We start from the raw sequence: 144,179 nt of genomic DNA, 5'->3' as shown, positions 1-144,179 counted from the left end.
CCTAACCTTAACCCTTTTTTTTTTTTTTTTTTGCCAGTCTGGTTAATTTTTGTTTCTACTTCCTGCTTCAACAATGGCGGCTGAAACTTTCACCGAAATTTCATCGAAGACGAGTCAAACAAATGCTGTACCTTAGGACCTCCTCAGTCAGTCTTTCTTTGGTGTGTTTTAAAATTGCGGAGACGAAGAAGCAGCCGGAAATACCAAAGCGGAAACACGCTACTACCAAGCGGGCCAATCACAGCTCTCGCTGTCTGCGTCGCCGTGACGCATAGTTGGCGCAAATTGACGTAGAAGCTTTAATTTTAGGATGCACGAAGCCCTGGAAGGAACACGGAGGAAAAGAAAAGATGGTGAATAAATAAATGAATAAATAAATACATTTTTGCAATATCCCAAGAAAGTTTAGTGAGATCTCCCGAAAGCAGTACATTTACCTCCGGGTCAGGTGGACACCAAGGACACGACAACAATGGAAGCCACTCATCCGTGGGAGAGTTTCATTGAGTTTTATTTTGAGATTGGGCTCAAATACAAAGACATAAAATCAGTGCTTTTCAGAAGTGAGAGACATTTGAAGAGAATACTTGGAGGAACAGGACACTCTGACCTGGCGGACTTAATTGAGGTTTGACCACAGGAACTGCTGCAAGTCCTCCTCCGTGGTTCTTCTCGGCCAAATGACCAGACAATTAATCAACTTAGGCAATAGAACTTTTGCAAAAGTTACTTGGGATTTCTCGGGACTTCCAGGGCTCCGTAAGCATGGCATTAAGCTTTTTTCTCTTTTTGTCGACACGTTGACAACGTACTCGCAAACTCGCAATTGTCGGTCAGAGCAAGGAAATTTTATTACCAATTATTTGACATTGCAGAAAATAACTACTATGGGAGTGTTTTTATTATTTTTGTGGCCGACAACAAGTGTGTGATCAGGAAGCGCAGTAAAGTCTTCATTGCATACTGATAGACAGATTAGACTCTGTTCTTGAACTTCATTTACTGCACACCACTAGCAAACACTGCACAGACCGTTTGAGAATCCAATCTTACAAAAAATCCACATAGATTATTTGGTTTGTCAGTTTTGCCTTTTTCTTATTTTCCTACCTTTGTGATTTTTTTCCTGCTTCACCTTCATTAGTTACACTTGTGTTTTGTCACCCCATCAGCCCTTTTTCTTTCTATAGTGCAGTCTCTCCTTGTTTCAGGTGGCACCAGCCTTTTGTTCAGATTTTTGTTGTACTCCGTGTCTCGATTTTTCTCAACCCTTGCCCTTACTTCTTAATTAAAGCTCACTTTTGTGGTGTTTGTAATCTACTTCCTGTGTCCTGCAGAAGGATCCTTTGAGAGGAAGTCTCAACAAAAGCCACCCAAGAGTTGTGCTTAATTAAAAGAGAAAAATGCACGTGTAAACATCAGTATTGTTTGAAGCATAACTGATGTGAGATAAAGTCATCTGCGCTTACCAGGAAATTGTGCAAACACATACTGGATTTGAAACTTAATTGCATGTATTTGTATTTTCTTCCATCATTAGGTTGTTTCGGTGTTTGCAATTTTGCTTCCTCTGCAGGTGCTCAGGTCCATTGGGAAAGCCATGCTGCCCTGACTCTCTTGTATCGTGATCGCTAAATATTAGATCTCCTCTTTCTCAGAATTCTAATCCTAATCACAATACAGCCACAGAGAGCAAATTAAAAGCTGACTCAAAGTTAGAGCTCACAGATGCAGCAGTACAATCTAATGCAATCCTGGGCAATAGTTATGGAACAAATTTCCACCCCTCTGAAGTTTCTGGTTTCTTTTTTTAGTTTTTGTTGAAAGTGTATCAAAGAGGTGTTGATTCAGCTCTGCAGAGTGTTGTGGCCGACGTCTGTGGCGTTGTTGCGCTGAAGAGCCTCAGAACAGAAAGAGGCTCGTTTGCTTAACTTCATCTCAACCCATGTCTAGCAGTGCAACGTGCAGATTGATTAGTCGGTCTCTGCAGAAATATTTGACACACAACATAAAAGAGAGCATCACCTATAAGGCAGGTTTGCCATGTACACTCCAGTGGGTCCGACATCCCCTTTAAAGGCTTGGTTTGCAAGATCAAAGGTCCTTCTTTGAGCTCCGCTCGGCACGGTCACACTGTGTGAGCAGCAGTGACAGCTAGGAAGCCACAACTGCAACAAGACTAGACTTCTTTAGTTCTGTCCCCATCTATTATCCAAACAAAATAAATTGCTCTATCATGTCTAAGTCCACAGAGTATGCGTGCTATCTGCATACTTCACTATTAGTGCAGACAAATGATGACTCTTATTGTGGAGCTCTGGCAGTCTAGCAGAATATGAAATTGGGCTTTATCTTTAATCAAAAACATGCCAGCTTTCATTTCAAAATGCAATATCCATGTTCTTTTTTTGGGGGGGGGGGGGCTCAATTTCATTGTTTAATATTCAAAAGGTGGAACCCTAATCACTTTAAAATCAAAGCACATAAAATGAATCTGTATCTCAATGCTGATTAATATTGCTGCCTATTTACGTGTCCCAAACATTTGCCACAGTCATTGGGATGTTTTTTTCTGCGTAGTTGATCATTCATTTGCAATTTCCATTCTTCCATTAGAGTAATTTATCAAATGTGCCTCATGTCTTTACATAATAATATTTAGTTATCCTAATTCAGTGTTTAGGATTTTTCCTCATCAAAAACATTAAGCAGTCACGAAAACGAGAGAATGATTAAATATGTAAGCGACAGTACTTTTAAAAATCTGTGAATGTCATTTGCATCATGTTGCAGAACATTGCACTTCTTCACTATCCCCTTAAGCCCCACACCTGCAAGTCATACTCAAAGAATACCAGCATACAGTTATAGAAACATACCGCCACCTTTCCCTGCAAGCACTTATTTTCTCCCTACCTTCTTTCATCCTCACTCTCTGCAGTCCAGCCGTCCTCATTTCGCATAATGCCACAACCACTGAAGCTGTAATTCCATATGGTTCCCCAGAATGCATAATCGTCTTCCTCCCAAGCTACATTTCCGAGCGCCATCCCAAGAGTGCTATAAGGAAAAGAGGGTGTAATCCAACACGGGTTTGTGAAATCCTCTGATCGGACACTGTGCAATCGCAATGGGGTATTGCTATCGGTGCAACAAAAACTTTCCTCCCTGACGCCAAGGCGGCCGATATCAGAGCCCACGAGAGCTGGTGCGGCCGACGCCCTCGCCTTCCCCGGAGGAGCGCAAAGGTCAGGGGATCCCACCGGCCAACTTCCTCTTATCACACTCTACCTACAGGGAAAACTACAAAGAGGTCCAAGATGTAAAGCAGTCCTCACGGCAACAATGGGGAATTAGTTTTTGAGAATCCTTGCCATTTAAGTATTGGAACAGTAACAGTATAACAGCCATACTGCCGATTAAAATGGGAAATATTGTCATGTAAAAACAAAAGCTTTGTTGCCCTCTCTGAGATATGTGTTATTTGGATTTTTGAGCAAGCATTTAAAAATGTAAATAATATAGAAAAGCTTGAAGAAGATGGCATTAGCCAACAGCTTCACTTATTAAGTGATTTACATGTGTGTACCCTCATGTACTCTTCATTTGCTTTTTATCAAAACAAAAGTTGACAACCTAGATACGTTAAGAGGAGAAAATGAAACAGTATAACCGTCATGAAAGCCCCTTTCATAATCCTCTCCGCTCACACTGGGGACTCCATTGGAGCAGTGTCTTGCAACATCTGGCTGCAGCTTAACCTTCCCCTTCAGGACCCGCGAGCCCAGGGGCACACAGCACTTCATACGCACACACATGCCCCTAGGGTGTGATGCACACTGACTACAAAGTGATTTTACACTGTGACTCTCCCCTCGGTGCCATGTACTATGTGTGCCTGTACATCTGCTGACGGTACTGAGCCTGTGTAGTGATGCCAGTAGTCGCACACCAGGCCGTCAAAGGCAGTGCTGTGTGCCGCCTGATAGTCCGGCAGCATCACATACCCGACGTTCCTCCTGTTCACTCCAGTCCAGGAAGCAGAACACAGCCGCCGCTGCACCAGTGCCCACTGGCAGCAGCTCCTCGGAGATTGCATAGCCAGGAGTTCAAGGGTGAAAAAGCGATGAACGCTTCAGCTGAACATCCTTTGTCAACATTTTCTTTTGAAACTGTGACTGCTGACTTCAACATTAGGTTGATATTTCCCTTTTTCACTTTTTCTAGACGGCTATTCCACTATGTCATGCCATATGCACTAGTGTTAGACATACTTATTTGTTTCTTACAAGTTTCATTCTTTTTTTTTTTTTTTTTTAATCAAGGTTGTGCCACCATGATATTTTGGATGCTTAGCTCTGAACGGAACCCTTGAACCGGTGGTCTCGCTAAAAACGCCTTAGGGAAAGAAAAAATGATTGTCGAATCCCTTCGCTGACCTCTTATTCATTCTTAGAAGCAGCAAAAAATCGAGGACGTAACCACAACACAGGGGTTACAGTTGAGCAAAATGTAGCAAAACACGTTCATTTTCCACCCGGGCCTTAGTTGCCTTTCGTGTAATGTTTTAAATAGCCATAATTTCAGAGCAAAGTCCAGAGCAGCAGGTGAGGTTGAAGAATGATATAATTGGTTGTTTTATGCAGCTCGCCCTCTGCTCCTTCTCACTGCTGGCACATCTATTTCACCCTGTGGCGCTTTTAAATAATCAACACACGCCACGGTCTGATGCATTTAATACACTTTGAAGAGTAAATGACACACTGGGCTTGTTTGGAAAGTTCGGACACGCGAGCCAACAGCGGAAGGGACACATTAGCTCGTCTTGAGATGGAAAAGAAGACGGTGGATCGGGCACACAAATTAGAAAATATTTAGTTTAGATGTGCGCTAAAAAGCAGGAGCTCAACCTTCTGCTCATAAACGCACAGAAGAATCACAATCAGGAACTGACTGCGTTCAGAGGCGCACTGGGCTGAGGAGGTCTGTGCTATTTTCAAAGTCTTTGGGATTCAAAAAGCACAGTGGAGCTGTAGCCAGGTGGGCCTCCGCCTAAGGCTGCTGTTTACATATCTTGTGAAGTAATCATCGGGTCTCGGCAGAATATTTTACTCCCCTTGACCCCTCACACGTCACATCACATACAATACTGGCAGCGGATTTCTTTCCAGAGACGGAGAAATGGCACAATTGTTTAAGACAGGACTTCCACAGTTGGTTCAGATTCGGCTGCTTTGCACATTGGTCTTGTGGACTTTAAATTACACAAATGGAAGGAAAAGGTGGCGCCAACTCTGGCTGATTTATTCTTTCATATTTCTCTTTACATTTTTTCCAACTGCCATCAGGCTGTTCAACACCAGCCTGAGTTAATAATAACTGTCATTTTGCACAAATAAATCTGCCTTTTTGCACAAACCACTACCTCACCAACTTATAGTTTTTCTTAAAGTTTTAGCAATCTATTTATTTGTAAATGTTTTATTCCACCACCACAGTGTATATACAGAATGTCGTTATATTCTCTATATATTTTCGAAGCGTTGTTATTTTTTTGTATATATTTTTCAAATCAGTACTTGTGTTTTTTATTCCCCTGGTAATTTTCCCCTGACAAAGTCAAAGTCGTCACAGTTTTGAATATATTTTTGACAAATTCCGTGCTACTGTGACAAGTTAATTTCCCATACGTGGGATCAATAAACATGTCTTATCTTATCTTATCTTATCTGCTCAACAGCCCACAAATACACAAACTCCCTTTGTAATTTGAGCTAAGTGTTGCCTTTCCTTTCAGGGAGATTGTCGTGAACGCATAAGACCTTGAATAGGAGCAAAAATGTAAACTTTGAGTTTCTCGAGTATTAAACTTTCCATATCTGTTCGCTGTCACGAAAGAGAGAGGAAGTCGGTGCCATGTCGATAATGTCGTGTTTGTGCAATTTCCTTTAAAAGTCAAAGCCTGTAGAGTTTTTTTTCTTCTTATCCCCCAATAGGCAATTGTTTCAATGCTTCATTTTGACTGGTGGGAGTAGAATAATGTGTCCTACATTGAGTAATGTCGAACCAAAACTACAAACAAACACACTTCTGCGCCCAGTCATTTTTCATAGCGTGGCTTAAAAAGGTTTCATCTGCTCCTGGACAACCTGATGGAGTTTAATCATCCCGAAGCGGGCACATCAGGACAAACCCAACAGAGACAAATGTCTCAGTTTAGCGTGATCGCCGGCAGATCTGGAGCATTTTGTATGTGTATGAGCCTGACAGAGCCTTGTATGCCTCCTCTCTCTCTCTCTTCTCTTGTTTTCCCTGCCCGGTATTGCATTATTTAGCGTACCAACTGGAGATTTATATGTAGTAAACATCGGATATTAGCCTTTGGCTTGAGAAGACCAGATGGCTGATCAATATCTCTCAACCCATTGATGGAGAGTGAAGAAGGGATGTGTTATTTAAAAACGAGACAGCGAGTGAGTAAAATATAGTACACATGAATGCTCTCAGACACCGAACTCTCATCCTGCTTACTCTTGCTAGCACCTCTCAGCTTGCATGACTAACATGATACCCCTCAATATGGGCATTTGCCTAATATCCGCAACACATAAACACGTTGCACCTCAATCAGACTGACCCGTGTAAAATAAACAACAGAGTATGGTGAACTTGTGATTCAATCCAAGTAAAGAGCAAACTGAGGCAAGAGGCAAAATGCTGAACAGCGGCCTGCCAACCGGCTCCGGGAAGGTGGATGGATTGGTGGTGGGGAGCAGTTTGGGGATTCCCTCGCCTCTGTCAGAGTGCTGCAAAGCCATCCATCAAGCCTATTTTTATGGGACTAAAGAGCTAAACCACAAGCCTTGGGGGAGGGTATTAAGGGCCTGACAATGTGAGCCGAGGCAATTGATCTATTTAAAACAGCAGCGGCAAAGCAGTGGCGCGGTGCAAGATTTGTGGCGTTTTCATTTACCTCTGCGTTTTTCAGCGCTTGATTAGATCTGGTTGGCCTGTGGGTAAACGTTGTCAGTAGATTCTGTTTACCCCCTCTAAGGGCCAGAGTGTGAACGAGTACAAGGATGCCTGCCTCTAACAGCGGGCTGAGCTGGCAACCTTGTTTGCTTGTCTTATTTAGCTTCCACAGCCCCTGTTAGGGTAAGGTTACGCTCCCGAAGGATGTAAATATTTAAAATACAATGTCAACCACATTAATTCACTGTTATGCCCGATGCTATTTCCACAGGGAGTGATTCGGTTGTATCTGTATTTTTCCTCTTTTAAATTATTGTTTGATTGTTTATTAATATATAATCATGTGCGGTTGGAGACGAGGTACTTAACCTTGAGGGGTTTATCCTTGAATCTGTGAAAAAAAAACAAAAAAAAAACATAAGCAGATGTTTATGAGATATCGAAATGTAATAGAACATTCTTGTTTTTCTTCTTTTCAGACTCACATTACTTATTATAGGTGCTCCATGACAACAGCAGCTGTTATTGAGTCATTGAGGCGACGAGTGGCGTAAAGACAGTATATACAAAGCACATAATGAGCAGTATATAGGGCACCATGTTGGCCACACATGTACAGTATAGCTTTCTGAACAATAGCCATTAATGCATTTATCATAAACACAACATTTCCAAGACTTTAGGTCATGTTTGTAGTGTGTCATGAAATAGGAGCTGCAGGCCAGTCCAGTGTAGTGAATATAGCTATTTCTGGCAACCTAGAGTCTCCCTGATCCAGAAACGCGTCTGAGTAAAAATATCCAGTTCAAGAATTTTGTTAATGAAAGAATGAAGGAAATCACTGAAGGGAGTTGTGACCTCTTGGCAACCTTTTGGGAAAAGGAAAAAAAGCAAGAAATACAACCACACACTGTAATGGAAGGCAGTGGAAGGCATGTGATTTCCATTAAAGTCAATGCAGAGAGCACATAATTTCTTGAACCCGCGTGCTCAGCCCTGCCACGGATTGGCTGGGGGCAATACTGCAACACCACAGCGTGCACGTGGGATACGCAGCAGCTCACGGCCATGTGAAGGTCCGGCATTTATCGACAGAAAGTCAGTTGATCACTGTCAGTTTATATCACCTCAAGGTACAGACCCCAGCTGAGCAAAGGGCCTGGCGTGTTTTGTTTGATTTAATGAATTCGTTTCTCCATTAGCTTCATCAGTTTTGGTTTGGGATTTTTTCAGATCATCATCACTCAGTATGGAGTTGATTGAGATATTTGACCATGGTTTGTATATACAAATTAAAGAATTCAGCTTTGGTAATAAATCTAATTGCTAAAACTAACTATAAAATGTCTCATAAAACAAATAAGATATCTGAGGGGGACTCTATAAAAAGGCTCCAAAATTAGCAAAAAATTACGGAATCTTTAACTAATAGCTCCTTAAAAAAAAATAATGGATCTAGAAACTTGAAATTCGGTCCACCTGTTCCTGGGACATGCGATACTTGTCCAGTGAATGCACAGTCTTCCTGATTGAGTTTTGTGTTTTATTCACTTGTTGGCATGCCAGATTATCCAAGCCTGTGACAGGATGAGCCTGTGCACGGTATGGTGCCACAGAAATCCAGTTGCAAGTTATTACAATCGTCTGATTTAATACACAAACACTAATGTCAGGTGAAAATCACCTGAACACGTACCTGTAGAAAAAAACAGGGGGTGGAGCGGGGAAACACTCCTACCTTCAATGTCGTCAGTAAGCAGCCTGAAAGTACCCAAGGGCCCGCGCAAAACAGACAGCAGAAATGAAAATCACGTGACAACAATCGCTCGGTTGAAAATCACCCGACGTTAGTGTTCTAGGGTTAACTCGACGTTGCCAGGATCTTATTGTCTCCGTTGGTTCCGGAGTAGAGAGTCATGAACATTTTTGCTTGGGACAGGAAGCCAGTGTGGCAGTACAAGTTGCTAATTTACTGAAGGTACATAAAATCTGGTATTTTACCTGCCTAGCGTTTTTTGCACTGTTCCGTGTGGGGATAGCGGAAGACACCTTTCCAATTACAGTGTCTAAAATCAAGCATATTCAATATTGTTCAATAATCCTATATCTATGAAAAGATTATATGAGTGAACTTTTTGTTTTACAAAAAAAAATTAAAAACTTTCAGACAGAGCGTCATCCACAAAAAATATTTCTGTGTCATTATCAGGTGGGAGAATTTCCCCAGAAATGACTCACTGTACATGTAAACATTGTATAATTATTTTCATTCATTCATTCATTCATTTTCTGTAACCGCTTGTCCTCTGGTTGATCGCAGGGGGCTGGAGCCTATCCCAGTTGTCATCGGGCGAGAGGCGGGGGTACACCCTGGACAGGTCGCCAGTCTATCACAGGGCTAACACAGACGACAAGCATGTCTTTGGACAATGGGAGGAAGCCAGAGTACCCGGAGAGAACCCACGCAGACACAGGGAGGCACAGAAAGGCCCCAGTCGGCAAATGGATGGAAACCTAGAACCTATTCAAGGAATTCATGCACACACTACGCACTATCCGATTAAATTTACATTATTGTGCCAGATTAGTGAGTACTGAATTCACCACCTGATGTGATCTCAGGAGAAACAGATATAGACAAAACAGAGAATGCAGTGAAATAATTTACTGTAATGCACCTGTTAGTCAGTTTGCCCAATGCTAATCAAACCGGACAAAGAAGAACTCACTCTATACTTGCAATTTTTGCAGTAAGGAAAAAACAAAAGCAGAAGACCAAACAAGTGTGGATGGGAAACTGGGTGATGAGTGAGAGTTTAACTATTAGCATTTATATCTGACAGCAGTAGTATGCTTGCTAATGTCTAGACTCGAGGGCTCGGCTGTGTCTGTTGCTCGACAACACTGTCAGCCCCTCTGTGTGAATGCTCTGTGTTATTGATTATCCCTCTATGGCATGAATTTTTGTTTTAGCAGGGCAAAAAAAAACTATTTCACCATAGTTTCACCCTACAGAGATTAGCTGTAGTGTGTGTTTGTGTTTCTGAATGTGTGCTCCTGTGGGGGTACTGATTGAATCGATGTTTCTTTTTTTTTCCAAAGCATGGTGTGTGTATTCTGTATGGTTTCTCAGGAACCTGTTAAACAGCATTGGACATCACATTTCTGGCACTTGGCTTTACCCTGCACCTTTGAATCCTAGTACCTTTGCATTTCCCTTTCTTTTCATCTGTGACCATTCGGTGGGCTGTGGTCCAGACCCACATCAGGGACCGGAATGGCTGTAGTCCGTCCTCTTTTCTTCATACTCCCCAGCGATTGTGGGGCTGGGACGACCTCTCTTGCACTCCAGATTCTGGATTCTGGAGCACAAGCTTTCTGCGATATACGACTTGAACGTATAAAGCTTCGGCTGTTCCTCCTTTCTCATCCCAGCGCTGCTGCAGTATCTCTTGCAAAGCAGCCAGGCAGTCACGATGGTCATGTCGATAAAGTGGAATATCAGCCGGTGGTTCTCAACCACTTCTTCGACCAAATTTTGTTGCGGTACAGCGCAACAAGAGGGTCCAGCAGAGCCATCCCCGCCCATATTCTTATTGTACGCTCTCACCACAGCGGGACAGGGGACTTTGATGATTTTATTGTCTTGCCAACCCACCTATCACTCTCTGTGATTGGGTAAGCTCAAAAGAGAAGACTCACTGAACGGTTAACATACCCACTTCACAGCATGCAAGGTGGTTTCTCTTGTTTCTCTTTCTCTTGGTCTTCTGTTCAAAAGATCCACTTCCAGTGCTCTTCAAAGCTGACACCTGGTAGTCCGTTGCTACAAACAGTACCACTACAGTGAATTCCTTGCTGAGAATATGTGAGCATGAGAGTGACACTCGTGAACCAGCTGTCAGAGAACACCTTGTAGTTCTGCTGAGTGGGTACTGGCTGGACCGGGTGGAGGACAACGTCACCACTTGCTCCTACATCTGACAGCTCAGGGTGTTAGACAGCTCTCCCTGTGTAGATCTCAAAATCTTAAAACCATCAGAGCCAGCCAAGACTGGTTTCTTTTAGCCCCATTTCTTTGGTTTTGTTGGCAGGTATTGCTTGAGTCTATTTCTTCCCTTGAAAGGGACCATCTGCTTGTCTACAGCCAGCTTCAAGGTAAGATGAATGACCAGGGGTTGGATTTTGTGGAGTGGATCAACATTTGCTCTTGTCTCACTTTGTTGTTGTTAAATTGTAGGGATTTTTTTTTTTTTTTAATGAACTCCCAACTGTTTACTGCCATGGTGTCAGCTAACTGGGACACTCGGATGGCTTAGTTCCAATACATGCGGGTGCCTGATAATCCAAACAGTGACATTTACACTGCTGTAACCATGAACTGCTCCAGTTCTTTAGTAGTGAGGTTAAGAGGCTTGTTTGTGTCACACTGAATGGCATATAACAACTACTTCTAGAATAATTAGCACTGTGAGGTGTTTTCCACCGGTGTACGTGCAAAACATCTTCCTTTGATACATCACCATCATCATCTTCCTCTTCATCCACAGATGCACTGTCAGAAAACAGGCCACCTGTTTACAAAAGAAACCAGGAAGCATAAAATTAGAATAGGTCATATACCTCTGTTCAACCACTGATGCATGCGCGCACACACAAGTTGCTACTCTACTGACCGAACCCTGATCCTCTAACTCTCCCTCAAACCTGACTCTGGGGTCCACTCTTACTGTCTCTTTCAGAGTACTGCGGGACCTAGACGCCGTAACTTACGCATGCAGGCTGCGCCGGTGCGAGCCATTTATACTGTGAGCTCGACGGTCTGGTCTCCATCCAAATGCTAGTCGGCGCTGTGTCATTTTTGCCAGTCGGGTTCATTTTTGTTTGTACTTCTTGCTTCACTTTCCACTTCCTGCTTCAATATCAACAATGGCGAATGAAACACGAGTCATACAGATGTCTGTATCTCCAAACCTCCTCAGATAACCTTACCGATTCTTTATTGATCCAAAACAATCAATTCGAAAATTGCGGAGATGGAGAAGCAGCCGGAAATACTAAAGTGGAAACACGCTACTATGCGGACCGATCACAGCCCTTGCGGTCTGTGTCGCCACGGCGCATAATTACATATCTGGGGAGGTGCACGTCAGTTACGGCGCTAGGGTCTGCGCATGCTCTGCGCTGTCGCCGTAGCTTCTGTGTCAACTCAACGCAGAAGTCTAAACCGTCTATCACTGTCACTCTCCTCCCTGTCAGAAGGAATGAGTCTGCACGATGCACGATCATGTTCCATACACCCATAAAATGTCTGTTTATCCATTTCCTGTGAGTAATAGTAGATAGTACAGCAAAAAAAAATGATTGTGGTGATAACTATGCATCCCTGCACATCTCATTCCATGAGCATGTTATTGTTCAAACAAAAGTGGTCTAACTGCACGATGCTGCCCTGAGGCAACGAATGAAAAAGTATAAATAAAAACATAAAGTGTCTTTACTCAGTTAAAAATGCTTCTTCACATATTAATGCACATCACATATATTATTTATACAAAGTTATTTAAAATGTTAAAAAGTTAAAAAGTTAAATTTATCATACCTTCTGCTAGTGGTGTGTCCAAGCCGGCTATGGACAGAATGTCAAGTCCACTCCCACCTCAAATTTCACTGGTCACAGACTTATCATCAGACTTTTAATGTGATGTTTTACTTTAAAAAAATGTAAAGGGGCTTATTGTAAAAGAACAGACGTAATCATTTAGATTTTGAATCCAAATTTTGAAATACGTTTGATATCAATGAGGGCTATCATGTAACATTGCACTGCCAAATGATCTGTGCTGATCCTCGGTACGGCAAGTTCCTGACCAGGTTTTCTTAAACTGACTGACAGGAGGAAAGGGGAAAAATTGGCCTGCCCGGGGTTAGTGGTAGATCAGTTAGAGGGTATTGAAGAGATGACAAATTTCAAACCACATGCAGAAATGAGAAGAAGTGAGGTGTGAGGGCAGATTTCTTGTTCAGTGGCGAACCTGCATGTCAGCTAGTGAATGATTCATAATACAAGCCCGATATGACTGTCCCAATCTTCAATGATGCCAGAAGCCAATATTTTCCCAGTGACGGCGCCAACATGCTAATCTGTTTGGAAAAGTGCAGCAGAGATTCCTGGCATGTAACTCTGCACTTCATGTACTTTGCCTTGGCCGCAATGTGCTTTTCAGTGATAACTTTTGAATCAAACCAATTTCTTCTAAGAGTTCAGAAGCTCTCTAGTCGGACACATGCCGTGCGTCTACAGTGAGCTGCTCTGAATCCACTCGGCTGTGTTGTATGCTCTTTCATCAAAGGTGAAATCGCGAGGCCAAATCCGAATAAAACGTATAGAGCATTTTTTTCCGTCTGGACAGGAGAACAGCTTCAAAGAAGTCGTGAGTGTCACTTCAAAGATCTCTTCATCTCCTTGAGGTTTCCTCTCGTCCTCTCCTGTTTGGCTGTTCCGTATAAAAGAGCGCGTTTTAATCTACAGCCCTGTAATCTTCTATCCAGCCCTCCGTCTCTCCTTCCCACAACTGGCCCACTCTGCTTAATGAAGGACTTTTTTGTTGTTCACTCAGAAGATGACACAAAATCAAAAATTTATCAAAGCTAGGATATGTTTTTAGGCATAACTTAATGGACTGGGATCTGATTTAGCTGGATGCTGGAACTGGTGTGAATAATACGAATGTTCAACTCCGTGTTGCCACATAATTGAACAGCTATACCACAGCGGCTTCTCAGAAGTCAGAAGTATCATATTTGAATAAGGATTTAGTAATTCGCACCAGTCCTGGACAGTTGATGTTTTATCTGGTGATTTATGTAGGTTCTACAAAGGCCATTCAACATTTCTCTCAACCCTGATGATGGCCATTAGCGTGTCTATTAAGGTTTTCTATTCGAAATGACTTGATAAGGCAGATAGTGGATTCTGCTTTCCTAAATTTCTTATTCGCAATGCGGAATTGAAAACCTCAAGTACATGGCCCTGAGCTTACACTGACATTCATCTCTGACAATAATTGTGACTTGATGCAGGAGAATGAGAATTAGAAGCACGCTGCACTTTAAACCTCACCTCTCTTAAACTGGTATTTCTATATGCAGTGAATTTTTAACACAATGCCAACAGGTTTCTTGCTATTAAGGAAAGACATTTTAGTTGTTACGTTCCCCTTCATTTAGTTTGAAAGAAGGGTCAAACATGCATCTTATAAAAATACCAAATGATTACGGTTTTAAATTCTCTAAAATATTCTAAAGGCAAATCAGTGTCTGTTTTGTTGCTTCTATTTTTGTTGTTGTTCTGTAGCACCTTATAGAATAGCAGGAGCCACCTGGTCTAAGTCCTTATGAGGGATACAGAACATTTTACTCTAATAATTGTCTTCACTCACAGCGTGAGAACAGCTGGCTGATGGCCTTTTTTTTGTGACAGCTAGTGGTGCATCTCTAGGGGGACTTTAATTTTCACTCACCAGCATCACAACTGTTCAGAGAAAAGCATTTTCTGAAGTAAGTCAGTCATTCGTTTCATTGACAAGCCCGGCACTCTAACTGAGTGTTATGGCATTGTTAAAGCCTATAAATGCACTTGCGAGATTATGGAGGTGCCATTGCAAGAATGTAAAAAATGAGTATCTTCTCCCACAGAGGCTTTGTAAACTCTCAAGAGACTGAATTGGTATTGTTTTCTATCTTCATACAGCAGCTTATATTTAAAGAGCTGTGTCTCCTTTATTGCAATCCTGTGGTTTTTATGTTACAATATCAAAGGTATATCCTGGCCAGTGGACACTGCTAAAGTAGATTATTGGAACTCTGTTGCTGAGATAGGGATCCACCCTGGATCTGCATCTCACTGCTCCCCAGGCTGTCTTTGAGAAATATAAAATGCACCATAATTTACATTTAACACTTCCTGAAAGACGCAGGCCCATTAAGGGGCCCTCAGGAGGAGTTGCCTGTAGTTTATACTTCCAGAAGGGTTTTTACAGGCTCTGCCTGGCTGCATGTGCCAGATAGCCCCCATAGCTGCAGTGCAGCATATAAAAAGGGAATGGTAATTAACGGAATAAACAGCATTTTACCAAGGGATACAGAGATAATAACATTATCTCCTGGGGTAGCAGACTATATTTCAGGCAATATTGTTTTGGGAAATGCTGGCAAATCAGGGGTCCGAATTTGTGTTAATGCACAGCATTTGTGATGTTTTATTTGGCAATTAATTTTTCATGTTTGCAGGCCTCATATATTTACCACATTAATGTTGAACTACCACAGCAAAATATAGCATAGATATCCATTACTACAGTATGTTGTGGTTATGAATTACAATCGTTCTGCAATCAGCTGGCCATTACAGGTCTCTTTACTTGACTAATTATTTACATTAGTTATCCAGGAAAATTGTTTTAGCTTCTTCACATTTAAGGATAGTTACAGGAACATCATTGGGTTCTGGAGTGTTGTTCAGACAGAACATAGAATAAAATCAAAACCATAGCCTCTGGAAAAGTTTAAAGTTAAAGGAGAATATCACTGCACTGACCGATCATCAGCCAGATTCATTCATTCATTCATTCATTCATCTTCTGTGACCGCTTGTCCTGTGAAGGGTTGCGGGGGGGCTGGAGCCTATCCCAGCTGTCATCGGGCGAGAGGCGGGGTACACCCTGGACAGGTCGCCAGTCTATTGCAGGGCTAACACAGAGAGGCACAGCTACAGCCAATTTAGAATCACCAGTTAACCTAACTAGCATGTCTTTGGACAGTGGGAGGAAGCTGGAGTACCCGGAGAGAACCCACGCAGACACAGGGAGAACATGCAAACTCCAAACAGAAAGGCCCCAAGCCCCATGGATTCGAACCCAGAACCTTCTTGCTGTGAGGCATCAGTGCTAACCACCACTCCACTGTGCCGCCCCATCAACCAGATTATTTGGCAAAATTGGGGGGGGGGGGGGGGGGGGGTTGTGTTATTTATTTATCTTTAGACAGATATTGTAACTGTTAAAATTTCACCTCCTTCTTTGTGAAGACCAGACACTCTATGTACTCTATGAGATCCGCTTTCTTGTGGGTTCACGAAATTTGGTGCCATCTGTGTAATTGCTGATATGGGATTTTAAAACTCCTATAGTCTGAGCCCAACTCCTTTTTGCAGCCCTACCTGTAAACTTTGTATCATGCCCCAGGGTACAACATTTTAAATACATTTCTACATTCTTTTAGAAATTTAATGGCAAAATCTCAGTGCTCATCTAGAGAAGATCCAGACAATACCAACATAAACGAGACAGCAGAAGCATCCCCCACACATTTCTCTAAGCTCTAAATCTCCATTACATCAAGAGGCACGGGGCTCTATAATTCCGTTGGTGTTTGTGCATTCACAGCCATGAAATGTCAACAATGTCAGCACTTGCCACTCCACCCTCTGACTCCATTTCTCACCTCATCATTCAGCGTTACAACTCGGTGCAGAGTCCGAAGTCATTACTCAGCGCAGATAATCCGGGGGGAAGGAAGAGCAGACAACCCTTACAGCGTGACCCTTTTCTCCATCCCTTCCTTCGTGCTGCGCAGTGCTCTGATCAAGCAGCACCTCTCAGAAATGCTTTTCTCTTCTCCGTCTCTTGTCTTGTGACTCTCTTAAGGAATGTGGCAAAGTGTTTCAGTCTGAATACTGCGCAGAAGGTTTGAAATGTTCGGAATTTTTTTGTCATTTTTCTGGTTAGAAAACGCCACCTGGAAATGGGTTTAAAAAATAATACAAATATTTAAATCCTGCCGAGGTGAATAGACAAGGACATTTACTGGTGTCTGTAGAAGAAGAAAAATGTCTTCAAAATGGGCGAATCGCACTTCCCAATGCTCTAAGCTAATTCCTGTGTAAGTATACATGCAGGTGATGGAATGGCTGCTAGGATTTGCAGAATAAACAACTATAAATTCACAATATCAGACGGTGACTTTGTGGTTCAAAAATTCTGAACCACAAAGGAGCAGCACAGCCTGAAACAGCTTGGACATGTAAATTACCAATAACAGCATGGTGGAACGGTGGACACTCCTACATTCATCTTCCAGCACTCAAAGGGCAAGAAAAAATAATGTCTAGACATTTACCTGAAAAGTCTTACTGTTCACCCGCTAGGACATCAGCATGACACATGTGTCGACGTTGGCTAGGTGGCACAAAGTTCACGTTAACTAGATGCTTAAATGCCAGCTTCACTTTGGTTTCAGCAGCGTCTGCACAGATGATGGGCAGCACGGTGGAACAGTGGGTAGTGTTGGTGCCTCACAGCAAGAAGGTCGCTGGTTCGAATCCCCGAATCTTTCTGTGTGGAGTTTGCATGTTCTCCCCGTGTCTGCGTGGGTTTTCTCCGGGCACTCCGGTTCCCTCCCATCATCAAAACATGCTAGGTGTTAGGCACCGGTCAGGTTGGCCCACAGTGGAGGCGCGTGCGAGTGCAGCGGCTCAGGACCAACCCTCCATGTCTGACCACGTAATTTCGTTATATGATACCTGTATAATGTAATGACAAATAAAAGCTCTTTATCTTTATCTGGCTAATCCTGCTTGCGCACCATACTGGCAGAGGCAGTTTAACAAATCGTCGATTGTAAAGGCATAACTCCTCTGAACCCAGCTCTCCTCCACCACACTCACGTCTTTCAGTAGAACAAAGCCCGACGCTCCAAAGCAGACATATTAGGAAAACAAATACATGCTGTAACTCTTTACTTGTTTTTAAAGAAATTTTTCATTACCCAAGAAGCATCCTAATGCCAAGATGATCAGAGCCTCTTTGTATGCCCCTAGATAATCTTAGCCTTGAGACGCTTTTGAGTAATGGATCCGGGGCACCGAGTATCTCCTTCAAGGAGAAACGGAAAACATAATAGAACATGCCAACTGATGGTGTACAAGCCGGGTCAAAGCACACAGCTTTTTATAATGTGCTAAATAAACACATCCGGCTTAAATCATAAGACAGAGGAGGTTCGAGCAACTTTTGGTTAAATATCCATCCGACAAGGACAAAAAGCACTGATCTTGTCTCCCTGAATGCTTATGAGCAACTACCTCTGAAGGCTTTTGTGGAAGAGTGATGCTGCATGGACTCTGTGTTAGATCAGCATAAAAAGGAATCTGTGTTAATTAAAATGTCAAGTTGCATTTTCCTGACAGTATCTCCTCTTCATCTCTATGGTTTCATTAAAGCATTTGTAAGCACAATTGCTGGTTGCTCCCCAAACCATGGCATCCTCCTCCTGCCTACTGTGTCATATTGTCCAAAACTCAGCTGTAGTTTCTTATGTTTCATGCTAGTTAGCATATATTAAAACATTGAGCCAATAGTATGAACATGGAAATATTACATCTGCCTAATATCAAAACACCAGTGTTGTTAGAGTGGTGGCATGCACACTTAGCTGCTAGCAGTGATGAAGCTATGTTCAGACTGCAGGCAAATCCGATTTGGTTCTCAAATTGCATCTTCAGGTCAGACTGTCCGCCCCGTGATTTGCAAGTGATTTGCGTGGGCAGACATCATCAAGCTATCTGCATGAGTTCCGGTAAATGTCTGTCAGTTTTACATGTTGTCCTTCGTGGCGATCTGCTAGTTCCACCAAGGATTTTGATGTTGTTGTTGTGTACTGCGTGCTGACTCAAAAGACACAGCTCAAAAACTCTCTTTGCATTGTTATCTTTCATCCTTGCCAAGTAGATTCAACATTCTCTTAGAAGGAGCAAGAGGTCAGAGCGGCTTAATGAGAGCAAAAATAACATCAAATGAACCATAAACTATGTTTTTTTTTTGTTTTTCAGCTGAGCACGAGGAAGGCTCTGAAATAGTGCTTGAGATAGTCTACTCCATTACCGTCAAAAAGCCAAATAATGAAAATACGGTAGGTGTAAAGCAACACTCAACTTAATGGCTCAATGCCGATGCTCTAATTGTAAAAGCAATTTCTTAAAAGCTGCAGAAGTCTCTTATTAAAAATCAATACGTATCACTTCCAAAAAATATCTCATCTGGCCTGATTTTTGTACAGTATGTGCAGTATTTACAGTATGAATGAAGCTAAAGTGAAGAGGTTCGTGTGTGCAAGAACCTGGTGGGAGAAGGTTATTTTTTTTCGGATTTAACCATCTAACTCCATGTTCAGATGCATTGGGATGTTTCACTATTTGTCATTAAAAAAAAAAACAAAAAAAAAAACGCACAGGCTGAGAGGCTCATTCACTTACTCACTCAAGGCCGAAACATACTCGAAGATACATGAAAAGGTATTTACACTGTGATGAACACAATGAGTTTCTTGGTAACCGTAGCTTTCACTACTACACTAGAAGAGCAGACAAGCAGACTTGTTTGAAAAAAATAAATAAATAAATACACATCATGCAATATATATTCCCCCGACCTCCCATACTTTTTTCCCGGCCTAACGCAAACTCTCGTTACTTTTCACACTGATACCGAGCCCAAACACAAGTTCCTTTGAAGTGGGTTGAACAACTAAAATGGATGGTCTCATCAAATGATCACTGGCTGAGAAGAAAAAAGGATATCTGACGGCAAACGGAGGCGAGACTGTGAGTCCGTTTATCCCTGACACAGTGGGAGCAATTGGAAGTCAACCGTACAGGTGGTGAAACGAAGCAAGTTAAAAGGGAAAGAAAGCTGCATGAAGTTTCAGAGTTATGTGAGGATTCCCACAACATATTATTCCTCTTTAGAGCTAGGCATGTGGCACTGTCGTCGTTAATATATAAACATGTTTCTTTTTCACATATTACGTTAAAGGAGTCCAAAAGTCTCAGCTCGAGAGAGACCAAAGATACTTTCCATAAATGTGCGTCAAAAGGAAACGCAGCTTAAACCCTAGCCGAGTTAATGTACTCGGCTAGATTTTCACAGAAGGCAAGAAAATGAAATAAAGGCCGACAAATCTCTCTCTCCATGTGACAGAGAGTTAGCAGAGTAGTATGGATGGCCGTGTCAATACGACCGGCTCTTTGTTTTATGGCCATAACAGCTCACCATCCATCCTTGGTTTACAGGTTATTGATTGGAGCAGACTCAACATCATGTGAATTCTATTTGTGCCCTTGACCATGATGCAGAATAAAAGCATAACTGCACATTAAATCTCTTCCCAGTGCTTGGGAAAATCCAGCGCGGCCCTTGTAGCAGCAATTCCTCATTAAGCTTCTCGTCTAGCCTTTACTACGCGACACTAACTCCTGCAGTGTAATGCACAGTCAGGACGCGTACTCACGCGCGGTGACACGAGGATAAAGAACGTTTTGATCCGAGTGTCCTGGGTGGAAAATAGATTTACCAGAAAATTTTAAAATAATGATTAATTATATGTATCCAACCACCCTTCTTCAATGTCCATGAAAAAAATCTTTATTTTGTGTTATCTTATTATATATCAGAAGTGCTATTTAAAGAGGATTTCTAATAAGTTGCTCCAGGTGAATCTATTGCCCATGTTGGACTTGATATTTTAATATTTCACAGCAATAAAATCTAAAAGATGATGTATGTTATAGATCTATGTTATGTATGCATTCTTAATGTTATCTTCGAGTTTGTAATTTCCTGGAAAACTATACTATATTGATGATTCATGCTGCACAATGGGATGTGGACTCATTTTGCAACCAATAAAATGCTTTCTCAAATTTTCCTCTCCCTCCTCTTTGCGTTTCTCTTTCACCAGCAGCCCTACCAGCACTGCCAGAACCTGCATGGAGAGTGCCGAATCAGAGCAGACTTGTTTTTTGAGGGGGGTGCTCTAGCTTTACTTCCACAACATATCTTTTGTACATACTGTGTATTTCATCATGCTTCTACGTGCATGTCTGTCTTCGTAAAGAACGTTTGTGCAAACCCTGGTTGCTTTTTAAAGTGAAATAAACTTGTAATTGGAAACTTAAATACACCGATCAGCAACAATATTAAAACCACTGACAGGAGAAATGAAAAACATTGACCATCTTGTGACAATACAACGTTCTGCTGGGAAACTTTTGGACCTGGCATTCATGTAGATGTCACTTAGACATGTAGCACCCACCTAGACCGGACCAGGCACCCCCACCCAATAGCAATGACACTCCTTGATGGCAGCAGCCACCCCCAGCAGGATACAGCCTGACACAGGCACGCACACAAAAACGGTTTAGGAACGACTCAATAACAAACATGAAAAACAGAACAAGGTGTTGACATGGCCTCCAAACTCACTAGACCCCAAACTGATCAAGTATCTATTGGGTGCACTGGAACAAACCTGATCCCCAGAGGCCCCACCCCTCAACCTATAGGACCCAAAGGCCCCCACTAACAACATTTTATGAGGACACCCTCAGAAGGCCCATGTCCATTCTCTGATGAGTCACAACTGTTTTGGAGGAACAAGGGAGATCTATTTATGCTGAGTTTCAGCTGTCATAATAAAGGGCTCTTCAAAAATTTAAGAGCAATTACTAGTAGGATCCATCACTATATTATTATATTAGTCAGCACTTTACATGCCTTTATTGTCTTGTTATCCTACTTGTCTTACAACGTAAACAGTCCCAATATGAGGTTGCTCAAATGCTTGCATTTTCTTATCAAAGGAAACAGTACAAAATCATATTTTCTGGAAAACTGAGGCACATTTGATATCAAAGCAAATAAATGTATATGTGTATGCTTTCCTAATGCAGTTGTTCACAAAACCACTCTTCACCCCACTCTATTTGTCCTGCATACATTTTCTCTATGTCTGTGCTCACTTTTTGAAGTTACAGGCAATAGTTCTCATTCCTTCTCCTCTTTTGCAAATGCATACAGACACATAAACCCTGGAAATAACAACTGCGTCCCTTTTTATGGTAAAGAAACATTTGAATCTCACGTCTCTCATGTGTCCCTGTCGAGAATACGGAACAGCATGTTGTTATGAAGATCAGTTGCACATTCACCAACACCACACAGCCCAGTCACCAATAAATCATAGACACGCCACAGTGTCGGCTGAGGCCTGCAGCTGATGAAAAATACACCACTAGAGACGCAGGACAGTGACATATACTGCACTGAATACGCATGCATGCATACTATTAACATCTGCCAGTCTGCCATCCTTAAAAAACAAACAACCTGCACTGGAGGCAAACAGATTTCCCCTACATCTGCACGCATCATTGTAATGCCACGCAATGCCGGGCAGCCAGATGGCAGCGAGCAGCAGTTGAACAGAACAGATCAGGTTTTTGAACCGCAGTTCTTTCCCGTCTCGCTCAGAGTGGTAACACAGAGGCTCATGGGAAATCGTACAGGCAATAAGGCCAGGCGGGCTTCTCATGAGGTGACGAGCGGACCACCTGTGCCTGCGGGGTGAGCGGAGGCAGTGAGAAAGCGTGTGGGTGTGTGTGGGTGGTTGCCTTTTTATGTGTGCATGTGTGCGTGAGAACGAGGTGATGGATGGGAAGATCTTACTGTATGCAGGAATACAGCCAACAAAATAGGGAATGATATTTTTCTTTATTTATGCAGAGGGCAGCAACAAAGAAGTGGGGAATTTAAATTAATTTTTACACTTTGGATGTGCGGCGTGTTTTCGGGCAAACTGAATCTCACGAGGTTAACACGCGCAGGATATCTACTACATTAAGAAGTTCTGAATAAATTCGTTGAACAGGAAGCCATTTGATGTCGAGTCCAAGGGGGGACTCGTGGATCAGAGACCATGGAGGTTTTATAATGTTGTCAAGTGTGCAAGAGGTGCGCCTCCCCTAATTTTTCCAAGTATCCATGGAAGTAAAAAGTAATTTGGCACCACACACTCACACAGGCACACACTCAAACACGTACACACACACAGTGAATGCTTCATTAAACAGCATCTAGCCTCCAAAATGTGCCTCAGTAAACCCAGAAGGGAGGACTACAGATAGAGATGAAGACCAATGCGTTTCTGTGGCAGTTCAGCTTATCTCGGAGATAAGATGGAGACCCTTCAGGGAGATGAGAACAGAGACTGAAAGATGGAGGGAGAGAGCTGGAGAAAGGAGCGAGGCAGTTCAACGGAATGTGATGGGACAGCTGTTGAAAGAAAGAGATTGGGGGAGTAAGACAGGAATAGATAAGTCCGAGAGAGGGAGACGGTATAAGACACTGGGCTTCACTGGCTTCGGGTCAGTGCCCTCTGTGTCTCTTTTCCTTTATTTGGTGGTTATAAATGGGCAGATTAGGACTGTGCTCTGCAAATGTAAATCAGCTGGTGGGGAGATGAAACACTTTTAGTTGATTTTGCCCTTCGGTCCTCGCGCTTGCTTCCTATCAGAAGAGAAATAGTTACAGTTCTGCTTCAGTAAACCCTGGGAGAATAAGAAGTCAAGAGACTGCAGGAGCATCAGCTTAACTTTCTCCCTCTCATCCTCGCAGCTCAACTGTGACCCCAGATTTTTAAAGAATGTGGCGAGGCCGCGCAGTATAGAAACCGATATACTTGTCTACAGTGAATATATTAGCATTAACTAAAATCAGTTTTCAGCAGTGCAGATGCTGCGGTGTGGAATGGGATGTCTAGCGGGAAGAGTCAGTTGTAATTAGGGTTTAATTGAAAGGCACCCCGAGGACTGTTGTTTGGGACTCTCCGCGCAAAATGTTATGCAGCGTTGGTCCTCGAATTCACACCGGAGTGGTCGGAAGTCATGTTGATAACCTATTAAAATAAACAAGTTGTTAAAGATTTGGCCCGGGATTCAACTAAATCAGGGCACATTATGATGTCCTCTGTTTAAACACGGAATACAAATCAAGACCATTAAAGACAAAGTCAGTGTCTACAGACGCCAATGAAAAATGAATGCCAGTTCCAATACCATGCTGCTCTTAGACACAGCTGTCTTTTTAATTTACTGTAACATACAAATATTCAGCAGTTAGTTGGCACACAATTATCTACAGTAGTATAGCAGAGGCCACTTGAATCACCATTATTTCTACAGGTATTTGATTACAACCTACAAGTAAAAATTTAAATAAAAATACAATAAGGGTTAATGGATCGCCATAGTAATTTAATTTCTACCTACTGGGACCATGAGTGTATTTAAGTGGCAATCCATCGAGTATCTGTTGAGCAATGTCACTCAGTATTTCCAGCATCATCAGGATCAATCAGCTGGCAACCTTGATGTCAATACAAAGTTCTATGTAGGAGTGCCGTGTTGACATTATCAGCAACGGGAAGTGTGTCAATACGTTGATACGTTGCAGTGTTTAGGGTGACCAATCACGATGCCTCCCTCTCTGCAAGGCACGGTGAAAACTGGATTGACAAAAGATTGGGAATTCTTTACGCAGAGATGCACACTTGGTAAAAAGGAAATGGCCCAGAAGACATTATTGTACGTACTGAGTTTTATCTCATTCTTAGTTGGTAGCAAGTGCATCAGAGTAGTTGTCCTCATCTGTTGTTTTTCATAGATGAACTCAACAAAGACTCTTCAGAGCAAATGTTAATTACTAGTATGGCAATGCTGCGTTCCAGCACATTTGCAATTTTTAAGGACTTGCTTTTGTCCATATAGATGTAAATTTACATTAACGTTAAGCTGTAGGTCTGTGAAAGAAAATTTTTGCAGTGGAATAATGCAGGTGCATTCCCAAATCAAACTGAACTCTTTTCTAATTAATTCCAAAATATAGTTTATCCATAGATTTCAAGTTAAAATGTGCTATTATGAGAAAATGTTTGAATAAGAGGTTGACAGTGGCAGGTTTTAAATTAGGGATTAATTGACTATGCACAGAAGATAACTGATAGATCATTCATTCATCTTCTGTAACCGCTGTCATCAGGCGAAAGGCGGGGTACAGCCTGGACAGGTCTCCAGTCTATCACAGGGCTAACACAGAGAGACAGACAACCATTCACACTCACATTCACACCTACGGCCAATTTAGAATCACCTAATGAGCATGTCTTTGGACGGTGTGAGGAACCCGGAGTACCCGGAGAGAACCCACGCAGACACAGGGAGAACATGCAAACTCCACACAGAAAGGACCGGTTGGGCCATGGATTCGAACCCGGAACCTTCTTGCTGTGAGGCATTAGCGCTAACCACCACGTCACTGTGCCGCCCTAATTGATAGATCAATCAATCGAAAAAAAATACATTATTTTTAGGAGCACTATTTCTGAGTGACTTCATCTAGAAGAGCAAAATTTAAAATTTAAAACATGTTGGTCACTGTCATCAGGATTTATTATTATTCAGTCTAGACCAAAGTGGTCGAACCAACCAAGAGACCAAAATGCCATTTCCATCCGTCAAGCCTTGAGGTCATTGACTGAGAATATAAAAAAGTAAATTGCTTGGGAAAAAAAGGCATGCTGCTTTTATATTAAAACTCTATTGTATTGTCTGCAGGCAAACTGATTTCTCATTTGTCATTGCAAATAAGGCTGGGGACTGAACCCTGCAGGATGGGACTACGGAACCCATTTGGATTTTTAAGCTGTATAAAGTCTACCCAAGCTCACAGTATAAAGCATATCAGCAGTACTGCAAAGGTGAGCACGACTCTGGGGCCCAGTGAGGGTCATTTTTAAAAATGTATGTTGCGGGGCATTTTAAATCAGAGCAGATGTTACTTCACATCCTCATGCTCTGCCGGTATGACAAAGACCCAAAGCTGTTTGCAAGAGTAGAAGGTATTTTGTTGAACACTAACGGTTCAATGCCTCAAATGGACAACTACTTAATGATTAATGGTGGAAAAAAAAAAAAAAAAAAAATGGATCTTTAAGTTACGGAGGCTGAGAATCTTTCAGAACTCTGTATTGTTGATGTCTAAGTGTCAAAACAGCTGGTAGTGACAGATGGCTTGGGCTCTTTCTCTTCAGATCGTTTTCATGTTTTATGCCATTTTATCAGATTTGGTTTTAAGTTTTAGCCATGGTGCGTTTTTATAGAATAACAACGTGGTGACATTTAGTCACTGTGTTACATATTTAACTGTTTGAGGGTTTAAAAGTTGTTAAGACTTGCTTTTAGGGTGAGTTTGTGGTTAGGTTTGGGGTAAGGGTTAGGCATAGACACTTAGCTGAGATGGTAGGGGTTATGGGTTAGTTAGGGAATGCACTGAGTCAAGGTCCTCACAGAGATAGAGGCATGGGTTTGTGCGTATGAGTCTGGTCCTGAGTGACTTAGTTCATATTTAGTCTGTAATGCTCCTGAGCGCAACCATCTGAGACCCATCACCGCAAGACTCTGCAGCCATGACATTTTAAGAAATTTTAATTCAGCCGCCTCCTAAAGGGAGCAGGCACTAGAGGGAGAAGATGATGCAAATCACACCGGTGACTTGAGGTTACAGTCTTTCTGTAATGTAAAGAGACCTTGCAAATCTCGCATACACTGTGGGAGTCTGACCGCGCAATTAGCATTCAAAAAACACGACGTTACCGTTGCGTCCAGTGAGTTATATTTTCAGTGAATTACGGGGCTTCTCCGCCGGGCACCTCAAACCTGTGAGACCACACTGCAGATGTACAGCGATGAATAAAAGATTTTTCACTCATGATTAAGTCACAGTTCCAGCAATTTAACCAGGCAGCCACATTTGGTCTCAGGGACAATAAGCTCAAGATTTTAAGTACTGTTAGCTGGCACCAAGTAAAAAGTGATTGCATTTTTTATATATTTTTTGCTACTATTGTATTAGACTAGTGTATTGATATTCTATATTTCATGTTAGTGCATGCACTACATACAATAAAGGGTCAAAACTGTGTAAAAGTCATAGACTATGTAAAAGAAGTGGAAGCGGCTCCTGTGGCGTCAACTCCAGACTCCTGCTCTGGAGTTTCAAGTTTGGCATTTTGAGCACTACCACCATGATTTTTTTAAGAGACAGACATGACATTATTGTACGAAGGGGTGGGTGCTTTAGAGAAGCAAAGAGCGGATCCGACAAAGAACCTGGGTTAAATATCCATGTGCATATGGTAGAAGGGTAGAAATTGCTCTAAATGCAACCATAATTTGTAGAACAAACATCATTCTGCACCGAAGAATACTTACATCTATCAATTGGGAACCTAAAATAAAATAAATCAAGTTCTCCTAGGCTTCTGTATAATATGATCTCACTGCTAGCCATTAGAAAGAATGCCTTTCCATTATCTTTGGCGACCTCATACATAGAAAATCAAGAATTATATCATGGAATATCATGCAATCATCAACAGTTGATTCGATTTCAGTGTAACAGAAATCAAAAACAAAATCAAAACAGTTGAGCTTGTCGTCCATCTGTTCAAGGAAAGATCACCACTTTCATTAATGATTAATGTGACAATTACTATGTCAGTTGGTCAAATGTAATTATAATATGATATAAAATATAATACAACTTTAAGCTAAGATAGAACTGGTGCAACTGCATCTGCTAAACAGTGTATTTATTACAGTTATCTGGGCCTCCTGAGAGCTCTCGCATCAAGCGCTCCACTGAATTTAGTGCACAACAACACACACATGAATAATTCTCTGAGCAACAAAAGGTTTATTTTATGCTGTTTTTCTGTTAATGCAGCCTGATGTATTCTCTCTGACAGCACTCAATTGTTATCAAAATATGAGTCTGGTAACATGCCATTTTCGAATTTCATTGTTGGGTGTGTTTCAACCGATACGGAGAGAAAAATAGTCCTACTACCAGTCAGAGCCAGATCTTTGCCAGAGCATCATCAGTCCCCAACAGAGAGACTCCAGATCAACATTCTGCAGCAAAAAAAAAGGGGGAAAGTTGGGCTGGCTTCCAGGCCACCATTGATGAGGAATTCTGGCATCTCAAGTTCTAACACAGTACTCACAGAAATATACTGTAGTACTTTCAGTCATAACCAAGGGGAAAAGAGTAAAATTATGGAGGTAATTATTCTTTCTAACACCCTCCATTCTTTTATTACTGCAATGCAGAACACACCTATTAAAACTGACACAGCATGTTTCACAGAAACCTACAAAAGCTGACTTAGGGACTTTCTCAACTTTTCAACATTTGGCAGTGGAACATACTCATACAAAGACTCCAATCAACCACCCACGTATGATTTATTTATTTTTCCTGATCTGTCCAGGCTGCTCTGATAACAGTGCATCACTTCCTACGACCAGACAAGATTTTAACTTCTACATAACATAAAGAAACGTGCTGAACTACCTTGATAATAACAGACTCAACAAAGATCTATTCATAATAAAAGGAATACAACCCAAATTAAAACATTAGACCATTACTGTATATATTTAAAATTAATTTTGAATTGAGACAGCTACAGGTATTTTTGGATGGATATTTAGGAAAATTACTAACTGCATTAACTAAAACTATTAACTAAAAGTTAAAAGCATAAGTTCATGCTCTCCATTTAAACTGCAGAGTGAAGTGTGAGTAAATAACCTCTGCATTATGAGATAATATGGTTAACCCTCGTGCTACCTTTGGGGTCTCTGGGACCCCAAGTGAATGGACAGACAGAGAGAGATTATGCAAGAGGGTAGCACGAGGGTTAAATATTCATGAATTCAACATTTGTGCCTGTGAAGAAAGGCACTTTATAAAAATCATTGCATTGTAATGCTGCTTATAGCTCCTTATTGTGTTCTCAACAAGTAAGAGATACTATAGATGTATCACAGTATACAACCAAAACCTTGCTATCTATTCCTAGGCACACTTTCACACACAGCAACTTTACAAACTCAGCCCTTGTAAAAACAGCAAATTGATGTATTAAAGTTTAATATGTTCTGTCTGGAGAAGATATTGAAGTCACATTATGCATGCTGTACCGAACATTGTATATTTTTCACATCAAACTTACATTTACTGGAAATTTTCAAACCAGCATTAGTCTAGTCCCTTAGAAAGATCCATCCCTGTTCAGCTTGAATGAAAATACTTGTTACTTGTTACCCTTAAAGAAAGCAATGCAAAATCTAAGGAAGGACATGAACGCTACCCATTGTGGTAGCGATGAGGGCCTATAATCTTGCCATACCTAATACATTACATACTGTTCCAAGGGGTTCCACAGGGATCAACATTTGGCCCAGTCTTCTTTTCATTGAGCGTGCTTCATCTCTTTAAATGAGATAAAACAATGTCATGCTGACATCTCAGACTGGATGTGTAACATCCGTTGGAAATTACGGCAAAACAGAAATCACGACTTTGTGCTGCTACTAAAAGAAAGAGAATTCTTAGTGAACTCATAAAGTCTTTGCAAATCAGAATCAGCCTGAGGCAAAACAATTCAGGCCAAACAACTTGGGTGTCATTGGAGACGACTCTTAACATTTCAGTAAATATATTGTTAACATAAGATTAAGTTTTTCCACCAATTATTTTCAATATAGGTTGAAAATTATTATTTTCAAATGTTGCTGCCGGAGTGAAGTAAAGACAACATATGACAGGAGTTTTAGCCTCTTTAGCTCTCTGTCTCATTCAGAGTGGTAAGAATCTGAGCAGCATAGCACTTACTGTACACAGCCAACTGTCTCTCACACTATATTCCAAGCCTTAACAAGATCAGCACTGATAGAGAGGTAGCCTTCTTACTATGGGCCAAAACTGCCGTCCAATACTGTGATGGACACAGCCATCACCACAGCCCACACTCACCCTTAGTTTTATATGCAGCAAACACCCTTAATGTCAACATGTCTAATGCAATAGTTGGACTTAATTTAGTTTACTTTATTTGCTTTTTAACCACATAGTGTTATATGAGTGCAAACATTAACATTAATATGAAGGCATTAGCAAGTTTTGTTTGTCGTGTTGTTCTTTATTGACCTGGTTGACCTTGTCCTTCCTGGTGAGCAAAAGGTGTGGCCGAGGGTGGAGCCTGAATAAATGCTGGAGCCAGCTCATCAGGCCGTACCATGTGCTGACATGGCTTGTGGGTAAATTAGGTGTGTTAACTTTGTATTTAGTAGTAGTTCATGTGTGTTTGTCTACCCCTGTGTTTGACCAGCCAATATTTAAGTCCCCTTGTGTGTCAGTTTGTTTGGCTTACATGTTGTTGTGTCGCTGGAAAATCAAGTATAGTCATATTTTCTTGACCTCCTTTACGTCCCTAATTCACTTTGTAATTTAGTTTTTTTGCGCTTGATGAGTAAATAAAACCCACTTTTTATTTCAGTCAAAAACACTTGTTGCCTAACTGTTTAGTTCCTAACAAAACCATATGGTAATTCTCATCTTTTTATTTGTACTTTATATATTTATTCTAATTTGATCTGATGTATATCATGTCATCATTTATTCTTAAAGGCCACTGCTAGTTGTTCTACTCAGTTTTTTTTTTTTTTTTTTCACTTTTTTATGGACATTTTAAATTCATTTTTAAGTTTGTGTATTGTTTTTTTTATATCAGGTACAATACAAAAATTATATTATTATAAGAATGTATGGGAACAATAATGTCAAATATTCACATTTAAGAAAATGTATCTTTCCTAAAAAAGTACTATATCATTATATATAAAAAAAAAATTCTATTTTTTAATTATTCAATTAATCAATTGCTGCAGCTCTGTTACATAGTACTTTGGGATATGTATGTTGTTGTTTTTTTGTTTTTTTTTGTTCTCCCTGTTTTCCGTTTTCATGTTTTTGCCTGTAGCCTAATGCTATTTGGAAGAGCATGGTGATACATCTGCTGTCCATTTACACGACAAGCGCATCTGTTATCTATTCCCGACTTAGACAGGTGTTTTCCTGTCATACAATATGTATCCAGTGATCTGCGCCCCATAATCTGTGAAAAAAAGCAAAAAAAACAACAACAAGGAAAACATCAACCTTGACCTTTCTTGTTCTGCGAAACCTTTGATGAATGTGCACTCTTTTGAAATAACCAAGGCTGGTTGAGAGACACTGGTTAAAACAAACTCGTTGCTTATTTATTGTATACTATACGCAGTACATTATTCATACCATTCAGTTATTGCAGGCATATTCCAGATGTTTGAAATACCTTTCGTATTACATGGGCTGTAGCTGTGCTGTGATTTCCAGCACAGGCTCATTGATCATACAACCGGCTGTTTATCCACCAGTGACAGTGTAGAGGTGCACCGCATGGGCTATTCGGGTTTACATCCTCTATATTATGTTTAGCTGCAGTTGTGTTTTTTTTAGAAAAAGAAATACCTGATGCTTATTCTCCCGATGATGAATTTTAACCCGATGTTTCCATAGATAATAATAATGCAACCTCATTCCACCTTTAAAGCTGAAATGGCCAATACACCTATTTGTGCATGCAGGTGACATTTGTAGTCAGTCTTCATTCATTCACATTTGTAAAGTACTACTAAAAATGATTCAAATAGAAAGAGTCCACACGCAGGTCATATTTCGCATAAAAAAATCTTTGTCAGGTGGCTCTTTCATGGCCATTTTAACCCAGATGTCTTTCTGCAATGGGGGAAAGAAAAGAAAATATACCTTATGTGAATCCCCAGCTCACCACACCCCTTAAGACATTTCAATAATAAATGTTCACTCCTTCCTGAACTTCTCCCGTGGGTCAAGATCTGATGCATGGGAGCCCGCAGGGGACATATGGATGTATTAGCTCAGCTCAAGTATGCACAAATAGGAAGTGAGTGATGGCAGAGAATGTTGACATCCTTTGACGTCTTAGACAGAGGGAACACAAAGCATTGGCATTTGGGCCCCTGTCAGCTGCAGACAGTCAATTCATACTGAAACAAAAGAGTGTCTGCAGGACGAGAACACTGACCATAAGATAATGTCTTAGCAAAACTTTTGGCAAGCAGTGAAATGTTGTTTTTTTCTTTGTTTTGTAATCACTAATCACCCCTTTCTTGGTAGTGAATCGCCGTTACGCTGTGCCTGCTTTGCATAGCGCCGGCCAATTAATCTAACTTGGCCTCTCCCTCTTTGAGTGCTAATGCGATTAATGGGATTGTGACTAAAGCTAGCTGGATGTGAGTGACCATACTTTTGCCAGGGAATATAGGCTGTGACTGACAGACATACTGTATGCTTACAGTTCTAATTCCAAAGAGAACTAAAGAGATATTAAAACCACTCTGAACAGAAATGTAGGGGAAGAGGGCCACCGCTGTTAGAATCCAGTGTTTGAGCAGACATTCCTGTTGAGCTTATTCACTGGTACCTAATGAGTCCATTGTAGTTATGAAAACTGTATGTTGTAGCTGCGAATTTGTTCTGTATTTCAGTCCTCTCTGCCTTATTTTTTTAAGACAAATAAACTTACTTTTAGATAGTAAACTGGAAAGGCTATTTTTGTCACATTTCATGTACTGTGAATCATACTTTCATCAAATATTAAGCTCACTGAGGTGTGCGCAGGCTTCCTTTAAAATATATAGCACAACAAAACTATAACTCACAGCTTGCAGTGAACGGATAAATTGGAAGTGGGCCATGTCCTGATTGTGTGTGGTCAGTTCAGCTACAAAAAAAAAAGATCCTCGGTAAACTCCATCCCACAGGGGCCGCTGCCCTCAGAACTGCAAAGCGGCTCAAAGTGTTTCACAAATCCAGAGACAAAAGGCAAGCAAGAGTGAGCAATTTAGTGCTAGCCGCTTTGTGAAGGGCCTCGCAGCCCACACAGCACCATTCAGGGGACTAAAACACAGGCCAGGATTACGCTTATCAACCATCAACTGTTTGGTCGCACAGACAAAGGCTTATTGCTGTGGGACAACTTTAATGGCCTGTGGCTGAGTGCGGAGAGCGCCGCTTAGAAAAAGAGGGTGAGCTAAGGGCGAGAAAGGGAGGCGGCCACGGCAGCGCAATCACTGCTTTCGATAATGATGGGAGCAAATGAAGGGATGAGTAGTTAGGCTGTGTGGAATGGTATTATCTCTTTGGACCGTAATGAAAAGGAAGCAGCACATGAACCACAGAGTGAGAGACGGAACAATGGCAATCCCTCATCGTCCAGAGGTCCATGTGAGTTTCAGAAGCTAATAATAGCTGGATGGATGAAGAGTCTGCTGCTGGCTGGAGTATGAAGTGCTGTGAAAATGTTGTCATGGAATTCCTATTTGTCAATAACACACTGTCAAAACAACACAAGGAGCTGTTCCAGTTGGTTTGGCACAGATCCATAAAAGACAGTGTGCACTTGCATGACCTTGGAAAACAGGTGTGACAGCACCACCTTGCTGCTGCCTGCACGGGCTAAACGCCTCATTCAGATGAGCAGCTTTTAGCACTTTAACGCACAATTCAAATCACTTTCTCCTTTGTGATTCATTCAGTGTTTCATCCTCTGGTTGACATTTTTATATCTTGAAGGAAAATGAGGGAGAATGATCAATTTTTTTTCAATTTGTAATCCTGTTATTGTGACCAGAGAGCTCAAACAATTTAGCAATACAGGCCCTTTTCAAAGAAGACAAAACAGTAAAAGCACTGGCATGAATAATGGAAATAATTGGTGGGGCATTTCAGCAGGAAAAAAGCTATTCAGACCTGTGTATTCCAACCGTGATAAGTCAAAATGTGAAAAAGAATTCCCATGGGGCGATTTATGAGTGAGTCAGTCAATCAGAAAACTTGTAAGAAACCTCTTGGGTGAACTGTTCAAAAGTTAAAAAGAGCAGTGTTAAATTACAGTCATTACCCAAATTGTCCAATGTACTTTTCAAAATGACTTGTGCCTCAGATCGGACCCCATAGAATCTGCCTGCTGCAACTGAGCTAACACAATCATCCTGTGTGACAAGAGGTTATTATTCACATTTTGGTTAAAAGGAAAGGGAAAAAATGGTTATTCATTTTATTGTTGAGATTTACATCAAGAGCCAATCCGGTATCTATAAATATGAGTAGTAGCAAGTAGCGAGTTACTTTGCGAGTTAGCTTGGCTTTTTACAAAGTCCACCTACTTCTTCCAGAAATAACAAAGCTCCCTTTATCTTCTGGATTTTAGATTTATTAGAATGTAATTATACTGATAGATTTTCGATTTGTTTCAGTTTGACCTGGATATGCTGGTGGCTTGTTTGCAAACACTGCATTTGTCTTACAACCAGTTCTGATAAATTACTCCGACTGCATCGTAGCCATTAAAATCTGACTAAAACCACTAATATTAGACCATTAGAGGTTGAATATGCCATTAAAGGTGGGGTAGCCTAGACTAGACCTCTCTTAGTTCTGTTTTTTTAGGCTTTAGGAAGCAGACTTTGGCCAATCAATGGACTTTACAGAGAGACGGACACCCTACAAATGAAGATGTGTGGGGGTGGAAAGCCTGATTTGATGGCCTTTGGTGTAACAGCATTGGTAAACAACTGCCTACACCATCAAGCAACCCAAACAAGGGAACAGTGAGTAATCTAATAAAGACTGTATTAGCAGACTGTATGAAGACTGTATTATTAACACAGCGACGCAGATCGCAAGATCTGTGATTGGTCCGCTTGGTAGTAGCCATCTCCGCAATTTTCGAACTGACTGTTTTGGCTCAACAAAGATGGATGACTCGTCTTCGGCGAATGTTGCAGCTGCCATTGTTGAAAGTGAAGCAGGAAGTAGAAAGAAAAATTAACCTGACTGGCAAAACACTAGCGCCGACTAGCGTTTGGGTGGTGTTTTTACAGAACCAGACTGACGAGCGCACAAGTATAAGTGGCTCGCACTGGTGTAATGTCATCTAGTCCTGCAGAGGCATAAACCGCCCTTAAAACGTGTTAATATCAGAAAAGTGTTTCAGAGATGAAAAGGATTCAGGTGGGATCGTGAGTGTAACATTCTTCTATCGACATTTAAGCTACTGGCTTCATTGTGTTGTAACATCTAAGGGTGTTGTAGTGGTTGGTTAGGTAGTGTTAGCAGATTTGCCATGAAAGCTGGCCTATGAGTGAGTATGTTGAATGTTGCTAATAGCTGAGCCTTCAACTATGCATTGCTAAAGACTAGGCTGTAGAGGCTGGAGAGCCCCAAATCACAGCTGATCATTTCTTTGTACCTTAAAGGCCCCCAGGTTTGCTAGGAAAACAGGGCTGTAATTGACCAGTGCCTGTTGAGTGGGAGGGGCTTAAGACAGCAAGGGGGAAAATGTAATATGAGAGCTGTATTTATTTCATTTTTGCCTCGATTTCTGCCCACCGCAGCTTTAAATCGGGTAAGACTGGTCACATCATACATTATTTAAAGTCCCTCACAGCTATCACCTGTTCACTGCCTCGTCTCGACTCTTACTTTTGAAGTGAGAGAAGAAACCATTTCAACCGATTCTCTTGTACCCCACCCCAAATGACACGCATTCATCAGCTCTATCCTGCCTACGGTACTTTAAATTCATTTTGTGTAATACTCTATGGCCCACATCCTAACGTCAACATTACTCAGAGTTCACCAACATATTGCCATAACCACTGATATACTCTCCCATGTACAGTCCTTTACTCCATGAATCCAGTCTCCCTCATCTATCCGTCATGTCCTTCTCATCCTAAAATGACTCCCATCAGGCCGGCATCTACTCAAGGACAATATGAAAACAAGAATAAGTCATTTGGCATCCCTCACTGCAATATATTTCCCTCCCAGTTCTCCTCCTCTTCTGTCTCTTTACTGCTTCTTGTCTAATTAAAAGGAAAAACATTATATTATGACACTGGAGCATCAAGCTCAGCTCTTCACAGATCTATGGTGCAAGGGTCAATTATATGAGGCAGGGCTGAGAAAAATTAAACCCAACATTAGCCGCTTTGCGCCATCTGCTTTATTGCAGGGTGCGCTTGCAGAGTGATGTTGTGTATCTCGGCTTGATTTCTCCTAGAAGGGCACGCACTGCTGACTTTGCTCTTGTCATGGTAAAGCATAATTATCATCAAGGAGGTGTGTCCCAGTTAATCACATTCACTGATAAGATGACAGACTAACTGCTTATCCAATCACAAGTTAGCTGGTGGGGCAATAAGATGTGCGTTTGCGTTTTTGGTTCCACTGGCCCACCATCTGAAATGTCGCGCAATGGACCAGAGCCCCCTCTGCCATCTCGAAAACCAGGCCATTACTCTGCCCATTGATATTCCATAAGAGTTCTCATTCTAAGGCTTCTCCTCTCTTGCATCCCATGCCTTTGCTCTGATGTGACAATCTTTACTTGCGCAACGGAAAAAAAAAAATAAAAAAAGCAGCACAACATACCACAGCGCAGCTCGACACTGCACAACACAACACACTTACACAAAGATTCAGTCAAAGGGAGGGAGGTCGATCAGCCATTCTTCATTTGCGTTTGTTCTCAACGTGACAGACTTTCCTGTGGAGTCTGTGGCAGCTGAATACTAAAGAGAGAGCACGGCTGTGATGTGGAAGAGGCGCACAGGTCTCAGTCACCTCCCCAGAGACACCAGGTGCCTCAGCGAACAAGGAAAGAAACGGAGACTTGGACTTTATTCATTGATACCGCCCACCGAGCTAAAGAGTTTCAAATAGGTGGAATTACAGGATCAATAGTGTGATTAGCAGAGGCCTTGTAGCTCTAGCGTGTTGTTGGCAATCCATTGCATCAAGCTAAACCCAGGGGACAGGGGGGGTCTGTTGCTCCTTCCAAGAATAGAGGCCTCGGGAGGAGGAGGAGGAGGTGTGTATTAGACTGAAGTCTAACCAGGGCCAGCTGTAGCAAGCATTAAAGCCCGATAACACTTAGATGTTTGTCAATGTTATGGCAAAAATAAATGTTTTCTTAATGTAATTAATTGCTCATTTCCTTCAAGCAAGAGAATTTATAGGAATTAGCAAGAGAGATCATCATTCTTTTCGTTGCCTCCCTTCTTTGGAATCTAAATTAAAATCCTTCGACTGGAGGCTTACCTGCCCCCCGACAACACGATCCTTGGATGGAGGAAGTGCTCCATAACCTGAAGCTTTAGAAACTTAGATTCTCACTCACTGTTAAGATCAATTAAGACATTCCAAGACATATGGAGCCCTTTTCTGGAAGTGGTAAACTCTATTAACGTATCTCCAGCCCTGGAGGGGGACTGAGCTCCTCTCTTTAATGTTCCATTCTCCCATAGCAACTTACTTCGATTATAACTGTCTGCTACCGCTGCATGTCTGCATGCACAACATTCGTTTCAATAAAGAAAGTTGAAAAGAAAAGAACAGCCTCCCTCTTACATAGAAGGCCCTCAAACACCAAGGTCCACCTTATCTTAAAGACCTTGTTGAACCATATTACTATAGTAGAACACTTTCGCTGTCAAAGTTCAGGCATACTCGTGTTTCCTGGAGCTTTCAAAAGTAGAATGGGAGGCAGAGCCTTCTGCTATTAGGCTACTCTCCTTTGGAACAAGGTCCCAGTTTGGGTTGAGGAGTCAGATACCTTCTCTACCTTGACCCAGACCCATGCCTTAGTTATGCTGCTATAGACCTAGGGGCCTCCCATTATGCACTGAACATCTATTCTCTACTATCCTCACTCGCACTATTCATGCATTTATATTCTATTACTGTGAAAAATTCCATCAACTGTGTGCTTCTCTCTCTCTCTCTATTTATATATCTATATATCTCTCTTTATATAATCATGTTTATGTCATGATGTATGAATTCATCTGATTGCTTCTGCTTCTTTCTCCTCCCTTCTCTTCCGTCCAACCTCCGTCGCTGCAGTTCTCCTGTCGCATAAAGCCCATCCAAACAACTTCACAGCGCTGGCAAATGTTTGCTAGGGGATAATCAGTACCCATCGGACCGACTCCAGATGAAGTTAGGACTGGCTTCGGGGCTGAAATAAAATGGAAAATCAACTAAAATTGAATGGTTGGCAACATTTAAAAAACATCCCCGACAATAAAACAGGGCTAATACCAAAAAGCTCGCTTCTTCTTTAATAATGTAAGTAAACTGCACTGGTGGAGATGTGCAGATCTGACTGCACTGTAAAGAGACAGAAGAAAGGCAAACTCATAGTAAAGCAGACATATGGTGGAAATGGGAACTAGTTTGAATATTGAATATGTATTTATTCTCGCAGGGGCCTCACTGTCAGTTTTGTTCCACTTTTCTGTTTGAAAAGCAAATGCAATCATAATGTCCCGAACAAACCGAACCACACTAATAAAAAATATAATATTATGTGCATCAAGAAGTTGAGGCTGATCACAGTTGTGTTATACAGACAATACTGATACTGATACCGAGAAAATTAGTTTACCTCATGTCTAATATGTCATGCATAAATGAACAAGATTGGGGTTTCAGCTTCAGGTTCAGCATCTATGACTTTGTTATTTGTCCTCTTTTCATGGGACTACTGTTATTGTCGCAGGGTATATTCTCGGCTATTGAAAAATGTAGCTTGTCGTGTCGCACCTGCCCCAGTTGACGGTGCCAGGAAGGTCTTTCAAAGCGCAGCCAGCACAGTCAAAGCAGTCGATGCATTTCAAGTCATTTTAGGATTTTAATGACTTGATAGAATGGATGAGGACTCTGAACACGGTAGCTCATTTTAGCAAAAATTACTCACTAGTGCACACACTGTAAAGCCTTCTCCCACACTATGCTTGAGTGCTGATGATTATTTATTATCTCATTAGTGTCTTGAACTTGTACGGTGTGTGTGTGTGTGGGTGTGTGTGTGTGTGTGTTAATGGTGTTAAGGCAATATCTTGATTTGGCTTAAATCCAACTGAAAATTTTCAGCCTGTGCATAAACATACATGTGCAGCAAGTGCTTTGCAAATGACCCCCTTTGCTCATTTATATGCATCCCCTTTTTTAGCTATGCATGTTTTTATTTTTTGGCTATGCTTCCTCTCTTTGGTTTGACCAGACTCAGTTCCATCATCAATCTTTATTTTAACTTAAGCATCACTTTAATAGGTGTTTTTATGCTGGTCCTAATTTAAGTAACCGACTAAATGAGCCGTAGACACTTCCAACTTTTAGCAAATTCCAGAAACAAAAATCTGGCACGTGTCTTTTTGAGCTATGCACAAAATGAATTTGGCCTTCTAACCTCCTGTAATGGACTGCAAAGAGAGTGGTCCAGCTGGTTTTTGTTTTTTGGCTTCCAGACCATGTCCAAATGTGACTGCCAAAGAAAAGTCCCTAACAAACAGCTCAGTAAAACACAAGTTCATGACATTACATTAAAAAATAAAAAATAAATCCCCATGGGTCCAACCACAGAGTGGTCTCCCCTCTGAGCAAATTCGGGCCACTGAGGGCTACTACATATTTAAGGAGGTGGAGCATGGACGCTAACCCCCCGCTTAAAGTGGTACACCAGCAGGCACTCTGTCCCTTGCCATTGATGTGTGGCTCCACGGTATCACCAGTTTACCTCAGTCCAGTCCAGTCTTTATGCACTCAGAGCTGCAGGCTCTGGCGTGCTGGCTGCATTTCATTACACCATGCTATTACATGAGCAAGCTGCTGGGCTGGCTTCGGGGCGAGGAGGCCAATCAATACAGTCAGTATCTGCCCCCTCTAATCTCTGTCGCCTGTGTCAGCCCCACTATCTGTAATAGATCTTAAGGATTAGGGAGGCCCTTCTTAAGACACTTCTCTTTGCTGAGAACTGGTCGGCTAGCAGGACCCATGGGAGACAGACCCAGTCATGCTGATCCAGAAGGCCAACGCATGGGGAGCGCCAGTGGTATGGTGAGAGTTACACACTCGCGAAATGAGAGGAGCAGTGGTGGCACAGCTAAAAACGAAGATAGGGGTGGGAGAAATAAAAATAAGGTTATGTCATGGGGAGGGAGGTAGGAAGGCAGCATGGCTGCTATGACAGAAAGACCGATAGACACAAGGAAAGATGAAAAATGACATGATTGGGGAAAAGGTGGGTAAACAGAGAGCAATGAGAAGGAAAAAAGACAGAGGGAGAGAGGGAGAGAGAAGGAGATGAGAGCAGAGGAGGATAAGCACCAGGCCAGGAAAGACGAGAGCCTATGTAATTTCTCTAATCCTCCTGGCATTTACACTTTCACCAGACAGATAATGAAAATGGGAAATAAAATGGAAAACTTCCTCACTCGGACTGGGCAGGGGATTTTTTTTATTTATTTTTTTTAAGTTTTATTTTTTAATCTGTTGCACCGCTTAACTTTTTTTTCTTGTCTCCTTTTCACAACGCCTCAGTGGGTGTGTGCCGAGTCTGCAGAATTGTTTGTGTTATTACTTTATGTCACGGAAGATGGGACTTACTAAGGCCTGGTATCATTAACTACAAAAGAACAGAAAAGATAGATAGATAGAGATAGATAGATAGATAGATAGATAGAAGTTCATTGGCTTTTAAAAGATATTGCTAGATGACCAAATAATATGCCATTAAATTGAAATTTATATTAATTCACATATTTATTTATTTATTCAGATTTAATTCTCCATTTGTTTATGTATTACCAGTGTATTATTTGTAGCATTCAAGCCCACACAACCAGACTGTGTAACAGTTTCTTCCCTCAAGCCATCAGACTTTTACTCAGCCCTTTGCACACATCTTTGCATCCTTTGCACATACTGTACTATGCAGCCAATCAGTCAGTGCTAATCGCTGCTCTCTGTTTTTGTGTAATGTCTTTTCATAAGTGCACCGTCTTCCCAAGTGTTTTGTACTGTCGGCATTGTAATGTTTGTCTTTGCACCGTCTCTCGTTCTTGCGCTGTTGCCACTGTTTGCCTGCACCGTCTGCACCGTTAGCACGTGTTCGTACTGTTTGCACTGTTTTGTATGGTCTGCACACACACGCGCACTTTATGCTCAGTCCCTTGTATTGTACTTAGTCCTGTGTCTTCATGTAGCTCCGTGGTCCTGGAGGAAAGTCCTCTCATCTCACAATGTACTGCACCTGCCATATGTGGTTGAAATAACAAAAAAAAAAAAAAACCTCTTTGACCTTTGACCATTGAATTTATTTCTGTGATTTAGTTTTTGAATTTCTGACTGCTCAAATGTGATTGGTCAATACAGATGGCCTATACAAATTTTTCCATATGAATTCTAGCAGTTGATGTAAAATCTCTCTCTCTCTTTCTCTGTCTCTCACTCAGTCACACACACACACACACACACCCATACACGCAGACAGCAGATTGAACTGTAGTAATTGTGACCTGGAGGCTAGGAGCCATGTCCAATTGGTTTTAATGTGCGCGGCATGAGAAAGCAGCTCAGATACACTTGTAAATCAGGACAGACGGCAGCCAGCCAATTAGAGACACGTCACTGTCCATAACTCACGATACATGTTAGCGTTGCTTGTCAGGATGACAAGGCTGCATGGCACGAACCAGTGGTCCAGCACTTCCTCAGACATTGTTTTCCACAGAGGGAATTTGTTACGGCAAGTAGATTATCTTTACATGAAAACAGGTGTGTTGAGCCTTTAGAGTCGTGAACGATACTCCTTGCTGGTATTTAGACTCTGTGGTTCATATTTTAACGGCCTTGGCTTTTCACAGCTGCCAGTTCTGTGCACAGTCTGAGTGAGATAATTATTCAACAGAAAGCAACAAGGAGTTGTATATTTACACTTCCTGCCAGGATTTAAATTCACTTGCCCGCTACGCCGAAGGATAAAAGGGCTCCTCCCTCCTGAATGAAAAATTAAGGAGAGAAAATTGCTGTACTTTCTAGGTGGTACACAAAGCACTCCACTCTCATCTGCCGCTCCTTCTGGACTCAAACAAATCTGTCCCCTTTTTTTCAAAGCACATCACAATTAACCTCAAGTAGAACCAGGTCAGAACCAAGTCATTTCAGTCCTTTTCAGTCATTTCTACAACTCTGATGGTGCCGCTGCCCTTGCATCTTCCTGAATACTCCCTCTGCGATTGGTTCAGCCGAGAGGCAGAGTGATGTGTGCGTAGCCTAAGGTGATCAAATGTAATTGCAAAAATGGCACCTACAAATGTTAGAAATACTCATCATCACTGTTACTGAGTGTATGCTTTTATGTTCATTCCAGTGTGTGTAATCAAGATGAAATAGCACAGAAATGAAACTTATGTTTGACCATAACCTTGAATTGTGTTTGTATGCATAGAAGCAACTGAAAGCCCTCCACAATTTCAGCCTCAGCGTTGCAAGTCTCTTCGGCTAGTATTAATTAGAAAGGTAGTTTAATTATCTTTCTCTATTCTGCATTATCTGAATTAACTGTGTGAGTGACCAAATGCGTGTTGTTTGAAGCTATGCTCAAAATAATCTTTTAAAGGCCACAAACTCTCGCCAGCTGTCACGGGTTTCTACAGTTTTCCAGGTGACTTGTTTGAATTTCACAAAGCCCGTGCAGATCACGGTTAGCATGCTTTTAACAATCCCTGCAGCCGTCCAAGCGCCTGTCACAACTATTTCACTGCAAACCGGACCCTTTTCCGAACAACACTGCCCGTGTTACTCTGTGACTCCACGCATTCATTTTTTTTTTTCTGTGTCAAATCACAGAGTAAAGTACGGCATGCTGTGTTTACAAGACTTCTGAATTTGTGCATATTTGCTGTGACTGCAGCTGGACCCATGAGAGGGGATGACTGTGGGATGAACATGGCTGCGTGCCGGAGCTGACACAGCAGGCGTCGAAATAACATGAACACACCGCAGTAAGCGCTGGAATTAGCGGAAGCGGTTGTAACTAGTTAGCTATCTGTCTAGCTCGCTATTTCCAACTCTGTGACGGGTTGTTAAAGACACAATTTGTTATGTTAATGTGAATAAACATGATGCCCAATAACGTGTGTGCTTAATTTTTTTCTTTTATCTCTCTATTTCACAAGAATTTTGCATTTAAAAGAATTTAATTTTATATTATATTATATACTGTGTTCTATACTGTATATATTTAATAACATTCACTATAACATGCATATGGATGTATGTAGATGTAAAATAATTTAACTTTATTCAGTTTCAAAATTCAATTCAAAATTCAATTTTATCATATGCAATTACTTGCTGTGAGGGGAGGGGGGACTAAATATCAATAAATAATATGTGTATACGGCATAAGATATATGCATATACATAATCTGTATATATTACAGATAGATATGTGTATATGTAGACGCATGATTACGGGTATATATATGTGTGTATTTATGTTTATATGTATGCATATACATGTGTGGATATACTAACTGTCCATACTGCACATGCCGATCTATATATTAATATTAGTATTAGACTAGTTTTTTTATATATAAAATATAATATATATAAAATACTAACTTACTTAATACGATATTCAGCTTATTCCCTAGATTTTGCACTTCTGGTTTGATGCCAAACTGCATTTTGTTGTGTATGTACCTGTACCATATGCAATGACAATAAAGCTGAATCTAATCTAATCTAAATTTTAGAAATGCAGAAAAAAAGAGACAGTTTTCGTTCCATTTATTTATCGTCTGTCTGTGTAATTGGCACTGGATGTCACCAAAGCGTTATATTATCGATGGTTGCAGTGGTGAACAGGTGAGGGCGCGTGGCCCCTGTCAGCGTGGGCGCCGTTCTGTCACTAAAGGGACTGACAGAGGTCTTTTTCAATGGCTTCTCAGCTGACTCCTGTTTTGCTGTGGCGGCACAATGTGACTATCTCGGCCTTGACAGCTATCCAAATTCATTCTCACTGCTCACACTGTGCCCAAAGACCAGACAATTTCCTCCCCAGTTTATCCAGGAAACAGGAGTAAGAGACCGTGGCAAGATCCTCAAATACAGGTCTACAGTTGAACACTGGAACCATAATTTACTGCTGTGGGCCTCCGAGTATTAGCCACACCATTCTGACACTTCAAGGTATGTAAGTGAAGGGAGGGCTTGGACAAATTTTCGGCTCCATTTGATGCTTTGCTTCAGTGTAAATTTATTCAAATTGAAACAACCGTTTATCATTCCACAACTCTTTGACTCTACTTAATGTCTCCACTATTATAGGCTTGCAGAATTAATTTCATTTCACCCTGTATCCCTTCCAACTTCTAAAGCGGATCTGAGGCGCTGACATATTACTCATACCATGTCCTATATTAGTTTCAAACGGCAAAATGTTAAGTGCAAATTTATCAAGTATCCAAGGATGTTTTCTAAACTGAGTGCTTGGCAGGATGCCTAATGAACATGGTTTCCCACATAGTCGACAGTAAATAAATATTACAAGAGTGAATGCTTTCGAAACACCTTGTTTTTTCAGTGGGATATGTTTTTAAATTCTTGACGGACCAGTACATTAACATTAGTTGGTCGAAACATTTTACATTTAATGTAAAATAACTGCAAGTCTATGTCGTTTTACCCGGCTCAGTAGCTTGAATGCACCCAGGGTGGGAATGACATCTTTGCCACTTTTTGATTATTAAAACATTTAGCATTTACACTACAATTGTATGCTTAAATATCTTGTTTAATTACGTGAAAGTGAACTATAATTTCTTGCAGCACGTTGTCTACCATTTGTCACAATAAGGCAACGGAATGAGGGCGACAAAAGAGCGCAAGCATTTCAATGAGCCCAGCAAAGCATAAACGTGTGAATGAGACAATGGTGGGTCTTCCCTGCCGAGTAAGAAGCAGTCATGCAGGGTAAGGCTTACTGAATACTGTCACTAGTAATCAGATCTGGATCTCATCTCCCTCTAAGTGGTTATAGTTCACATACACTCGGCAGAAGGCTACTTGCAAAGCAGGATGTGGAAATGTAGCCACATTTGTTTTGCTCTTAAAACATAAACTCAGCGGGGCAAAAGTATGGCATTTTCTTATTCTTTTCTATCAGCCATTACAGAGTTAAGTCTTGAACTGTGTGTGATGGGTTTAGTTAAAGATATATAAAGTGTCTGACACAGTGATACTTAATCTGACACATCTTGTTTTTTTTCTTACAAGATATCTGATCCGAATACCAAAGCTTTCAGTTTCAAAATTTGTAGTGGTAATCTTTAAGATTTTATTCAAATGTCTGTAAAACCCATCACTGAATGCAGGAGCACTCATATGTAAGAGATTTGTATTATTATGAAGTGGCGTCTGAGGCAACATTTGCTGAAAATAAATTAAATAAAATCAATGTAACCGTTGTCGCTTCTGTGATATCTGTAAACAGAAATCAAGACATAAATGCAGAATGCTAAACTGTCATCAGAAGAGCTGCAAGCACCAGAGCGCGTGGGTGTGATTGTGAGCTATAGGTGATGACATGTGCAAGGAGCAAGGCAGAGCAGGAGAACACACAGGACTTCAATCCAGCCAAAATCTGGTGAATCCTGCACAAATTACTAACTTTTTCACATGTGGCTGATTTATGAACAGTCACACCAGATCTTTTCAAGAAATTGTTGACTTCTTGCAGTATTTTTTGGAACTTAGTGGCTTTGGTCTGCATCTGGCCTAGTAGGCCTTTCCACCATGCCACCAAAAGCCAACAACTCTCCTGAGGAACATGTCAGCATGTCTCAAATGCGTGAGCTGTTGGACCAGCAAAAGGACTTTTATAGAACTTTGCTTGAACAGCAGGAAAAAAGTTTCAAAACATGTGTGCAGATCATCGTCGACTCATCAAACAAGAGGATCGATGAGCTCTCAAAGGAAGTCTATGATCTCAAGGTGAGTCTGGAAATGACTCAGAAGGAGTTTGATGATTTTAAAACTACCAGTACAACCTGGTCCAAGAACTGCAATGAAACAAGATCAGATCTCGACACTATCTGCAAAAGCCTCCTATCAATTTCTGATAAGGCTGAAAATCTGGAGGGGCACTCAAGACGCCATAATGTTGTTGTTGAAGGAATAAAAGAATCTGGAAATGAAAAGAGCTCTGAATCTGAGGAGAAAGTAAGAAAACTCTTTAGTGAAAAACTTCTACTGGATCATCGGAATATAGAGCTGGACCTGGTTCACAGAGCTGGAAAACCAATGTCCTCATCTGGGAAACCCCGGCCCGTCGTGGTCAAATTTCTACGTCTGAAGGACAAGCTCGCTGTTCTTGACAGAGCTAAGAACTTAAAGGGCACAGGTATCTTCATTAACGAAGACTTCCCCGAAGCTGTCCGGCTAAGAAGAAAACAACTACTGCCAGAAATGAAGGCAGCCCGGCAAAGAGGTGACATTGCTTACTTAAGATATGACAAACTAATTGTCCATCCACCAAGCCTGAATCTACAAAGACAGGTAAACTCATAGATAGCCCAAAAGCCTTGTAGTGTATATCCAGTGCACTTATGTCGCTGAATTTAAGTCCACATCTAAAGAATATTATATTACAAATACAATGGCTTTGGAAAAAACAAGCTTTGAAGACATTGTCTTTAATCCTTTTGATTTTTGTAATTTTGATTCATACAATGCAAATCTTGACCCTGATTTGAATTTTTTTTCAACTTTTAATGCTTCAAATTTCTGTAAGTTTTATGATGAATCCCAATTTAATAATTTTTGTGATACTTTACCTTTAAATGTATTCTCTGCTTTTCATTTAAATATAAGAAGTCTCCCCAGCAACTATGATAAATTTATTCACTATTTATCTTCATTGAATCACAAATTTTCTGTTCTTGCTTTATCAGAAACATGGCTCACTGAGATTACCAGAGAGATCTTTAAGGTGCCTAAATACAACGCAGTTCATTATGTAAGAGGGAGTAGACCTGGAGGGGGTGTATCACTCTTTATTCATGACGACTATGAATTCAAACTAAGACATGATCTTACTGTTAAATCTACTGTCGGGGTGGAATCTGTTTTTGTGGAACTCATTGGGGTCTTGGGCCACAAGAAGATTATTGTTGGGGTTATATATCGCCCTCCTGACTCCCCTTTAAGAGATTTTATTGAAAACCTCGCTATTTGTCTGGAGTGTATCAACAAGGAAAATAAGTTGTGTTTTATTTTAGGAGATTTTAATGTAAACCTCTTCAAATGTGATTCGAATGATGTCATGGGTGATTTTTTAAATACATTTTACTCTAGTTATTTTTTCCCCCTCATCCACAGGCCTACGAGAGTTGGAGATCATTCAATATCTTTACTTGACAATATTTTCACAAATTCCATAGGGAAAGGAATGAATTCTGGGATTCTGTTATCAGATTTATCTGACCATTTTCCTATTTTTCAGTGTTCCTTAATTCAGGCTGATGGGATTAATTACACTAAGAAACCACAACCAAAGTACAAAAGGATCATGAGTAAGTCAAACATCTCTAAATTTGAATCTATGCTTGTCAACATGTCCTGGGATGATATTCTTGTGACAAAAAACGCTGATTCAGCATACAAGAAGTTCATGAATATAGTTAACTCTAGTTTTAATCACTGTTTCCCCTTAAGCAGTTCTTCTAAGAAAAACAGCCAAGACTTTAGCAAGCCTTGGTTTACAGATGATCTACTTAAGCTACTAAAGAAAAAGAATAAACTTTATAAAAAGTATGCCTTTAATCCAACACCTCTTACCCGTGGTGCATATAAAAGTTGTAGAAATAAATATATTCACTCCATCAGATCTGCAAAAAAGAACTATTTCAGTGATGAATTTAAGAGGTTTTCAAATGATACTAAAAATACCTGGAAAGTGATTAATCAGATATTGCAAAGAGGGGAAAAAAATTCGAAATTACCCTCAGTATTTCATGATAGTGAAAATGCTGTAAATAATCCGCTTGAGATTGCTCAAAAATTTAATGACTTCTTTGTAAATATTGGCCAGGATTTAGCTGATAAAATTCCTGACTGTCCGGGCAGTCCATTAGACTATATACCAGGGACCTTTTCCATTATGACTTCTTTTAAACCACCCAGTAGCCAAGAGATAAGTGACTCAATCGATGACCTCAGAACATCCTCAGCTGGTCACGACAGTATTCCTGCTTTTCTTGTCAAACTGGTGAAACAGTCTATATTAAAGCCCCTCACTCACATCTTTTCCCTGTCCTTGGCTACAGGAGTTGTACCGGAGGATTTAAAAATTGCAAAAGTTGTTCCAGTGTTTAAAGCAGATGATCCAGGTTCTTTTAACAATTATAGGCCCATATCAATTCTGCCTTGTTTTTCAAAGATATTAGAAAAACTTGTATATAACAGAATTCTTTCTCATTTGACTTATAATTCAGTCCTCTACAAACATCAGTATGGTTTCAGGGAAAAGCATTCCACTTATATGGCTCTGCTTCACCTTACTGATAAAATTATTTCTGCACTCGATGATCATCAAATCACTTGTAGTATCTTTTTAGACTTTTCCAAAGCATTTGACACAGTTAACCATCAGGTTTTGCTTCAAAAATTGGTTAAATATGGTTTTCAGAACACAACATACAATTGGTTGAAGGATTATCTTTTCAATAGGTATCAATTTGTTTGCATTAATAATTGCTATTCTGACAAAGCTAAACTTACCTGTGGGGTTCCACAGGGGTCTATTCTAGGACCATTGCTATTTCTTATTTATGTTAATGATTTATCAAATGTTTCACATACCCTCTCACCAATTATGTTTGCTGATGACACAACCCTTGTTTTCTCTGACAGTAATTTTAATTCATTGATTAGAGAAGCAAATGTTGGTCTAACTGCTTATATGAAATGGTTTAAGTTAAATAAATTGTCTCTGAACATTAAGAAATGTAGATTTATAATTTTCAGTGGCAAAAAATCTTACCCAAGAGATTTATCCAAAATTCAAATTAACTCTGTTGATATGCTCCAGGTATCTTCATTCAGATTCCTGGGAGTTCTTGTTGATGAGAACTTAAATTGGAAAGATCAAATTGATTGTGTCAATACAAAAATTCACAAATCTCTTGGCATTATTAGACGGATTAGACATTTGGTTAAAACAAATTGTCTTCTCACTCTCTATTATAGTCTAATTTACCCATATCTTTCATATTGTAATATAGTCTGGGCCAGTACCTTTCCTACAACATTACACAAAATTTTGGTCTGTCAGAAACGTTTTGTCAGGTTAGCAACTTGTTCAGATCCATACAGTCCCTCCACTCCTCTGTTTCATAAACTTCATATTCTTAACATTTATAATATAAATATTTATCAGACATGTCTTTTTATTTATAAGGTCTTAAAGGAGGAAAGCATTCCTGCTCACCTCAAAGACTATTTCACTACAAATTCTCAGGTTCATACTCATGCAACTCGTCGAGCGTTAGATCTGCATCCTCCAAAATGTGTTTCAACCAGGGCTCAATATGCAATACGGTACAGGGGTGTCAAACTATGGAATACATATTCCCACTTAGCAAAAAAATGCTCATCTGTCCAAGGTTATAAAGGATGTCTGAAACACCATTTAAATTTTGTTTCGTAAATGAAACTGGCATAAGTAATGGAGGTACTGATATGACACTTATTTTATCCTTTTGTGCAATTGCCAAGTTGAAGTTATTTCTTGTTTGTTTTATTTGTATTGTCCTTTAGTCGTTGTTTTTTGTTTGTTTGTTGGTTTCTTAATTGTTATTCCTTATTGTTATTGATATATTTTGATTATTATTGTTTTTGTGTAATATTTTCTTTTATCTACATATTTTTCTGATTGCTCATTTGTACATTTTGTTTTCTTAAGTATGATATAATATTTTATTGTTAGGTGGAGGCATGTGATAAGCTCTTCGAGTTTTCGCCTCTTCCTGCACTTCAAATCGTTATAATTGTTACTCTTACTTGTGTAATTTTTTAACTGTGCAAACAAATAAAACCTAAAAAAATAAAATAAAGAGCAGGGTAAGAGCTGCAGGTAATAGGCTGGACACGTCCAGCTTCTTTACGAGGTAACATACTCCATTCACTGTGCCATGATGTTCACAGACTGCATCCCTTGCAACTTCGAAAGCAATCTGAGGTGTTGGCATATTTCTCATACCAACTTTTGCTATCTGCTATTTGTCCACAAAGACAGAACAGAGTCATTGTGGGAATTTTTTTCATCAGCCCATCAGTTTGAAATGTTGCAGGGAGTAATGGAAGAAGAAGAAGCAGCCGCAGTGGTCTGTTATATGAAGAGCTGCTAGCAATAGGATGCACTCCACCGGCTTCTTTGCGGGGTAACTGGCCAGAGTTTGCAGAATAATACCCTGTGCAGCATAAAATTAGATCACGGCTGCTCCCAGAATGTTGGAAAAATCATTGCTTAACTTTATTAAAATGAAACGTTTCAGGATGCCACTTTGAGTTCATAAATGAATCATCTTAAATTGCTGAATTTATGTCAATGAAAGATTAACTTGGAGAATGCCACTCCAGAAATGAATGCTTCACTATGACCCAGAGAGAAGAAGTACCACTTTGTTGATGTTGTTTACACTTAAGAAACACTCGCCTCGCTCTGATTGTACAGTGGAGTGGTGCTAAGAGAGTGCAGGTTCTTCCATCACAAACGGCCTCCGACCGAGTGCAAACACCAGCTGGAAAGAGCACATTAACCAGACAGCAGACAACTTTACAGTTGGCCTGTTATCAAACACCCTCGCAGAATTGCCATTAATTAGGACAAGCTGATACAATCTGCTGCTGGCAGTATTCGTCATTTAATCAGTGAAAGTGGTGGTCAGTGCCGGCGAAAACAGGAAAAGCTGCTACCTGAATACTGTGTACGCTTCTCTTTGCTGAGGATAATTGGAGTCGGAGTGTAGCAAATCCAATGCATTTGTTAACCTCTGTGTCTGAAGTTGGAGAGACTCAGAAGTGCACAAATATACTGTTTAATATTTACATATAATTTTCAATAACATATTAGTGGCCAGTAGGCAAAAAGAGTTTCAAATTGTCATTGTCATTGAGAATTTTAGCAGTTAACAGTTTTGTCCATTAATGCTGCTTATGCCACAATCCAAGGAACGCCATTCAAAATTCATAGTCCGAAGGGGAGATTTTTGCCTCTCCCTTCTTTCATCTGCTCTCTGTGTGGTTGCCTGTTTACAGGAGGGCAGGGTTCCTCACATAATCGCACACACACTCACACACACACACAACGAGAGAGTGAAAGGGGCTTTAGGTTATTTCTTACTCAAGTCGATGACAACGATGCTCGTTATCTCTGTAAGTGCAACAAAATCCGCCTGTAAGGGAGACAATGCGAGCAATTTATCAAGCACCTGTTGAAGCTGAATATAAACAGCATTTGTTCTGCAGAAAACACAAAATGGGCAGAAATGTGACAACTTCAACCGCTCCCCCTTACAGTCAACACACGGCTCCATCCAGAGCTGGTGCGATTTCAACAGGCAAACTGGGGTACAATTTTTAAAAATGAGCTACAAACAAACACTAATTACACGTGATTAGCTGTGCATTTTAAATTTAATTGAATTCTTGTAAATTCTGAGACTGAGACTGACCAGTTTCGCCTCCTCTCTATCAACAGTACATGGTTACTTGTACCTCTAGGCTGTATCAGCAGCTTGCTGATAAGGAGGTTGATGTAATCTTAGTTGGAAAAAATTGTAGTTCTAAAATCTATTTTCTGTAAACATTAGTTTTGTATTAGATATATATAAAAAAAAATACTGATGTATTTTTCTATCGAACAGTTGATCTTAAAGTATACTGTATATTCATTCATCATATTGGTAAATGGGTCAATCCAGAGTGACCACCACAAGCCAGTGCATCAACACTGCCCTCTAAAATAAGCCCTTCTGCATGCTGGTAGGTCATGCATGTTCGTGGTTGTTTTCTCATAACGTTTGTGATGCTCTTTTATGTACACATTTTGATTGGGTGGCAGTTAAGCTACGATGGATAAAGCCATAATGCCACACAATGGGACTGAGAAGCAAAGTGTCAAGTCAGGGCTCTGCCGACTGTGTAAATGGCAGCACAGATAATAACAGTTGTCATTTTAGGCCCTGAAATACTCTATACAAAGCAAGTAAGTGTCACATTGTTTTTGACATATCTGCTACAATGTGATTCAGTTCTTTCTTTACCCATCACTAGGTCAGGGAACAACATACCTGCAATCTTTAAGCAAAGATTTTGTTTTCACAATTAATTGTTAAAGATTTTCATTTAAACAAATGTCTGTTAAGTCCCATTTGTTGCTAACTGAGGTGAAAAAATGGTAACTGAGCCTATGGCTCACAGCAATTATATGAAAACCCTTGTATTTACAGTATTTACAAATGACTGTCTGCTGAAACATTCCAGTGCAAGATCCTAGTTAAGTATGCGTGATCAATCATCCAGTAGTTATCTGTTAGCTAGAGACAGCAGACAGATGTAAAAATACAGTTGGGCGGACAAACTAAATTTGGGCTGGCACAGGAAGATGCCCGTTATATTGTCATTAGTCTGTCTTCACATAATAAGCGGTCTTTAGTACAGTTGTTCAAGTTGCCGCTTTTTAAAGAGTAAAGAAGTACTCCACTGGCCTATCAGTGGACTACACATGGTCATCAAATGGCTTATATGTGAGTAGTTGTTTCAGTTGGCTGCTGTGGTTTACTTGCTCTTTGTATGTGTCATGGTTCTGTGTTTCAATTTCCTGTGTTCATGTTTTGAGCTTCATTCATGTTTCATGTTTTGGAGTTTGCTGTTTTATTTTGTGAGTTTGCTGTTTTTCCTTGTTTCCTGTCTTGCCTTCTTCCTGTCCTTTGATTTCACACCTGTGTAATTGTCTGCCCCGCCCTGATTGTTTTCACCTGTGTCTCCTCTGCCCTTGTGTATATATAGTCCTGCCTTTGCCCTTGTCCTCTGTCATGTCATGCTGTTTTTCCATGTCTTGTCAGGTCTTATTATAGAGTTACTGTTTCCGTGCCAAGTTATGTCAAGTTTTAGTCTTATCAGGTGTTCTTGTTCTGAGTTTCATTTTTGGATGCTGTAGCAGCGCTTTGTGTTTTATTTTGTTTGATTAAATTCGTTTTTGCCTACTCCTGCCTCATCGCCTGGTGTCTAGCATTTGGGTCCTAATGCTGGACATTTTGTCACCTGAAAACCTTGACAAAATGCTTTAACCACATTGCTTTTTAAAAAGATTTGAACACCTCTTGGACTAGAAACTATCAGCTGCATTTGGCAACACTGATCTCAAGAAGTGACCTGATAATTTTTTTCAACTCAAATTGTACGGTTCTGAAGTTCAGTATTTAAATTAGTTTTTGGTAGATTACCAGAATGTGGATGGAAGGGTTGGTCAGTTTCACGCAGGGTGCATTCGCGTGAAAACTGTGTTGGAGGTGGCAAGCTATGTCAAGCAAACTTCCTGCCGCGGTTTATGCTTCTGCACCAATTTGTTGTTTTGGTTGTTGATATTCCCAACACTTTCATTATGCATTTCCCACACTTAGTTAAGGGCTTGCTAAAGTGTTAGACTCAGTGGCTTTTAGATGGCAACAGTCACCTGGCAGTGGTGTTCTCATGAATTACCACTTACATGACTTCCCTCGTTGTAAACACAAGCCTTTCAAGGCTCTATGACTACACTGGTCACCATTGTTAGCTGTTTGCTAATAGCTAATACTAATTCCTCACTGTAACACATAGCTAGTTTTATTAGATCATATTAGCCCACTATGCTAAGTGTGGTTGCTAACAGCACATTTAACAGTTGTGCATCTAAGCTCAAATTCTGGGTCGCCTATTATTCAACCAAAATGCAAATGACATGTTAAAAATTATAACATATTACATGACCCATCTCTGGTGGTGTCACTGGCACAAAACTACAAAAAGGCTTTACTAGCCTGTGAACTGATCACGCTAACTGCTAGCGCCAATCCCTTATGCTAACTCTTAGAAGCCCTTCTCAGATGCGTTGTTTTCTAAACTAGTCTTGAAATGTTCAAAATGCAGTGTTTGTGTGTTTGGAGTGAAGGGAAATGCTGATGCAGCAGGGCTATGTAATGAGCCTTAAGAAACTAAAAATAGCCGAAAATGAAGTGGGACCGTCAGTAAATGTGGATATCTGTTTGGAGGGAAATGATCACCTATTGCTGTCCATTCAGTTCCATGTTTCATTCATCCTGGCATAAAGAGGTGTAGTGACAAACATTTTAATGCAGGGCAGTAAAAAAACAGGGGCCTTGCCAGCTGTAATACTGTAGTTCTGAACAAGATTGGATCAATGATTTTGGTGCTTCACAAATCAGAACCGTGCAGGCCTACAAAAAAGCTGAAGGGTAGTGTGTGTGCTGGTCTGTGCTCACACCCATTCAACTTCTCTGGCAGAGTCAGCTGTACTGGGCTGGTGCCAGGGGGGATGTGAATCTTTGCTTAATGCTTTCCCTCGATGGAGCAGAAACATAGTTTGTTTTAGTCCTGTCATGGCCTATTGGGGCTTTGCTCGATGCTAGGATGCCCTAATACATATTGATAATCATACACTGATGGTAATGGTAATAAACCACCTTTGTCACAGCACTCCAGCATAGGAGAGTAGAATGGATTAGCCTGGGTATTATTTCCCCTTTCTTGGCCATATTTCACTGCTGCTCTGTGAAACACTAAGCCAAGCTCATTGCATATTCTGCAAAGCACATATGGTCTTGTATTAAAAATTTGGAGGTAAATCCAGAGTTATGAAGCGGCGGGAGCAGCACTTGGAGGCCCAGTGCAGCAAAACAACTTAATGTCAGTCACTAATCTAGTTGCAGGTGTTCGGAAGAGCAGAGCTCAATTAAACCAAATTGGCTTTCACACAGTTATTCAAATTAGTTTAAAATCAAACCCTCGCGAGCTAAATATGCTTACCTGGGCAGAACTGCTCTCTTCGCTTCGACTCCCTCCCATACCAAGATGCTGCAGAGATGGGAGGAGCTGAAATAAAAATGAATTTACATTTAAATCAGCCTGGAAGGTGAACAAAAAATGTGATCAGGGTCTTCGCTTTTCCCACTGCCTTAATCAAAGTTTTGATGTGATGACATGCAGCCCGTGAGGAGTAGCCCGGCTAGTATCTCTAGAGAGGCCCAAGGTAATAAGTAATTAATGCACTGCCCACACTGAAATTATGCATCAATTAAAACCACAGGTTGTGTGTCTGACACATTACCAGCTTCCAAACCTTTTGAACTGCTCCCAGACTTCCCGCTCTCTTCTGAGTATCTGATAGTTATGTCAGTCCGTGGTTATAACCCTGTTATATATATATATATATATATATATATATATATATATATATATGTTAAATATATAAAAGAGCACATTGAGTGACATTTTCCTATTTTATAATAGGCCTTTTGTTTTCATCTAAATGTGTGTAACTAAGATAAACCACAGTTACTTGAGACATAGGTTTTCAGAAACTTAATTTCTCCTTGATTCTATTCATTCTGGGCCTGTTTATCTGGCTCGTGGTAGACAAATAACATTGTGTTCGATCAGATTAAAGTCAGTTTGAGGTTTTCGGTTGTTTTGCAAATTAGATGTGACTCTTTGGGAATGGAAGCATACAAGACTGGAAGCAAGTACGATTATCTCTATGGAAAGAAAATCAACAGTCTTCTCGTGCGGTTAATACTCGGCTAGCCCGTGCATCTCGAAACCCAGCGGCCGCTTTGCAAGTTTTAATTGCAAGATTCATAATTTTTCCTCTCTCAGACTTAAATAGAAATTAATCATGCTGTGGTTGGTGGGTTGAGTTAATCAAATTACTTGAAAAGCTGCATCCGCAATTGCTGTAATAGATGAGGTGTTTGCGCTGAAATCTGAGTTTCAGTGACTTAATGTTGGCGTCTCTTCATATGCTTCCACTATGAAAATGGTTTTCCTCATAGAGTCTCTGACAGCGGAAGTCGACAAAGTATGAAGGCAAGTTGGGCGCTCTAAAGCTGAGTCCGACAACCTGAATGGGAAATGTCAGCCTCACTTGTTAGTTTTTAGTTCCTCCACCAATTTTAACCTTCATTCACATATTTTTCTCGCCTTCTCCATATACCTTATAGTCTTTTGATCTTGACTCTCCTGTTCCTGGCTGCCTGCCTGCCTGAATATTTCTCTCCCTTTTGCTGGCCCAGTGGAGAGGATGATCAGTCAAACTACTCTATTCACTTCATATCAAATCAAGCCTTTTCTTCCTCCACATCACCTCTCTCTCTCTCACTGTCTCTATCTCTTTCTCTCTCTCTCTCTCTCTCATTCTTTTTGTCTTCTTTCCTATATCAGCAAAGTCTCTCGTGAACTGAAAACAGATCAGTCAATCAGTCCAGTACATCCCCTTCCCATTAAATCTGACTATTTTACCCTTGATTTTATCTTCGCCTGTGTCTGTGTGCCTTAGTTGCTGCTTGTCTTACTGCCTATCTCTTTGTGTGGCTTACTCTGTCTCTCCAGTAGATAGGGATCAGTGAAATCCAGTGGGAAGTGAACAGCATGTTAACAGAGCCCAAAGCACCTGTGGGAAGGTTGGCCAGGGATGGGAGGCCAGTTGACGCTAAGTGAGTCTGCCACTGTCGGCTGGAGTGAGAATAGGCCCGGTGATCTGCTCGGCCTGAAAACAAACACCTGGGGTTGCTGACAAATTTGGAGGAAATTAGAGCCAGTGAGACTGCGGAAGCAAAAGAAAGGCCAAATTACATTTGATTAAATTGTGATTGCTGTCCTTTCTTTTGTAACAACTTTACTGACCGATCTCTCAAAAGGAGTGCCAGGTGGACTCGGACCTTTCTGGATTTGGATTTCTTGCACTAGGCAAGCATAAAGTGGTATGCGACTGAATAGACTTCAAAGTGAATATGTTGAAAGCTAATATTTCTTTTCCTGAAATCACAAGGTGTGAAGATACGGAAAAAATGCATAATTTTTGTTACTTAAAGAAATTGTGTGGGTAATTCCCAGTATTTGTAAGATGTATGTAATCATTTACACGCAGAAATATGCTGCAATTATGCAGAGCAGTAACAAAGTTAAAAGACATCTTCTCTGGAGGACAACCATGTAAACAACCTCTCATTTATTATTTAACACAGAGACATGCTTCATAGCACAAGAAGAGGCTTGAAGATAATGCTTAATACTGGGGGCTAATGTTTTAGTAACTTTGCTTTAGATCTTTTGAAAAAGGAACAAGGTTCCTGTGTGTCTATAACACTGCATCACACACAGTTTCTGTCTGGTAGAGACTCTGGACCGCAACCTGCTTCACTGATGAAATGCCTCCGAGGGAACATTAATGAGCAATTTTCTGATAATACAAAGCCATTACCCTTAGCCAGCATCATACCCGCAGTTCATTCTCTGAATGAAAACCTTATGTTTTCCCAGAAATAGATTAATATTGAGGTTTTGTATTGCTTCCATTGGAGTTTTAATGCAAAAAGGGTTAAACTGATAGTTTCAGCTGAAAATGAAATTCCAATTCAGATTTCACTGAGCTGAGACTTTGGGTGCATAATGTGGAATATAAACAAAATATACTGTAATAAAAATGATAAACCAAATAGAACCCACCAAGAATGAAGGAAGGGAAGTAGAATGTAGTCCAAGAAGCCACCTTATTTCAAAGAATGTTTAATTTTATCAGTTTACTGTATACAATACTGTGCGCTTTACACAGTATACCCTGTACTTGCAAAGACTGCATGCCCTATGATTTCTATTCACGTCTTTATATCTTCCAGCGGCCTTGAGGATTCTTTGCTAAATGTTTCAAATAGCCTTTCTGTAATTTTGGTTGTCATGCAAGAGTTTTCAGTTTAAACGCTTGTTAAAGTAAAGATAAAGATCACGTACTGGCATATTTTGGAGCCTCCTTTGTTGCATCTTTCTATTTTATTCAGTGGTTGGTTGCAGCCATCCGCTGTGGTCACATATTTGTATGAGTGAGCGAAAAGAAAGAAAGAAAAAAAAAAAAACATTAATCTAGGATCTTGTTAACCTGCAAGATCCGTTTGAAAATGTATTATACACACTTGAGATACTGAACAAGGAGTCATACATCGTGCTGCTCATTGTTGCTATTCACCTTGTAGTAGCATCTCCTAGAAACCACGATAATATTTTTAACGCATTATCACTGCTCCTTATTTTGCATATGACTGTCATTTAATACTTACAGTAAGGATAGTTAAATTCAAGTCTTAACCATTTTTTTTAAATGGATGGATGACACCTTTGAACTGAATTATCCTTTTTTATGTTTTTTACCAAACAATCACAAAACCTAACCACATATGGAAGGGGTGGCGGTCAACTTTTTTTTTTTTATTATTATTGCAGACTTGCCGAAACTCCAACAATAACACATATTAAGGCCTCCTGACATGATAGATGAGACAGTCCACCCTGTAGGATATTACCATTTTTCTGCAGTGCTGACTTTTGTCCAGCTCTCTCTCAACCTGGTGCTTGAATCCTATAAATACTGAAAGCTTTTAAAGTTTGCTCAATTTTAACACTTGTCTTGACAGCACATTTTTTGTTGTTCCTTTTTCCCCCTGTAGACAGCACAGTTTGCATTGGAGCTGGTTTTGTGACAGGGGCACATTCATCATGTAATAAAGTGATGCAAGCAGTTACGAAATGCCAAAATGAAACTAAGCGACTGTGAGTTCTGTATAGTAGTGAAGAGGAATTGTAGCTGTTTCAAGGTATTTTTATTTGTTTATTTATTTATTTTTTGGCTTCACTGCCAGTGATGTCCTGCCACAGACAAAAATGTTTGCATTGAGTTTCAGTGACTTAATGTTGCATTGATATTTTACAGTGTTTTACTGCCACCTATTGTTAAAATACAGGACAGGTGTTCCTCAAAAGAGTCTTGAACATAACCAAAGATTTCAGTCATCAATCAAGTTTAAATCATCAAGTTTAGCATTAAACACTATCATCCATCACCTATACCTTCGCTTAGTATAGATCCTTGGCACATGTTTTTGGCAACACAGCATTTTTCAAAGAAAACCACTACCTACTATATTTAAGAGAGCAAATGCAAAAAAAAATCCATGATTCAGAAGTCAAAGCTGTGTGACCTGATGGAAGTTGGTTAAAAAAAAATCATAGATATAGCTATTAAGTAAAGTCAAGCCTGTCAATGAATGATTTCATACATGTACATGCAGAAAGTATGTGGTATCAAGTGTGGTTCTCTGCCTCATACATCTCTAAAGTGCCTTGAACGCATCACAAAGGCAGCCGTCCTCTTTTAATTACACTTGCTTCTTGTTACAACTGTTTCTGTACTTCCTCTTCTAGTCCAGCATTAATTGAAGTGGTCATTAGAGTAAAACCACAATCTGTTGATATTTAACTAAAAGTCAAAGCTGCACAGACAACAATAGACTTCCCTAAGGTGACTTTTACAGGTCAAGTTGATCAAAGTTCAGAAGGTTATTCGCTTCAGACCAAGCTGTGTGCTGTGACCCATCCATCTCTGTGGCAACTTGGTTGCCAGCGGCAAGTGTGTGGTTTCGTCCACCAATAGTAACGCCACAATCAGGGCAAGGTAGTTGTTGATTAGCGCCTCCGCACTCTGTAATAAGATAGACGTGCCCATTGGGACATTTGTGCCAGTGTCCAGGAGGCATTTTCATGGTTGAGACGATCATCGTTCTCTCTTCTTCACTGATCCCCAAGCCTGAGTCTGGAAGCTTTTTGGCTAGTTCCTTCAAGGCTTCTTTAACACTGTGTTGATCTTGTTCAGTGAATTGACCAGGCATTTCCAAAACATCTCTTATTTTTTTAGCCTCAGAATGAATCCTGTCAGTTTGTCCTCTCTTTTCCGCCATATGGCAACGGACATTGAGTTGAGCCAGGAGGTTGAGTCTCCCTAGTTCATTCTGCAGATCAAACACCTGTTGGTCTGTGAATTTTTGGTGGCGATCACTGAGCCAGCTCACAAACTGTTTGATATTTTTCCTGAATGTGTAGCTCTGCGCAGGTAACATCTTTTCTTTAGCAACCTTCAGTAGCTTTGCAACTCTTATCAGGAAATCCATCTTGTTTTCTATGACCCATAGATCATTTGCAGTGAGGTATTTTCTTTCCAGTCCGTCCTTGATTTGCACATACTCAGCTTGGTCATGCATATCATAGTTTCGAAGGTTTTGTTCCCACTGATTTTGAAGAATATTCCTGTGCTCTTCAATGTCTGACTTCCGTCCATTTATCTTCTCCTTTACCATCTCTATCTCAGCCAGACTGCGGTTGATGTGAGTTCCGTATCGCAGATTCTTACGGATCGGAGTTCGACACTTTGGACATTCTTTTAGTTTTATGGCCAGGTGCTCTCCATCACCCGCCTGGTTGCCGTCGCCCAATCCCATGTATCGGTCCATTGCTGTGTATTCAATGACGTGTCTACAGTCCTCCAGCTGAATAAAGCAAGCTTCAGGCTCATCTTCAGTGCCGAAGAAAATCTCTGTGACCTCATCGCGATCACAGATGCGGCATTTGCTTGGGCATTTGTCTCCACACAGACCTATGCAAGGATGGCCACAATCCAGAGTCTTGGCACAGGGTTGGGTGCACGGTGGACGGTCGCATGGCTCATGGCAAAGCTTACTGCAGCGTTGGTGCGGGCACTGCCAAGCGCAGGGCTCAATGCAAGGAGCACAGGGCTCTCCGCATGGCTTCATGCATTTACTGTGGACACAGCAGTTCTCACAAGGTCTCTGACAAGGGGGGCAGTCTCGAGTACAAGGTTCCCTGCACTTGTGAGAGCAAATCAGGAGACGTTCACATTGGCGTAAGCATGGGAAGTGGTAGCGCCCCTGATAGCACTTGCCACATGTACCACGACAAGCATGGCCGCATTTGAGCTGGTGCTTACATGGGGTCTTACATTCAGGCTGCTCTGTCTGTGTTGTGTAAAAGCAAGCATCTTGCTGACTGTGTCCACACTTAAGTTTTACGGTGACCTTCACCTTACACTTACTGGTGCATGGTTTTCCACAGACTGAATCACATGGATGCCCACAGGGGAGGGGCTCCTGGCAAGGCTCCTGACATTCAAATGTCTTCGGATCCTGGTGGCAAGGAATCATTTGTGTGTGCTGACACCGGGGTATGACCTTCTCCACTTTCACTGGACATTTCTTTGGGCATTCTTTATGGCACACAAGTGTGCACCTGTGTCCCTGATTACATAAAATCTTCTGACAACTCTTGCCACACTTATATTCCTTGTGCTCTGGGTCATATGGGTGACAGACTCTAGCGCAAACATGGCCACAATCCAAACGGAACTGACAAGGCTGGGTGCAGCCCCCCTCAGGAGCTTGTTTGAAATCCTCAGCACAAGAGGCTTTTGCTTGTCGGCCTGGATGATTCTGACAACACAGGGTCAGAGCCCTCCCCACCTGGTCCTTCTCCCTCAAGGTGTGGAGGATGTTGCTCCACAGAGTGACATTGCTCAACATTGAGCTATTGCCAATACAGTAGAGGCCTTTCTTGGCCCGTGACAGGGCCACACAGACACGATTGGGAATGTTCAAAAAACCCACTTTCCCCTGTGGGTTGCTACGAACCAAAGAGAGCAAAACAATATCATTCTCTTCTCCCTGGTACTTGTCCACTACATGCACTCTGACCCCTGAAAACCCACTGGCAGGCATTTGTTTGCGCAGACAGTGAAGTTGGCCAGTATAGGTCGTGAGGATGGTGATTTGCTCTGGCTTGTAGTCCTGGAAGAGAAGGTAGCGACAAAGAGCAACCACAAACATTGCTTCATGACGGTTTTGATGGCTTCTCCCATCTCTGATCTCTTCTTCTGGGTGGTTGTGTTCCACAAAGAATAGATTGGTGTTAAGGCCCTGTGGGATAGCATTTAATAGAACATTAGATGTTATTCTTTAATATTTATCAAAGCCATTTGAATTCAGTATAACTTTGTAAACATGGGCCAACTTCGGCCCAAAATGTGTTTAAAAATCTAGACTATGCAGACTAATGCAGATTTTTTTTTTTTTCCCATGCCATTAAGTAAACAGATATTTACTGGTAAGAAAAATAAGCTGAATGGGAACTCTGCAGGAGAGCCAACAAAATATATACCTTGATGTTTTCGTAGTCCAACACAGAGGGATGATTTTCTAGCTCTGAGTAAATGTGTGGGGTCAGAAGACGGGCAATATCTGGTCTCATACGATGCTGAACAACAAACACATAAACACAGATGTTCACAGTTACCTTTTAGAGATATGTGCAACATACACACCAAAACAAATTAAAGTCTAATGCTTTCATATTTGTCTTTAATTACATAATCTGAAGATGGCTAGGTGTTTTCTTTGATGAATCTTGCGATAAGATGAGCAGATTAATATATGGCAAAACACAAACCTGGTAGTTGAGCCTGACAAAAGGCAGTCGCATCTTCACTAGCCTCTCAAACATGGACATCTCCAGGTTGAAGTTCTTAGCAAGTTCATATACCGTGGCACTGGGGCGCAGCTAAAAGACAAATTACATGTTGAACATGTGCATGTGCAGTTATCTTTCTAAACTTTTTTTTTTTTAATAACAATATAGACATTGATAACATAGAATATAGGATATGCATTTACTGTATGTACCTGAAACTCAAAACGATCATTCACTTGTTTGCCGGTGTTGCCTTCTTTCAACACCGGGTTGATGGTCAGACTATTTTTGCCGTCAATTGCTAGGTACACTTCATAGGCAGACATGAAAGCGCCTATATATAGCAAACTTGTGAAGGCATTAACATTATTCTACTATGGAGTTGCCTTTTGGGGTGACTTGATGAGAATATACAATGTATGCAAATGCACTCTAACTTCCTGTGTGTGTGTGTATGTGTGCAAACCCAATTTAACTAGAGGACAGAGTGTGATTGTGTATGTATGTGGGAGGGGTGCGGGGGAGGCAAGAAAAATTCTCGTAGAAATGTGAAGCACTGTGTTCTGCTCAATTCAACACCAAACTTGTGATTAATGAACAGCACAACAATGCCAAAGCTTATTTTACTCGGAGAGTGTGATCCATCCACCTCCATTACATGCACACAATCACGCTCCACAAAAACAAAGCTCAGAATACTTGTTTGTTGAGTCAAAATCAATTCTTTAAGGCCATAAAACAAATAGACAGAGATTTGTGACATCTGATTTGTTTTTATACTTATTCTTTTTCATATTTCTTTCCGCAAATATAAGAATTTGAATGTGTCTGGCCATATTAAACAGCACCAACGTCTCTAAAACAATGAAGCCCCCAGCAGAGAGGTAAATTACTTGTAAATTAATCTGATTATGCATAAAAATTCCCATTGATTTTAGATGTATTTTATGTAAAATTATTTTCAGCTTTCAGTGAAACTGTAAGGAATTCAGGTTTGTTTATACAGTCCAATACTTGCATAAATCCATGCATAAACAATGTACCACAAGCAAATATTAGTTTAGAGCAGGCAGAAGCTACACAGCACGAAGATGAGCGAATTTTGAGATGTGTGATAGAATTGTGTGTAGTTGTGATCGCATGCTTCAGATTGCTAGACAGGCTGCCTGGCCATATGTCCTTGGCAGGCCCTGACAAGTTGTTGTATAATAGTCTACTGATGTCCACCCTATCACTTCTCACTTGTCTCTCCACTGTTTCTTGTAATAGTTATGTTTTTTTTTTTTGGTTTTTTTTAATAAATCAAATTCACAAAATCCCTCATGGCACGTTCACCTAGGTAAATGGGATAATTTCAGTCAGAGGATAGTGGCTTATTAAAAATACACCAGTCGGGTAAGTGTTCAGGAAACAGTGCCTCGTTTGTCCGCCTTTACCTGCTGGTGGTCTCCAATGAGGATGAGGTGTTGGCACGCTTTGGTCAGTGTGGTGATGGTGTGAGCCTCAAGAACCTCTGCGGCCTCTTCTACAATCACCAGACGTGGACGCACTTCCTGTAGCTCTTTACGGAACTTGGCTGCTCCTGTTGTTGTCATTCCAATGACCTGACAGACAGGGAAATGATTGTTTACGCCCGACACAGACTTCCTCAGCTATTTATGGCTTGTTCTGCTGTTGAAATCAGTTACAATATTGTATTTAAAAGTAGCCAATAGCTCATTTGAGCTCAAGAAGCTCAAGTATATTTAAAGGAGCTTGTGGAGGAGTAGCAGGTCCTTTCCACAACAGCTAATTTCCATTGAAAAACAGTTTCCTATTTTTCACTGTCAATCATTGAAGGAACAATTCAAGTTTTGGGGAAATAGTTTAGGGTAATCCTTTATTTTGTTGTTGTATATTTTGGTTGCAAGACGAGATGATCGATGCCCCTCCTCGTCCGTTCTTCAGCCAGCTTTGTGGACTGTGCTTTCACAGGTGAACATTTTTTGGGGTGAGCACAGTCCTGGTGTTACTCCTAATTGCCTAGCAACCCCAGTTTGCCTACATGACCACAGGGGCTTTTCACTACTTTCTAGCCCAGCAACATTCGTTCTCTAACCTTACATGGTTTGTGATTTATCTGGAGTAACTAGAACCATTTTTAGAATGCCATATTACAGCTAAATTTGCACGTGTAATCTTTAAAATGCTGGGATTGTCAAATAAATCATTCGCCACTTTGCATACAAACTCAATTGTATAATTTACTGTATGTAGGAGGATTATTAAGAAGAGAAAAAAAAAAAAAAAGCGACATTTAAAATTCCTGTACCGTGGCATTCTTGAGGAGACAGAGGCTCTCGCGTCGTTTTACATCAGCCAGCCTCTCAACTGCTCTCTGATAGGCATCTTCAGACTGGAGGGCCTTGGTGCGAAGCTCTATCCTGTAGCGTGACACCCACAACCTGCGGAAACAAAGTAAATTATTAGTAAATTAGTAAAACACTGGTAAACAATAAGACTCTGATTATTTGAGAGAGAGAGAGGTCAAGGTAAAAAGAAAATATAGTATAATGCCAAGGTGATATCACAGTGCGGTAGAACAATTACAGCAAGACATATTGTCTCTGTCTTGGAAGGAAATTGCCCTATTTGTTAGATTGAATGATAATTATGACTATGTTGCTTGGGTCCTTACAGTCTTGTTTTCACAGCAATAAAGATCTGGAGTTACGTCTTGGCTCTCTGTGGTGAGAAAATCCTCTGGGATACATTTTCCTGGTGATTAGTTGACTTAATTATACGCACTGGGAGCAGACTACTACTACAAGACATAGGTCACCAGGGGATGAGAGGAGCAAAGCTGAAGACGGAATAAAAAATTACGAGGGAAGAACGGCGGAAATGTAAGCAGCCTAGGGAAGGGAGGAAAGTGAAAGACACGCGCGGGCCTACCGATAGAGTTTCCATCTGTCTTGCAGATTGAGCGACCACAAATCGAAGATGTTCTCTTCCTCTTGTTCACTCATAGCTGAACTTTTACCCAGCTCTTTCCTGATTTTCTTCTTCATCTTTTTCTTCTGGTCCGGTTGCATCTGTATAAATGAACAAAGGGTTGACCTTGAGACATTTGGTACTCAAAACGCGTTTTAGCTGTTTGAGCATTCCTTTATGCAAGTATTTCTCTGTTAAAGACACCCAGTGAAACATGTTCCCACTGGCAGTGCTATGGAGTAATGTTGTTATAAATGGGCATGTGTGCAAAGCAGATGACTTTAAATATCATTCCTGTTAGCGGCTTTAGGCCCCTCTACAGAACAACTGTCGGTGGTAGTATCATGCCAATAAATTAAGCAATGCAACAAAAAAGGGAAAGATAGAGACCACTTTTAATAACACATGTAAGGAAATATATTGCAAACTAAACTTCGATTAGTCAGCTCTTAAATTGAATGTATGCATGTGCATGGGTCTACTATCAATCTAACAGGAACTGCACAAATTGCAAAAATACTTGTTAGAGTGTCTGCATGAGGATTAATTTTACCTCCCATCCATTCTCGCTTTGCTCAGCCTTTATGTCCTCTTTATCCAGGTTCATAGCCAGCATCATTTCCTCCATTACTCTCATGGCCTCATCCATGTCTCCCTTCTTTCTGCCATCTCTACCACCTCTGGGACCCCAGTTGTCTTCAATAATCCGCTCTGCCTGGATCAGCTCTGCCTCCTCTGCAATTTCAATGAGGTCCTCTTCTTCCATCTCCATTGCTTCCTCTGCTCCTGTATGACAAATTGCCCGAATCAGGATGTGCATGATCTGATTGTTCCAGCACAATACATTTATAGTATTGTTTACTGACAACTTGCGTGGAGCTTAAAAAAAAGTCCTCACGCCCAGAAAGATAACAGGCACTCAGTAAGTGGACAGACAATGCTAGTGCTGGATTATTTATGATTATTCAGATACAGAATCCTACAGGTCATTTTTCAGTTTTTAAACACTGAAGCTGCCTTGGCAATTATTAAACACGCCGTTGCAGTGCAGCACCATTTACAGGAAAGGGCTTACCTTCATTTCTATCTGCATCCTCTGTCTCCCTCTGCAGGAAGACGGTGGAGCCCAAACCCAACCACTCCATCATCAGACTGGAGTTCTTCTTACCCCGGATGTTAAATCCATCCTGTGTCTGCAAATCATTTTCAGCCGATAAGTTTGGACTGTCTTCCGTTCTGTATAGCTTGTCTAGCACAGTTTAAACATTTTCATAAATACATAAAGGTGCACTCCTTTTTTGAACGGACTCACCGGGGGTAGCTGCAGACTTTCCCAGTGTATCTGTAACATGAACCCCTGTAAGAAGTTTTCACGCAGAACACCTTTCAGAGAACACTCCAGCCTTGTGCTGTGGGCCTGGATCTCCCTCTCCTCCCGACACAGCTCCTTGTAAATCTGTTAAACGGGCAGAGAAATCACACAGTATATCTATATTAAAATATATATTATTTTCGTACATTTTTAACACTCACTGTGCATAACGGAAATATTTGCAGGGCAACTTGAAACATTAAGATGCACACTTTAGGTCATGTAGTATGAGCTCACCTCATTATATGCTGTACGCAGGTAAGATGGTAGCGTACGTCGGAAGTTATGTGAGTGGGTCAGCTCCCTGAGATTAAACCGCTTCAGGATCTCACTGTTGCTGCGGCCTCCTACTCTCACAATGCCCTCGTCCAGAAATTTATGAATACCTGATACGCAGAGTCAAATATTACTGAATTATTATTGAACATAAATATATATGCCAAGAACTGATATTTGCTATGCTATGAACTGGGAGTGCTTACCCTCGAGGAACTGATCCAAGGCGTGGTTAGTGTAACACACCACCAGCATTTGAGCCTTTCCATCAATATTACTCCAGAGATCCTGATTGGTCAAGAGGGCCTGAGCAATCTTCAGGCCAACGTAGGTTTTTCCTGAGAAATTAATTGATGCAGTTTAGGGAGATCATTTGTCTTCATACAGATATGTAAATCACATTTACACATTTACAAATAAAGTCCTCCCTCGAACATCTTACCAGTGCCAGGAGGTCCCTGTATGATGGCCAGCTCCTTTGTGAGGGCCAGTTGGAAGGCTTTCATCTGAGACTCATCCAGCCCCAGCTCTTCCATTCGTGGCCAGGCCTCTGCGTCCAGGCTGTGAAAGGGCTGTATGCTGTTCTTGTAGTCAGGGTCAGCGATGGATGACAGGTTATAATCATCCTTTTCTTGCAGGTAGGCTGGGGGCAGCACATCTGCGCTGCACTCTACAATGTACCTGGAAGCATTATGGGTAATTGTTAAACAGCTTCTTCAAATTCGTTATTAATTAAAACCTCAAAGTAAAATCCACTTTGCAATCACATAAAAGCAGTTGAGCATCATTTTAGCAGTGTCGTTGTCGAGCCATCCGGTCCTTGTACAACCAAAATGAGAGCTACTGTATATCCGTATTCTCTGCACAAAGTCAAGTATATATCCGGCGGAAGTTGGACTCGACCAGGACTACTTCTCTCCAGTCCTCTTTATGCTATTTATGGACAGAATCTTTAGGACACAGTCAAGGTGATGAAGGTGTTCAATACAGGAACTTTCGAATCACATCTCTGCTTTTTGAAGATGATGTGGTCCCGTTGGCTTCGTCAGACCGTGACCTTCAGCACACAGTGGGACGGTTTGCAGTCGAGTGTGAAGCGGCTGAGATTAAAGTCAGCGCCTCCAAGCCTGAGGCCATGTTGCCAAGAAAACAGTGGATTTCTCTGCCTAAGTTAAGGGTGAGTTGCGTGAGAAATGGAAAGGCGGTTTGGAGCTGCAGCAACACCACTGCATCTGGATGGCAAAAATGTAGGTTTACCAGTGAATCCACGTGTCAACCCATAGTCCCTATGGTCATGAACCTTGGGTAGCGACTGATGGCAGGGATGGAATTAAGAATGCAAGCTGCCAAAAAAGGTTTCCTCCCTGGGGTGACTGGGCTCTGCCTTAGAGAGTAACTCCGGAGGGAGCTCAGAGTGGAGCTGCTGCTCCCTTGTGCTAAAAGTGGGCAATGAGGTTGTTTGGGCATCTGACGAGTATGACTCCTGACGCCTCATGGCCACCTGGGAGCAGCAGATTCAGAAGTCACTGGAGTAATTACATATCTCAACTGGCCTAGGAACACCACGGGACTCCTCACAAGGAGCTAGAATGTGTTGCTATGGAGAGGGACGTCTGGAATACTATGTGTTGCTTGTCGCCACAGCAACCCAACTTTGGATAATCATATAAAAATGGATGGAGAAAAGGATTTATACAAGGAAGAATGGATCCTTTGTCTGTTTTTTCCCCCAAAGTCACACTGACTTGCTTTAAGTCAAGCTTAAAAGCAACATGTGTGTGGTTATATCAAATAAAGTAATCATGACAAATGATAGAGAACAATTTTTAACTCCCATGTTGTATTTCTTAGGGCAAGAGATGAATTTTGTTTAAGTTAAGGAGACAGATGGCCAAAAATGATGATACATTATGTTTCAGTGTGTGTGAAGGACACTGGAGTTGCAGACAATAAACAAACTTTTGAATTTATCCAAGCATGATAGCTTGGGGAAAAAGCGAGACGATATAATTAACTCGTGCCAATTAGGAGTGTGATTGGTTTATTCTTTGCATCTTTGCTCTGCCCTTTCCAAAATATACATGTGAACAGTTTTCAAAGTCCTGAAAGATTTTACGAAAAAGGATGACCTTGACAGCAAAATCTGAAACTCCTCCACAACAAACTGGCTCATGCTCTTACCGCTGAAAGGGCAGGTCGTCCTCTTCCTGCTCCTTTAGCCCTTCTAGAACATACCGGTAAGCCTCAAAGTAGGCAGTGGTCTCAACCATCAGGAAGGACTGATCTTTCTGTGAGATAAAGTAAGTTTAGTTCTCTTTTATATCCACTTCAAACGCTCAGCACATATCCTTCACTTTAGATTAAATATAAGAAAAATCTCTAAATAAGCTAGCTATAAGGTATCTCCAAAACTGGCAACTCTGTGTACACCGATCAGCCTCAATATTATGACCACTGACAGGTGAAGTGAATAACATAGACCATCTTGTGACAATTCAATGTTCCGCTGGGAAACTTTTGGACCTGGAATTTGTGTCGATGTTCCTTAGACATGTACCACCCACCTAGACCAGACCAGGCACCCCCGCCCCATAGCAAAGACACTCCTTGATGGCAGTAGCCATCCCCACAGGCACACACACACACAAGAACGGTTTGGGAACAACTCAAAAAAACATGAAAAACAGCGCAAGGTGTTGACCTGTCCTCCAAATTCACTAGATCCCAAACTGATCAAGTATCTGTGGGATCCACTGGAACAAGCCTGATCCACAGAGGCCCCTCCCCTCAACCCATAGGACCCAAAGGCCCCCACTAACAACATTCTGTTGCCAGACACCACAGGACACCCTCAGAAGACCCATGTCTATTCTCTGATGAGTCACAACTGTTTTGGAGGCACAAGGGAGACCTACACAATATTAGGAAGGTGGTCATAATGTTATACCTGATCGGTGTGTATTCCTTTAACAGCTATTGGAGAGCTATTGAGAGAAAGGAATCAGACACCATGTATCTGATTACACACGTCGTATTGTCCCTACCTCAATTCTGGCCAGCTTGAGTCTGCTTTCGTCTGTAAAGGTAAGCTGGACTTGTCCTGTCGGCAGATATTTGGGGTCTCGATCTGACACTGTGGCAAACAAGAAGCTCTCAAAATTATCACATGACAGGCAGACCAGGGAACCGTAGAGCAGTCTCTTGGAGTTTTGCCAGCGTACAAACTGTAGGAAAGATGAAGGAAGCATCGTTACACGTACACGTTTACATATGCCTTTACATATTAAACAGAAAATTACCAGTGTGCTTGATTATATAATTTAAACCATAGAAATTATTCCGTGATATCAAAATATCTAAATCCTTAAGACTAACCTTAAGCGGCTGAATATCGAACTGGACTATGTAGGCAAGGCCTGTCGGTGTGCACTTGGGCACCATCAGCTTTGTGTCAAAGTATATTCGGATGTCATCGAAGCGCTTCCTCCTCAGTGGACTGTCAGTCCTCCCCCTGTCCATTTGGTTCTGGAGCAATTGCTGAATCCCCTCGCGGAGCGGCCGCACAAAGTCCTCTCTGAGCAAGCGGAAGTGTGTATCAAGGTAGAGGTAGGTGCTCGTGTAACGCCTGGAGGTGAGGTTGGGTCGAAGGAACGGCCTCTGGTCCTGCTGGAACTCCTCTGGGGTTGGGTAGATTGGTATGGTCCTGAAATTCTGCACATCTTCTTCATCTGGGTTAAAAATAGTCAGAGTTTCAATCTTAGAACTTTGTGCCAAACGTTTAAACCTCACAAATGATTTTCTGGCTAATAACTATACAGTGCGATGATTTAAACAGATGCATTTCTAGGTCATTACCTGGATTATCAATACCACTGTTTAGGAGAGCATATGTGTCCCTGTCCGAGCGCAGGGTACCCTCCCTGGATCTCTCTTGGAGGTGGCCGATCAGGCCTTGAAGACTTTCTACGGATTCCTCAATTTTAGGCTGTATGACCACGCCTGATGCCCTCAGGGTGTTGATGGAGGCTTGGAGCAGTGTCAATAGCAAACTCACGGGCTGAACAGAGCTTGCAGGGAAGATGCTGAGCACCTAATAAGTATACACTGAGTTAGTTAGTTAATATATATCTCTGTGTATCTCTTCATTTATCATTAAGCTGTCCATTTTGTGATTGCTTCTTTTATTTATTCATTGCTTTATTTACCTCTGAGAGAATAGCCACGATGTTTTCCAGATGCCGTGGGTATTGTTCTCTGCGGACACGGTCACGCTCTGACCCCATGCTTCCCACATAGTGAGGCAGGATGGTGAGGAAGAACCCTGAATCTTTTATGATGCCAGCGAGGTGCTGCAGGGAGCCTCTGTCTGTGCGTGATATGAAGGCCTTGCTCAGCACCAGGCAGAGGAGTGCAGTAAGATCCGGCCTCATTTTTGTCTCACTGAGAACATCCTTGAGGGCAGGGTTTGAGGAGAGGGTAATGGCGACCGTAGACGGGTCTTTTTCAGAGAGTTCTTCCAGTGTTTTATAGCCCAGTCCACGGCCCTGTGGTGCCCTAACGGTGTCTGCAGAAATTGATCTTCCTCCATTTCTATCCTGTCTTCCTCCCGCACCGTCTCTTCTTTCACCCCTCCAACCTGCTCCTCTCTCCGCACTAACTCCTTCTCTCCTTCCGCCCATTCCTGCCATCCCCATTCCCGCTCCTTCTCTTTCACCTGGCTCTTGATTTCTTCCTACTCCAAATCTCTGCCTGTCTGCACCTTCCCCTCCATATCCACCCCTCCCTCCCCCTCTTTGTCTTCCTCCTCTTTCTGCATTTCTCTCGCCCCACCTGCCTGCATCTGCTCCTCTTCCTCTGCCCCTGCCCCTCCCTCGTACCTCTTCACCTCCACCTCCACCTGTCTCCAACCATCCCCCTCTTCCCGCTCCTCTTGCACCTCCTCTTGCACCTCCTCTTGCACCTCCTCGCCCTCCTTCTGGTTGTCCTCCTCTTCCTCTGCCTCTCCCACGCACCCCTTCCCATCCTCTATCTGCTCCCCCCCTTTGACCTTGATCCCTCCCACCACTCTGCGCTCTCCTTCTGCCCTCTTGTTCTCTCTCCCTGCCTCCCTGTGCGCCTCCAAGTCGTCCATGTCTCCCTCCATTCTCATTTTGACCAGTATCTGCATCTGGGAGGAAATATAACATTCACATCATGAGACCATGAAAAAGAAGCACCTTGGTTGTGCCGCAGGTGCTGGTTTGATTGTATAGTTACCATTATGAAGTCCTCTTCTTCCCGTCACTAAAGTGAGTCGTTCCATATTCTTGTATATGGTAGCTGTGGAAATGTAGAGAGGCAAGAACAGAGGAAACAACACAAGAAAGCACAATATAGTAATCAATGATCTGAGCAATGTGTTATTTATGCATACGCCCAGGAAAGGGAGATGACGATCGCACTGGGTAATGATTAGCGGTTACTGTCACTATAATGCACATTGCCTACGCTCTCTCCCTTTCTCTTATGTGTTCGGACAATATAATCTGCAAGGTCACAGGAGAGCTGGAGTCAGATAAAAAGGAATGATCTCACTCAGAGGAGAGAATCAAGGAGATCAAAACAACCGTTCAACTTTCTTATCTTTTCATTGTGAAGAGAAAAACAACGTACTGTGAATGACTTTGAATGCGAAGAACAGTGTGGATGTCATTCCGAGACTAATAAGTAAAACACGTGGCGTGTTTACTCGTAATGTTTTGTTCCCTTGCTTATCCAGAGTGTGCCCCAATTCAAATTGCAGCGACTTGACACGAGTGAAAGGGCGCCCTCTACTGGCACACCTGTCAAGGACTGTAGGTTTCTTTTTACCAGAAACGAATGAATCATTTTCACCAGAGGGGGTTTCGGGCAACTGCTGCTGAACTGCTGAAATACCCCAAGGTTTTAGGTAGTTACCCAGCAAGCTTTAATATAAGGTACACGGTGTCTTTTATTCGCTCTAATTATCTGATGTTATATATTCTTCAATAGTTCTCCTCCCATATTAGTTTGGCGATTTAAAGGCTGCAATTCAGTCGGTTCCTTTCTATAAAAAAGAAAAAAGAAAGAGAGAAAGAAGAAGAAGAAGAGAAAGAACTTACTTGGTTTGGAAGCGTCACGTCTGTCCCGTCATGTGTGGCATCTATTGCCTCGATAGATGTCCGGGTTGAGCAGCTGCTTCTCACAGACGCTCTGTCTGTTCAGTCCAGGAAGCTGCCTTTTATATGCTTAGTCATTTTCGTTTTCGTTTCATCAGAACAACAACCAGAAAGGTGTGGACCGGGAATTTATCCGGGCATGCAGACACATGCGCCTCAATTACTGATAATGAGGATCAGGTTGTGGTACACATACTGTATATGCATATGTATCTATATATATATATATATATCTGTATCATCTATATATATAGGCCTATACTCCTGTCAGTCTTATTCTCAAATACAGCGTGTGATTTGTTTATTTATTTTGTTGCAGTGTTCTAATATCGTTTGCCAGAATGGAGCTAGTGTATGTTAATAATGGCGTATTAAGGCGATCTAAATGTGTTAACTGGACCACCCAGTTGTTTCCAGATAGCCTACAGCTAATGTAGATAAGTGAAATATGCTCACGAATATAACTGTAGTGGAGTGGAATTGATAAGCTAACGTGAAATGATTAATAATAACGGTTAAGGCAGTGACGACAACATTTATTTAAGGCATGACAATATTTATGGAATAATTTGTGTATATATTGTGTATTGTTCTATTTTTTTGTCTTAAAAAAAGTAGATTTTTTTTTAATAAAACATAAATAAAATATGAATTACATCCACTAACCCAATAACATTTCTTATTTAATTATTATTATTATTATTATTATTATTATTGTTCATCGTAAGGCTCCTCCTCCCGTCGTCTTGACCCTACGTCATCACTGAGGGAGGGAGGCTAGCTAATGCAGATATATCCTTGTTCGCTTCCGCCAATGTAAACATGTAGCCGCTTCCTCGCTCAGCCATATCACTACTCTCGGGTTTCATTTTCTTTTTCTTTTTTTTTTTTACTCGGTTTGTCAGTGGTCCAAACAACTATGGCCGCGCTGCTGAAAATAGCTGTTTCGGAACCGGTGCAGTGCCGTGTTAGCTTGATAACTAGCTAACACCGAATAGCTAACTAACGGTCGGGCCGTGTTTGTATGAGGCTGGCCTTGCTAATTACACAGCAAGCTAGCTTTCAGTTGGCAGCCGCCACAGGCTAAACCGAGCTTAGCCGAGCTGAAAGAGGATGGAAAGCAATGTTGTCTAACGAAGACACACCGAGAAGAGGAGAAAGAATGCAGAGGTCTCGGAGTGTTGGTGCACCGTCGCCAGTGAATGGAAGGCAAGGTAACGGTAGCTAAGTGTGTAATGTCAAGTCAGCTGTCCACAGTCTAGTCTATCATATGATTTGGACACGTAAGCAGTAATAACGGTCTCCAGATTGTTTTAATGTCTGATCCTATCCACCGCCCGTGAGTGTACGTAAAATTGCCGTTTGTACGGTAAAAGTCAACTAATTTGATGTTTCTGTCTCAGACTCGGAGACAAGACGCAGGAGGAAAATTTCGGACATCACACAGGCCCTCAGTGTTAGTCCAGTGGATGTAGCAGCCCTGAGGAGGATGGCTATCAGTGAAGGAGGACTGCTGACTGATGAGATACGCTGTCAGGTCTGGCCCAGGCTCCTCAACGTCCCCCCTCACGTCTTGGATCAAGAGCCAGGTACCATGTTAGTTACTTATGTACAAACAGGGTAGATATGACTGCCGACTTTCTTACTATGCACTGGAGCATTGCCAGATGCAAGGACTGTCACTTACTGATTTGCTGATAACATGTCTTATCCAGAAACGGTGGAGCGGGAGAACAACAAGGACTTCAACCAGGTGTTGCTGGACGTCCAACGTTCTCTGCGGAGGTTCCCACCTGGTGAGTAAATCCTGTTCGTGCTCGAAGATCTGTCATCAAACCCTGCTGCGTGCCTACACACTAACTGAGCACTTCATTAGGAATAGCGCAATTTCACGCCTCAGCCGTACGTTCTGCTTTTCAAATCAAATCAAAGCATTATTCTCATTTTGACATACACACAGCTGTGATGTAGACCAGATGAAATTGCGTTTCTCCCTGAGACCTATGCAGACTTTGCAAAACAGGTAAAAGGCTCAGTTCAGATAAAATAAAATAAGTAAAGTGCAAGGTGCCCTTCCCAGGTCAGATCAGCACTTCACCAGTCTAACGGCTTGTGGGAGAAAACTGTTGTGCAGTCTGTTAGTCCTCCTCTTGATGTTATGGTACCGTTTGCCTTGTGGCAGCAGTTCAAATAGTTTATTGAGAGGGTGTGAGGAGTCGCTGATGATATTCCGTGCTCTGTTCTTGCACTGGCTCTGGAAGAGCTCTTGAACAGGAGGCAGCAAGACTTTGATCACTTTTTCCGCTCCCCTCACAACCCTCTGCAGGGCCTTCTTGTCTGCCACCGCTGAGCTGGCGTACCATGAGGATATACACTCCCTGGCCAAAAAAAAAAAAGTCGCCATTAAAAAAGAAAAAAAGCCTCGGACAGCCTTTAGCTTTGATTACAGCACGTATTCACTGTGGCATTGTTTCGATAAGCTTCTGCAATGCCGCAAGTTTCATTTTCATCCAGTGTTGCATTAATTTTTCACCAAGATTTTGTATTGATGATAGGAGAGTCTGACCACTGCGCAAAGCCTTCTGTAGCACATCCCAAAGATTCTCAATGGGGATAAGGTCTGGACTCTGTGGTGGCCAATCCATGTGTGAAAAAGATGTCTCATACTGAACCTAGACCTGACCAGCTGCAGCAACCCCAGATCATAGCACTGTCCTAGGGCTGGGCGATATGGCTGAAAAATGTATCACGATATAAGTGTTTCATATCAGTCAATATCGATAATTATTGATTCGTTTTTTTAACCTTCTACCCAGACTTCTCAACTGTGCTAAACTGCATCCGTTATTCCTTTATATCGCTTTGATGTTTTATCGTATGGCACTGCTGCCGTGTACCTCTAGATCAGAGGTTGCGCTAGACTTTTTCGTTGTCTGTCACTTTGACTGACAGGGTCATAAAAATCCTGTCATAACCCATTTTTACCCGTCACTTTAATTTTTTAAAAATGATAACAATGACATATTCAATAGAATTTAATTTTCATTCATTTTTAATTAATATTCAGTAGCGGTGGAAAAAAAGATTCGGCTCATATAACCGGCAAACTAAGGCACTCAGACACTCACTCACTTAAGCACAATACGCAGAGAAACGAAACTTAACCGACTCGTAACCGCTGCTCGTGGATCCTTGATTAACCGAGTCAGCAGCCACTCACTCGGCCGGCAGATAAACGAAACTTAACCAACTACTAATCAATTTCCTCTGGCGCTGTCGCACACATTCTCCTTTCACTCCACGCCGTTCTTTTTTTTTGTTGTTGATGCCGCCAACCTGGCTTAGCTGGGCAGTGATAGGTCGAGAGGCTAAAGCCCTTCCTCTGCCTACATTCCCCAGAATGACTTGCAGTTCTGGCTCAGGGTTTTCTTCCTATTTTTTGTTTCTAACGGAGTTCAAGTGAAATTATCCAACATTCTATCGAACGTGTTTTCTATTGATATCAATCACGTGTCTATCGCGATATATATCGTTATCGTTTTATCGCCCAGCCCCCCCACAGGCTTGTACAGTAGGCACAAGGCGTGATGGGTGCATCACTTCATCTGCCTCTCTTCTTACCCTGATGCGCCCATCACTCTGGGATAGGGTAAATATGGACTCATCAGACCACATGACCTTCTTCCATTGCTCCAGAGTCCAATCTTTATGCTTTCCCAGTTAGCCTCACTGATTAGTGGTTTTCTAAAGGCTACATAGCTGTTCAGTCCCAATCCCGTGAGTTCCCTTCACATTGTACGTGTGGAAATGCTCTTACTTTCACTATTAAACGTAGCCCTGAGTTCTACTGTTGTTTTTCTTCTATTTGATTTCACAATCAGGATTTTTTTCCGACCAAATTTCTTCCTCAAAGACGATGGTTCCCCACTATCCTTCCAGTTTTTAATAATGCGTTGGACAGTTCTTAACCCAATTTTAGTAGTTTCTGCAATATCCTTTGATGTTTTCTCTGCTAACTTGTTGCCAGCTGATTGCAAGATAACCGCCCATGCAGTGATTGGAGGCTCGTACCTGTTTGCTTCGTTAAATCCAGGTGGCGACTTTTTTTTTTGGCCAGGCAGTGTACAGTAGGTTAGCATGCTCTCCACCACTCCTCTGTAAAAGGTTGTGAGGATACGGGTGGGAAATGAAGCATGCTTCAGTTTTCTCACAAAGTACATTCTCTGCACAGCCTGTTTCACGATTGCTGTTCTCTGAGAGATGATCTCCAAGGAGCTTGATGTTGCTCACCCACTCAAATGTAGAACCACTGATGCAGAGGGGTGTGTGCTCAGGTCAAGACTTTCTGAAGTTTTGTCTGCTTTGAGCAGCAGGTTGTTGTCTCTGCACCAGGCTTCAAGATGTTCCATCTCTTTCCTGTACATTGCCTCCTCATTTCCATGGATGAGTCCCACCACTGTGGTATAATTTGCAAACTTGATGATGATTTACAGAGCTTATACTAACATTTTATGCTCAATATAATACAGTCCAGTACACTACCACTGAAAAAAGTAAATGTAGTGCAACATGAAAGCAGCTCTGCAAATACTTGCCCTTTGCTGATCGCCAACAAGAGCTCTGTACGGTTGCAGCTACATCGCCTACTCTGTACTACTGAACTCTCTGCCTGTTCGTCTTAGTAGAACTAATACTCAGATTCTTAAAGCAAGATCTTTTAAAATAAGACTATAGTCATGTTGAGTTGCACCCACAATATATTTTTGGAAAAACTGTGAAGGTTCTAGGGCAGTGATGCCAGGGTTACGGCCCGCGGGCCGGACCCGGCCCGACTGTACGTCACATCCGGCCCGCGGGTGATAATATATTTTAAAAAAATAAAATATTTTTTTATTTTATTTTTATCTTTTTCTTAATTTTAATTTTTATTTAATTTTCTTTGCACTTTTTCACTCTCCATTCACGATTGACGCTTCCGAGGTCCCAGAGGCGATTCAAATGGAACTGATAGAACTGCAGTGTTGCGCACGGTTGAAGGATAACTACGCATCTGTTGCAATCGAATCATTTTATCAATCCTTGCCACCGCAGTACCCAAAGCTCACGGTCTTTGCAGGTAAAATACTTTGTATGTTTGGGACAGCGTATTTATGTGAGCAGGCATTTTCCGTCATGAATATTAATAAATCGAAAGTGCGCAATCGCTTGACGCACGGACATCTGAATGATGTTATGAAAATTGCCACTGCCCAGAAACTGTCCCCCGATATGGACAAGCTGGTGAAAGTTAAAAGGTGTCTGGCTTCAACGAGTAATATGTAGCTGAATATGTAGCTGAAGTAGGCTGGTCTCCCCATTTATAATCCAGTGCGATATGGGTGGGAGGGAATAAAAGTGGTTGGGGTTGACTGATAGCCTGTGTAGTGTGTGTGTGATTGGCAAAGTTAGTGTGCCTCATCTGTTGTTGAGCCAATTTAAGCTTAATGTTTTTAGATAGCTCATATTTGGCTATTTTTCTCAAGAACCTTTTTAAGAACCTTTTTATTTTACTAATTCATACTGGATCACATGGCACTTACTTTCTGTTACTCATTTAGGCCTACTTGGCCTGGCCTTCTTTTAATTGGCCTAATTATGCATTGATGTGTTTTCATGTGCAAGCCTTCAATAAATATAATAAAAGTAATTGACAGTTTACACTTGTGTTATTTATAGGAAATGTGTTTTGTTGGCACCTAGTCTATTTTGTTGCATTTCTAATTTATAAATGTAGGCTACTTGCATGGATAGGAAAATGTTAAGTTTTCAGAGGGTAACTGTCTCCTGCTTTAGGCTATGTAATTGTAGGCCTCATTGTGAGGCTATTTTGGTGCCAATGCAATTTATTTTTGATGTGTAGGCCTTCATGAACAATTTCAAATAGCCTACCTATCCATGTGTTGAGTCAGTGTTTGGCCTTTTCAGTCCGAAAGTATAATCCGGCCCCCTGAGGTCTCACTCGAAAAAAATCTGGCCCCCTGTCCAATTTCACCCTGGCATCCCTGTTCTAGGGTGTAAGGGTGTCTAGGGTGCAAGCTCAAATCTCGGTGGAAGTCAAAACGTTTCCTTCAAAGTAGAATTGTATAATTCCACAAGTGAGGAGCTCAGTGGGTCATTGCAACAAACTAGCATCAGTTCATCAAGATATATACGAAATATATTTTTTCTGCACTTCTGCCATTTTGTGTTCATGCCTGTATGTGCTAACAGCTGTAAGTGGACTTTTACAGGTATGCCAGATGAGCAGAGGGAGGGTCTTCAGGAAGAGCTCATTGACATCATCCTCAGAGTCCTGAAACGTAATCCCCAGCTGCACTACTACCAAGGATACCATGACATAGTTGTCACCTTTTTATTGGTCCTGGGAGAGCGCCTAGCAACTGCTCTAGTGGAGAAGCTCTCCACGCATCACCTCAGGTACTTACCGGAGAAATAAATGAGTCTGCAGCAAGTTCTTTATTCTGTAACCTACTTTCTAAGTTCTTTGTGTGCAGTGTGTTCTTAATACTTTGTGCTTTGAAGAAGCCTTCACAGTGTGCTCTTCGTTTTATCCTTTTCCTCAGGGACTTTATGGATCCCACCATGGACAACACAAAACACATTCTTAACTACCTGATGCCCATCATTGAAAGGGTCAACCCTGAGGTGCATGACTTCATGCAACAGTAAGACCATAATGTCTGTCTAATGTCTCCCTCAAGAGATTACAATAAAATGAGGGTCCTTGCTAATTGAAAATTCACAGTAACTTTATTATGTAGTATAATATTGAGCAATTAGTCAGTGAGTTGTATCTAATGCTCAGTGTTCAGAATATCAAAAGGGATTCATATCTGACAAAGTTTGGCTTTCTGTTCTAATTTTTTTTTTGTCAGTTTGTAAAGTGAAGGATGGCTATGCGTTTACAGCACATTGATCCGATTGTAAAAGCTCAAGATTTGGACATGAATGTCTTCGGGGTGTAACATGACAGTTGGCTTTTCAACTCCATTTTTTCACTCACTGTAATTGTAGGGTTTTTATTCAGTTCATAATGTAGAGCAGTTTTGTGTGCCAATGGAAGTTGATCTCATTGTCTGTCTTGCATTGATTTTAAGGGCTGAGGTGGGTACAGTCTTCGCTCTCAGCTGGCTTATCACCTGGTTCGGCCACGTGCTGTCAGACTTCCGCCATGTTGTACGGTTGTATGACTTCTTCCTGGCTTGCCATCCATTGATGCCCATCTACTTTGCTGCTGTGGTGAGTTTCCTGGAGTCACCGCTCCTGGTTTGCAGAGCTTTCATTTACTGCCCATAAATTTAAATTTTGAATCAGTTAAAAATGTCCGAAGGCTTGGATGATCGTCATCATCATCTGTGATGCAGAGACTATGCTCTGTGGACGTGTAAAGGTTGTGGTTGATTAGATTTTTCTTTCATGATACCTGTTCAATAAATGCACGGCAACTGTGTCAAACCATGGCATCAGCTAAGGATTGTAAAGCTGACCTTTGTTTTGGCAGCTGCTTGTCTCAGGCACGTCATTCTAAACTCTACTGGGAAAAAAACGTTGAACTTACCATGTCAGCCCTTACCGTTATGGCCCTTGGCGAATGTGCCTGTGTGATATTCGTTGCAGATTGTGCTGTACAGAGAAGAAGAGGTGTTGGAGTGTGAATGTGATATGGCCATGGTTCATCACCTGCTCTCTCAGATTCCCCAAGACCTGCCCTATGAGACACTCATCAGCCGAGCAGGAGACCTCTTTGTCCAGTTTCCTCCCTCTGAATTGGCTAGAGAGGCTGCTTCGCATGAAAGGTACTTCTGTCCTTTGCGTTAGGACATATATCACATTACACGTACTATCCGTCTCTTGTTACATAAAACAACACTGTATATGTTTTAGTTTTCTCTAATTATTCATGGTTCTTATGTTAACTCTTTCATGTTTTATCTCTCTTGGTCTCTCTATCTGTGTTTTTCCTTTGATGTCATAAGCACGGCAGCCTCTACCTTTAAGGACTTCGACCTTGCGTCCACCCAACAACGGCCAGACTCAGTTCTCCGTCGCCGACGCAGACAAAAAGAAGCTGCAATGGAGAGCTCAGCAGTAAGCGCTGTAGTGAGAGTAGCTCAACCTTCAGTGGCACGGCGGTTTGTTCGATTAGCGGTCATGGGACTGACAGTGGCTTTGGGAGCAGCAGCTCTCGCTGTGGTCAACACTGCTCTGGAGTGGGCCCCAAAACTGGACTTATTTCCATGAACCGTTTTTGTTTCACCACTACACTCTCAACTTATCTATGCTTGACTGAACTGGTGGGACTTGTTCCAAGAACCCTTTACCATAAAACCACAAACCGTGGAGTCTGTAACACTGTCTGGAACATACTGCTGAACCAGAACACTAGGATGTGCCTCAACACCCTACTCTGTATGGCTGCTAAGGCCCTTTCAATAATTCCTGAATAGTGTTCACAAGTTTAAGAGCAACAGCTGCTGGTGTTCTGAATTGGCGGATCCTTCTTGTTGTAATGAAGAACTCTTATTAATGGTGTCATAATGAAAGTTTATTTATATTTCGTATAAGAATAATCTGATATTGCGGTCACTGAGATTTAAGCTACAAGCTTGGTGAACTCACTACTGCTGCCAATTTAAAGAGCTGGAGTGAATGAGAATGTGAGCATGAGTGTGTGTGGTCACAACCCAATCGTTATCTATTTGATACCTAGACTGAGACCAAACAGGATTCTAATCCTCTCTTTGTATTATTTACTGTTTGCTTATCTCGAGGTATGCATTCAACACGCAGGCACTTTTAGGGGCACCATTTTCTTGTTTTTTATGTCATTTTGTCCCTTTCAAGTTGTTTGAAGTCGGCTTTCCAGTCAGGGAAAAATAGATCGTTGGGTCTGAGCAGATTTAAAACACGGCACTCTCCTAGTTGTCACTTTTTAAGGCACGGTTTACTTTTGGCCGATGGCTCGAGTCAGCTAAACTTATCTGTAATGACCAAGTGATGAAACATAATTGGTGTTACCAGAGTAATGGTAAATTAATGTAGCGTAATTGGGACAAAAAAAACTTTGTATCTCAAAATTTTAATCTGGAGACCCCCGGTGCAGCTTTCACAGTCCAGGAAGTAAGCCGTATCAAAATGTTTTATTGTGAGCTTTCCAAAAGTTTAGTTGAACAACCATGAAAATATGCCCCCAAATGACTAGTTTATGTTTCCTGTGACTGAGTAGATGATCAAACATGTCCTTGTAGTTGCACAACATATTCATTCACTTAATGCCTGGTTAGAGAAAATATCAGAAGTGGGATCGACGAAAGAAAAGTCAAGTGGATATCGTTGTCTTTAGATTGGCACAGTCTGAGACCTAATTTGGACTGACTGCATTAGGATCACTTTAAAAAAAAAAAAAAACTTAATAGATGTTTTGCTCACTCCAGAAAAAGCGCCTGAGCCTCCAGATAAGTGCTGTTTAAGATTTTTGTTTTTAACATGACTTAAGTTTCTTTTGAGCACAAAGCATTTATAGGAATTTGAGTTACGAGTGTAGAAAGGGCAGCATTTGCAGTTGCGTGACAGTCCAGCTCATTTCAGTGTCTTTTTCATTTACCCATTAAGTTTAAATAGGGGATAATATATGTTTCAGTTGTTTGGCACTCAGTCCTAAAGCAAAATACATAGTAAATAGTTTGTCATAGAGCTTCATTCTAACATAGCAAATTTGGATTGTCTGTAATGTCTTTTGCTTTGCATAAATATTCACAATTACTGACATGAAAACTTCTCACTTGAGTTGACGTGGTTAAAGTTAAGTTAAGAAGCCCTTTTTGCCACCATATATCGAGACCTAAACACTCTGCATTCTTTTGCTGTATTATGGTTGATTGGTTTATTGACCATGTAGTGAAGTACTGACTGAACTTGTGAAGGATCTACAGAAGTCCAAGGGCACCCTTAAGTTCCTGAGGGAATATGTGGTCAGAAGTATTGTAATGCACCACACACCTGCACTCAGTGGTATCCATTTATTTTCGTTGCACTAAATGATTTATCTGCCTTTGTTTATTTTGTTATAAAGAAAATGTCATACTAATGTAAAGTTGTACAGGAAAATGCTAATAAACTAGAGTGATAATGTTGTATGTAAATGTTTGAATAGTTTTTCCAAAACTTGACTAACTTGGTTTGTCATACTAAACCATACTTTACCAGGCTTAGCTGGACATCTAGCTAGCTAGCTAGCTTAAGCTAAAGTATACTTCCTCAGCCCCAGCTTTGCTTTAGCATTTTTAATATACACCAATCGGCCACAACATTATGACCACTGCCAGGAGAAGCAAATAACATTGACCATCTTGTGACAATGTTCTGCTGGGAAACTTTTGGATCTGACATTCATGTGGATGTTACTTGTGACATTTATCACCCACCTAGACCAGACAAGGCACCCCCACCCCGTAGCAATGTCACTCCTTGATGGCAGCAGCCATCCCCAGCAGGATGCAGCCTGACACAGGGACACACACAAAAACGGTTTAGGACCAACTCAAAAAACATGAAGAACAGCACAAGGTGTTGACCTGGCCTCCAAATTCACGAGATCCCGAAGTGATCCAAGTATCTGTGGGATGATCCACAGAGGTCCCCTCAACCCATAGGACCCAAAGGCTCCCACTCACAATATCCTGTTGTCAGACACCACAGGACACCCTCAGAAGGACCATGTCCATTCTCAGTCACAACTGTTTCAGAGGCTCAAGGGAGACCTACACAATATTAGGATCTGTGTATATTGATTCTGGTATAGTAATGCCAGCATGCTGTTCCTTGTCTAATCAAGTGGATTTAAGGTGAGTCACTTGTACTGTTTTCATACGGGGTGAAGGTTCTACTACATTATTAAGGTGCATGTTTTAGTTTCAGCTCGTCACAGCAGAATAGAAGTCAGTGTGTAGACCAACATTACAGTTAACCTGTACGAGCCTGTCAAAGCAAGTCATCACGCAAGCATTTTCAAACATTTATTCTCAGTTTAAAGGCACAACAATTAGAACTTTTTGATTCCACATTTCATTAGAGGTCGAGCTCAACAAGCTTTAATGATACATGGCATAAACAAAATATTTCTAATAGTCCATGTTGTCCCTGCAATTCTCGAGGGACAAACCCGTCGGAAGTCCAGATGAAGAGCTGAATTAAGGTACAGCATCATTATTTTTCCACCATGCTACGATTTAAACCTGATACTTCAAAGTCATTAAGTGCATCAGAGCAGCCTGGTTTGCATTACGAATACATTCATTCAATGTAAACACTTAAAACATTGTCCTTCACCACAGTCCGATTAGTCGACTGAAAGAAAAGCCAACACTTAACAATTTCCACAATCAATCAACACATTTCAGAGCTTGTCAAACGAAAAATATACTTTGTCCACAAAAAGTTCGGAAGACGTTATTATAGGCTTTGGTAATTGCTTCCAATAATCATTTGTCAGTAGTTTTCTCTTTATATAGACCAAACAGTGAGTCTTAAAATAATAATAATGTACTAATTAATTAATGAACATTAATGTTATAGTTGATTAGTTGTTGCCATGCTTTACTCAGGAAACATATAGGGAAGTCCTTAACTATGGAGTTGTTGGAAGTGGGTGTTACATGCCTCATGTATATATGTATTTTCTCGCAATTCTTCCATGTGCTTGTTTTTTGAGTAAAAGTAAACACTCAAACTTATGGCTCATCAAAATAAATTGTAATGAAAGTCGTAGCTGGCATTCATCTCACATGTCACATAAATCTGTGTTATTCTGTCAGAAGATTCCGGTAAAACATACTTCTTTCCACAACGACAGTTGACCTGCAGACATGTAGAAGTACTGCTTGATAATAGCATGTTTTACAGAAGAAAGGTGTACATTATTAAGACAGTATTACCCTGAGTCCAAGACTACCTAGTATAAAGCATCAGATGAGGTTGAATTTTTTCCTAAACTCTTGTAGGGCTTTTTGAGCAACATAGAACTGCTTATGTTCTTGTTCACAAATTAAGTTCTGGTTATATTGACCGAAAATATATCGGTTTGCAAACTAAAATACTGCCAATAGAATCAAAAACACAAGAATCATAGCCACGTTGGAGTCACAAGTGGGCATGCGCTTGCACAAAATGGAGAATAGGTTTGTAGCTTGGTTGTCCGTAGACTCTACTCAGAGAATCAAATCGTGCGCTTGCTGAAGAGTTGGTCGGCTTTATCCGAAGTTTAGCCGGTTCTGTGCAGAACTGATAATGCTGTCAAAATTTGTGTCCATCTGCTACAATACAATTGTGGTTCCTGCGCAGAACTGGAGGGTTAACGAGAACCGAACTGGTTCTTTATTGGTCGGGAAAACCCTACTGGTGTGCTTGCAGCAGCGCATATATATACTGTATGTGTTTATTAGTGTGCTTGCCTCAGTGGCAGTTTTGGCAGTTAGGATGACAAGGCTGATTATTGACTCGACATTTACAGCCTCCAGATATGTCGCCATGGCCCTGTACAAAATAAAAGAAAGCAAAAGTCAGACGCACAGCTCACATATATAAGAGAAGAACTTTCTTGAACACTGCAACACAATGAAAATGTGTTTCTCTAGTTCTGCGAATGTATATGTACGGTATATGCAATTACATTCGGTCCCCATCGAGCTTGTTTGGTGACCCAGCAGATTTCTGTCCTGCACATCAAACAGCAGATCCAATCACAGCCGTCTTTTTTCTGGACGATGATGTCACATCGTGGGCATTTCATGGCCTCCCCATTCAGCAGCATTCCCTATAGTGAAATACAATGAAACAGCATGAAATGTACAGTAAAGTAGCCACAGAGAGAGATCCAAAAGATGTAGCAGTCAAATGCCACTGAAAATACCTGAAATGGTGATTTTAAAAAGCACACAAGGGTAGTTTCATTAAATAGTTGTCATCCACCCGACAAGAGCTTCAAAAGAGACCTACCTCTAGCATCTGCTTAGTTTTCTGAGCTGCTTCATCGTTCTCTGCTCTGATGCGCAGGTCATCCTGGTATTGCTTGCAAGTCATGTCTTCGTGGATGGCCTGAAAATATACACAACGTCCTTTATGATTTGGCTCCTCCTCTATTACTGCACAAGGACCAAAACATTCTTTGGTTAATAAGGTAAACGTCATGAAGCTACCCTGCAGAGAATGCAGTTGGTTTCAGCGCAGAGTTCACAGTTGAACTCGTTGACCTCGTCCTCGTAGATGCACCACCCTCGACAGTTAGGGGTCTGGCAGTGGAAGCTGTGCTCGGCGCGGCTCTCGGCAATGCTCAGACGCAGCTCCAAAAACCGGTGGTGCTCCTCTTCTGTGAGCAGCTGTGGGATCATATCAGGAGACCATTGTTAAAGGAGACTTAAAGACATAATGCCTTATGTTCTGTACACTGACGAGCAGTCTTACAGTTTTGGAGATTCAACCCAGCCGTTCATGACAATTTGGCTTCTGTCAAAGTCACACAAGTCTGTAACGTTTTTTTTAGGGCTCCTGGCTTGTACTCACCTCTTTGATCTCTCGGTCCAGTAGTTTGCTGTCACATTTGTCGGGACAAGACACCTCAGCGTCTTGACTGTTTACTATTGTGCCTTTTAGACACTCCCTGATCAAGGACACAAATGTACAAATGTTTCAATTTATTAATTATTAGCCATAGGACATTTTGAAAATGCTAGCATTTGGCAAGACCTAAAAAGCTTTCAAAGAAAAAAAAAAAAAGGTTGAGGAAACTCCAAAATGTCATCACAGTGTTAGAGCTGCAGTCAGAACGTGATTGCACAAACCCAACCTTGCACCTACATTCCAGCAAAAAAAAAGCCCTTGCTGTCCAGAGAAAACATTCGAAGCAAAGGCCAGGCATTTTGGTATGCAGTGCTCCGGGCAAATGAATTAATGACACGACACAGTAACAGCAAATACATCTGACAGCTTTTGAGGAGATGAACCTGGAAATGTTATGGCTTAGGGTCACTTTGTTGCCCCAGTCGACTGAAGAGCTTGCTGTCATTGGTTCTAAACTGTGAATTCTGCATCATATCTGAGAGTACTGAGGCCATGTGTCTAAAATCTGAAAATGCACTGAAGGTGGACTTGGCACACTGGCACTGGTAATGGCTCAGAATCCCACTGAGGAAAACAAAAGGAATTCAAGAAGTTATTTCTGCTAAATCAATCAATCAATCAAATTTTATTTGTATGGCACTTTTCATACTAAAAGCAATACAAAGTGCCTCACAGAGGCTAAAATCAGCAAAGACAAAACACAGGCTAAAAACACTAAGAGCAAAACCCAACCCTCCCACCCCGTAAAAACACAGAGATACACAGAGACACACACCCACCCACACACACATACACACACCCCCCATCCCCCCCACACGTAGAAACACACGCACACGCACACACACACACAAAGGCTCACACTCACTGTACACGTTAGAGAGAGACATGGCTGGCACTGAGACCTGGAGCAAGGAAAAAGCCACCTTTGGGGGCCGACCGCATCGAGAGGGCCTCCAGCCCACGACTATAGGCAATGCCGCCGTAGAGAGACAGCCCCGACCCGGGTAGACAGGAGGCCCTACACCAAGGTGCAGAGCCCCCCAGCCACCAGGGCCAGAGCCACCCACAGGACAGCACCCCCGTCAGTAGACCAGAGCAGCTCCCAGTGCGGTGGGCCCCCATGAGGAGACACTGGAGCTAAAAACTGAGGGACTAAAACTGTAAGACAGAATAAAAATGACCAATATAGATAAGATGCCTTCATGACATGTAGTTAAAACATATTATTAAAGTAAAAATAAATTAAAAAATAAATTAAAAAATAAATAAATAAATAAATAAATGATAAAAAGTCTGAGAAGAACTGCTAAGAACTAAAACTGCTAAAATCTGAGGGCCGAGAACTAAAACCTAAAATGGGGTAAAAATGAAAAGTATAGATAAAATGCTTTCAACTTGTACATGAAGACATGTAGTTAAAGCATATCAAGAATCTGATTAAAAGGTAGGGTAATAAAAGAAATCAGTTAAAAGCCTGATTGAAAAGGTGGGTCTTGAGCCTCTTTTTAAAAACATCAACAGTCTCTGCAGCCCTGAGGTTCTCCGGCAGGCTGTTCCACAATCGGGGACCATAATAACTAAAAGCCGCCTCCCCATGCGTTTTCGATCTAACTTTAGGTATGGTTAAAAGGCCAGTGCCAGACGACCTCAGGGTCCGCGAGGGTTGATATGGTAAAAGTAAGTCAGATAAATAAGGAGGCCCAAGACTGTTAAGACACTTAAAAACAAGTAAGAGAACCTTAAAATCAATCCTGAAGCGCACGGGAAGCCAATGCAGCGATTTTAAAACCGGTGTAATGTGCTCCCGCCCTCTGGTCCTCGTCAGCACTCGTGCGGCTGAGTTCTGTAGTAGCTGAAGATTAAAGATACTTTTTTTGGGAAGACCAGAGAGCAGGGCATTACAATAATCTAAACGACAAGAGATAAAAGCATGCATCAGTACCTCCGTGCTGGCCTGAGAGAGAAATGGGCGAACTCTGGCTATATTCTTAAGATGGTAAAAACCAATCTTTGTTATGTTTTTGATATGTGGGATAAAACTAAGCTCAGAGTCAAAAATCACGCCCAGGTTTTTTACAGCTAAAGGGAGCAAAACTAGCTTCTGATGTCCAAGGTGTAGACCAAGGTGTAGACCACAGACTGTAAATAAAGATGGATGGCAGAACTGCTCCTCAAAAGTGAAGCCAAAGCAAGTAGAGCTCCCCCTGGTGTCTGGCTGCAATATAGGTCATAAGCTCCATGTCCTCCTCCATGTTAGTGGATGGGACTTGGGCCAAACTAAAACACGAAAATACACATCAAATAATTATTTTTCGAGGATAGTTTCTCTCATTATAGGTAGTTAATATAATACTGATGCTTGTTCAGGTGTAAATTTTTCTGATGAGTGTATAATCCAACATTTCTTTGTAACTTGTGGAAAGTGGGTCAATATTACCTAATCTGAAAGCACCCTCAACAGGAACAGGAAGTCAGTATACTTTTATTGCTTTTTTCGCATCATGCGAAAAAAGAAAAGAATAAAAAGTGGTTTCCTCTCAAACCTGCAGAAGGTGTGCAGACATTCTCTGAGCACGATGCCCTCTCCTGGCTCTAGGGTAGAGAAGCAAATGGGACAGTCCGTCTCCACGGCGTTAGGGATAAGATTGTTGTCCTCTGTTGCCAACAAGTACAAGTAGTTCTTTTCTCGCTCCTCCTGCTTAGCCTTCGTCATGTTGCATAACGAAACACAGAAGCACAGAAACACAGAGACAGAAATTACAAACTGTTCATGACTCATGTCAATTCAGCGTTTCCAGAAAACAGAAAGTGAAACTGCTGAGTGGTGCTCTTCTGCCACGGGCTGTCTTCTAACAGAAATTTTGTATAAAAAAATTTGATTTGAACTTGAACGTACCATAATTTGCAAAACTGAATGGCAACATCTTTTTTTTCTAACAAAAAGATAATCATAATTCATACATTTAAAATCTCTGGTAAACAACTGAAAATCAATGTGTACTATTGCAAACCTAAAGCACTAACTCTGATAAATGAATCCTTACTGATATGCTTAACAGGTTTTACTTGAGGCACACAAACATTTTCACTCAAGCTTGTGTTTTGACGTGCTGACTTTCTCCCACATTTCCTCAAACCCCTTAGATGCTATATTGTTTCAAGTTTTAGAAGTGCTCGACTCTAGCTCAGATGCCAGCTGTACTGTGTGGCGTGGCTACAGTCAAATGCCCCCCAATAACCATATATTTTAATAAGTCTGGGAGATCGGGGTTAGGTTAGATTTACACACATTTCTGTCACCAGGCTAAAATCATTTCGGCAATCCTGGTTACCCGTTCATATTGCAGCAAGGCCAGCTGTTCCTGCTGAATTCGTTCGACCTCGTCTTGGTCTGGCTGGTAGATGTCGGGGACCTCGTAATCCTCTGGCCGTTCGTCCCCGCACATCTCGCAGCCTGGACGCGTTGGCTTGTTTACAAACGTGCACCTGGAACAGGCCCAGCCCAACTACACACAAACACGGAGATACTGTTACTGCACCAAGGCACGCACTTTTTCATAGACAGTTACGAATGTCTGGCTGATTTCTAACCTGAGGTTTAGGAGGAAGAACGGGTTTAGCAGCGATCGGGGCTTTCGGAGGAATTGGAGGAGGAGCTATCTTCCCACCACCAGCTCCACCGAGGCCTCTGGGCAAAAGGTTCATCGTCTGCATCGACTCCAAGATACCTAATAACACATTATCATTACATAAAACATCAGTGTTGACTCTATTAACTCTACTTTGATTAAAGAAAAACAGAGGATCTGTAATTAAATCTAATGTTAAACTAAAAATGTATCTGTACCAAGCAGCACTGTCAGATAGCAAAAGTTTAAACCACTGCACTGGTTAGTTTACTCATTTGTTGATCCAACTTTGCCAAAATAATGAGTATTAACAATAATTACAGGCTTTCTTTTTGTACCAATAACTCAAAGATATAGAAATGGGCACTGATTTAGGTTTAACCTGTAATGTATTTCCGCGCAAACACGCACACACAGTAATTAAAAAGAGGTCAAATTGGCTGCTGTTGTTGCACTGACTGTCTATACGCTGCTGGTCCTCGTCCAGCTTGTAATGATGCCGGGTGAGATGAGCGTTATTGGCGGAGAGGACGAACAGGAACGCCTGGTCTCCGCTCTCACGGATGCCGTGGCTGTATAGCGTGTCCTGGTCCCGGGCCAGCCGCTTCCCGATGACCCAGCGCTGCAGCAGTGGGTGGAACCCAAAGTCATGGCTGATCTGTGAATGTCAAACGGGGGACAAACGGATCATCCAGCGAAAGTTCAGTTCGGTTGTTTTAGGGAATTTAAAGAGACAGGATATTAGGTCAACAGAAGCCAGATGACCCACTACGACGACAAAAGAATAATGCATGGAAACACATAAGTTGCACCTTTTCTTTAAGCTGCGCAATTGTCATTCCAGTGGAAACCACTACGGTCACCGGGATGTAGTCATCTGACTGAGCATCCTCCACTCCAACTTTCAACCTGCGGATTAGAAATAAATAGAACCTGTCAGTCTTAATTTTACATGATTGTTGCAGAACATTCATATACGAACACACCAGAGTGTCCTTTAGGTACACTAGTGAAAACAAATGCATTCCAAAGAAACAGCCCGGCACTAAATGTTAGGTTCATGAAGGTTATGGTAGTCAGAATTTGTTTACAATAACCATGTTTTCACTTTGGAGGTTGTGGTTTGTAGCAGCATTGAATTGTGCTGTGTTGTACCGAGACCACCTCATCTTTGTCAGTGGGATGGGCTAAATAATGGAAACAATTGTAGTTGAATACAGTTTTAACATCACCACAAACATCCTCCAAAATGATCATACAGCTGAATTACCACACTTCTTGCACTGTTTCAACATGAACCGAACATTATAACACTCATGAAGGGGGATTTAGTGCCAGACTTTCATATTAGAACACATTCATTTTCATTTGTATATCTCATACTTTGTCAAGTGGCAAGTGTAAATGTTCATCCACCACACTCATTTCCATATTTCCAGCGAGTAACCGCATTCATCGACAGACTCAGTCATGCGTTCACACACTTTTGTTTTCCATTAATCCACACTTGCCCTCAATGCTTTGATTCATTAATCCTAATTCAAAACACACAAAACATACGTTTTGCTGTTTTTCCAGAAATAAGGAAGTGACATATGCGCACAGCTGCGCCGCACCTTATCGAGTCCTGAGGGTACACCTGGCTGTCGATTTTGACGCACACCGGCACAGAGAGCTCAGACAGCCTCTTGCACACTTTGACCGCTTCTTCGGAGTCCCCGCTGCTGAGAGCGTCACTGAGGGAGGACGCAAGCTGCTCCGCTGCGCAGGGAGCAAAGGAAAAGTTCAGATCCTCACGTGACTTATCGTAAAACACAATGCATTTCGGTTAAGTGGCTGTAGTTCGGATGGCACTATTTTTAGCGGGGTGTAGTTTATTTCCCTATAATTTCCTCAAACACATGCAGATTAGTTAAAAGCAAAATACGACCTGACTGTCCTTTAGTTTGGAACGATTCAGAACACACTTTTTGTGTTAGTAATAATATAAAACCCAAACTTTTACGCATTTAAACTGGCACATAATACAACAGGACATTCCTTTCACTTGGCAGGTATGTAATGGTGAAGTTGCCGAGGGGTAAAATGCGCGCTGATCGCTCACTACAAAATCGAAACTAAATCGATCAGCTCACCTTCTTTCAGATCGACTTTCGGCACAACTTCTGAAGCCATGATTACACCTGAAACGGCAAATAAAAACACATGTGTGGCTCAAACGTCGTTAATGTGGTGACAAAACAGAGCTGTAAATAAAACAAGTTCACATCCAAACCTCCTCGGCTCGTGTTGCTTCGGCTCGGTCCGGCATCCAGCAGACAGCTTCCTCTGTTCGACTTGACGGCAAGAAAGGTGCTTTTCTGAATCCAACAAAAAAAAAAAAAAAAAAAAAAAAAAAGACAGAAGAAAGATTAAGACGGGTTAAAGTACTTGTTTCCTTCTCCTGCTTCTTCTGCGTCGACCTCTCTCTCTCTGGTCGGCCGCTGAACGGAAACTGAAACTGACTCGTGTTCAGGAAGAGAAATTTTTAAAAGGATCGCCTTGGAATTTCTCTGCTCCGCCCTCTTCAAATTAAGAGTTTATATTTTAGGATTCTGGTTTTATACTTTATTGAGAAAAAACACCCATAAAATACTAATTGTAATTATTCACAGTAGCCTAGAATTTCACTGCGCCTCTTAAAATGTCAGGAACGATACGGTTGCACATGTTAGGCTCTGCAGCTCTACAGTTTAAAGCCAGTGTTTCAGAAAGAAAACAATGTGACTACAACTGACTTTACTTTAGCAGAAATGTCATGGAATATAATTTGATTTTCTTTAAAAAAAAAACAACAACAACAAAAAAAAAATGAACATAATTTAATGCAATGGCTTCCAGCAACCAGCAGATGGCAGCGTCTGTCAGAAAAACAGTTTTAAAGGTCAACTTTTACTTCCACGTGAATCGCTCCAGATTTTACAAATTCCCATTTAAATTAAATCACCTTACATTGTGAGGTAACTTTACGCTTGAACTATAAGATCTACAAGATGCGCTATATAAGACACAAACCAATTAAAGGATCTATCTTTGCATCCACATACTGTATAGTACAGTTGTAGCCTGTGCTTAGATTGCAGCCTCGTTACAACATTTAAAAATACAGATTCATGCATAAACTGTAGAACGTGCTTTAGAAAATATTATTAGACATATGGAGCGTTTGGTTCGAGTTTGATCCAGATGCAAGGTGCAGATAAACGAGCCAATCGCAGCGGCTCCAGCAGGAGGGGCTGGAGGCTCTGTTCATCAGCGCAACACAAAGTTGCGGAGCGTCCCTGAGTCCCCGCCTGCCTGCCTGCCTCCCTGCCTCCCTGCGTCCCTTCCTCCCTGCCTTCACTTCCCATCTCTCGCACCTGCAGCCTGCCTCTCGTCCACAGCTCCTCTGCCACCTCTTAGACTTCAGCGATTCAACGATCAAGTCTCGAAGATGCTGGCTTGTACAGAGATGATCACTATGTGCCTGCAGTCGGCCAAACAGAAGCACATTCGGGCTCAGCAGCAGCAGCAGCAACAACAGCAGCAACAGCAGCAGCCGCTGCACAACGCCGGACAGGGTCTTACTATCTTTCATGATGTGAGTTGATCTTCTCTCTAAATCATGCGTCACGGTTAAAAGTTGTATTGATGCACCACATTATTAGTGACTGCTATTCTTGTTGTTAGTCCAAGAATCATTGTCTTTCCATATTAACTCAAAAAGTCTACTCAACATATTAGTTGATTAAATTACAGCAGGCAATGTGGGCTCAATAAAATGTACCCCACACTGCCTGCTCCCCTTATACTACTAGAAAAATTAATGAAAGTAAAACCTGTTATATTAAGCAGTATTTTATTTGATCTTCTCGTGTGTGTTTGTGTGTTTGTGTCAGAGGAAAGTAGGAAGAGCTGCAGCTGCTGCCTCTGCATGATAAATTAAGCTCTCAGTCGGACAGGTTTAGGGGCTGCTGGGGGTTCTCCTCTTTTTGTTACACACAGATGCACTTCTGGTCTTTCAAAAGCTTGAAACAACACATGCCGTGCACACACAACCACTTGTGCACACACACACACACAGAATATTAGTTAACAGATAATGCTTAATGGTGTGATATGTTTTATGGCACTTTAATTCGTGATTGCTCTTCCACCACACACACATAAAATTACACACAATCATGCGCTCTGGCACACCTACCCCAAACGGTGCTTAAACCAACAGCACCCGCTGTCTGATTAACCTGCGCCGCTGCCATAGAAACCGTACATCTTGCTGGAGGTTTGCAGGCCGCTGCTGTGCCCGGACCTAGGCTCTCGCCATCCGACAGCTTACCGACTACTCTGTCTCATCACTGCACCACCGAGAAAGCTTCGTCTACACAAGGACGTTTTAGTTCTGCAGAATTGTCAGTGTAACAGCGCACGCTGTCCCTGGATGGGTAATGGCACCAAAGTGCCTCCTGTATTCAGTCTTCAGCCTTGAGTTTTCTTTTCTTCTATTGAACAGGCCAGATTTACTTGATGGCTCCTTCCTCAAAACATAATTATGTTCCAGTCGCTTTAAAAACAACCTCCACTAGAGATAATAGTGTCTAGAAACACCTAGTTTCTGTCAGACGTTGACATGCTGCCTAGGTTTAGATTGCCACGTTTCCGTGTTCACTGTCTTTTTGACATTATTTTTTATGTATTTAATGCATCCCGATCTCATTATGTGAAGGCGAGCAATGTGCGGAGACTGGAAATATTCCTGCCTGCGGGCTGCCTGGTCAGTCTGCTGGGACAGCTGACGGATTCTTTCTTGAGGATATTTAAAGGAGACTTACTGTATGCTGCCGTGGCATTTCCATCAGTCCCCGCAGTGAGAAGGAGGCGGGAGAAAGTCAGCAGGTCAAAACACAGGCTTGAGTGAAAATGTTCGTGTGCCTCGAGTAGAACTTGTTGAGCAAATCAGTAAGGATTCATTTGTCAGAGTTGGTGCTTTAGGTTCACAATAGTACGCATTGATTTCCAGTTGTTTACCAGAGATAAAGGTTACAGTATAGTTGTGCAAGTCACTGATGAATTCATTGAGTCCTGTCCACAGGATGATGAGGCAAGCAGGAATGTTAGAGACGCAAAGATTAGAACTACTCATGGATCATAGTTCAAAAATGCCCGGCTCAAAGGCCAGGGACAATGCTGCCTGTTTAATCAGTCACATCGCCGGCTGCTTTTCTTAATGTCCTTGTTTCCTGTAATCCAGTAGCTTCGCGTTTCTGAGGCTTCCTCGATTCCCAGCAGTGATTCTGATTTATTCCATCCCCGTCTTCCCTCTTCAGATTTTCATCCTTTGTACCTCTGATTGGTTTGCTGCTCTTGAGCCGTAGAAACAGAACACAAATCTCATTGAATATTCATAAATAATACCACATAAAATTCAGTTATCAATAAAATATGATAATTGGCTCAGTTTTTTTTTTTTTTTTCCCCGTTCTCTATAGCGTGTCAGCAGAGCCTGTCTTAATACCTGCCACCATGACATCAGAACAGCTGCGCTCTGGGAAGCAGGTCTGACCTTTTCCGGGCTTGCTGTAAATGATGCATTATCGTCTCCTGACAGCGGAGAGCCCAAAGACACAGCCTAACAACAAACAAGTTTAACGCTACCGGCTCTCCACCGGGGGGGAAAAAACGCTGGTTAGATGTGCCAAAGAGGGAAATAACCGACTAAAAGAGGAAAGCGTATTTATTGTATAAAAATCCCTCAAACAGCTAGAACATGAATTTCAGATTCTTGTGTTCAGATTCTTGAGGATCAGAATCTCCTGCCATCGTGCCATGGGAAGCAACGTTCCACCTTAACCATACAACACAGACAGCAATTTGCAGCTGTGCAGTCACCTTGGGGTCTAGACAGATGAATCAAAAATAGAGCAATGAAGGTGCTATGGAGGGCTTTGAAATGACCTGGCAGCAGGGAGGCTGTAAAGAGGCAGACACTGACAGACGCAAGGGCAGAAGTGCAGCCCTTGAGTTCGTTGACCTATGGAAAATGAAAGTGAGGGGCAGATTCTGCTGTTATTAATAACCTGTAGGTCAAAACTGACAAGCTTGTCAGTCCTGACCCCTACCTAACAATGGAAACAAATCCTTGAAGGAGAGGAATGCAATCAATAAATAGCAGACATGTTTTGTTTGTTTGTTTTTGCGTCTTTCATTGCATACTGTAGCTTATTTGCAAATCTGCTCACGACAGAGTTGCATACAGAAGATCAGATACAGAAATATATTTCCCGTGCCACTCATTTCAGTTTTGAATTGCCTCAAATGTGGAGCTTCAATGAACAATTTCGGAATTCAGATTTTAAAGTGGAAAATGGCTTCCACGGTGCTAGTGACTCATCCATACTTTCACCATCCTATTGACTCCTGTTGATCTGTGTGGAGCAAGTTTATTATTTCCCACACACCCTGAAGAGAGCCTCGTTAAACCGCTGCTGTGGTGGCTGGTTGGCTGAGTGTTTAAACCTCATCACTTAAAAACAGGCTTCTTTTTAAAAGTGCGACCACAATGCCTGCCAACTCCTGACCAGCCGCACATTCAGGAGCCTGATGGCGCTGACAGCTTCTCATCAGTGAGAAAGAACAGAGTGTCGAAACGGGCAAGGGGTTTGGCTGTTTGAAAGTAAGTTTTGCGTTTGTGTTTGTCGTGCTTCTAAGGTCTCGCAGGGTTTGGATTGCTGACAGTGTGCACAAACGCATAGACAGCAAAAAGATTTGTGAAGAATATACTAATGGTGCCTTCATATGAGGTCGTGTTTGCTTCGTCCATGAGAAAAGTCCATATGAACGGCCCCCTTGTATTCACAACTTTGCAAGTGGAAATGTTTGTTAACCTTGTAACACGTGTGCTGATGTTTTCAGCAATACAAGAGGTGCATGGCAAGTTTATTCATTCATTCATCCATTTTCTGTAGCCGTTTGTCCTCTGGAGGGTCGCGAGGGGGCTGGAGCCTAGTCTATCGTAGGGCTAACACGGAGAGACAGACAACCATTCACACTCACACCTACGGCCAATTTAGAATCACCAATTAACCTCAGGAAGCCGTAGTATCCGGAGAGAACCCACGCAGACACAGGGAGACATGCACAGAAAGGCCCCAGTCGGCCAATGGATGTGCTTAACAGCTTCATCCTTTTTATTATGCCATTGCATTTCCTACGTTGAAGTTACCCAGTTGTTAGCTTGTTAAACTTGGTTACTTCTCGATAGCAATAGTCGCCTTGCAGCAGTGTTCTTGAATTGCGGCTGATGTTACCGCTTGAACGTGAAGCATTACACGTATACTCCTTCCCACACTGTAAGCACAAGCTCACGAGTTTCATGTAAAAGCAGCAATATATATATTGGGTTTAGTTTAGTGTTAGCAGTAGGTTTTTGTAGTTTGTGTTTGTTGAGTGTTCATTCGTCCCTCATACATTCAAAAACAAGCTCATCACACAGTAGCTTCTATTATAACAAATACGACTGACTTATAATTACCAGTCTCACCTGCTAATTAGAAGCAACAGTGCACCAAAGCCCCATTTAGGAATCGAATGAAAGCAGCCAACCCTAATGTAATTACCTCGGCGCTGTCTGTAAACTGTGCAACATTATTATTATTATAATTGCTAAAGTTTAATAGATAATTCATGAATCAGCTCAAACACCATTTGAGTATTAAAGCAAAAACGCAGCGATGGCTGTTGGCCAGCGGGAAGCAGTTAGAAATGACAACAGCTGGCGGCAGCAATAGCTCAAGTAAGCCTTTTTTTTTTTTTCACAGCACAAATATTGACTTCTAAAAACGGGATGGCAATTAGTAAGCACAATGATGTCTTTGCTGAATTTAAGTGTAATGAGCCAGCATGTGTGCTAACGTGACTGTAGAGCTGCAGCCTGGACTGTGCTTTTAAACACGTTTAAATGCCTGCAATCAAAATGAACCTCATCCTGGTGAAAGCTGGCGCGCTGGGTGTGGTGTTGGTGCTTGCAGTGCAGCCGAAGCCACCTGCCAGTGAAGGCAGCGAGCTGCAACCCAAGCATATAGCAGAGTGGTAGCCTAACGACTGATGTTTGGAGTCCCCATTAGCGGTTTCCCTGGCAACAACCTCTCTTCCATGTGAATGCATTCAACAAAAACGCTCCTAACAAATGCAACAAACCTTACTGCTGCTACACTACATATTAATGCAGTTTGTGTGTGTAGGTAGAATATGAGGAGTTTTCCTGACTGAGGCACCTGCAGGATAATGACTGTCTGCTCTTTGTACTCCACAGTGGCCTTACAGTGCTTCAGAAATGACTTATTGCCACAGAAGTGATCATTGTTACCTATTTTTGAAAAGACATTACCAACTGGCATTCAGTCTAACATTAAGCACATAACAGCCTTCGTAAATGTCCTTGTTATTGTGGTCTTTCTGTTCCGTGCAGCAGGATAATTGAACTGCAGATGTCAAACATCCCGTTTTGTTCTTGTCAAACGGTCCTGATACTTAATGATGTGCACCTGCTTATTGCAAGAAGTAGTAACCATGTTCCTCCTCTCTCTTTTTTTTCAGATTTTCCGCAGAGCAGACAAAAACGGTGAGTAAAAAACACTACACGGTGTCTGAATTGTCACGATGCACGCTTGTTGTTCCCCCACATCCTTCCATTTTGCTATCATGCCTCAGACGATCTGGGCGGAGTAGAAGAAGAAGAAGAGATTTGCATGAATGACTCTTCAAGTGAAGCTTCTTCTCCTCTTCATGCTTGAACAAGTTTTTTTTTTTTTTGCAACCAATTAAAATCATGCCCAGATTTTGGATTATAGCCAAGACTTGAAAGAGCATTTCACGCAAAATAAAGCCCCTCTCGTCAGTGGCAACACAGATGACTGGGTGCTGTTTACACATGAATGTGAGTCATGTCAGCGCAAGCGGAGCCAAATTATTTTTTTCCTCATGACTTTATTAGCGAGCGCTCACAAGAGTATTTGTGAAACGTTCTTCGTAGTCAGACATTTGTTCAAAGACGTGCAGCTCTTGTTCCTGTATAAACAGTTGATTTTTTTTAAGTGCCTCAAAGCAGCTGTGCTGGCCAAACCAGTGCTCCAAAAGACATACACTGTATTTAGCTTCCGCACCGGCATGCATATGCGGTATCATAGATGGTACACATATATGATATACTATATACAGTAATTAAAGGATTTCTTTTCTGCATTTTTAAAATGTTGCATATTTATGTAGCAAAACTCAAAAATGAGATTGCACAGTTTGAAAATATCATAACCTATATCAGTTTGCATGAAGGCCTGTCTGTTAATATTGAATTTTAGGGAGTAAAAAAATTGTGAAAAATATTGAAATATCTGCCATATGCCTTTACATATAGGCTACATACACACATACTGAAAACCTAGGGCTGGCTGGCAAACATAGCAAACACACAGGGCTAAGTAAGAGACTACCAATACAGTTTTGAGAAAATATACACTTAATCTATCAAGAATAAATCACATTATCACAATCACGTCATGAGAAGAGGTAAAACATATGTTATTCCAGCTTTATGGGCAACAGTGTATATATCTGTGAATGTTGGACAACGTGTACATATATATTTAAGCAATAACAATATGTACCTGCGATACTGTGATATCAGCTCATAATATTGTCTGACCAAGTCGATATTATTAGGCGCTACAGACGAGTCCTACTGCACGGTGTATAGTGTCCTTTGCGATACCTCAAACAGAAGCGTACGGAGGTTTGTTGTGGCACCCCAGGATACCTCTTTACTGCTGTATCATCAGTCTGTGATATTAAATGCATTCTGGGAGTGTAATTTTTTTTTTTTTTTTGTTGCACCCACGTTCCCTTCAAGCTGTCTCATCGAATTTTGCGTGAGCAATTGTGTTGACTTCCCCGGAAATGAGACTGGATTGAAGCTGCAGGTTATGCAGGGTGCTCATTCTAGTTTTCAAGGCAAAAACGATACAAAATAATGCCAGCTTTGTCTGGTCACCTTTCACAAAGAAACTGGATGCTTCTTCCAGTGCAAATGGCACTAAAGATTTCAGATTACCGATACAGAAGTCCACAGTGCCTCATAGCCTTAAGGCACCCATATCGACCGCTGTAAAGTAACTGTCCTCCTTGCTTCTGCAGGTGCTTTGCCGAGCATTTCCTGTCAAAGAGAAATTTCTTTTAATCTGTGTTCGTCTACTGGACATCGATGTGTTTACAGGGTACGCAATCAGCATGCCTCCGATCGACAACTGCTCTGAACAAATGACGAGTCTCGTACGCGATGAATTGTTCTGTTGCTTCCAGGCAGATATATTCCCTGTCATATTGTTATTATAATGAGCTCATCGGAGGGGGCTGCCATCGCTGAGCCGACTCCGGAGCAGGAGGGGGGGAGGAGGACCACTATTAACATAAAAGGAAAACCCAAAGAAAATATACTGTCCTACATCCACTGCTCATTATCTTTCAGCTGTGAATACCTCTGGGAGTATCTAATAAAAAAAATAATAATAATTAAGATGATAGTGCGAGGATGTTCATATATTTTATTGACTTACTGGATGAAACAAGAGAATAAGGATAATAATGAAGGAACAGTCACAACTGTGGGACCGTGTACTAGAGGGGGTTTTCAGTTGTGTAGCATGGTGAGCATTACGATATAGTTCTTTTGTTTTATTAAATGTTAAAACTCCACCAAACAACATTTCATTAATCTGGAAAGATTCAGAAAGACATAAAGTCTTCGGTGCTCAGACCTGGATGGAGACAAGTGAGAGCAAGTGGAGCTTAGAGATAGTGTGGAACTGAGCTCGACACAGAAGGCACGCCTCAGAGAGATGGTCTTCCCCAACGATACTAACCTTCATTTCATATTACTGTGTCTAAGAAAAAAACGCTCCCTTGTAGTGACAACCTCACAGATATGTCACATGAGTCTGCAGTACCCATCCTTCAGCTGTTTGTTTCAGCCTCACTGCTAGCATAAACATCCAGCTGCACCGGGAGGCGGTTTTCAGTTTTCTGAAGAATGACTGACAGTCATAGTGAATGGTTGGTGAACGTAATGAAGTGTTCAGTGAATGCAAGATAGAGTCAAAACATCTTCATGATGGATACTCACGTAGTTTTACTAAAAGATTGAAAATATTAATTTACTAGCTTTTTACATATACACTGATCAGGCATAACATTATGACCAGTTGTGACTCATCAGAGAATGGACATGGGCCTTCTGAGGGTGTCCTGCAACAGAATGCTGTTAGTGGGCCCTTTGGATCCTATGGGGTGAGGGTAGGGACCTCTGTGAATCAGGCTTGTTCCAGTGCATCCCACAGGTACTTGATCAGTTTGAGATCTAGTGAATTTGGAGGCCAGGTCAATACTTTGTCCTGTTTTTCATGTTTTTTGAGTTGTTCCTAAACCATTTTTTTGTGTGTCTGCATCCTGAGTGTCATTGCTATGGGGTGGGGGTACCTGTTCTGGTCTAGGTGGGTGGTACATGTCTAAGTAACATCCACATGAATGCCATGTCCAATAGATGGTCAATGTTATACATTTCTCCTGTCGGTGGTTTTAATATTGTGGCTGATCGGTGTATATGAAGTACCAATAACTGCAGTTCCTCAAACATCTACTTGAGGCTACAAACGCGAGTCAGTCCCCACAGACCTCCAGGCTAAAATGTCCAACTTTATAGCAGAAAGACACCTCACCTGTTTGAAATACAGCAAGCTTTAATGCATAAATAAGGGCAGGATCATTTTGCGTCAAAGGTCACAATTGCCATTGCACCGAAATTTCATTTTGATGTAAATCTAAATGACAAATAAAGTCTTGTCTAAGTCTAACTGTCTGCCAAGGGGTCAGCTCCACTCCACACTCATCTTTGAATTAGGCAGGGGTTCGGCGGAGTCAGGATGGTGGCAGCTACAGTCGGTTTTCTGAGATTTTGTCCGGCTTCTACCTGTTTTATAGCCTCAGACTTGTTGTGCCACTAAGGACAGGAGCTGTTGTTGTACTGATAGAAAAGCCCTTCAGTGCAAATTTGCAATTTGTGATTAGAGGCAAAATAAACATAATTGACTGCTGGCTGTCAACAAATCCATCTCTTTGGCAAATGAGCCCCTAACCACCAGTGATGATGGATGCAGATGAAACATTAAAGGGTTATTTTTGGCCCTTTATTTGGAATGGTTATCAAAGAGCTGACACTGACCTGTTAAATAGCAGTTTATGGTTAACCAAGTTTTACACTGCAAACACAACCTGCTTTTAATGACTGCTACAGCACCAACGTGCATGAAACCCTGAGGATAATCAGATACCTAAAACACCCCTTGCTGTTTCACAATCGAGTTGCCTTAATGGGTGGTGAATTAGGTGATTTCAGGCAAACACCTCAATATATGATATTGCTAAAATGTTGTTCCTCCTTTTCCAGAAATTCAGATCTAGCATATAAAAGTCAGTGTGATAGCTGACGTCACGTCCACTCGTTCACCTCAGCTTTTAATAAACCTTCCTCTAGCTTGACGTCTGTTCCAGTGTGGAGGAAAAGACCAGTCAGCGTCAAACCTTTAGCAAAGAAGTGGAGAATCTAGAGGTACTGTACGGTACGTGGTCTAAAAGCGGCATACGGGCTTAAACTGGAACTGGGATATGGAAGAATAGAGAGGCAGCTACACAGATGGCCTGGTGGAACACATCCTAAGTAGAGCATTGATACTAAGAATACCAGAACCTGTAAGGGTTTGGGTGGTGCATTGGAGTTTACGTAAAGAAACAAGACCCATCTCTCTTAGCAATACTAGTAGCTGTTGAAGCTGTGGTGCATTCTGGGGGAATTTATAAACCACTTAGGAGAGCCTGCAATGGGACCAGTCTTTAGAGAGATAAGAGTGCGGCCTACTTTGTGCCCTACTTTACGGGTCGTCCTCACTTTCAATTTGGTTCTTGTTTACTCTGATCTTGTGAGGACTTTGGTCTAAAGTAAGCTGACTTTTTATTTTTTCTTAACTGTAAAGGAGGAAAAGCAAAAATGAGCTCCCTGTATCCTGTTGTGTTTAAGAAATGGCACCCCGTTACCCGTCTCACAGTTTCTTTGAAAGCATTTGTTTCACCTTTGAAACTCAAGTGATTCTGTATTAAAGAGCAAATGATGCGTGTTGATTTTGCAACTTTTTACTGTTTCATAATATTTCTGGGGTCACAATGGATTTAACTCTGACATCGGTTAAGTTTATGCAGCCTCTCCTCTCCCACATGACTGCAAGAAGTACCCATCTGAACGGCCCCCTCTTGCGGTATTCGCAATCTTGTTGAGTGGAAATTTTAACGAGCCGTGACATGTTGCCTCTGACGTTTTCAGAAATGGCAGAGGTAGGCGGTAATTTAATATGCTGTAATTTAGGCGTAACTGTTCCAGACACTACCAGCTGTTTAACAGTGATGTTCCCCACGACTGACGGATGCCATTACCACTTTGAACGTCAACCGTTTTGTGTGCAGGACCTCACCTGTCGTAACCACAAACTCACGGGTTCCATCTGAAGGCTGCATGAATACTCGCTGCCACATCTGTGTTTAACATTCTGGCAGTTGTTTGTTGTTGGCGAATGAATCAGCTTCAGTGACAAAATTGCTTCAGAGATAAATGGTAATAGCACTGGTTTGCAACTGCGCCTTATCATGTTCTTAGAAATAATTAGGTATGCAAAAATTCTTATTGTTTCATTCCACTTTGTGGATTTACGTTGAAAACATCATTACATGTGTAAAAAAAGTCAAGCGGATTTGTGTCTGAATTAAAATGAACTGAATGTATTTTGTTTCAGAGAAGCCGTGTTTCCTTTAAAAGCAGGTCAACAGCATTTGCGCATGAAGGGAATGAAATATTTTGCAGAATGTGATTTTCAGCGAATGAGTTTTATGTTGATTAACTTAATCAACAGAATAGCAGCCGTAAAATCACATTACATTCACGTTATCTGGAAACAGCAGAATACCAACTCTGTGTTCATAATAGAGGCCTGAGTAGGCAAGTTTCTGGAGAGAACGTATACAGGACGTGTGTCATAGCTGGACTGATTTATTCATTCAAAGGCATCAGCTGACATTTGGGCGCTGGAGCCGCGCTGTACCCAGATACTGTGGCTGGTTTAATAGCAGAGAGAAGACAGCGACATTTAAATGCGCCTAGTTTTGACTGATGGCCAGGAGATTACGTGCGTTTCGTTATGTGAAAAAGTACACGTTCAAACTTAAAATTACCTTCCCCTAAGAAAACAAATTGGTGGACAAACTATACAAGCAAGAAAGGTCCAGGGATAAATACTGCCGTTGTATAACAGATCGTAAATGATAAACATCTCTTCGGAATGACGCTTGACGGAGCAAGAAGCTCCCATTTGGCAAATGAGTGTTGCGTTAATTCCTCTATCCATCCCTCTCGTCCTCTCATGCCTCAAGTTATCAGAAGAGATGTATGTGATAGAAGTGAGGATGCATAAATAGGAATTCAGAGGAGACCAGCAGGTATGCCTCTGAAGATAATAAACACATAATCCCCCCACCTGATTGCAGATCCTGTTCCTGACGCTTATAATGCCATCTTTTCATGCCATCTGTCACCATCGTCACTTGAGATTTAATTTATTTTATTGCTATGTTATTGCTTGATTTAGACTCCTAAAAGGGATACCTGAAGAGATAATCTCCTCAGGTATCCCTTACAGGAGTCTAAGTAAGGGCTAGTAGTGCTGTGCCATGGGTCAGTATCATGTTAGCTTGTGTATTTGTTGCGATCATCCTCCTTTAGGATGAAGACATTTAACCCAGAACTGTCAAAATGATCGGAGGAGACTGTCAGTAGTCATCATTAGTCCATGAAATGGAGGAGTGTCACTTCTGAGCATAACTGCTGTCTCTCTAGTTTGGCACTCCAAATATAGGAACCTTTCCAAGTACAACTTTGCGAGGCGAGAGCAAGACATGTGGAGGGATTTTTTAGTTTCTTGCTCCACAAACTAACTGCAGATGGCATCAAAATAAAACGAAATATAAATCGGAATTGGAACAGCAATGCGCAGTTTGAAAAATTCTCCGTATATATCCAGTATTTAATCGGATGGACCTCGCTGTCAGGCAGTTCAGTTTAGTCCGTGCTCATTTTTCTTTCCTAAAACTCAACCAAAGCCTTCTCAGTGGCTCTAAATACAAAGTCACATACAGACAGCTCTGTAGGCCAAGAATACTGCATGAATGTGTTCTCTAGAGTCTGTGTTTGGTTTGTTCAATCTGGGCTTGTGTAGAAACTGTGGAAACATGGAGGACACCTTGACAAAGGACCTGTTCCTTATGTGGATATGAAGGATCGCAAGATTCATAGTTAGAAGTGACTGTACTAAAAACACAGTAATGAATAGTTTGTTTCATTTCTGCTAGTGGATGTCTCTGTATTCCTGGTATTCCTGGCTTTGTGCTCTTCAAACTGAGCAGGAAAAGGCATGTCACAAAGGTATGAAGTTCGCCTGGACAAGAAAGTGGGCCAAATGGGCAACGCATTGTCTCATCCAGCACATTACACATTCTGGTGTGAGGTAACGAGGGTCGGTGTCAAAGAGGCTTCAGACGAACAGATGGTCTTGGAGCTTGCCCTTGAGATTTTCACTGTTGCCGAGTCAGCCAACTGGAACTCAGCGCTGCGTTAAACTACTCTCATTTTACCTCGTCTTTGCGCCGACAGGGTGAGATTTCTCAGAGAGCCTGTGAAGCTATGAAGCCAGCAGCCGTCCTGCACTCCGGAGCCAAATGACAAATAAGCGGTGATAATTTATTGGGCGCAGTAATGACATAACTGGATTGCCTCTGTTTGTTCCAGTAGCTGCCTGACTGTCTATGACAAAACCAGTCTGTTTGTCTGGTTTAACAGCTTCACAGTTACACTCATTTGTGTGTGTGTGTGTGTGTGTGTGTGTGTGTGTGTGTGTATGTGTGTGTGTGTGTGTGTCCAATTTTGATCTATTTTATCGCTGATCATTACAGTTTGTCCTTGAGTCACATTGACTGAGGACCCAACTCCTCCCAGTGTACTTCTGGTCGTCTGAGTGCCTGTCATAGCTCGGAAATGTTCTCTCTAGATACCAATCTGTCTGTTCATCCGGGCTATTTTATGAAGATTAAAACATCTAGCAGTTTCTCTCCGGCAGGCTAACTGCTGACTGATCTGCCTAATCTGTGCTAGCAGACAGATTGATAGTGGACTCACGATGGAGCACTTCTTCACGGATGACAGCCCAACTATTTATCTTCTATTATTGATTTTTCTGTGTATTGTCTGCCGCAACGGATTGTGCTCACAGTTGATTAGTCTTAGCAAGAGCAGAACATTCCAGTCTGTTTACAGTCTGTCGTTTCTGTCGTTTTATAGTTGGATATCTATTCGTACTTGCAGACTGTCTATATATCTATTTATATCCCCAGCATGATGCAGCCTGACACAGACACACACACAAAAACGGTTTAGGTACAACTCGAAAAACATGAAAAACAGCAAAAGGTGTTGACCTGGCCTCCAAATTCACTAGATCTGAACTGATCAAGTATCTGTGGGATGCACTGGAACAAGTCTGATCCACAGAGGCCCCTCTCCTCAGCCCATAGGACCCAAAGGCCCCCCACTAACAACATTCGGTGTCAGACACCACAGGACACCCTCAGAAGGCCCATGTCCAGTCTCTGATGAGTCACAACTGTTTTGGAGGAACAAGGGAGACCTACGCAATATTAGGAAGGTGGTCATAATGCTATGCCTGATCAGTGTATATACACAAAATTGCTAATTGCTTGTCAAACTACAGAAAACGAATGCTTTCTTATATAACCTGCACTACATCCCTCTTCTTGACTGTTCTAATGTTCAGTTTGTGTTGAAACATAGTAAGAAAGAAGGGCAGTCAACTGTGTGATGATTTTGGAGGATGTAGTTTGTGGTGCTGTTAAACTGGATTGCACAGAACGCAAAAGCGTTTCTGTTATTTAACCTTATTTAACCACTGATTGAAATGGGATTGTCCAAATAATGGGAACATCGGCACAACACAGTAGATTCAATAGTGCTACAAAATGCAGCCTTCAAAATGCAAACACAACTGAATGAACAGCTCTCTCAGTTATTGCAAAGCAATTCTGAATACCGTAACCTCCTTGAAGCTGGTGTGGGACTGTTATATTAGAATGAATTTGCTTTCACTATTCAACCTAATGAACCGGCAAGTGAGCGTACACCAGCATCATCTGACATCTGACAATTGTTGCTAGGACCTTTGATGCATGGAGGTATGGCTCACCTAGAAAGACATGCCCAGAACAAATGAAGAATAGCTTCACAACTATCCATATGCATGATCTCAGCCTCTATGGGCAGGTAAGACCTCAACGAATGCCCCAGTGTCATTAACCCGGTGACTTCCTGAGTGAATTTTAGTAAGATAGTATTTACATTTTTATCCATTCTTAATTTTGATTAGACACCGGGTAGCACCATGACAACAATGGTCTTCTGCACAGATGCTACAGAAAAGTGGTTCATAAAAATATGATTAATTTTAGTAGCAGGGTGATTATCACTTAACTGATGTATTCTCGTCTCCCTTTCTCCCGTTCCATCGAGTTGCAAGATGAGCTAAACGTGTGAAATGCTGATTGGCAGAGTCTTGCGAGCTAGTTTCCTGGGTACCCCTCCGTTCTTGTTTTTGTTGTATCGAGATTTTAATTCCCCGTGACCTTCTAACAGAAGCTTTAACTCCGCTTCTGCACCCTCTCTTTTGTGAAGTCGTAGAGTTGCTGATCATGACATCCAACCTTGATATACGGCCAAGTCAATGCTTGAATCTGCCCACTCTAAGTCCTTGCATATTTGTGCTGAGCAATTGGACGGAGGGATGTTGAAGATCTATACTGTTTGTAATGCTCTGTTACGAAGATTGGATAAGATAACCCTTTATTTATCCCACAGTGGGGAAATGTGCGGCGTAAATATGTGTTTAAAGCAGGCAATAATGTGTGAGAAGTCGAGAGTTTAGAAGATTAGAATCAAATCATGCTTTTATCATGTTGTCATACATCTCAGTGTTTCTCTGGGATCAAGTTGCAGGAAAAACAATACTCCTAATAATCAGTTTATGAAAAGAAAATTTTAAGAAAATCCAGAAAATGATTTATTAGTCATTTATCATGAAACACTGTGTAGCTTTCTGGTTCCAGCTTTTTAAACGTGTGCTTTCATACAGACATTTTATAAACTAAACAAGTGATTGACTCACCAAAAATAATAATAATTAGCATCATTTGCTTAGTACACTTTTAGTAAGTTTTGTCTTTCTAGAGCCGCGGCAGAATAAATGGAAAACAAGGCAACAAGGGCATGAATGGAGCTGAGATTGTGCTCATGCTGTGAACTTGTGATAGGAGGTCGCTGCCACATCACTGTCAAAAAAGGGTTTAGACACAGGATAACTCTTGAGACGTCAGATCCAGATTATAGGGGATTAGTGGATTAATAGTTGAAGCACATAAGTGGTAGCTACAAGTGCTCTGAAATACACATGGACCTCCTGGGATTCACTGACGATGATCCTCATGAGAATACTCTTATGATCATTGTTGTTCTGTAATCTGATGACCGCAGACGTGCAGGTTTGTTGTTTTGTCTGTGCAGTAAGGACTCCTCCTTTACTTTTTTTTCAGATGATGGCAAGTTGTCATTTGATGAGTTCAATGCTTACTTTGCTGATGGGATCCTGACCACTGAGGAGCTGCAGGAGCTTTTCTACTCCATAGATGGCCGACAGAATAAGTGAGTTTTTTAATGATTTCAATCAGTTTATATAAAATTAAAAAGGTTCACACCAGTTATCAACTGGAGCTTTCACAATCAGAAAGAAGAAAAAAAAAACATAAAGGAAGGCTGAACAAAGTGTTACTTAATGTGTGCCTTTCAAGTCATCAGTTATGGGCTAATGCCACACAGCCGGAGTCCTCAGTAAAAAGGAGCCCTGCAACCGACTTCAGGCAGTTCAGATTTAATGTTTACTGCCTTCCTTTGGACATAACTACTGTGGAGAACACCAGCCACTTCAAAACCTACTTGTGAAATTTGCAATCAAGAAAATCAGCTTCGGGGTAGTTGCTGAAATCTGTGGTCGGCAGTGAACATTTGACTCACTGCAGCAACGCAGGCAAAGACCATTCCTCCTTTGTAATTTGAATGCTTTTACATTTCATCCTTCATCTGAAGCCAGTTTTCTTTATTGCATTCGACAGATAAGAATTTGTATTCATTGGACGTTTCTCAACTTTTTCTTCCACCCGATAGTGGGAGGCTAAACAAGGTTGTCTAACTTGGCTGTCAAACTGTTTGTATGAGCTCAGCTAATATAACTGTGATTGTTGAGCCACTCAAAAGCATAAATAGACCAGAAAATACACACAAACACAAATGCGCAGGGGTGCATTGACATGTTTCTGTTTTGCACCTAACCAATTAGAGTGTTTGGCTACAGTAACGACTCTGCATTTATGTTGTTGTTGTGCCGCCAGTTCTTCTATCACCGTGTGATAAATTGCTCTTGGACGTGCTTTTAGACTCAGATTGTCACTGAGGTGACACAATAGCCCAGAGACTTCTCTAACCTCCCTCCAGGCTTTGAGGCAGTTGGCGTGTCCTGAGCTCTGATGTCTAATTAAAGGTCTTGCTTGTTCTGAATAACAATACTGTTAATTATATGGTAAACCCGCATGAGCTTTGGTGGCAGTGCTTAAATTTACACAGCATCGCGGCGAGTCCCTCTCAACAGAAAACAGAGGGACGGAGATCAGAGATGTTAAAGTACAGCAGACGTTGCACCAAGCTTTTTAATACCACAAGCCATTAACCAGCTTCGCTTTTGGTTTGCATCAGACAGGGAAAAAATGACCAGTAAAATGCCATTAAAGCGACAGGTGAACGTTTCCATTATTAGCCTTTATCAAACTGACACAGAAATTATTATTTCTGCCATGACTGATTAACAAAATGTCAATGTTTTTACTTGCATTTTGGCAAGTAACTTGGCCAAATACTGTACACACATTTTGTAAGCTGAACAAATATGTCAGCTTGTTTTTCAGTTAAGTTTCCAGTTAACAGCTTAATCATCTTGAAATGTCAGTGAAAGTATGGCTAATTTATATGGTTTTAACACTGTGTGTCTTCCCGTGATATTCAGACAGTTAGGAGGCACTAAATCTCTCGAGCAGAAATGAAAGGCGGCAGGGCTTTGAGTTTGTCTAATTAATTTTCTCAGTGCTCTTTCTCCATTTATTTCCTCCTGTGTTCTGCCCCGCAGCAATTTGGACACCGACAAGCTATCAGGTTAGTGGGAGATTTGACGTGTCACGGTACATTAGTTCTTGTAAAACTCCTGTCTTAAAATTCACCCACATCAGCGGCTGAGTCGTCTGCGGAGCCCTGTTTTTAGTTGATTAGTATCGTGGATCATTTAAAAGGAACAGTTCAAAATGATCAAATATTACGAACAATTTTAATTATATCAAAATAACAAGAGACTATGGTTTAGCGGTTGTTGCAGGAAGATTTTGTTAAATTTGGACCAAGCTTTTTTTACCATTCCCAATCTTTGTGCTATGCTAAGCTAACACTCTATACTCTTCAGGTTTCTATATGTCGAAAAGTAATGCGATACACACACGATACACGATACGCAACACTTTAATCTGTAAACATGAAGAAAAATATGACACCAATGTATTGACCTATATTTTTATCATCGTAAAAATACACGAGTGTCAGACGACCTGAATAAAGTGCAGAAATAGAGCAGAGGCTGGTAAACACCACTCATACCCAGAATAAAACCTCTGCATAATTTATTGAATGGGAATGGCGTCTTTTCCATTTGACGTCAACAGAAGTTGACCGTTTTCTATAACGGGATGCGCGTCTTATTTCAGATTTCCCCGGACACGTATCCGTCAGCGCATCTAGTCCTTTTGTGTTTCAGAGTGACGTGGGAAATTCTGTTAGATAACACATCTGATTCTAATTGAGGGAAGTCCAAAGGGTGCTGCTGATCCATTAACCTCGGATCGCACCGTGTGTCATATTGAGTGCACTCTTCGGATCAAGTAAATTAGGTTTTTAATTAAGTATAAGAACTAATTAAAACTGACTTCCTTCTCTTGGGTGGGGTTGTAGCATTTAAATGGTTTGGGGAACTTTCTCTGCACACATTTGTACTGTGATTTATAAAATGAATTTAAAATAAAACTTTCTTTTTCTCTGTAAACGATATTGTGACGTAAATATGAATGTATGTAGGAGGTCTTAATAATGGTTGGCTATATCTGGTAAGAAATTATTAAATTACTATACACAATGGTCATTAACAGTACACAGGAGGAGAAGCTACTGTTAACACTAAGGGATTCAAATTATTAATATAAAAACGTGTAAGTGGTAAGAAACTAGAATCTGTCATTACTAGATTTAAGAAATTGTCTCTTTTGATTGTTCTGACAATGACTGACAGCTTGTTTCTTATTTTAGATTATTTTTCACAGCACCTTGGCGAGTATCTAAATGTCCTCTCAGCTCTGGAGAGCCTGAATGTTGCCATTTTGAAGGCAATGGATAAAACTAAAGAGGTAAGATCTTACCAGGATGTGTCGTGGCTTTTATTTTTGCCTCTGAAGGTTATGTTGCGAACCATTTGCAGTGATTTGGTCTTTTATGGCAGTAAAACCTGTGAAAACAAGTAGATGGTGCACGCAAACACACACACACAGAGTTGTGTTCCCATCGCTGCCGAGGCCACCCATTGACTTATACCCTTTTTTAATGAGTTATACCCCAACTTTAAACTTTACAAGTTCACACGCTGACCGTTGGGGTGGTTCTGCTGTGAAAAATATCCTCTGTTTAGTTTAGTTCAGTGCTGATTTTAAAACATTTCAGCTAGGGATAAATTGGAACACAAAAGCAGCTGTGGAGTTTTAGAAGCAGCTCAATCCAAAACCGAACATGAACACAAAGCAGCAGGGTTGTTTCAGTATCCCAGGAGGATCACAAATGAGGAAGAATTGCAAATGACATTAACGTCCGTTTGGTGCTTTCATGTAGGATGCATTTGTTCCTCTGAACTCAGACACATACAGATGAACTCTTTTAAACTGTTGCTTTACTGCGTCCCCTTTCCAGAAATATGTAATTCTTTCAATTAAATCATGCCAAATGTAAGGGCTCACTTTTTATTTGTGAACGTATGACATGTGAAAGCTGCTGTAAATGATAAATGGGCTAGCGTTGTAGCGTGAAACCAACGCTGGTTACTTGAACACTTGCCACTTGCCCTTTGCTGCTCTGGGGAGCACTTTCAGATGTCTGTTCCTTCCCTGCAGCCAATCTCCTCCGGTCCTCTTTGTTGCTCCAGATAGACAAAGATGCTGACAAGAGTTTATGCTGGTGGCCGCCAGTCAAATGTGCTCACCTCATTTGTGCAGGTCCAGTAGGCCCTGACAGGATATCCAGCTTAGCCAACCTCTGAAAATGTTTAATTTTAAGTGTGCGATAAACATAGTGGCGAGCATGCTGATTAGTTTTCCTGCTGAGAATTAGACGAGAACACAGATGCAACTTGATTAACACGACGGTACAGCCAGGAGATGGTTGCATTTTTTCGGGGGGAAGAATCACTTGGAGCAGCAGGAAACCACTAGCCCATCTGTGTCCAGTGTTAGCTATCACATTTGTTTAATCCCTTCGCTGCGAGGTATAACATGTTAACCTGTAGCTCTATAGGGTGGCTGATAGAGACAGCCCGACTGTTCCCCACTGCAGTCTGCGTGCTGAGCTAAACTAACAGCTGTCGGCCGCCTCATATTTACTGTGCAGAAATGAGAGTGGTATCGACCTTCCCGTCAAACTCTTGGCAAGAAAGCAAACAACCACATTTCCCCAGAATGCCAAACTATTACCTTAATATTCATTTGAATAAAGACAAATGAGCGTCTGTCACAGTTTGAAGGATGTTTTCAAATGTTGCTAATTGTTGGCGAGACTTGTCGGCTGTGTGAACCTGAATCATGACTTTACTGCTTAAAATATTTCCCTTGATATTCGAAGTGTTCCAGCGTGTTTCACAAAAAACCTCAAAGGTTAATGTGTGATCATTTTGCAGAGTCTAACATTTTGATCCCCAGTCATTACACAGATTTATTCAGGGCTTATTGACGTAAAACACTCGAATTTGGTATTGTAATAAAGCTGAAAACGGCGATGCTTGTTAGAGGAGAAGAAGGGAGGAGAAGCGTGCTGAATAATTAGCCATCCTGTCTTAATTAGATCACCTCTCTCCTCTGTTCTGGCTCTTCTTTAAAGCCGTCTAAGTGGGGATATCCTCCGAGGACTGTGCAATCACTATTTAGCAGCTGCGGTCTATCAGTGCTCTGGACTGGACTGCTAATCCCATGATGCATTTTCAGTAGAGGCTACTTGTCATTATAAGTTCTGACAAAGAGCCCTGTGCCGTTCCTCCATTTGCACGTTTGCGTGAATAAGACCCCTTTGAGAGTGCATAATCACGCTTGTGTTTGGAGACTTGAGCAGCAATTATATCTCCTATTAAAGTTCTTCCGCCTTGGAATTGGGATACGCGGCACTGAATAATGTATTAGCCCATTCTATTGCAGCTGTCACGCATTTCACAAGTGGTTGTTGCTGTTTTGGAGAATTTATCAAATGATGTATCTTCATCTATGTGTGCTATGTCGTAGCTGCTTTCGCTTGTCTTGTTGCTCGACTTTGTGCTTTAACCTCTTGTTCCTTGTGCCACTGTCTCTCAGGAGTACCAAGGTTCCAGCGTGTTGGGCCAGTTTGTCACCAGGTTCATGCTAAGAGAGACGTCCAGTCAGCTGCTGTCTCTACAGAGGTCCCTGCAGTGTGCCATGGAGGCTGTAGAAGAGCAGAGCAGCCCTGCCCCGTTAGTACAGCCTGATTTTTGTTCTTGCTGAAGTTGTAAAATACATTACCTACAATATATTATAGTCTTGGACCACATGCAAGCACAGCTATCTGACTAGTCTTCTGAATAGTTTGCTGGTCACTGTTACAATTTATCAGGACAAAATTATGCTTTTGTTTGCAAAACAGGAAGTAGTGTGTGTGTTGTCCCGTCCTAACAATTTTATTGGCAGATCTTTTCTGGGGCATAATAAACTCCCAACAGAGAGACTCCAGAGAAAAAAATTGTATGGGAGAGATTAAGTCTGGCTTCCAGGCCTGACTACATATCTTAAAGACAAAACACGACTGAAAAGTGATTTGTCTGCACCATGTTGGACTGTACAAAACCAAACAATTTCCTTATCACAGAAGTAACACTTTATTTGGTATAATTTCATCATCTTCATGAGCAACCATTACTCCAGCCAGCTCGTTGTGTACTGGCAAAACCATAGACTATATATAAATACGGACAATACGTCCACACTTTCTTGCATTGTCCAAACTAACACTGCTTTCCCGGGGATACGGGCGGCGCCAACTCGTTTAGAATCAGAGTCTGCGCAGTGGAGCCATGCAGAGTCACATGATTACACACACTTGAGTATGGGGCAGCATCATATTAACTACCTAAAATGACTGAAATCATACTTGAAAAAAAATATTTGACGTGTACTTTGGTGTTATAGTTTTATAACATTTGTGGCCATTTTATACAGTCTATGGGCAAAACTCAGACATGTCCGTAATTCCCAGGCAGCCGAGATCACTACAGAGAACTCCCCTGCTTTTGGGTGACAATAGAGAGAGAAGTAATCTGGGTTTGTCAGATTTAAACAGAAAGTCAGATTATTAATTTATTTTATTTTAAATTGATAATACTAAGTTAGATAGTTGTTAGATGGTCGTTTTGTTGTTCTGAAAAGCAATAAGGAATATGTTATCATGCCCCTCTGTGCTCCATATTTGGGCTTTTTATTAGCTTTACGATGGTGTGCGAGTTGGTTTAGGTATGGTGAAATAATGGATTCAGCAAATGCAATTCCACACAGCACAGTGCAGCACATAAGGTGTTATACACAATATAGTGCCCAGAGAAACCAAAGCAATGAAAGTCAATAATAACACCACAGTAGGGTGATTCCTCTGCCAGATCTTGAACTCCTACGTTATACTGCTGCGTATGATATTATTCCAAAACATAATAACATAATAATATTCTAATCTAATCAGTAAATCAGTTACACAGCTCTCTATATACTGTCTCTTTTGAACTGAATTCATCCATACCATGGCCAGACCACAATCCTCAATGCTACATGTTATACTTAGCACATATATATTTTTCAGTAGCGCTATTAGAAAAAAGAAAATGCTGGCAGAGAAGTTAGCACTTGAAATTCAACTAATCAGCGTAACCTCAGACGTCCTTCTTTCAAGGCGAGCCTTTCGGCGCAGAGCTTTGAATTTATTCTCACAGTCATTCAAAAAGTTGCCTCGCTAATAGGCAGAACTTCTGTCAGAGACCTTTCGTCAAATATAAAAAGGGGGCTCCTGGAATAAAAAGAAAGAAAAAGATATTTAAATTATTGTCACCTGTTTGAGATTTGTTGAACCACAGAGAATGAGTCACTGTACACGAGGCATCAACTGCAAATCTTCGCTATGTAAAACATGGACTTTTCTCTGTAGTTGTACTGTGTGGATATTTGTAGTTCATCAGAGGCCTTTCTCTGATGCGTCAGATTCGAAGGTGTTCAGAGAAACAGTCCGTCAGCATTTGATGAGATGATTACGATGAAAGAGTTGTTAACACTTCAAATAACAAAGGACACTTCCTACATTTTTCATGGCGAAACAATTTCGTACCACAACTTGCTGATGGGGTTTGTCTGCTGCGCTGCATGTGTCGGGGCTCGGTAGAGCTCTCCTCTCCCCCCTCTGGGTGCCACGCTGGTATTATTGGACATAATAGAGCGATTATAGCCAAGGTGAATTATTGAGAGGGGACTGGAGGGAGGCAGGGGTGGGGTCGAAGGAGAAAGGGTGATAAGGGCGGCGATGGCTTACAGAGCGAGTGACTCACTGAAGAGAAAGCAAAGAACAAAGAGAGAATAAATGAATAGGAGAATGGACAGTCTGAGGCGTATTGGAAAGAAAGGAGAGAGTAGGCATACCGATAGACCTGGCAAGAAGGGACAAGGCCACAGATTGTTCAGTAAGGCTATGGATTTTGGAAAGACAGAGTGTGTGAGCCTGGGGTGTAATGGAATTAGGGACGCAGAGTTAAACTACAAACAGTTTATATCTCTCTCTCTCTTTGCTCCACTGCAGCGGATTTATTGCTGATGCAATGGCCTTTGGGCTCCAGGCTGTTCTCAGCGTGAGAACCTCCTAGCAATGCGCTGCCAGCAGGACGCTGCACGCACACAAGCGCGTGCGCGCATGGAGACACAACAAAAAGCGCGGGTAGACTGGCGCGCACTAACAAGAACAAACAGATGTGCTTGTGCATTTAGACGCACACGGAGAGCCACACACATGCAAGCAGAATTAACACATGACACAAAGAGCCTGAGGTCCTGCCCTTGGCGCTTAGCATATAGCACAGCAAACACTTTTCCATCTGCAACTGAGCCGTGTGTGTGTGTGAGTGCCCATCCTCCTTAAATCCCTGCCCCGTGGGCTAATAAGCGCTGTTGTGTGTCCGGCCCCTCAGTAAGTGTTTTCACCTCTATTCAGCACTCTTGCTCTTCGCGTCTGGATCTTGTGCCCGTCCTATGTTGACTGAGCTCTAAGCCTCTTGCATCACACATTAACCTATCTCAGTTTCTGATTGGGATCCATTATTAATGTCTCCTTCTTCACCCCTCTCTCTCGCTCTCTCTCTGTCTCTCTGTATAGCCCTTGCGCTTTTTTTCTGCAGCCCTCTCTATTTCCTCCTTAGTTTCATTCTATATTCTCTTTCCCCATGTGAATACTTCTGTCTGCCATATCTTCACATTCCGTTTCTTTTCTTCCACACTCCTCCTGACAGTTGCTGTCTTTCTCTGTGATGTTTCTCTCCCCGGGTTTCCACCACTGTCACGGCAGGAGAGAGGCAAAGGCACCGGAGCTGACAGCGGTGCAGACAAATGGCAGGCAGTGCGGTCGCAGGGTCCATAACAACCTGTGCATGTCCCCTTCAGGACCCTGCCCTGGAATCCCGACCACAGGCATGATTATTAACTCATTATATTTAGACTGGCAAAGGAGAAAGCTGATGTTTCCTTTATTCTCGAAGAATGAAAGGAAGAGCAGCCTTCAGCTTCTCCTCTTTTTGCTCTGTCATTTCTTTTTCAGTAGATTAAAGGTCTCTGTCATTCCTCTTTTCCTATCTGAACTACTATACATCGTCAGTGGTTCTCAATCTCAAGATCAACTTCTCCTAGTTAAAATGTCTTTATATATATTTTGTAAAACTGCCTAAATACCTTTTGAAAACAGCTGAGAAGTGTATTTTTAGCAAACATCCCTCAAACAAGGGTAAATAGTTCTTCTCCTGCAGACTTAAAATAAACTCCTTGGTCCATTTTAGTCCTAATTTAGAAACATTGTCACTTGTTCTCATTGATTTTTCTTTTTTTTTTTTCTTTTTTTTTGCACAGCAATGGAACAGAACTGACACAAATAAGTAACTTAAATCAAGCTTTGGCTGTGCCGTATTGCAAACAACAACCTCAGCTGACTGATGTCTTCCGCATATTCACAGGATTTTTAAAAAATCGTACTTTTTTGGATTACATATCAACATTCAAACATTTTCACTGTTATTAGTTTTATGTTGCTGCCAAAGAATATGACTAATGAGATGAACTTTTTAACTAAATTGTGTTCAGCGGTGTATACAAGGACGATTCTTGTCACTGACGTTAGAGTTGTGCATAATTAAAGCTGGCACTTAGCTTCCCCTGCAGACGTGTTTCACCTACAAAGATCATATTGACAAGATAATTACTTTATGTTAAGCCTCATTTCTCAGTTCTTCTCCACTAATACTAATAGACTGAACATCAAAGCGTGAGGCTGCAACGGATGAATGAGCTGAGGTTCTGCATAAAAGATGTGTGAATCAAGAGATGCACGTATTTTTACATAATAAGAAGTCCAGTAATATACAACGATTCTAATGTGAGACAACGGTCTTCTACATGAACCCTTCATCATATTTACATATTTGCATCTTCTGTATACTGTAAATCAGATGACTCTGAGCTCCAACGTATAAAATATAAAATACATGCTCCCGTATGTATGTATGTCTCCAGGTGTCAACATGGAAGATGGAGAGAACTGGTGCTCTCAGATCAGCAGGCTGCAGCAACTTTTGGATAAACTGGAGTGTCAGGTTAGCGTGAAGCTTTTCTTCCTGGATATTTAGAAGCATACAACATTGCATTTCTCAAACTATTTACCTATTAGTAATTATCTTGCTACCTCAAAGACTTCAAGACTTGAAAGCTTGCATTTCTTAATTTCTTTACCCTTTGGTTGTGTACCCTCGCTACATGAATATACTGATGAATGAATGCTCATGCCAACTGTGCAAAGCTTCACACGCTCCCAGCGAAGGTTGAAAACAAAAAATTTTGAGACAGCTTTTGACAGCAAACTGTGGTGATTAAAAATCTGATTGCACTGAGGTTCAATAAATAAGCGCTTGTGTTGTAAAAATGTATTTGTACCTAGGCGCAGCTACTTCCTAATACTCAGCAGAGCTTTCAGGATTTTTTTTTTAGCTCCTACCCCAGGCTTTCCTCTTGGAGCACAAGAGGAACCCGTAGCGGCGTACATTTAGGCTGATTGGTCGGAACGCAGGGGTGCAAGGGTGCAAGGGTGCAGGGGTGCAGTGATGGCAACTGCTGCCGTAAAATGTGTGAACGTTACCCATCCGGCAACTGTTGTCCAAAATGCCTGGCCACATGGAACAAAACACAGAGGAATGGACTTGCCACGGACCAACCTAGTACCCCACGCTTTATCGAGCCTGTTGGCAACATTGTTGAATGTTGTTGTGAAAGTTTGCTGCATAAGCACCAGCTCCTTATGCTGTCTTTAAAAACGGATGTCAGTTTGTGGCTTGCATTCATTTGAGCCAGTCTTGTGCACGAGTCCCTCTTTCAGTCTAGTTCCCAAATAATCTTAAGCAAGTATCGTGTTCCAGTATTTGGTCCCCCTTGTGGATCAATTTGCCTCATTTATGAAAATTGAAAGTTAAAGGGATATGAGTAAAGAGCACCAGTATTGTGGCACACTGATCCTGGTGTTATTTCATAACCGTCATCTGAATGCAAATAGACACCGAACATATTAACTTTATGTGGCTGCAAATGTACCCTGATTAGTGGAATTAATCTAGAATATAAAATGTAACACAGTACCTAAGGTCTTCCATTTTCATTGGAAAAAAACATAATTAAACAGCTGATTTATGCAGAGAGAAAAAGAAAATGCAAAAAAAACCAAAAAAACAATGAATACAAACATAATTTGGCTTTGAACCCCAGAATATTAATTTGTTAAAAATAATGATATCTCTGTCGCGTTACTTCTAAACCCTCCTGTGAGGTTGCATTTGTACAGCTACAAGATTACCAACAACACGCTGATTTCACAGGGCTAGTCTGGTCTTGTGTTTTCATCGTAGTGTCTCAGACAAGGTGCCGGCACAGCGCCTGAAAGCTTCCAACAGTGATGTGGAAAAACCACAGCCTGCTTGAGACAAGGCCTGTTGTGTATTTTAAGCCAGTTGTGTGTGTTTGCGGTGATAACAAAAAAAAAAAGAAGAAGAAGAATGGGTGGAGTCATGTGAATTCAAAAAAAGAAATGGCTTTTCTAAATGGAGTTCTGCGGATCTGTGTATCCGTGGAACACACGACACAGCCACCTCACCGCGTCTCATCCTGTGACCCATCGCTACCACATCCTAAAACCTCTTTCACGCTCTCCTGCCCCGTCTTCTGCTCCATCTGATCCTCTTTCCGTCTGTTCTTTTCTTTATTAACTCCTGTGATTCCCACCTTTTGATGTTCACTCTTCACCTCCTTTCGGCCTCTCTCATTCTCTTTCTCTTTCTCGCTCTCCCCCTCTCTCTCTAAGCATTTTTCTACCTCCAGTCCAGTTTTGTCAACCCGGAGGGACTCAGAGTGCAATATCAAAGCAATTCATAACCTGCAGAATGTTCTGAGTGCAATATCCATCCCCACACCTCAACGCTGCCACCATTGCGCACACACCTTCTGTCCATCTCACTCCTATTTGCTCCTCTCTCTGATGCAGCAGAACAAGTTTTCTGCCCCTGAGGTTATATTTCATTTGCACGCACGCACACACACACAAGAACAATAACCTCTAAGACAGAAAGCTCTTTTATTGCATTATCATTTCATACCACATATAAAGTTGCAAAAAAATAAAAAATTACATGTTTTCTCCGGCTCATTGAGTTACGACTGACTATATAACTCATCTGAAGCTCATACCATCATAGATCATTTTTACCGTTCTCTGTAGGAAAGCTGTCTTGTACAAATGTGCCTTTTTAAAGTTATTTCCCTCATTTATGTCTGACAGTGGTGTAAAAAAAAGTGTTTATTTTTATAATTTTAAAGTTGAATTAAAAAAATCTGTTTTCTTCATCACTTTAAAACGAATACAGTTATTGAGTCAGAAAATATCAAATGCATTCAGCATGTTTATGTATTTCAAACAGCAATTTATCTGAACATTGCTGTTTGCGACTGGCTAAAAATAGTGATTGAGTCGTGCACAGACATTTTCCTTTATCATTACAGATTGGTTCAGTGGCTTCATTGTAATTAAATATGCTCGTTCCTCACTGATACTTGTTTCCCGGATGTTTACCAAAGCTTTGAGCTTTCCTTCCTTATTGGATGTCTTCTTCTTTCAGAGCCCCAAGTTGGAGCCACTAAAGGAGGACACACTGGCCAGCACATACAAGTCTGTAAGTCAGCACTGATTGCAAGATGTCAGCTGGAGTACTGACCTGAGTGAATCACTGATTAGACATTTTTTTTCTGGGTGATTAATGTTGCCTAGTCACCTACACTCAAGAAACAAGCCACTTTTCTCATATAATCTTTTTTCCATATAACTTTTTTTTTGCAGATAGAATTTCACAGTCATCAAACACTCAAGGTCGAACCATGTGGTGAAACCTCTGCAATGCAATGCTGACAAGTGAGACTTCTCTGCCTGAGGCCACTGCACCAGAATTATTTTACAGTATAACTCTGCCTTTGGCAGACTGTGCAGTATCCCGAGTGCAGACTGAGAAATGACTCACTCCAGTTGATATTTGCTGATTAAAACAGCTCAAATCTAACAGCTAAGGATGTTTTCCCATTTTGGAATCTAAACTCAGCTCCTTTTCGTTTAAGGATCGCCGACTGCGCTCACACCATCACATAAATGCTAGGCGTGCACTACCAGAGATTATTTCATTTAGAACATTTGTAGCATAATTCACCTCTAACTACATATTGAGCTCTTTAGTCTCTCCACCACAGTCTCATGGAGGTTTTGTGAAATCCCAAAGATTTGTGTCCTTGGACACAAGGTTTTTCTTTTTCATGACACAGAGAACAACTTTGAAAATAATGCATTTAAACGGGCAGAATCTTTCATGCGTGCATCACTTACTTGAAATGATGTATTATAACCCAAACTATAATCTTTTTCTGATCCTAACCAAATGCTTTTGTTGCCTAAACGTAACCAGGCAGCAGCAGAAAACGAGAGAAAAGAACTCCAGCCTCCTGGGTGAAATTTCTGCGTGTGTTACCGCACCGTCATACAAGTCATGATCAGTGTCCCAGAAAAAAAAATAAATAAGAAGGGAATTCTTGTCGACGTACACAAATCAACAAAATGACATTTCACTTTCACCACCTTTAAATGAAGTGGTGCAGGCTCAAAAGTTTCTGTCGACTGAAATTAGTGGCAAGCGTGGTCATGAATCGGTTGGTTAAACTACTTCTAAAAACTGCAAGGAGACTGCATTGACCTCGCCTGGAAGCCAGCCCAACCTTCCCCTGCCCACAAGATTTTTGTGGAGTCAGTCCGTTGGGAATTGAATATGCACCGACTAAGATCTGCTGGGCCAGTCGAATCATTAGGGCAGGCTTTGTGCAGTGGTGGACGGAAGAGTTACAGGCATGTAGTCATACACATTATCCAAGTGCTGTGGAGTCAACTTTGTTCACAACAAAATGGCCCTATCCCATAATGAAATCCAAATGTCAGGATACGAGATTCATATTCTGATAAGACTATTTCAAATCCATTACTTCTAATAGGCTCCAAGAAAGCTGACAAAATATGATTTAAACTCTATCAGCAGCTCTATGTCTCTCTTGAAAAAGCAACGGCACTGGCGAGTCCAATGGATGTTATTACAGCTCATCGCAGCCATGAAAATCAACATACCAAAAGCTTTAACGTAAAAAAAAAATAATTAAATAAAACATGAAGTGCACACAGGTCGGTTTAAGTTCACAGGGATCCCATTGAAATGAGAAAGAGTTTGGTCTAAATTGCCTGATTTTCGGTGTTAGTACATGTGACATATGGACAAAAGAAATGACTGAGCCACGATCCACTTGAGAGTAGAAAAGCTGTGAAAACACCCACAGACAGGTTAAAGCGTAGCCTATTGTTCAGTTTAACTGTGGTGACACTTAAATAAAAGCATTCGTGGCAATAATAGTAAAGCCCTATTTCGCACTAATTTAAACTGCAGGAACACAGCATGGACGCTGCAATTATTAATTATAGAAATGATTCTATTTCATATTGTTAACTTTTGCAGTGGTATATGCAATAGGTATAAGTTATTCATTGATTACTCTTCACAGTGATTGTGTTTGTGTGCTGTATTCCACTGTTGTCAATGCTATGACTCCCCCACTGAACAGAGGTGGTGACCTCCAGAGACTTCAGAGATCGACCTCTCAAAATTAAACCTAAGTCGCACGTAAGAAGGTTAAATCTGTGAATCACAGCTCACCACATAAGTTTTATTTAGATGCTGCAGTGACTCACTGCAGCTTTGAGTTGTTAAAATAAGCCAAGCAGGACCTCAGTTCAAGCCCTGGATGAATTGCTGCCAGTTGCAGGGAGGTTGCTCTGCTGCCAGGTGCATCGATCGATAGAGGACATAAAGTATATTTCTTAAAGTTTACACAGTCTTTTCCTCTCTATGTGTGTGTGAGACAGAGAGAGAGAGAGAGAGAGAGGTCCATGGACAGATGTGGAAAGCAGGCAGGGAACTGAGTTTGTCATTTTATTCTCATGGTACATTCCATTGAAGGGTTGCAGAAGAAAGAGTGTACTGTCACTGACTGACTTAATGTTATGTTCCCTGAAAATGGGCTAGGGGGTGAGGGAAGTGACAATAAAGACAAATCCCTGGGAGACGATAAGCCAATACGTATCAGTGCTGAGGTTTTTATTTGAAAATGAAATCTTTTAGTTGTATTTGTGAACTATGTACAACAAAACACAACAAAAGATAAGCTCCCTCAAATTAAGTGAGTAATAACCTAAGCTAAGTACGCTACAACGTCTCCCACATGCAACCTGACTGCTGCCCAACTGGTCCGCACTGGCAACGGCTGCAGCTTCTCTCCTGGTCTCTTTGTTTCCCGCTCTAATAGTGGTAGTGGGAACTCGTGCAATGAAAGGGGAGTGAAGGTATCTAAAGGAAGTACAACGAAACATACACACAGCACTACAGCACACAATGCTTACCGTGACCTTGTTTACACCTGGCATAAATCGATAAGTTGACATTTGAGAAGGAAAAGTCCAGTATCAGTTGCTGCTGTCTGTCTGTGTGTTATGTGCAGCAGAAAGTGACAACTACTCTGGATGGACACTCTGAGTGAGGTGTCATGGCAACACCGTTTCTTTGGTGCCGAGCCGGTATGGTATTCTGTTTTGTATTCGGTTTGCTTTTTAACATTAGGAACATTAGGAATAGTTGAATTTCACTAGATCCGCCTCAGAGTCCGTGCCTCCATCTTGCCTCGTGCAGCTACACTGTCAAACTAAGCCAAAAGTGCCTTAAGTGATGACGTCAATAAATGACATAACATTTATTTATTTATGTGTCGTCTGTTGTTAGCGATGGTGAGTTACGTACGTACCCTTAGGAAGATACATTCAGTTCCCCATCAAACATATCTGTCTTGACACACACACGCCTGGATCTCAGGGTGATGTGAGATGATGCCTGTACACGCTCTGATCTCTTTGAGGACATTCATAATGACATAATGTCTTCCCCAGCATCTAAAGCTTGACTTCTGCAACAGATCTACACAGAGCTTATGCTATAGCAAGCATTTGTCCGTGCGCTGATGTTGTTCTGTTACTGCCCCACTATAAGTTGTGGATTATATCTGTGTACAGTGGTAATTGGAATTTGGCGGAACAGTTACTTTTACGGAAATTCTTGTTATACAGAAAAGAGGGAAGGCATCTGAGTAGATGTGTGTGGGAGGAAGGTCTAGGCTGAATTTTCTGTTTTCTTAACCGGCCTTTCGATATATGTAAATGAGGAAATGCGTACACTATCAGTCACAGCTGTTGCAGGCTGCTTAGCTACAGCGGGTACTTTTCTGGCGAGGCACAGGCCAACGGCGTACCTACTTATCAAATGACAAGCATAAATCTAACATTATCCATCACAGCTAACCATTCTAACCTGACCCCTAAAATCAAGTCTTTAAGCTCAAGCATGTGCGGTACTAAGTGAGGTCCGAAGAAAAATATCCTTGCTTTCCGTGAATGTCCTCACCCCTCTAAAGCTGACATTAGTCTTCACAAAAACAGACACACAGGAGAGCAGATACACACAGATAAATCTGTTGTCCCCCCCCCTCTGTTTCTGGTTGCCAACAGAACATCCTGCTGGTACAGAGGCAGATGTCGGTGACTGATGACGATCTGGACAACTTCCGAAAAGTTCTGAAGAGCTACATCGATGCCACCTCGGCCCACTCTGACAACCTGCAGTGAGTGTGTCTTGCCAGTTTTCTGGAAACGCAATAACCATTGTGTCTGGCTCTGCTGCCGCGGCAGCTTTTCGAGTTCTGAGCAACGTTGAGTCAGGGGCTTGAATTGTCAGCTGTGCCAAAACTGGTGTCAATGAGTAGAAAGGAGAGAAGGAATACTGCCATTTTCCCAAAACGGGGATCTCATATCAGCTTTTATGTGGCGATAAAAACTAGTTACACAGTAATAACAATTTACTGATTTTACAAATTGACACCGTGTTGCTGTTGTGCCGCCATCTCTCTAAAAATTCAAACTTTTCCATGTGATCTATCTTTGCAGAGGGTAAACTATGTTTCACTTTGTATCCTCTTCTTGCCCCACTCTACTTTCCTTCTTCATCTCGCTGTCAGCGTGTCTGTTCAGAAGCTCCCGGGAAAGTCGTGTTACATAATGTATGAGTTCTGGCAAGACCGCATCTCCTGGATGAGGTCAGTACAGTGTGTGTGTGTGTGTGTGTGTGTGTGTGTGTGTGTGTGTGTGTGTGTGTGTGTGTGTGCGTGCGTGTGTGAGCCTGTGTGTGTTTGTGCATTAGATATTGGCAGACTGTTTGGCACTCTTAACTTTTTGATGGAAATGTTCCCCACCAGTGAAGATGAGCAGATGGCCCATCTCTCAGTTTGCGCGCACACGCATACACACACACACGCACACATACAGACACACACACACACAGACATGGTTGTATGGCTATCTTTGTGAGGACATAATGCATTCCCTAGCACCTTACCCTAACCCAGATCCTAACTGTAACCTCACTGTCCTCACTTTGCACAAATGTCCTCACTACAATGGTATAAAACTCAAACTGGATCTCAGAAAGATAGCTGTACAAGAGCACACACACACACACACACACATACACACACACACACACACACACAAGAACGCAGCTTAAAAGAGTTCAAATGATATCCGTGACGTACACATAGCAATAAATATATTAATTTAATATTTTAATTTAATTATTCAATCAAACATTTGACACTTTTTGAAGTCTCTTCACTTAGTAAAACAAAATAATTCTTTCTCTATAAAATAAAAAATGATATTACTTATAAAATCAATGAAAAATACAGCTGTTACTTGCTTTTATATCTAGATACAGTAAAATGAACATACAAGCTTAACCTCCATTTCACCCAAAAACAATATTACTTTGATTATTCTAATTCTTACATTACGATTCCTTTTTTCACATTCTTATGTTTCTTCATTGTCTGTCTCTGTAGCTATCTTCAGTCCAACAGCAGCAAAGATTTCCAGCGCTGCATCATTGACATGTTGGAGGATGCTGAAGTAGTATCCACTATGTTGCTCCCAGGTTTGTATCTCTGTGTCTGCTGGTGTATTTTTTTACATAATGTATCTAGTTATTAAATATCATGAACATCAAATATCATAAATGACGCTATCTTAGAAAACCGGGTCCTGGTGCTCCTGCAGTGATTGCTCATTAGACCGCAACGCTCGCATGCTGGGATCGTGGAAGCGGCCCATGCTTTTCTAACTGCTCGCTTTGGTGACCGCTTCCAAGGTCTGTTATTTTTCAAAGGCTTTCTGAGTCATTTGTGATCATGCGGGGTCACTCAAACTGAGACTCGCTTCTCCCCCTGTGTCAACAGCAGCAGTTACTCCTTTGAAGAATTTTTCTCTGAAAAACATAGTCTGGCTAGATGGCAGAACTGAAAATGGTATATTGAACTTATCAGGAGCATCCATGTTCCACTGTGTGGCTTTGAAACATCCTAATGACTTTGGTTAGTCAGTATGTTAGTTACCTACCTAACTTCAAAACAGCCCATTTCTACATTAAAAAAATAGCAGTTAAAAATTTACCACTTGTCCTCTGGAGGGTCGCGGGGGGGCTGGAGCCTATCCCAGCTGTCATTGGGTGAGAGGCGGGGTACACCTTGGACAAAAGCTTGGATATTATAGTCTGTCCAAAGACATGAGGCTACTTTCCTACTTCCTTTAGACACTCTAATACGCAGAACAATCCAAATAGGAAGGTTATATATTTGGCAAAGTGACGCACACGCATCTTATTTTACTCGGCAGTGACTTGCCAGCACGCAGCGGAGTAGCATGAATCACCTCCAGGCCAGGCTACAATCATGACTCCTCTGCTGTCTTGACATTTTGTTAATTTATTGCAGACGACACCCTTAATGTACTTCGTAAAGCAGTACAGTTAATCATTGTTATTTCTGCCTCTGATTTAGCTGTGTGGGCCGCACGGGCTGTGCTCGTTGCTAGGTTACTGTACACGGTTGTTTACTTCCACATCTGTGACTCGGATGTGTTGTGCGCTCGCTGACGTTTTCAGGCATGAAGTAGTCAAATTAAGAAAGCAGGTATGAAGAAGGTATCAAGCGGAACAAAAATATCATAGTCAAAGTTGAAAAATAAGCTTAACATAGTCTTAGTAGGTGTTAATTGCTTCACCGTGATAATTTCACATGAAAACTTAAACAACAGGATTAAATTATGAACAGACAGAGTAGATTCCTGCTAAAATATACTTGTTTGCTTGCTTTGTTGGCTAAAAGCACTGGATGGAAATGTTTCTTACTAATTGTTCTTAGAGTTTTACAGCAGGTTTGTTTGAGGGGCCGTCCACGGAAACGCAAAAACGCAGAAACGCAGAAGTTTTGCATCATTTTGGCCGATCGTCCACACGTATCCTGTAAACGCATAGCCCTAAAACGCACTTTTCTGAAAACGGGCGATTTGTAAACAGCGCTCAAGATTTGTGCGCATGCTCCGCCTCTTCCTCTCCGTTTTTGGTGAATTTCTGAAACTGAAACAGCGCCACCTATAGGCCTGGAATATGAAGTAGCGTTTTCGGTCGTACTGAAACGGACCTGTGTGGACGCGGATATTTCTTGAAACGATGCCCTCGAAAACGGAGAGGGAAAAGATCATTTTCGTACGTGTGTTTGTTGCTAGTGAGGAAGCTAGCTCCACTTTCACTGGCCACAAAATCTTTGCAGCCGAAAGTTGATCTGGAGTCCACTGGGAACTGATGATGCCCCGGCAGTGATCTGCATGGCCAGTCAGATCATATGGATGGGCTTTATGTGGTGAAGGACGGAAAAGAAACAGCAACGTAGTCAGGCATGTCCTCTGAGCGCCGTGGAGTTGAGTTTGTTTACAACAAAATGCCTCAGATTGGCCGTAGGACTAATTGCAAGTTTTTTTTGTTTTGTTTTTCTCTCTCTGCGTCGCTTGAAACACGCCCAATAATAAAATTCAAATGTTGTGTCGACAAACGCGTATTCTAATAAGAACTGAGTCTGGCTACGTAAGGCTTGTTTGTTGCTGCTTTTTTTCTATTTTTTTTAATTTGCACATATTGCACACATTAATGCTTTTACCTCTGAGGTGCATCCAGTGGTTGCTGCATTTTTGAGTTGGTTAACTGCCCACCTTGCATGTGAGTGCATTTAATTACACTCATACGCAAATGTATGAGCCTCTGCATGCACGTCAGTCACACCCATGCTCACCGCAGTCAAATTCACTGCAGGATATTCTGGGCAGAGCTATAGCAAATATAACATCACTACTTGACAATGCCTTCATATATTTTCCTGGAGGAGCCTTGCAACCAGCCGGCATGCCTTTTACAGACAAACTTTGTTCACCACTATGAAAACATTCATAGCTGAAGTGAGTGAGAGGACACCTGTTTAAACATTATCTGCCTCGTCTATTTAAAGCGTCTATTGGACCTAAAAAAGATGTGATGAAAATAGCAAAATAATGTTCACACAACTTTATGACCCCCATGTTCTGTGTTCCTTTTCTTGCTGTTGTTGTTTTTAATTGCCCCCTATCTCTAATGATGTAAATTTCTGGCACATTAATTATTGAGCTAGTGGAAGTAACTGAAATTAAATGCTTAATCAAATGTAAAACATACTCTTAAATGTTGCGCATAATTGCCCTAAGGTATACGTACGGTATACTCGTGTGAGGTGACCTAACTTCTCTGCTCTGTATGTGTGTTTCCTCAGCTTCCTGGTGGATTATGACTAACAACTAGCAACTAAATCCCGAATGTCACATCTACTGCCTACACTGTCACACGGACAAAGACACACTGGCGCATCAACCCACCCACCCACATGCACTCTCATACATACACACACACGCATAAAAACACGCACACGCAGAAGAATTCAAAAGGCATCCATGTGTTTGAAAGCAACAGGAGACGGAGACAATGGCTCCATCCAGCACTCTCCAGCAGCATCTTTTAATGTTCCTGTCTGCGAATGCTCATTATTGTGCCGCTTGTATCAAAAGGAATAGTTGCGCCCTACAGCCAATCTATAGACTTGAAAGTAATGGATTCTTTGCAATGCAAAAGCCATTTTATGAATTTTTTTTTTTTATTTCTGTCTCTGGCTTGTGGTATGACCCTTTTTCCCTTGCAGTGTTTGTCTGATATTATGCCAGTGGAGAACGACCGAGAAGGCGCTAGTAGGCTACTAGAGCAGATCCAAATAGGTTGTAATGTAAAACTACGATCTCAGTAGTGTTTTGTGCTTTTAACGAGTTGTTTACTATCGAATTAGGATGGGAAGGCAGAGAGGGTGAGGCGATGGAGGGTTCCTGCAGCCTACATGCATGTTGATGTGGCCACCTCCCAGCTGTACATGCTGTATGATACTGTAGCACTGTTTTACTTTCATTAAGCTATCCCACTGTCATGTGCACAGAATGCCCAAAAAGCTATTATCAAAAAACGCTGAATCTATTTATTGCTGGATATACTAGTGGTCAGTTATTAGTTACATCTCCTCTATCTTCAATCTGAGGCACACTCTGAGTCTCAAGTCAGTCGTATCTAAAAGGAACTCTTTGTGAGGAGATCTGATTGTATCACTAAGTTATAAAGAAGAAAATATATTTAATGTATTACGTGTTTACTTTGATCATGGTAGAGTTGATTCCATCTGTACATACAGAATTCATATACAGTATATTCATATTTCTGTTGTGCTTTGGTTTGGTAATGTACACCAACAAATGCTTGAAAAGCAACTTTAACAGAATTATTAAAGATACTAATTGTTTCTTTTGGCAAGTGAAAACGTCTCCTAATCATATTTCATTGTCCTCTGGTAATAATGCAACTTTGAAATCATTTTCCTTTTCATTAAATCTCAAATGTTTGGTTGGCTTCTCGCAGAGAGAGACTTTTAAGGCAGCTAAAAAATATATTTTTATTGTAACGTATCAACTAACATTTTTATATTAAGTTTAAGCTCTTTTTATTTCCACCATAGCGAGAAGCTGTTCCTAGCAAAAAAGCTTTACAAACCCACTGTAGACTGTTAGGGACTACCTGGTGAAGATAGTATAGCATTTAATAGCTGAAGGGCCAAATAATTCCATCAAGAGTAAAGACCAAACTTTCAGCAAAAAAATTTGACTTGGTATTGACAATTTTTACAGTACACGTACCTAGTGGCCATCAGTGGTACTGCATTTTCGCATTAGCTTCACAGAAGTGACCATATTTTGATGAGCGGAAGAAACTTGGTGTGGGGTGGATTTGACTGTGCACCACAAGATGAGACATGTCAATAAAGCCCAGCACTGCAAGAAAAACCTCTCTTTGCAGTCCCATATCTGCTTAATCGTGGAATAATGGAGAAATTGAACAAGTGAATTTAGCTAACAAGACCAGCAGCTTTATGACTCTATATTTCATAATGGTGATGATTTCTTGGTGATTTTTGAATAGAGTCCTTGGGAACCAGATTTTTTCTTTTGGAGCCAGCCCCTAGTGACCGTCAGTGGTATTGCACTTAAATCCCCTTCTACACCGACTTTACTTTTAAGCCAACTTACTAACAGCACACAGCTGATAGACACTCTACAGCAACCTTTGATTCCTCTAAAAAGAAATAAAACAGTCAGTGGTCATCCTCCGTGGGTCTATCACAAGCAACTGCTTTCTCATTGCCATTTGATTCAGTAGTAATGCAAAAACCATTGACCGATGTAGCCTCAGTCAGATGTGCCATTGTGTCTGAGCTGCTTGCAGACACCAAAAACGTCTGAACTTAATTGCAGTAAGGTGTTGAAATCCAAATAAAAGAAAAATAAATAACCTGAAGTTAATCTCACAAGGTGGGAGCCCAAACAAATTGATCATTCTATTCATCATTGTTCTGCGAGCAACGAACTCCCCGCAGTGCTTTGAAATAATAAGAGCACTTAAAATGTATTTAAGGTCTCTGCAGATCAAACGCTACACCTGCCTCTCTGAGACGGTCTTACTTTTAGTGCAAGATGTAGAACTATTGAGTTTTAGCTACAGGCTTCACTGCGCCAGCAGTTTCCACACATGTTGTGATCTTGTCACAAGGCGGCATATCTTTGAATTGTGAGCATTTCAGTCAAGGAGTGAGCTTCTCCTCTAGTTTTGTTCCATTTAAATAACTGTGGCTTGGGGAGATAAAACTAGCATGGTACATGAAAGAGAAACAGAAAAGTAATTTGGTGCAAAATTTTGTTTTTTTCGCTATTTCCTGTGCTGGTTGAATGAAAATTCCTAAGGGTTTCAGAAACTGGGCTGGGGGCCATGATGTTATGCCACTGTAAAAACATCCGGCTTTTGTGACGCCAAAGATCCAACTGAAGGATTGCAATACTAACGTCGCAGGAGTGCACTGAAACATATGAAATTGAAATTGGGATGCAGCATGCATCCAGTGTAATGCATACGCAGAGGGCTAAAAAGAGGGCTTATTTTCCGCTTTGCAATGAGAGTTGTATGAGCTCCGAATAGCAGAAAAGTCCATATCCCTCCTTGCAGCCAGAATTTTGTTATGACAGAAATGCATAATTGCTGAAATTGTTGAAGTTATTTGTGGCAAATTTGCAAATGCGCACACATGTTTACATACATGTTACGTACAGAGGCTTGCACATCAGTGCACTGATTGCTGGGACTGTAATATTCGATTGCGTGATTGATACTGGCAAATTGAAGCCCTTCTCATTTCAAGCCTGCTCTCAGGCAGGCTGTCTGCTGGTAAGGCAGAATGAATATGTAGTGGAAATGAGGCTCAGAGGATGCGTACCCACACCTCCTGTTCCTCATCTGTTCAACCAAACGCTGAGGGGCACCGTTATGTCCATTTTTATCACTGCAGAGAAGAATCTATTTACAGTGCATTAAGTCTGTGAAGGTTCTCGGTGCATTAAAGAAAATAGAAGATTATGCAGGAAGATATAACATTTTGTTGTTTGAAATGGTATATACCCAGCAACAAATATCACCCACTGGTTAGGGATAAAGGATCTTTTATAAATATATTTCAAACAGATCCTTTGAACTCTTCAGTTTGAACTAGGTGAGTTATGAGTTCAAGTCCCTCATATCCGTTCCTCAAATGTCAAAGAAATTATTTGTCATGGAAAATATCCTTATTCATCTTTTAGCAGATGCGTATTCTGTGTCTACACCATGGCCGACAAAAGTCATGAAAAGGCCAAACGTGGCCAGCTACATTGTCGGCAATCCACCACTGAACCGCTGCTAAAGCGCTCGTTTGTGGTGATCGTGCCGCTATCTGTTGGTTAACACGTCATTGGAGTGCTGAAGAAAGTTGAAACCAGCCGAAGCTTTGATTTGTAGTGCACCCATCACACTGTGACAAGTGTTGGGCATTAGTTGGCAGTGTCATATTGCCAGCTTCCATTGAAAATTACTTGTAGCCTGTTGCTCTTTTTGTGCAAACACAACATTTTGTAAAAAAAGATTGAGTCCATCCTAATATCTGTCTTCCTGGGATGACTCGTGCATGTGAAGGTAAAATGAATCAAGAATCCGAATGATGGAACCCGGCCATTAACAATGAAAACTACTAGTGTAACATTCTCAAAACTTTATGGTGCTCAGTGTATCAAGCTTATAATTTTTGTTAGTTATTTTAAATTTAAATTTTGGGGTAAATGTGTATAGTTCAGCATTGGTCATTGGTAAGTTGTGTTTTTTGTGCTCTCTGATCTATTGACAAAAATTCGGTAGAAATCACAATTGTTTGTGTTTTGGTAAGGGGAGTGATAAGTTATGTTATTGATAAGTTGTCACGTCACGAGTTTTGCCATTTTTAGTCGGCACAAACTTTATTTTGTTTGTTTAATGTAACAGAGATTTTGTTGTCTTTTCACCCACCATAGGGGATTCAAGAGAGCCTACTGCTTTGTGTCGCTGGCTGCCCCTAGCTCTGCTACTAACCCTAACCCTAACCCTTTTAGCCTGGAATAAATATGCAGATCCTGGTTACATTAGATATGAATTCAATTGCCTGTCGTTGTGTATATACAATGTTCTTTCTGATTTATTGTTTATTTTGAAGATACAGCAGGGACTGATCCGTGTTCCATTTTATTTTATTTTTTGCAGACAATATGGATTCTGTGCTGTTGCTAGATGAAAAATGTGCGTTGGGAAGCCGCAGCAGAATGCATTATTCTCTCAGAATATACTAACCCCTAAAATCTCGGGAGATTTCTTCCTGCAGTTTGATTATGTATTCCAGCGTGATACTGAAATAACATAAGCACCAAAGGCTTCTTTCGGTCTACTGGGTTTTTATTGGATGGATGTCTGAAGTGAGCAATTCTTTAATGCAATTGGTTTGGAAAGATAAGAAGGTTGATAGCAAGTTCTGGCTCATTTCCATCCCCTTATTAATTTCTTTACCCAGGTAATATTTCCCTATCATTCATTTCCTGAGTGTGAAACAAGCTTTTCTTAGTGTGAAAAGGGACAAAAATGAAGAGCCAAACCTTGTACATTTATTTCATATGATTCTGTTCTCGTAATAACACTGCAGCCTCTCTGTGCACGTCTCCTTTAGCTGCAGACGGGGAAAAAAATAATACCTTTTTTACTCCCTTGCAGGCAGGTGCCCTTGGCTCTGATACTTGCAAACATGGCTCATCACTTCAGAAAGCCAAGGGCCAGGGCTAAGGTGACCAAACGACATCTGTTTCATTCTTCTCTATTGCCATTACCCCCACCTGTGTCACTTTCTTGAGCAGAAAGCGGCATACAGGAGGCAGCCAAAGTCAAGGTCTGTGTCACGTCACTGGGTTTGTTCTCAAAGTTCTGAATGTGTTGGATGATGGAAACCTTGAAGAAACTCAGCATAAAAGTACCAGGTCTTGGTACTGTATATCTTAAACAAAGCTAAAACATAGGTTTTCTGAAGGTGTTTCATCACTCATCCAAGGGGTTTCTTCAGTTCTAACTGACTGGTGGGGAGTTTAAGTTTTTATTACTTACGTATGTCAGTGGTGCCCACCTAAAACTCACGACTTATAGGCAGTTTGGGCTACTGCGTCAATTTGACGCCATATCTACGGCGACAGCCCAGACCCTACACAGACCCTAACGCCATAGCCTGACGTGAACCTCCCATAAAGATGAAACAGAGACATTGAGGAAAGGTTAACTGATGAGGTCCTGAGATACAAACATTTGTATGACTCAAAATTTTGGCAAAATTTTGGTGAAAGTTTCAGTCGCCATTGTTGAAAGTGAAAGCAGGAAGTAAAAACAAAAATGAACCCGACTGGCAAAACAGAGCGAGCCAGACTGACAAATGCACACGTATAAATGGCTCGCTTCGGCTACGTGCGTAGGTTACGCCGTCTGGTCCCGCAGAGGCATGAACTCCGCTTATGGCCTGCTAATGCCTGGACTTGGAAACCACCCAAATGTCTTTGTGGGTGTTGCTCATCAACCTGAACACCTGAGGCTTGTCTACCTATCAAGATCTTTCCGTATATATACCATGGCTCCTTTTGTCATTCTTCAGATCGGTCAATCCAATGACTGATGCTAAGAGTTTGCTCAGGTGATTCCTCACGTTGTCTGCTCTTTGAGTAATCTTTAGTCCTCCCAGCCTTATTTACCAGTTCCAAGTCTGTTCTTATTATCAAGCACAGAAAGAAAAACAACTGTTCACACTCACATGCACACTCATGTCTTTGGATTGTGGTAGGAAGCCGGAGAACATTCGCACAGGGAGAACGTGCAAACTCCACAGAGGAAGACCCCAAATCAAGCAATCAAATCAATTTATTGTTGAGATATACAGTATATGAATACAGATGTATATGTTCACAAATTGCATAATCAATCTGTATATCACTGCATTTTAATGCAAAAAGTTGTCAGAAAATTGACAGAATTAGATAGAGGTGAATTTAATTAAAAACTAAACTGAAACATTGAGAGTTAACGTAAGTAACGTAGGAAACGAAAAGTAGCAAAAAGTAACTTTAGTAACAAAAGTATGGCATTTCCAAGATGCAAATAGGAACAGGTGAACAGGTTCTATTGAATCCAGAATACTCCAAAAAAAAGCCCCCATCAGGGACCAAAGTTAGGGTCAATGGGTATGTTGCATTTTCAGAATAAAACCCCACATCTACTTACAGTAAGTAAAGACTAAAGAGGGCTGGACTTTCAAAATAAAATGTCCCAAGAGTTAAAAGCAGCTCATGTGAGAGTTAACACTTGCACATATTTGTACATCATATGAAATGGCAGCAGCATTCTGGCGAATTCTGCGTATTCTGGCTTTACCCCTATTCCCATGTATGATACAATAATACAACAATACATTTAAAATGAACTTTTGGACAGAAACGTTTAGCTATTGTGCAATTTTCTGTGTTTGTCTCACGAGTTCAGCTGCAACCGAACCACTAAGAAATTCAAAGCTGGGGGCCAAAGGTGACAATGCAGCAGCTGTTGTCCTATTTCATGCCTCAGTATCTCCATTTCTTTCAAGATGGAGACTTGATCGTGTGGGAGGTAACTTGCTCAGAAGGCGTCTTGCCTCTGAAATACTGAGTCACTAGTGTCTGTTGACATAGAGACTCATTTCAACTTTGGTTTAGCTGCACTGTCAATCTCAGTCTGATCTCAGTTTACACGCATAATTTAACACAATTTTCAGTGCTTTATTTTTCAGAGAAGATGTGAAAGCTGCATTTCATTCAGTGTCTGATGTGGATAAAGAATAGCACACAGTACAAATATTTGAGTCAAAATAAATAAAATCTCTCCCAGCCTTGAAGAACACTAAGTATTTATAATAGCCTAATGTCAAAAATCATTTGAAGACTTAACCAGTGGACAGATACAGTCATGCGTCAAACAGAGATGGGATTTTGTCATTCAAGTAGGATTTCAGTGCTGGGTGGTGTCTTGAATGGGACTAAGATGCAGCTGTCTTCTCGGCCTCTCTGTGATAGGACCAGACAATAACTCTCTATGCAGTGCAAAATTTTACACAGTTTGTTTGAGGAGTGCGCGTAATATGTGAATATACAGCTTGCTTTTCTCTCACTATAGCTTGGCTCTGTGATGGGTTGAACTTGCCATTTGTTTGTAAGGGGGTTGTGGACTCATGGCTAGAGAAGCAGCTTTGGGACAATGAGGTCATGGGTTCAGTCCCATCTACTGTATGCCCACGTCTGAGGAGCATTGAGCGACCACCTAAAACATGGGTTAACCTGATGTGTCCGGTTTATTCAATTACTATTAATGCACTCACCTACTGACCATCTGAAATACATAAACAACAGCTTGCTCGGACATCGATGTTCCCCAGAAAATGGTACTCACTCAATACTCTAAGATGACATTGTTGGCTTTGATGAGATACCTTCAAATTTCCCTTCAGGTTGGCCAGTGTCAAACATCTGTTTCATCTGTTTTCAGCCAGTGCTCCTGTTGTCTTGGTGTGTCTCTCATCATTTGCACTAGTCGGACTCTTGTCAGCGGCTTTTCGCCAGATTGAGTGGGCTGAACCCATGGCGGAGCTTATAGGTAAGAGAGAGATCACTGCCTGTTCAGCTTAGCCAACTAGTGCACGAGAAGAAAAGTGAAAGTGACGAAAGAAAGAACAAAGTCAAGAGGGCACACGTGGGCTCTTTTTGTTCATATCATCTGAATATTCCAAAAACCTAACATTTTGCTTTGTGGCTTCCTAACTAGTCCAAGCTCTCTCCCTTTTTTAATGACTACTGCAGACTACTGCCACCTGCTGGTATGGTGAGTTATTTCCTCTCACGCAAGCACAAAACATACATGCTAGTTGGTTAATTTGTTGTTCCACACCAGGGGTCGCGTTAACCGAATATTTTCCGTCATTGACCGTTTTTTTTTTTTTAAATATGACAGAAAAATCTGAAGGCCGTCCGTCATTTTGACAGATTGCAATTCACACCCCTGACCACATGGTGGCGAGTGACCTTATTGGCTCTTGTCTCTCATCGAAGTTTGCGTTCCAAACATCACGGAACTTTTGTCGGTGCACGATTTCCTGGTACACTGATTACACTGATTACACTGATTACACTGATGCACATGTCAGAGCTCGACTAACCATAGACCAGGGATTCCCAAAGTGTGGTGCGCGCACCCCTGGAGGTGCCTGAACTGCCTCTAGGGGGTGGGCGAGATGCAAAATGCAATGGCGGAGAAGAAGTTATCTTCTTCTACGCACCGTATATGCGCAACTAACTGAGCCAGCTGCGCTGCACTTGAAAATCGTCAGATGGATATTTTTATTTTTTTTTAATCTGTTCCTGAGCCTATCCTCTTTGTTATTTATGTTGTGGGTCGTGTGTAACTTTATTACAATCTAATTCAAATTACCGGCGTTCTAATTTTATTTCCATAACCGCTGTGTTATGATGACGCGGTTGTGTTAGCTCCACGTACGGTCATTGCTGCAATGTTTGTTTAATGCGGCTGAAAATGTTATCCATATTTCCTTCCTCCTGCCATTGTTAATTTCGTTGACGAAAATTTTTCGTCATAGTTTTAGTCAATGACCTTTTTTTCTCTGACGAAAACGAGACGATAACTAAATAAAAAATATGCTCAAAGACTAAAACTATGACGAAAGTTACTGACATTTTCGTCAACGAATAAAAACGAGACTAAAATATTTGACAAGGATGAAATCCAATCAGGACGACTTGGAAAGACAACCAATCAGAACAAACTCTGGAGAGCGGTAAGACGCTCATTGATGGTCGGTAGACTGCTACAAGGGTCATCATAAGCCTGCACTCGCAGTTTTTTTATTAACACCGCGATATGTCACAGCCGGGGAGAAAACGGAGGCAAGATATATGGACTCATTTCCAGTTTACCATTACTGAAAACAAGACGCATTGCAAACCGTGTGGACCTACTATCGCCGGTAAAAACACAACGAACTTGAAGCGACACTTGCAAGCGAGTTGTCCTGAAATCCATACGAAGGTAAGCTAGTTAGCTCGTTAGCTCCAAAATGCATGTCATGGCTGTCTATGGTATCTACTATGTGCTGTTCAGTGTTTTAAGTTTGTTAAGAGTTGCTACCCTCGCTAGTTTTGGTTTATCAAGTGCCAGGGGCGTTACTAGACCTTATTCACTGGGGCACGTGCCTTAGTAAAAGTCTCCAGTGCCCCAGTAAAATTCTAGTGCTGCTCTCGCTGGAAACGGCATTCATGAGCGCATCTCCGTGCCTGCTTTAGTAATGACTCGAGCCTGTCACTATCCTTGTATCTTTACCAGTGGTTTAATATAGCCTACAGCAGCGGTTCCCAAACTTTTTTGGCCGCGCACCCCCTTCTATATCCCAACCGCGCTGACGCACCCGTCTCGCTGTTACTTCCATTCACCGGCGCACTCGCTCTACTCTCGCTCTACCACCCACACACACGTTACGGTCGCACATGCACACTGTACTACCCCCTTAAAAGGAGCCACGCTACTCTTATAACAATATAATGAAACAAAGTTACGCACAAGCTTCCACTTTTAAGAGCAAAGAGAATGAGGACAGGCTCAGAGGCAGAAAGGAGATAAGTTGGGGGAAATATGGCTAATATTTTCAGCCGAATTGAACAAAAATTGCAGCAACTGTAAATGACCGTGGAGCTAACACAACGACGTCATCATAACACAGCGGTTTTGGAAATAAAATTAGAACGCCAGTAATTTTAACTAAATTGTAATAAAGTTACACAAGACCCACAACATAAATAACAAAGAGCATAGGCTCAGGAACAGATATAAAAATGAGGATCCATCTGACGATTTTCAAGTGCAGCGCAGCTGGCTCTGTTAGTTGCGCATATACGGTGCGTAGAAGAAGATAACTTCTTCTCCGCCATTGCATTTTTCATCTCGCGCACCCCCTAGAGGCAGTTCACGCACCCCCAGGGGTGCGCGCACCACACTTTGGGAATCCCTGGCCTACAGTATGACAGTGACAATAATGATTTTGAAGCTTGTACCCGTAGGCTAGCCATTTATTTCATATTGCGCACACATTTAATTTTTATTTTTATTTATTTTTTTAATGTATTGGGAGTTGGGGGCCTGTGCCCCAGTAAAGCTCTAGGTCTAGAATCGCCCCTGTCAAGTGCCAATACAACTGAGGCCCAAATCGAATTTGGTCAGGTGCAATAACTAGCAACTCTGGTTACGTTAACGAGCTGTAGCTCAGCATGTTAGCATGTTAGCCATAGCAGTTTATTCAAATAGAATGAGTGAAATCTATGACAATAAGCATTGCACATTTAAACATTAATACCATTCCATAACAGATGTTTTTTATTTTATCTTCAAAAATACAAGTTAATCTAAAAAACATGGATTACCGTTAACACTTTATATTTTAGCCGACTAAAATTACTATATATTTAGTTGATTAAAATCCTAAGATTTTTAGTCGACTAAAACTAGACTAAAACTAAAATTATTTAAATGACTAAATTATGACTAAAACTAAAATGATATTTTCGTCAAAAGACTATGACTAAAACTAAATCAAAATTTGCTGTCAAAATTAACACTGCCTCCTGCCTCTGAGTCTGAGCCTGTCATCCATCCCCTTTGCTCTTAAAAGTGGAAGCTTGTGCGTAACTTTGTTTCATTATATTGAAAATGTTAAAGTGTTTCAGTTTAATTCAAATGCGAGAGCGCGTTGTTGTGATGGTGATTATTTTGTTATATAAGTGTTCTGGTAACTTGAGCATATTTAAACATGCTGCCTCTAATATGGATATAAAAAAAGGTTGTTGCGTTTTTTTTTTGTTTTTTTTTTAAAGTGTGGGGCATTGGGGGTGCGTCAGCGCAGTTGGGGGGGTGCGCGGCCAAAAAAGTTTGGGAACAGCTTCCATAGACCATATACGCGGTATATATGTCTATGTCTATGCAGCTAACGGCTACCAAAATGGAATTTGCATACCACCGAAGCACTTCAACCCTACGGTACCATCCAAGAGCTGTTTACGCTAGCAGTCCCGTTCCGAGTACGGACAAGACGTGTCGGCAGCCGAAACTTCTTCTTTTCTTTTTCTTTTTTTTTTTTTGGTTACCATTTAAAGTAAATACTGTTCTGAAAAAAGTACTTAAAGTTAATGAAACTTTAATGAAAAGGAAATGCTATTGAATATGTATTTATTATCATTTTAGAAAATTAAAAATTAAAGTGACGGGTAAAAATAAATTATGACGGAATTTTTATGACCTTGTCAGTCAAAATGACCGACAACGAAAAAGTCTAGCGCAACCTCTGTTCCACACGTAGGTGACATGTTGCTACTAGGTGCGCTTTGGTGCATTCTGGGCTTTAACGTGGTAAGGTCATGTTAGCCACATGGCCTTTGCCTTTCTGTAGCTCGCAAGCTCAACTGCCACCCCAAATTAGCCAGTTAGCTTCTGTTTGCTAAACATAATAGTAACTAATAGTTTGTAGCTTTTATGACTTAGCTTAACAAAGTTGTTCGACAATCTTTGTGTCTTTGTTAGCACTGCCAGCTAGGTCTGGGCTTTAGTTAACATGAGGACTGTGATTTTTGTGATTAGCAATTTTAGGATGTAATTTAAATAATTGGGAAAACAGGGCAGTACTAAATGCAAGCAGATCGTCCAATCAGAATATAAAAATGTTAATGTTACATTTCCATGAATATAAGAAAAGCACAGTAATCTGAAGCTTTAAATCGTGGTTTTGGCTCTTGCTTTATTTGTATATTTTCATATTATTTATACATGACAATTCAATTTTCATTGATTATTAATTCATATGTTTAATACCAGATCCTTTGAGGCTCCATATATTTAACATCCATTGCTGAAATTGTTGGACACAGTTCCTCCACTGTGTGGGAGACCGGTGATTCATAAAATAAATCAATTATATGCTAGCGCATAAGAAACCACACTGAAAAAGATACAAGACAAACTTAAGAACATCAGAAGTCACATCGTGCCTCTGTGTTTGGTTCTGAAAATGACTCATTCTTTGTGACTTATTGGAACAGATGATGCAAGAAACTAGAGAAGTGTGGAAATAATAAGAAAATAGGAGATGAAGAGTGAAAGGAGCGGAAGGGGAGAAAAATGTGAGAGAAATGTATTTTTCTCTGTGCCACTGCTTTGCATACTGTCGCCTGTTTGTTAGTCATTGATACATTAGAAGCCTTGAAAACATGGCCAGAATCTTAAGTGTCTTCCATTACTCTGCCTCCAGCAAGACACAGGGACAGTGGGCACATAATTAAACCAGTCTCTCCCCACAATCATTACAACGTAGAAGGACCCTTGTTAAGGAATGAGTGTGAAAGAGACACATTTAGCCGTTTAGCTCCATAGAGTCCCATTCATGTTGCACTCATGGCGATCGCCCCCAGTGGAAATCTGGTGGAACTGCAACCAAAATTCGTTACAATGGGACTTAATAGAGAGTGGGAAGGCTCTCCGTAGACGGGCTCTGGCTATAGCCTACTGCTGCACTGAATTCAACGTTAACGTAAGACAACAATAGAAGCGCACGTGTAACAAAAAATAAATATATATTTCCCGTTTCCCGTCATAACCTTTCCCGGGAATCGGGAAATAGTCTTGATCAGATTTCCCGGGAATCCCGTTTTCCGGGATTAAACCTTACTGTGAACCCATACAAATGACTTCAAAAATCAACCGTCGGAAAGAAAAACACCCTCACAATAGTCAGGTAATAAAGAGGCATACACAAAGCAATACTTAAGCACAGGAAGTTCCCAGTGCTGCAGAAAGAAATGCATCGACTAGACACATGCATATTCAGACTCATATTCATTCATTTTGAACATTTTGCTGCGTCCATGTAACGTAAACCACTCGGGCACTGACTCTGGCAGACATGCAGTCACATCGAGACAACTGATGAGTCACGTTTCATTTTTAGATCACTTAATGGTTAGCAGGATCACTTAATAATAATAGTGTTTTATGGAGAGAAAAAAAATCAGAAGACAAAGCAAAAGCAAACAGCAATATACACAGAGTGGTACATGACTCATTTCAACACATTTAAGATAAGACTGTTGATCCTCAAGGGGAAATTTAACAGGAGAAGTAAATAACATTGACCATCTTGTGACAATTCAATGTTATGCTTGGAAACTTTTGGACATGGCATTCAATGACACTCCTTGGTGGCAGCAGCCATCCCCAGCAGGATGAAGCCTGACACAGGCACACACACAAAGACGGTTTAGGAACAACTCAAACATGAAAAACAGCACAAATAACTGCAGATAACTGATCAAGTATCTGCGGGATGTACTGGAACAAGCCTGATCCACAGAGGCCCCTCCCTTTAACCCATAGGACCCAAAGGCCCGCACTAACAACATTCTGTTGCCAGACACCACAGGACACCCTCAGAAGGCCCATGTCCATTCTCTGATGAGTCACAACTGTCTTGGAGGCACATGGGAGACCTACACAATATTATGCCTGATTGGTGTATATTTTCCAGAGGGTGTGGGTGGTTCCTTTAGGTGTGGAGGAAACTCAGCAGCTTTGCTAAGGTTGGCTAGTGTTGAAGAGTCTGACTGCTGTAGGGACAAAGGATATTGTGGATGCAGCAGTCTTTGACTAATGAACCTAACTAAAGTCCTAACAGTCTCATATAGGTTGGTGAGAGGAGTTGCTCAGGAAGTTTGACAGTTTGGCCAACCTCCTCCTCTTACCCTCCTTCTCCTCTGAGTCCAGCTGTCAATTGTCAGCTGGCATCTACACACAGTGTATAAAGTAAATTAGGAAGTAGTAGCACTAGTAACGCCACCTGCACCTAGAACAAGAGAAAGTCCACGTGCATATTCACATTAGAATTAACAAACTACTAGATAATGTAAGAACCGAATCAAAAGGGGATGTTTACTTCACTTTATGAACATTTTGCCAGTAACATTTACATATACTCATGCACCTAATAATTTCAGTTGCTACGGCCCTCCTCACCTCCTCTGGCCTTGAGGTGCCAGTGCAAGTGTCTGTGGGTGGCTCATGGGCTCGGTTGTGTTAATTGAACACATCTGACAGGCTGTAAATAAAAGCTGGAGGAGCCTGACAAGTCTCTATTGATGCCATAGCTCACAAGTTCTAATTTTGTT

General features: G+C 41.4%; 4 protein-coding genes and 1 long non-coding RNA gene across 6 annotated transcripts; 2 read left to right on the top strand and 3 right to left on the bottom strand.

The window, feature by feature from the left end:
* Positions 1–58,027: 58,027 nt before the first annotated feature.
* znfx1 (zinc finger, NFX1-type containing 1) lies at positions 58,028–71,711 on the bottom strand. The gene is made up of 17 exons (XM_084542164.1): positions 71,181–71,711; positions 70,831–71,065; positions 70,351–70,703; positions 70,020–70,199; positions 69,157–69,263; positions 67,418–67,656; positions 67,182–67,313; positions 66,937–67,085; positions 66,640–66,783; positions 66,403–66,520; positions 65,881–66,113; positions 65,289–65,428; positions 64,666–64,798; positions 63,791–63,958; positions 62,334–62,444; positions 62,046–62,141; positions 58,028–61,804 (listed from the first exon to the last, which is right to left on the bottom strand). Exons 1-17 carry the CDS (start codon positions 71,667–71,669, stop codon positions 59,351–59,353), a joined length of 5,481 nt encoding a protein of 1,826 aa, XP_084398290.1. The 5' UTR covers positions 71,670–71,711; the 3' UTR covers positions 58,028–59,350.
* Positions 71,712–72,034: 323 nt separating this feature from the next.
* LOC311486352 lies at positions 72,035–73,353 on the bottom strand. Its single transcript, XR_014698996.1, has 3 exons — positions 73,098–73,353; positions 72,232–72,294; positions 72,035–72,142 (listed from the first exon to the last, which is right to left on the bottom strand). It is a non-coding gene; the product is annotated as an uncharacterized lncRNA (long non-coding RNA).
* A 582-nt stretch (positions 73,354–73,935) lies between these two features.
* tbc1d20 (TBC1 domain family, member 20) lies at positions 73,936–83,335 on the top strand. 2 transcript variants are annotated; one of them, XM_084543157.1, is made up of 8 exons: positions 73,936–74,368; positions 74,558–74,743; positions 74,870–74,950; positions 79,424–79,610; positions 79,757–79,858; positions 80,291–80,432; positions 80,886–80,989; positions 81,170–83,335. In XM_084543157.1, exons 1-8 carry the CDS (start codon positions 74,278–74,280, stop codon positions 81,432–81,434), a joined length of 1,158 nt encoding a protein of 385 aa, XP_084399283.1. In that variant the 5' UTR covers positions 73,936–74,277; the 3' UTR covers positions 81,435–83,335. The 2 variants fall into 2 exon arrangements, with proteins under 2 accessions (XP_084399283.1, XP_084399282.1); XM_084543156.1 differs by having other exon boundaries at positions 80,811–80,989.
* An 860-nt stretch (positions 83,336–84,195) lies between these two features.
* On the bottom strand, positions 84,196–93,035 carry rbck1 (RanBP-type and C3HC4-type zinc finger containing 1). The gene is made up of 13 exons (XM_084543155.1): positions 92,712–93,035; positions 92,572–92,619; positions 92,053–92,197; positions 91,249–91,345; positions 90,896–91,094; positions 90,399–90,535; positions 90,140–90,313; positions 89,351–89,511; positions 86,751–86,847; positions 86,387–86,566; positions 86,187–86,285; positions 85,861–86,004; positions 84,196–85,724 (listed from the first exon to the last, which is right to left on the bottom strand). The coding sequence occupies exons 2-13, from the start codon at positions 92,609–92,611 to the stop codon at positions 85,644–85,646; spliced, it is 1,554 nt and encodes a 517-aa protein (XP_084399281.1). The 5' UTR covers positions 92,612–92,619; positions 92,712–93,035; the 3' UTR covers positions 84,196–85,643.
* An 873-nt stretch (positions 93,036–93,908) lies between these two features.
* Positions 93,909–130,771, top strand: necab3 (N-terminal EF-hand calcium binding protein 3; the record flags this gene model as incomplete). The annotated part of the gene is made up of 13 exons (XM_084542732.1): positions 93,909–94,055; positions 99,050–99,074; positions 109,253–109,361; positions 110,893–110,918; positions 112,113–112,210; positions 114,407–114,543; positions 117,660–117,781; positions 118,874–118,953; positions 121,516–121,569; positions 125,532–125,644; positions 126,038–126,115; positions 126,917–127,008; positions 129,707–130,771. 13 exons carry the CDS (start codon positions 93,909–93,911, stop codon positions 129,733–129,735), a joined length of 1,110 nt encoding a protein of 369 aa, XP_084398858.1. The 3' UTR covers positions 129,736–130,771.
* Positions 130,772–144,179: the final 13,408 nt, after the last annotated feature.

The sequence above is a fragment of the Chelon labrosus genome, assembly GCF_963514085.1.
Source record: "Chelon labrosus genome assembly, chromosome: 4".
NCBI lineage: Eukaryota > Metazoa > Chordata > Actinopteri > Mugiliformes > Mugilidae > Chelon > Chelon labrosus.
This window is presented reverse-complemented; position numbering and strand designations above follow the sequence as displayed.

Excerpts from the sequence above, each read along its gene's own strand:
- tbc1d20 (XM_084543156.1), top strand. The coding sequence starts at position 74,278 with ATGTTGTCTAACGAAGACACACCGAGAAGAGGAGAAAGAATGCAGAGG. Across the intron at positions 79,859-80,290 it reads GTGCATGACTTCATGCAACA|GGCTGAGGTGGGTACAGTCT; the intron begins GTAAGACCATAA and ends ATTGATTTTAAG. Across the intron at positions 80,990-81,169 it reads GAGGCTGCTTCGCATGAAAG|CACGGCAGCCTCTACCTTTA; the intron begins GTACTTCTGTCC and ends TGATGTCATAAG.
- znfx1 (XM_084542164.1), bottom strand. The coding sequence starts at position 71,669 with ATGGGGATGGCAGGAATGGGCGGAAGGAGAGAAGGAGTTAGTGCGGAG. Across the intron at positions 63,959-64,665 it reads GTCTCCTCAAGAATGCCACG|GTCATTGGAATGACAACAAC; the intron begins GTACAGGAATTT and ends CCTGTCTGTCAG. Across the intron at positions 62,142-62,333 it reads TTGTCAGGCTCAACTACCAG|CATCGTATGAGACCAGATAT; the intron begins GTTTGTGTTTTG and ends TTTGTTGTTCAG.
- rbck1 (XM_084543155.1), bottom strand. The coding sequence starts at position 92,611 with ATGGCTTCAGAAGTTGTGCCGAAAGTCGATCTGAAAGAAG. Across the intron at positions 91,346-92,052 it reads TACCCTCAGGACTCGATAAG|GTTGAAAGTTGGAGTGGAGG; the intron begins GTGCGGCGCAGC and ends TCTAATCCGCAG. Across the intron at positions 86,848-89,350 it reads TGTCTGCACACCTTCTGCAG|GGAGTGTCTAAAAGGCACAA; the intron begins GTTTGAGAGGAA and ends GTCCTTGATCAG.